Source organism: Lepisosteus oculatus, chromosome 29 (genome assembly GCF_040954835.1).
Source record: "Lepisosteus oculatus isolate fLepOcu1 chromosome 29, fLepOcu1.hap2, whole genome shotgun sequence".
Lineage (NCBI taxonomy): Eukaryota > Metazoa > Chordata > Actinopteri > Semionotiformes > Lepisosteidae > Lepisosteus > Lepisosteus oculatus.
Window position 1 is genome coordinate 10,056 of NC_090724.1, and position 135,935 is coordinate 145,990.

The 135,935-nt window shown below is 40.7% G+C and overlaps 2 protein-coding genes, 9 long non-coding RNA genes and 2 other non-coding genes across 31 annotated transcripts; 6 read left to right on the forward strand and 7 right to left on the reverse strand.

Moving 5' to 3' along the window:
* Positions 1-9,572: 9,572 nt before the first annotated feature.
* Positions 9,573-23,485, reverse strand: LOC138225572 (uncharacterized). Of its 13 annotated transcripts, none has more exons than XR_011184018.1 (11): positions 23,383-23,485; positions 23,009-23,140; positions 22,475-22,894; positions 20,557-20,697; positions 16,946-20,391; positions 15,664-16,655; positions 14,260-14,439; positions 13,724-13,978; positions 12,978-13,057; positions 11,966-12,140; positions 9,573-11,630 (listed from the first exon to the last, which is right to left on the reverse strand). It is a non-coding gene; the product is annotated as an uncharacterized lncRNA (long non-coding RNA). The 13 variants fall into 13 exon arrangements; XR_011184011.1 differs by having other exon boundaries at positions 9,574-11,630; positions 13,724-14,439; positions 16,946-19,230; positions 19,586-20,391; positions 23,383-23,484; XR_011184010.1 differs by having other exon boundaries at positions 9,574-11,630; positions 13,724-14,439; positions 15,664-16,444; positions 16,568-16,655; positions 23,383-23,484.
* A 2,264-nt stretch (positions 23,486-25,749) lies between these two features.
* LOC138225571 (uncharacterized) lies at positions 25,750-28,679 on the forward strand. 2 transcript variants are annotated; one of them, XR_011184004.1, is made up of 3 exons: positions 25,750-25,840; positions 25,967-26,093; positions 28,590-28,679. It is a non-coding gene; the product is annotated as an uncharacterized lncRNA (long non-coding RNA). The 2 variants fall into 2 exon arrangements; XR_011184005.1 differs by lacking the exon at positions 28,590-28,679 and adding an exon at positions 26,702-26,734.
* LOC138225574 (uncharacterized) lies at positions 26,907-27,864 on the forward strand. The gene is made up of 2 exons (XR_011184021.1): positions 26,907-26,967; positions 27,633-27,864. It is a non-coding gene; the product is annotated as an uncharacterized lncRNA (long non-coding RNA).
* Positions 28,680-29,098: 419 nt separating the features above from the next.
* LOC138225573 (uncharacterized) lies at positions 29,099-40,565 on the reverse strand. 2 transcript variants are annotated; one of them, XR_011184019.1, is made up of 4 exons: positions 39,784-40,565; positions 36,442-36,576; positions 36,129-36,232; positions 29,099-29,566 (listed from the first exon to the last, which is right to left on the reverse strand). It is a non-coding gene; the product is annotated as an uncharacterized lncRNA (long non-coding RNA). The 2 variants fall into 2 exon arrangements; XR_011184020.1 differs by lacking the exon at positions 29,099-29,566 and adding an exon at positions 35,536-35,913.
* Positions 40,566-46,348: 5,783 nt separating this feature from the next.
* On the reverse strand, positions 46,349-49,727 carry LOC138225555 (uncharacterized). Its single transcript, XR_011183982.1, has 3 exons — positions 48,446-49,727; positions 47,537-47,594; positions 46,349-47,451 (listed from the first exon to the last, which is right to left on the reverse strand). It is a non-coding gene; the product is annotated as an uncharacterized lncRNA (long non-coding RNA).
* A 346-nt stretch (positions 49,728-50,073) lies between these two features.
* On the forward strand, positions 50,074-53,429 carry LOC138225581 (uncharacterized). Its single transcript, XR_011184039.1, has 2 exons — positions 50,074-50,191; positions 52,900-53,429. It is a non-coding gene; the product is annotated as an uncharacterized lncRNA (long non-coding RNA).
* A 1,097-nt stretch (positions 53,430-54,526) lies between these two features.
* On the reverse strand, positions 54,527-56,316 carry LOC138225578 (uncharacterized). Its single transcript, XR_011184035.1, has 2 exons — positions 55,536-56,316; positions 54,527-54,626 (listed from the first exon to the last, which is right to left on the reverse strand). It is a non-coding gene; the product is annotated as an uncharacterized lncRNA (long non-coding RNA).
* Positions 56,317-65,880: 9,564 nt separating this feature from the next.
* On the forward strand, positions 65,881-68,921 carry LOC138225579 (uncharacterized). The gene is made up of 2 exons (XR_011184036.1): positions 65,881-66,012; positions 68,402-68,921. It is a non-coding gene; the product is annotated as an uncharacterized lncRNA (long non-coding RNA).
* A 998-nt stretch (positions 68,922-69,919) lies between these two features.
* LOC138225577 (uncharacterized) lies at positions 69,920-72,705 on the reverse strand. Of its 4 annotated transcripts, none has more exons than XR_011184032.1 (5): positions 72,605-72,705; positions 72,040-72,271; positions 71,125-71,182; positions 70,939-71,040; positions 69,920-70,019 (listed from the first exon to the last, which is right to left on the reverse strand). It is a non-coding gene; the product is annotated as an uncharacterized lncRNA (long non-coding RNA). The 4 variants fall into 4 exon arrangements; XR_011184031.1 differs by having other exon boundaries at positions 72,040-72,274; XR_011184033.1 differs by lacking the exon at positions 72,605-72,705 and adding an exon at positions 72,398-72,598.
* A 5,043-nt stretch (positions 72,706-77,748) lies between these two features.
* Positions 77,749-90,065, reverse strand: LOC102691443 (beta-1,4-galactosyltransferase 1-like). The gene is made up of 6 exons (XM_006639898.3): positions 89,445-90,065; positions 87,793-88,028; positions 84,404-84,591; positions 81,077-81,199; positions 79,907-80,011; positions 77,749-78,194 (listed from the first exon to the last, which is right to left on the reverse strand). The coding sequence occupies exons 1-6, from the start codon at positions 89,743-89,745 to the stop codon at positions 78,062-78,064; spliced, it is 1,086 nt and encodes a 361-aa protein (XP_006639961.1). The 5' UTR covers positions 89,746-90,065; the 3' UTR covers positions 77,749-78,061.
* Positions 90,066-95,701: 5,636 nt separating this feature from the next.
* sin3b (SIN3 transcription regulator family member B) lies at positions 95,702-121,425 on the forward strand. 2 transcript variants are annotated; one of them, XM_006639768.3, is made up of 19 exons: positions 95,702-96,086; positions 98,194-98,300; positions 99,370-99,523; positions 102,574-102,882; positions 103,572-103,724; positions 105,074-105,190; positions 108,096-108,185; positions 108,755-108,873; positions 109,331-109,541; positions 110,309-110,425; positions 111,146-111,384; positions 111,726-111,909; positions 112,476-113,073; positions 113,677-113,846; positions 115,408-115,581; positions 117,907-117,999; positions 119,085-119,179; positions 119,808-120,006; positions 120,566-121,425. In XM_006639768.3, exons 1-19 carry the CDS (start codon positions 95,979-95,981, stop codon positions 120,794-120,796), a joined length of 3,468 nt encoding a protein of 1,155 aa, XP_006639831.1. In that variant the 5' UTR covers positions 95,702-95,978; the 3' UTR covers positions 120,797-121,425. The 2 variants fall into 2 exon arrangements, with proteins under 2 accessions (XP_006639831.1, XP_069042019.1); XM_069185918.1 differs by lacking the exon at positions 95,702-96,086 and adding an exon at positions 96,125-96,158.
* Positions 121,426-123,972: 2,547 nt separating this feature from the next.
* On the reverse strand, positions 123,973-124,045 carry trnav-cac (transfer RNA valine (anticodon CAC)). Its single transcript has one exon. It is a non-coding gene; the product is annotated as a tRNA-Val (tRNA).
* Positions 124,046-124,425: 380 nt separating this feature from the next.
* Positions 124,426-124,497, forward strand: trnag-ucc (transfer RNA glycine (anticodon UCC)). Its single transcript has one exon. It is a non-coding gene; the product is annotated as a tRNA-Gly (tRNA).
* Positions 124,498-135,935: the final 11,438 nt, after the last annotated feature.

Here is a 135,935-nt window from a genome sequence, read left to right on the forward strand (position 1 = left end):
CACCGGTTAGCTTTTGTCTTGCTCTCCCCCCTACCCTTTGAATCCACCCAACCTTCCACGTTTCTCTTTTAAAGCCTTATCACCGTCTCCCCTCTCTAGACCCCAACCTCGGCCGTCTCATCGATGGCACTTCCACCTTTACCGTGAATAAGATTCTGGATTCTCGCTGGTACAGGGGGCAGTGCCAGTACCTAATAGACTGGGAAGGATACAGTCCCGAGGACAGATCGTGGATTCCAGAACGGGACATCCTGGATAAATCCCTCATCAGGATCTTCCGTCAGTCTACAGCATCCAGAGCCGCCCGTGAGCGGGGGGGGGGGGTACTGTCACGAACCGCACTCCCGCATGCACCTCTCTGCATCAACACCTGCACCCTAGTTAAGCAATTAGCACTGCTCACACCCTCTTTCTCATTTAAACCCTCGCTCACTGTTGAGATGTCTTAACCTTTCTCTTGTGCGCTTACCTTACTGAACTGACTTCTGGATACCGACCCCGTTTTGTCTTCAGCAACGTCTTCATTTTTGTCTCACAGCTTTTGGATTTGGATACCTCACAGACCTGACTACTGGATATCCGATTGCTCTGTCCCCGGCTTTGTCTTCATTTCTGTTTTGCAGCTTTTTGATTTGGACACCATACCGACTTAACTACTGGAAACCCGACCTAGCCTGCCCATTCGACCTCGTATTCTGTCTTTCGTCCTATGGATTTCTGGACACCTATTCTCTAAGCACCGCATAAGGTCCTAAAATCTCCCCCCCACACAAGTCCCTAGTGACTTCAGTGACATTTAGCCAGTTGTGGGTCAACTTCAACATCTGTCCAACTGTTTTTGATCATTTAACTTGAGCTTCTTTAAAAAAAAAAAAAAAAAAACAGAAAAGGGTCCTCAGATTAAAATTAAGTATTACATTAGCTAGATTGAGTGAATGGCCTCCTGTTGTTCATAACCCTTTTAATGGTTTTAGATTCCAGGCACTATTGATAAGTAAACCGCTACCCCACACTGCACAGCATAATAGCTATATTTGAAAACAGTAATGAAAAGTATCTTTTCTCAGGATAACTCCCCTCACAAAGAAAGCCAAGTAACAGTTTCAATACTCCCAAAACGCAGTATGTCTTACAAAACTGTTAACTTTCAGAACCAATGTGAAACTGAAATAAGACACAGGAAACCCAGAAATTACTGGAAGCACTCCCCATCCCAGTGTATTACCTGCAGTGTTCTCTTAAAAAAAAAAAAAAAAAAAAAAAACAGTTTCTCAACCCAAAGCAAGGTTGTATAAGGTGAGGGGGGCTGTCTGGTGTGTAAATGCTATTGAGTCATGAAGACCCCCTATTCCAGTATTACCTGTAGTGTCATCTTCAAAAAAACGTTTCACAACACAAAGCATGACTTGGAAAGTATAAAACACTTACTTGCAGCATTGTGCAGCTGCTAATAAGCTGCCGAGTAACAATTTGAATGTTCCTGCTGTCAGCAGTATTGTGTATATAGTTTACCCTTACCTGAATGAAAACAGGACATAAATAAAGGGTTTCAGAAATCAAACAAAGCTTAATTCCTGTGCTTACAGTCTTGGTAATTGGAGGCTGCACTGTTCTGCTTCCTATGGTGATATAGGAGTTTTTCCACAAAGCCATATTGAGCAGTATTTCTCACATTGTGAATGTGTGTACACAGTGGCCCCCCAGGTTCCAGTTAGTGCATAATTAGGCATTAATGAAAAACCAGAGGTTTTCAAAAAAGAATTAGCTCACTGATGTTTTACCTGGAGGCTGTGAACACTTTCACAAGTCGTGGTCTTTAAAATGCATTTGTTTGAAGGCTTTCTGCACTTCCCTTCCAAAGATATGGACAGAAGAATAACCCAGCGTGGTAAAAAAATGGCTTAAAAATGACAGTGAAGGCTGTGAAAACAGTCACAATGTACTTCGTACACACAGCCAGTGTTTTCGTAACTCAAGGAGGTTTCGTGAAAAAGCTACAGGCATGCCAATGTAATCTTTTTTTAAATTTTTAGAAAAGTTTTTTAGAACCATAAAATAGCAGGAGAGCAGAAAAAGACCCCATGCAAAGAGGCCGAACAGGGAGTTAGCCCGGGCTCAGCAGTGCAAAGAGTTCTGGATTGGCATATAGAAACCTTTTGTCACGGATGTCGGAAAGGACGAACCATGGAATGGCAGGAGAGCAAAAAGACCCCATGCGTAGGAGCAAGACGGGGGTTAGCCTGGGCTCAGCTGTTCAGGAAATGCCGTATAGAAACCTATGCCCTCAGTTAGCGGATGTGGGGAGACCTGGTGCTAGGCAGATTTCAGGACATCCAAATGTCAATGCTGAGTGAGTAGCAGAGCAGAAGCAGGAAATAAATGGGCTACACAACAAGACAAGAATAATCACAGGGAACTAGGAACAGGAGGAAAGTAGAGCGCCATCTAGGTGTACTGGGTGTGACAGCTATGCCCTCAGGCCACGGACGGAGCAACGACCTGGTGCTAGGCGGGTCTCAAGATATCCGAACATCAATGCTGAGCGAAGTTACCCAGAAATATATAGCCCCCAGGAGAGAGAGACACCGGAAGGAGAGCAAAGCACAGGAAACTAGGGACAAGACAGTAGGAGCACCCTGCAGGGGGCGGGACAGCACGCCCCCCCCTTAATGGGTGGCTCCTAAAGTCCAAACAAATAAGTGAGCTGCATAGCACTTGGGGGAGGAAAAACCTCATTTAACAGAAGGGAAACCTCCAGGAGTCCACGGCTGAGAGCTGCCCCCTCCTCCAGGGTATTAAAACTTTATTGGGTAGAGGAAGGGGGGGGTCAGGTAGAGCTCCGGAGACTTGCCAAAAAAAAAAAAAAAAAAAAAGCACAAACCACAACAGAATTAAACCTGGGAGACCATAAAGAAGGGGAAACCGGGAAGTGAAAAATCAACACCAAGCAAAAAACAAGAAAAAAAAAACACAGACTGGGCAAAACATGTTCAACATTCTATCACTGATATCGGAATGAACAACCCAAGGAGAGCCAGGCAAGGAGCCCGCTCACAGACACGGATGTCCGGAGTGATATCCGGCAATAAGAATAGGAAAGCCAGCTCAACATTCAATCACGGAAGCCAGGAGAGACAACCCGAAGAAAGCCAAGTATTCAGAAGTGTATGTCGGGATGGCATGACAGACTGACCCGCTCACAGGCTCGGAAGTCAAGAGTAGTATCCCACGAATAGAATATCAGAACTGAAAAAAAAACTACATTCATTAATACTATTAGTAATATCTTCAGTAAATACTGATGCATAAAATATTTATGATAAAGGTAGGTTGTGTGCTTTTGTCCAACTGAGCAATCTTGCTTTCATCAAATATACCCTTTTTAATGTTGGATGATTAACATGCTGTAATACACAGTTTAAAGTCTAAAGAATATACAACTTAAATTCTTAATTGAATAAAGATTGTCCCTCAGCAGTAATCGGGATTCAAAACTGGCAATTTCTGGTGACAGCTCAAATGCTGGATATGCAAGGTTAAGCTTTATGAGCTCCACCTGGTGGTTTTACAAGGTGATTCCAGGTACTATTAACAATCTAATTTGCATACAGTCAATTGCAGTATGACACGAAATTGCGCGTTTTGATGCAACACCCGTTTACATTCTCTTACCTGCCACCTTTTTGAAAACAATCATCCTAGACTGTAATGTCCTATAGCCTTGACTGCTTACAAAAACCAAGGAAAATTAACAAATTCAGGTCCAAACAGGTTTAAATCCTTTGAAATCCTACCACCCTTTGGAAAACCCATTTACAAAGAACCTTATAGAACACAACCCATGGCTGAAAACATTTCAATTCAAAGAACATAACCCTCACAAGTATAAACATCAGATTTCAGAACACATTAAAATAAACTAAAGTAACTTTTCTTCCATATCTCCAGAAAAAAAACTCTAGTTTCAACTGATTATAGTACCATTAAACTCAACAAGTACCACAAACCTTCCCAAACCCACATTGCACAAATATTATCCCCCCCCCCCCCAAAAAAGCATAAAAAACACCCACCTTTCTCAGTCTTTCGGCTAACACAGCTGCAAGCCAAGACCTCCTACCCTTACAGGAACCAGAAACAGACTGACTACTAGACCCAAGGCTGCGTTTTTAAAACCCTCATCATTAACTCAGAAGTGTGGCTAATTCACCAGGAACCTACCACAACATGTCCTCAAAATGGTCAATTTGCAAAGCCCTATTGTTCATAATGTGACACACACCTGTTTCCAATGACTAAACAAGTATTAGCCAGCCCATCTACAGATCCAGCCATTCAAAATGCACCGGTGATAATGTGGGGGCTACTTAGAGGTTCAGGATCTGCTGGGTAACATTTTTTTTTTTTTTTTTTTTTTTTTACAAACACTTAGTTGTGGGACTGCACTACTTTGTGGAACATTTGGACAGTCTTTAGAAGACAGTCAAGTTTCAACTAAATATGTTACCTTTCCACCCATCACATACAAAAACCCTTCCCAAACTCACAGTACAAAAATATTCTAAACACCTTCAAAAACTTCAACTGTCAACAACTTCAACCTACAACCTTCTTCAAATTACCACCCAAACCCAACAAACATCAAAACCACTCACCTTCCATAGCAGTCTTTGGGCTAACACAGCTGCAAGCCAGGAGCTCCTACCCATCCAGGAGCCAGAAGCAGACTGACTACTAGTCTCCAAGGCTGTGTTATTAAACCCCTCATCATTAACTCAGAGGTGTGGCTAATTCATCAAGAACCTATCCCCACATGCCCTCAAAATGGTCAATTAGCAAAGCCCTATTGTTCATAATGCGACACACCTGATTCCGATGACTAAACAAGTATTAACCAGCCCATCTACAGATCCAGCCATTCAGAAGACGCAGGTGATAATGCAGGAGTACTTAAAAGGTTCAGCATCTGCTGGGTGCTGCAACTTTTTACAAACACTCAGTTGTGGGACTGCACTTCTTTGTGGAATATTTGGACAGTCACCAGAAAATGCCTGAGTTTAAATCCAAGTCAAAGGTAAGGAACAAATCTTTGCCAGTTATAGAAATTGAATTGTATACTGTGTATGACAGCATGTTAAATATCAAAGTACTTAAAAGTAAGTAGATAGAATAAAAACAAGATTGCTTAGTTGGATATATACAAATAGTTTATTATTATACTGTAGGGTGTGAACATAATGTGCCTCTTTCAGGTTTACATCGACAAAGAGAAAATCCAAATATATAATTTTATAGCAGAAAGTAAAAATAAAACATAATATATAAATAATGTACACAACAGTATTCCACCTTCTTCATACATCTTTTTAGGCATCAAAATCTTTAAATTGGTGAATTACAGTGGGATATACAAAAGTTTAAACATGCTGCTTCTAACACTATATAGTTTATATACATGTGAAATTATTTTTATCCTTTTCAAAGAATACATAGTAAATACCACTTGCTGTTATAAATAATGGCATTGAATTGATACCACTTGATTATATTAATATGGAATCACGTAACTAAGCAGCCAAAAATATCACAAATTGATGTTTTGGAAACATCTGGACTTTTAACTTTTAAAACTTTTTGTGTCCCTATAGAGGTAAAGGACAATAGATAATAACACTTTATTGGCCATATATATTTTTATGATATTAGGAATTTGTCTTTCCACATACCCCGTGTATGAGACACACATACAGGGAGAGAAGCTCAGGGTCAGACTGCAGGGTCAGCCATTTGTACAGCACCCCTGGAGCATTTGGGGTAAAGGGCCTCACTCAGGAGCCCAATGAAATAGGATTCCTGTGCCAGCTGTGGGATACAAACCAGCAACCTACCAGCCACTCTCAGATCCTTAGCCATAGAGCCACCACACCATGGAAAATGGGATTTCATGGCCCATGCAGGAATTGAACCCACAACCTTGAGCTCATTAATACCATACTCTAACCCATTGAGCTATCCAGCACCCGACAGCACACCTCATAATGTAGCGTGCTCTACCTGTTTTTCATTCCTAAAGATTTTTTTACTATCTAGTTATATAAAAATCTTAATATACTATACATATTTACTATTTCATGTTTTTAAAAAGTAGACTTTGTTTATTAGAAAAAAAAAACTTCAGCCCTAAGCAGGAATTGAACCCAGACCTCCCAGCCGGTGAGAGGACCACTCAGCTAAACCCACTGCACCAACAGAGCACGTGCAACCTCTGCTGAAACAGACAGGTCAAACTGTTCCAAAAGTAATCAGGACTGAATGAGTCACAAAATAAACATTTACAAAGAAAACAGACTAAAGTTATACAATCAGTGACATAAATCTTTAATATTTTGATCCATTAATGTGATTACTAATTTCTTTTACTACATATTTCCATTTCATAATCCCGAGAGGAAAGTGTGGTGGCTCTGTGGCTAAGGATCTGCACCTGTGGCTGGAAGGTTGCTGGTTCAAATCCCACAGCTTTTTCTCCATTGGGTCCCTAAGCAAGGCCAATTGCTCCAGGGGTGCTGTATAATGGCCCCAGACCTCTCTGTATCTCATGGACAGCAAGTTTGGGTTATGTGAAAAAGACAAATTCTTTTATAATGGTATATGGCTAGTAAATTAATCTTACCTCATTCGGTGGATTCTAAAAAGTACATGTATTTTACTGGAATAATGCAAGGATTCATAGAGAAGATTTATATGCTTTTTAAAAGAATCCATAATATTTTAATCTTAATAATGTTTTCAATATAACATAGTCAGAAAGAGCACATCAAAACTTAACCACATAAAGTGAGTCTTTGATGCATAAAATGTTTGTAAAGTGCAATCCTGTGTACTTTTTATTTAAGCTACCTCTATCAGTCTTAGACATTAAGTATAATGTTTATATTTCTAAATCAATATAATTTATGATGATATGATGTTCAAAGATTTATGCTCCTGTTATTTTTATGCTCAGCTACCAAAATTACCCTTTGGTTTTAAAATTCGATATTAAGATTCCATATTAACCAGGTTTAAACATGCACTTGAATGCCTACATCTGTATAAATATCTTGATCAAAAAACACAAAGAGGCTCAAAAGTGCAAACAATAATCATCAATGAATAGCTTCCCACATATGATTCAATCAGTCGCACTTTATTTAACCCCAAAATGAGAAATTCATTATCCATCTTCAAATGAATAGATGTATTATATGGAGTTTGTATAACTGTTGATTTAATTCAGCCAGCCATAATATACAGTTGTGAAGGTTTCACCCCTCACTGGACTTGGTACATTCTGAGGGGGAGGAGCCAGCCCAGCTCAGAGGATAAAAGAGCAGACTTCCTGTGCCTCTGTTTTCATTCAAGAGTCCAGGAGCTGAGGAGAGTGGTAAGTGGTGAGTACTATTTACTTATTTTTGTAAATCTTTTTTTCTAACAAAGTTTATTTTAGAAAAGGGGTACTTAGATTAAATACACTTGGCTCCTACTACAAACCTTTTGTTGAGCAAAGTATTTGTTATTTTATATTTATTAACCAAATCAACTACCTTTTTTGCAATAACCTACTCACACGTTAAAGTTTCTACTGACTTAATTGGTGGACACTTCCAAACAGGTCTATATAAATGAAGAGGAATTATTTCATAATGTGATAAATCATTAAAGGTTTTAAGAATAAAAAGTGTTAAAAACAAAACCACAAATTAAAGTGTCTCTTTAGCTAAACCATGCACTTACAATTCAAAACCTACAAAGTAGGGTTTTTATGGTTAACATGGTACTTGAAAAAACTGGGATATAATTAATGAAATAGATTATAATTGTAAAGGTCATTACACTCTGTACTGGACTGACCCAAATCACACTAACCTGGGATTGGAGAAAAAGACCCCTAAACTCTAGTAGAATACATTGAGCAGCTAAGCTACTGTACCAAAAGTAGAAGAGTAATAAATCAACAAAATCTTGATAACTACCAATCTCATATGGCATATATGAATACTGGAGTGGCATATTTTATAATAAACTCAGTATGTCACCATTGTGTTTTCATTAATGAAATGTAATTACATCTACAAGCAGTTGAACTTGAAGAGGCAGGATCTGGACAACCTGACCTTTTCACACTTTTTTGGGTTCTTCTAAAAATGAAGAAAAGGTAGCTTTAACTACCAACTCAAGTTTATGATGTGATAACTAATGTGAAACTTATTTATCCTATGAATGATGCATACCATTGCTTATTAAATGTCAATGTGCACATTCTTGCTTCTCTCCAAGCCATCATCATGGTTCCAAAGGACTCCTTCATGCAGGGCTCATGAAAATAAACACTCCTTACACATGGTACTTGTTACCAGTTTATTTTTCTACACATTACACTTTGTGGGACGACTGGAACAGAACCAGATTTGGGCTGCTCATGTAATTTTCTCTCCAGTTTGTGGCTGTCTCCGAGATGTGTTCTCTGCCACAGTCCAAGAACATGGAGGTAGGTTAATTGCATTCTGGCACAAGTAGATGAGGAAAGGAATGGCATTCCATCTGATCTTCATTGGTGCAGTGAGCAGTATGGTTAAACTACTGTAAATAGATTTATACTTCCTTGCTGGCAGAAATCATATAGTAACATCCACAACAGATCTATTGCAGAGACAGACCAAGCCCTCTATAAAAAAGACCTCACTAACCAAAAATCTAATTAGTTTAAAAGGATGAAAATTGTGTAACAATTACATTTGCTAGACTTTAAACCTAATGTATAAATAATTTTACTGCCACCACTGCTAGCAGTTGTCTCTGCCCTAAATGGCAACCTCTATACAACTCCATACAATTCTGAAAACTCCTTTCTTAAATCTATTATATTCTCTTGGTCTATTCTATAATGCAGTCTCAATCACTACAGTATGAAATGGATTCATCTTGGCATTACTTCCAGTAGACTTTTGTTCTTTTAAAGACATCAAATAATACATTAAGACATACAAATAGCTGCACCCAAATTCACTACACATACAGAAAACCTTGTATAATGGACAGTTTAAGTAAACTGATTTTGGGACATTTTCACATGGAAGGGAATGGAAGACTTAATTGGTGTAATTTCAGTTGCACTGGAACTGCTTGTTTACTCTTAAATAAGTGTATCCATTGTGACTAATGGGAGGCACTGTAGAGCGCATCAGTAAAATAAGTCAGCCACCCCAGATGGAAAAGTACCAGTATGACATTAGCAGCAACCACAAACAGTGGAAAAAATAAACCATAGTGCCAACATTACCTCCAGACTGGACTAACACTATTGAGCAGGGTGCATAAAGTAAAAAGCAAAACCTTACTACCCAAGATGCATGAGTTTGCCTACACATGGAGAAAGGCATAAAGGGACAAGCAAGGAGGAAATGAAACCTTACAAGGGTGCAATCCCCTCCAGGACTGTAGGAGTAAAAACTCCCTCTATAGGGGATGGTACTGCTAGTCACAGAGGGTGTCCAGTGTGCCTGTTACAACCCTAAGTTGTAACTTCTAGGATGGTTTTGGATGTTGGTGGGTTTCTGGTGAAAAACTTAGAAAGCATGACAAGTTTTGGTGCAAAAGATTTATTTAAAGTGACTGGTACATAAACAGGATAACATGGAACTAGAGCAGTGCCAAATAAAAGAAAAACAAAAATGAGGCTGGCTAATAGTGAGAACGCCAACCAAACAAAAACCCAAAACACTCAGGTCTTTGGCATCTGAAACCCTGGCTAACCTTAACTACCCCCAGCCAGCCATATAAAACAAAGGCACTTGCCCATCCTAAACTAGTGTTTCTAATACAAAGACCAATGTACCCGACAACTTCAACTACGTTCACTTCAATACACTAGGGAACTACAACCAAAAGCAAAAAACAAAAGATGACAAAACATACTACAAAAGAACACAAAGGTTGATAACATGTTAGGACAAGGTAATTGCAAAAAAGTTCACACAAAAAAAAAATGAAGCCAAAGCTAGACAAAAAAAACCCCAAAGTAAAACATGAGAACTGAAGAAAACCAAAGCCGAACCAATCACAACCAACGACACCTTCATTCTAAAAACCTCTACATTACAAAGAAAATAAAGTACATTTTCATTTCTACACAACTGAACAAGGCACAAACCACCCAGGGGCAAAATCTAATAACTTTCATAAACCCAAACCATTAAAGTTTTGTGCTTTACATTGTCAATGCCCAAAAATATATACCAAAGCTTAGATGCCTAAAGAATGCTAATAAACATCCTCTACTTACATCAAATGTACCCAAAAAGTAGGACCTGAACCTCCCCAGTAGTAAAAAAAAAAAAAAAAACCAATTGTTAAACCAATCAATTAGGGAGCAAAATGTCCAAATAAAAACTACATGAAAAAGCAGATCCAGTGGCACAATGTACTTAATATAATTAACAGCAACTTATGTTGATGGTGGTGGTACAAGAAAAAAAATTGGTACTTTTTTATTAACATCCCATACAGACAAAAAGACATTCAATAGACGACAACATTCTCTGGCAAAGTATTTACAAAGCCACAACACAAAACAAAAATCCTCTCCCATGACAAGAGCTTTCTGTGCAGGTACCAAAAAAAGAGCCACACTCTGGTAAACTTTTCCTAAATGAGTGGATGGGATTAGTTTTCCTTTTATTCATCCCTACTCAATAGGTTTAATTCACTTTTACTCTACAGCCAAGGCAAGATTTATCTACATGTGTGCACCCATGCAAATAAATCATTGCTTGACCTTAGCCTCTCAAACTTTTCAAAATGGCTAAGAATGTGCAAAGTAGCTACCAAGTTACAAAACTTGGAACTCTTTCTCTGTTTCTGCACCAAAAGTCACTGTCTCCTCCCTGCCAGGTGGCTCAGGTGCTGGAGTTACAAGCCAAGGTCCTAACAGCCATTACAAGGCTGGTGTGCAGAGATTCACTCAGAGCTTCACAGCTCCTGTTGGACCATCAACAGCACCTGAACCTCTTTCCAGCCCACAATTAACCCAAAAAAGACCCCCCCCCTCATTTTTTTGCCTGTCATTAGAAACTTCTACAGCAGCTTTAATGATCCTCCGATGTGCCCATTGGCTTCTGGGATGGGAACAGATTCATCAAGATCTTTGCAGACAGAACCCACTATCCAGTCTCCTGCATCTGGGCTCCAGTCCTGGTGAAGGTCTTCTTGGCAGCAAAGGCCTGGTCATCCCCCTGACAGCAAAGAACCTGAAAAAAAAAAAAACTAGACCGAGTCCTCTGCACTAGTCAGAAATAGTCCAGCCTACATTTCCACTTCAAACACCCAGTTTGACCTTAACTACTATAAATGTTCAGTACCACCTTTTCAGGACAAACCAACAAAACCACCCTAAAATGTGATAAAGCAAAAACAGAGTGCAGAACTCAAGTCCATTTCTAATACCTTGTTTAAAGCATTTAACATTCCCACACAAGTTCCCAAAAACAGCCAGTTAAACCTCTCCCTTCCCTCAACCTTGAGGAACTAAATTGTTCTTGAATACTTACCAAGGACATAAATCCACTTGGTTCTCCTCCTAGGTGTGCTAGCTTAAGACAAGACAATTAAAACGGTTAACATTCTCAAAAATGCAATTCCTCATTAAAAATGCAGGGTTTCAGATTCCTCCACATTCCTCTGATAACAGGATCTTTCATGTTCATTTAATGTGTAAATAAGTTTAGGCAAGAAAAAAAGTTGTTTGTACTATACAACTCCCATGCACATGCCAACAGCTGCCTAACCAATATACTCAATTATCTAACTTGACATGCAATCTCCACAACTGTACCTAAACAAAATCAACATATACCCAAAGTACTCAAATGAACCCCCCCCCCCCCAAGTACCCAGTGTACTCAAAATGAGAACTTGTCTCACTCACCTGACTGGATCCTCTGATGCTGCCTTTAACTTGCAGTCTTCAGACAAGCACACCACTCTAGCAGACCTTCACTGAAAGACCCCAGAGACCAGCCCCATCTGTGCTCCACTCCTGGGCGATGAAAGGACCTCCCTCTGAAGCCCAAGCTTGCTCATCTCCTCTAGCAGCATAGAGCCTGAAATGAAGAGAAGGATTCAGACCAGGTCCTCTGCACTTAGAAACAGTCAAGCCAGCATTTCCACTCCCAACATGAACACAATGCAGCACCTGTCCAGGACAAACCAACAAGAAAACACCCAGCAGAGAGCCAAGAAAAACCCCCTAGTCAAGGGTTCTTGGCACAGGATCCAGTGCAGTTCCTCCCCTGGGAGAAGAGCAGGTCCTGTGCCAACACCCATCAAGAGAACCTGGCTGACATGTGGTCTCCACAGAGCTGTAACCAGCAAGAAATCAAACTGAAGTTAGCAGCTGGTGTGCCAAGTCACCATTGTACTGCTCGGTATTTAAGTGATTTATTTACATGTGTGCACCCATGAAATAAAGTCACATACAAAAGCACTGATTCCATCTTTTAGAGCCAGAATGACAGCCAGTCAAGTGCACATTAGTATACAAATACCTCAACCAAGCAGGGAGGAAAAATTACCCAGAAGAAAGTCAAAGAAAAACTACACCACTATGACTCTAGATGTTTAGCACATTAAAGCATAATGTGCTCTGCCAGAAGATAAACAAGAGCTTAACCAAACCAAAAGGAGCTTTTTACAAAACCATTACAAGCAAGGACAAAATTAAGTGTTTATATGTGTCCTTGCTCTCCACCAAGACAGCTATGGGAAAACTGCATCCTGTGGAAAAAAAAAAAAAAAAAGAATCAGACCCCCCCCCCCCCACAGTCATTTACATCGAAGCCAAAAAGATAAGGATAACCGATTAAGCAGAACATGATCTATACTTAAAATGCAAGATGGGTTAGGAGTAAACTAATCAGGCAGTGAGATAATTGGATTACTCAGTTTACTCCACTTCTGGTGATGAGAGGTCATCCATCTGGGAGCAAAAGCCTGGTCAACCCTTCCGGCTGCAGATAACCTAGTAGACAGATTCTGTTATGATCCTCTGCACTTAGAAACAGTAAGAACAATTACTCCCAGCTCCAGTTTTGTACTAAACGTCCAAAATGTTTGTTGTAGCATCTGTCCAAGATAAAACAGGAAAAACACCCTGCAGAGAGTGAAGAGAAAATCCCCAGTCAAGGGCTCTTGCCACAGGGGAGGGATCCAGTGCAGTTCCTCCCCTGTGAGGAGAGCAGTTCCTGTGCCAACACATCGCGAGTACCTGGCTGATATGCTGTAACCAGCAAGGAGTCTACGGAGGAGGCTGTTGGTGTGCCAAATCACTATTGTACTGCTGTGCATCAAAACCAATTTACATGTGTGCACCCATGAAATAAATCCGATGCAAAGCAGTAATTGCCTTACAGAGCCAGTCAAGTGCACATTAGTATACAAATGCCTCAACCAAACAGGGAGGAAAAATTACCCAGAAGAAAGCCCAAAAAAGCTTCACCTCTAGAAACAGTTCAGCATGTTAAAGCGTGACGTTATACACCAGAAGAGATCCAAGAGCTTAACATGTAGCCTACACCAGAAGAAACTTTTCAGCTTCAGTAAACAGTTCTAACAAGCAAATACTAAAAGGTTATATAGCATCAAGTTTGAAATGGATAAGGTTAGACCGGAAAAGAGTGAAACTCACCTCTGCTCCAGGGACATGTCCTCTATTACACCACCCTTGCACCTGCTCCAAGATCCATGTGCATCCAGGAATTTCAAGGACTGCTTGCAGCACCTCTTCACTTTCTACTGTTCAAACCACAGACTTCATTGCTTACCAATGGGCATCAACCAGTCACACAGCTGGTATCCAGTGAGCTTCCTCTGAGCAGGGTTCTCCAAGCCTGTCACTGCACTGTGCCTTCAGCTGGCCAGGAACTGCAGAGCACTGATTGAACTATAATCAAATGCACAGATCTGCATCACTGCTGACCCATCTCAGGAAAAAAAGCTACACTTGCACCTCCTCTACTTACCTTCAAACCCACCTATACCTAGGCCTCAAGAGTGCACCGATTAGAGTGAGAGCAAATAACATATCCACACCGAAGATGAGGGTTACAGCCCAAGCACGTCGTCAGGCAGTAGGATGATTGGTTTACCCACCACTCTTTCCACCTTATTCAGAGGCTCGGGACTTTCTGTAGATGAGAACTTGAAGCAGGTGGATCACCTCACCTTACTCAGGACAAAGCTAGCCTCCTCTCTTCTGAGCTGGACCATCATGCAGCATGGCATCATGGACACAGACACCATTAACATGGACAGTTCTGGATCTTGTTGCAATACTCCAGGACAGTTCTCACCCTGGACTTAGATGCTGTTGCTTCACTTCCTTGAGATTAGCTTGGATACTGGCTGAAACCAGAAATGAAAACTAGTCAAATCGGTTGCAAAAGCAAAAAAGTAGAAAATTTGAGACACCCAATTAAAAACCTCTAGCTTAACCAACTGAGCCTTATAACCAAGATACATGATTGTTACCAAATCCATTTAAAGTAGTTCACCACGTAGATGTGCTGCACATTCAAGCACAACTTACCCATCATTAAAATCCAACCACCACTACCGAAAAACAGAACTGATTATGCAAAGCTGCATATCCAAATAAAATAGTAATTGAAATTCAATCTTTTTAAAGAGACCCTAAAAATGCATACCTAGTGCAGCAGAATTTTTGCCTTAAACTCAATTTGAGACGAGCCACTTCTGATTTTGCAAAAGTAACAAAAATTCAAAAACAGCAAGGATCCACAGCAGTATGAGATCAAAACACTATCCATCTTCAGTACCAAACCGCTACAGCCTTAACCAAGGTGAAAAGGCTTTAGAGCTTAAACAAATTAAACAATTGAAACAAGAGTACATAGTACTCGAAACTGATTGATAGGGCACCATGTGGATTGAGGTCTTTGAGCTGCATCACACATTTGACCATCATGGAGAGAATACTTTGAACACATACCGATTAACCCATGGTCAAACTAAGCCTCATATTCCTCAATGACTAGAAACACCTTTAAAAAAAGCTTTCTAGAAGATCAGCAGAACCACTTAACCAAGTTTCGTAGCCAGTTTTACACCAATAACAGGTTTGTGCTCATGGTTAAAGTACACATCCAGTATAAGAAAGTCCAACAGTCTTCATGTAGCTCTCTCCCTCACAAGGCACAGTACACAACCACTTCTAATCAGCTGGAAACTCACTCCCCTTTGTGCACTAAACCTCTGACAGGACTGTGCTGGACATTCACAGAATAGTCTCACTGGGTAATCAGGAAGACACCATACTCTTAGTTCCCCCTTTAATTTACTTAATTCACTTCTAAAATTTCAATGTAAGATTTAGTTACATGTGTGCACCCATGAAATAAATCTTACATACTGACAATTCTCTAATTTCCCAGTCATACCATAAACAATTTTGCCAAATCCTCCCCAGTGCTTGCACAACACTTTCAGTATTTGACTTCCATCCCCTGATTAACCAGTACTTATGCTACAGTGACACTTTATCATTAAGGCTAAAAAAAAAAACAAAGAACCCCAGCAGCTCCAGGCTACGTCAGAGTCCCCTCTTACCTGGAACAAAGTCAACTTTGGCTCAATCAGCCAGGTGGCTCAGCTGCTCCTGGGAACAACCATCAAAAGGCTGATGTGTAGAGCACCAGTCGGAAAAGAAAGCTGCTCAAGTGGTGTCAAGCCCACAGCTGCCCCACACAACCTCCCCAATCTACTCTTGAGTGGTAAGGAACTCACTGATCTGACTGGGTCTCAGACATGGTATTTCACTGTTTGAAAACATCTCCAATGAGTCTCGAAGAGGAGGAGCCTGCTGGTGCTACAACTGCTTAAGCAAGAAACATCAAAACAAAAGCCTACAATAAAGAAACCCACAGTTCAACAGGAAGCTAAACTTGCCCAGTGAATCCCAAAACTAAGCCTAGTACAAAAGTGAAAAGGTATTGCATTTGGAATTTGCTAGCAAGACACTCACACCTGACTCCATATAAAGATGCTTTCAATAAAACACTATAGTTTGATATTTCAGTCATCTTTGATTTGGGAAAGTGTAGAGAACCAGTCACAAGGTGCAAAATGCCAAAACTCACCAATGATTAGACAATGTTCTGCACAACCTTCCCACGTGTTTAATACTCACAGAACACTCCCGATATCCTTTCGGACAGCCAATACTATTCAATGGAAGCGTCCATCAGCACTCTTTGCATTCAGGTGGACAGGGACTGGGGAGCACAAATCACAGCATTCCACCCCAAATCACAGAAACATTCCAGAGACCAAGACACTCTTCTCTTGAGACTAGGAGCATCTTGTCTTCAACCACTGCCACGTGCACCAACTGTAAAAGAAACAGAACTAACCACTCCCATCCTCCACACAGAGGGGACCAGGTTGTGCTGTGTAGGCTGCTCCCAACTTTAAAAGCTCTCCTCACACTGACCTGAATCTCTCCTTTGCTTACCTTCAGCTCACATTGTTCACTCGGCACAGCCCAAGTTCACCAGCAGTAATGCTTCCTACTCCCCCGTTCTCAGTCTGACAGCTGTCACCTGCTCATTGGAATACACAGTGTAAAAAAAGTATTTCAACATCACTTTCTTGCATCACAACACTGGCTTGAATACTGAAGATGCCCAACAGATTGCTACAGTTAAAATTAGTTGCAAAATCAAAGATTCTCAAAATATTCAATTTTCCATGCAGTAAACTAAAGAATGCTTGGCTTTCAGATTTCAGGCTTTCATACAACAGTCTACACAATTGTACGTGAACCCAGGTATATGTACTGTACCCAATGAAAATGTTCCACATGTAGCTAGTGTACACATTGTAGTCAAACCTGAATCCTATGAAGTTATCAATGACATTCAGACTTGGAACAAGCTCCCCACTCCTCCAGTAGACCTTCATAGAAAGAGACCGGCCCCATCTGCGCTCCACTCCTGGTGATGAAAGGTCTTCCCTCAGGAGCACAAGCCTTCTCATCCCTACTGGCAGCAGAGAGCTTGAAATGGAGAGAAGGATTTAACCCAAGTCCTCTTCCTTTCTTAGAAACAGTCAAGTCCACATTTTCACTACCAACAGGGTCCAAGTCAAACCAACAGGACAACACCCTGCAGAAAACAAAGGAAACCCCCCAGTCCACTGTCGTGCCACAGGGGAGCAAGTGCAGTTCCTGTGCAAACACCCATCAAGAGAACCTGGCTGACATGCCGTCTCCTCAGAGTTGTAACCAGTAAGGAGTCCGATTCATCAGGTCACAATTGAACCAAAGTGATTTATTTACATGTGTGCACCCATGAAATAAATCACATACAAAGCACTAATTTAGTCTTTGAGAGCCAGAATGACAGCCAGTCAAGTGCACGTCAGTGCCTCACCCAATCAAGGAGCAAACATCACCCAAAAGAGACAAGACAAATCCAAAATTACACCTCATTTCCAAGTGGATAGCATGTTGCAATGAGGTTCATGAGTTTAACACTAAGCCTACACCAAAAGTACCTTTTCCTCCATTGTAAAATTCTTACAAGTGAGGGGGTTGTTTGATCAATTTGGACTAAGCAACATGAAAGATATCCGAAAGAGAAGCTCACTCACCAATACTAAATGGTTAGAGCATCAAATTTGGTTTGGATTAGGGAAGACAGGAGAAGAGTGAACTCACCTCTGCTCTGGGTAGTGCAACTGTTCCAAGATACATGGGCATCCAGGAAATGTAAGGACAGCTTGCAGCATGTCTTCGCTCTCCCGTTTTAAAGTTCTGCACTTTATACTCACGGTAGGGCATCAACAGGTCACGCAGCTAGCATCTTTTCGGCCAGCCAGTGAGCTTCCTCGAAACAGGATTCTCCAGGCCTTTCACTCCACACTGTGCATACAGCTGGCCAGGGACCGGGAAGCACATCACTGCTGACCAAATGCACAAAAAGTTTGACTTGCAACTCACCTTTACCTTGGCCACATGGGTGCACTGATTGGGTTAGGATCAATGATCAGGTCAGCATTGAAGGTGCAGGTTATAGGTTAGGGTCAGGAATTTCAGGCAGTGGGATGATTGGTTTACAGTCTGTGAGTCCTAACAATTTAAGCCGATAAAAAAAAAAAATTGAGCAGATGCATCAACTCAGCTTTATCCATACAATTAGTTAATTCACCACATAAAAGGATCAATGATCACTAAAACAAAACACTATTTTCATCCAATAAAGCTCAGGGCTACAGTAAATCTGATTACACTGGCTTGCCAAAAAAAAAAATCTAGAAAAATTAAAACCTCAAAAGAAGCTATTACTCTTACCTACCACAGTAATACTAACATTTTAAAAGTAAAAAACCACCACAAATCACAGGAGCGTCTTCACCTGCTGCAGCTGGGAACACACTGGCTCCAGGGCTGCCTTATAAAACTCCTCAGGGCGATTAACAGGAGCCAATCCCAACCTGTGCTCAGTGTCCCACCTCCACTGTTTCCAATTCAACACAACTGCTTCCAATGACTAAACTAGCACTTACCACCTCATCTGTTAATCAGATGAGATTTGGATAATTAATGGACTACAATCAACCATAGAGAACTTTCCCACCACTATTAATCCATTAGTTATCTCAAACTAAAAAGGAAATTAACCTTTATTTAAAGTAAGACAAGACTGGAGGAACAAAATTACTTAACCATGTGTTCAGCTTGGGAAGACTAGAGAAGTATGATATCTGAAATATACTTGAAGTAAAGCAGAAATATTAACCAGTACAGACAATTCTTTCCATATGACTTAATTACATGCAGCACTTTATGGTCCCAGGAACTAGCATGGAAACTGCTGAGCAAGAGACTTTAAGGCAGAGGTCTTAAGTCTGAAAAATTCCTTATCTGGAGCAAGCACAGCACTACCCATTGATTCAAACCAGTTTTAAACTGATACAATGCATGTAAAACCAAAAGATTCAAGCAGGAGGTGTCCATTCGCCTTAAGCTCACATCTTCTACCACTATATGGGTACAGAGTAACAGATTCCACTCTTAGACTCCATCACAGATAAGTACAATTGACACATCTGCATGTTGTCACACCAAGTCCTTCTGGACCCAAGGCCTGCTCATCCCTTCTGACAGCAGAGATCCTGAAATGGAGAGAAGGATTTAGTCCAAGTCCTCGGCACTTTTCAGAAATACTAAGGAAGCTCAACCCCAAATCCAGGATCGCTCTGAACTTGCAAAGTGTTCAGTATAGCACCTGCTCAGGACAAGCTAACAGGGAAACAATGTAGAGAGCAGAGAAAACCCCCCAGTCCAGGGCTCTTTAAACAAGGAAAAGATCCAGTGCAGTTCCTCTCCCTTGAAGAGAGCAGTTCCTGTGCCGACACCCATCAAGAGAACCTGGCTGACATGCCATCTCCTCAGAGCCTCAACCAGTAAGGAGTCTGCAGTGTGCCAAGTCACGGTTGTACTGCAGTGTATCCAATGTGATTTACTTACATGTGTGCACCCATGAAATAAAATCCCATACAATGCAGTAATTCAGTCTTTGAGTCAGAATGGCAGCCAGTTCAGTGCATGACGGTGTAGGAGAGCTTCAACCAAGCAGGGAACAAACCCAGAAAGAAAGCCAAAAAGGTTTAACACATTAAAAACCATGTCATTTGCCACCAGAAGATATCCAAGAGGGGGGGTTGGGTGAGTGAAACCCACCTTGTCTCCAGGCACAGTGTCTTTCTAGACACTACCCTTCCATCTCCTCCAAGATCCATGGGCATCCAGGAAACTTGAGGACAGCTTACACCTCTTCACTTTCCCCACTGTTCAAAGCAGAGGACTTCCATACTCACAAATGGACAACAGGTCACAAAGCTGGTATCCTTTTAGCCAGCCAGTGAGCTCCCTCTGAACAGGATTCACCAATCTTGTTTCTCCACACTGTGGATTAATCTTGCCAGGGATTGGGAAACACTGATCATTGTACTAAAATCAATTAACAATCCACACCAAAAGATCTTGACCTACACCTCCCCTCTACGTACCTTCAAACTCACCTTTACCTTGGCCACAAGAGTGCACTTGAGTTAAGAGCAATAATTGGATCAGCATTAAAGACTCTGGCTGACTGGATTACTGACCAGTATTTTCTGCAAACTGCCCATCACAGAGCAGCCAAGGTCAGGGATTCAGGCAATAGTTGAAATAGACACAGCCTTCTGCTTCCTCAACATTCTTCCTTTGACACGGCAGACGTCCAGGGAAACTGGATCCTTTTGCAATATTCACTAATGGTTGTCAACAGCTCACTAGAATAAACATGTAGCACCAAACAACAACAAAAACAACAATGAATCAAATTCAGTGCATCCAACTCAACTCCACCCCAATCCTGATGGATCACGGATCCTAACCCTCAATGCTGGATCCTTACTGGCTGAAAGAAAAAAAAAACAAATCTTTGTCCTGCTCACCCAGGACATAGATGCCCTTGCTTCTCTTCCTTGACATTAGCTTGCAAGCTTCTGAGGCAAGAGATTAGAATTCTTCAACTTGCTTCCCCGTGCCACACAAATACTCAGATCTTTAGGTCAATTTACAGAAGACTAACATTCCTAAAGTAAAGGGGAAAAATAGTTAATGGAAGATATTTTTCCCCATCTGGACATAGGGTACATACAAGTACATCTAATGCACACCTAAATAAAACTACCAGTACTTCTACATAAAAACAGTAACAAGTTTACAGTACAGAGAATTGACAGACATTTCAAAGTTGTATACCCAAACAAATAGTGGTGGACAATGCTTTAAGAAAATGCCTCAACACACAACGAAAGAGGTGCAGTAAGTTTGCATTTACTACAAAAAGAGCAGAAAGTCCCCCCCCACCTCCGAAAAAATAATTAGGTTCCACAGCAGTACAAAACCAAAAACACTAACCATCTTCAGTACCAACAGCAGCAGCCTTGACTGGAGTTCCATAAGAGGGGAACGGTTTGAGTTTTAACACTTAAAGTTGATTTCAGCCTTCCAGCTACAGCATGCTCTATACCATTAGGGAGATTACAGCTTGTACATATGCAGAACAAGCCATTGGTAAAACTAAACTTAACATTCCCTAATCAAGTCATTCAAGTGTTCTAAGAGGTGTAAAAATAGAAATAGTTTACTACCATAGTATCTTGTATGGTCACAGGTCAATACACAGGAGCCAAGGGAAAAATATGCAGTATAAAACCAGTTTAAACAGGAGCACAAACAATGAAGTCCTCCAGCACAAGTAAGTTTCCATACTGCTCTCTCTCCCTTCTCACAAGAGAATGCATACCACTTCAATCACCTAGAAACTCATACCTCCCCTTTCTGCACTAAACCTCTGACAGCATGGCTTTTAGTGCAGATAATGGGGAAAAATACAGCCTCACTGGGCTAAATCAGGAAGTCCACCTTACACTAGACTGGAGCATAGGTTTCCCCATTTTTTAATTTAATTCAATTCAGAATTTCAGTCAATGTTAGATTTATTTACATGTGTGCACCCATGAAATAAATCTCTCATACTGTGAATCTCTATTTTTCACTGGTACCCTTAGCAAAATAATTTAGCCAGATCTTTCCCTGTGCTTGCACAACACTTTCAGTATTGGACTTCCATTCCTAATTTACCACTTCATTTAAGTTAGAAAACAAAGAACCCCAGCAACTACAACTAAACAAAGGCTGTAAAATCAGGGACCCCTCCTGCCTGGAACAGTCAGTTATAGCTCAACCAGCCAGGTGGCTCAGGTGCTCCTAGAAACAGCCACCCCAAGGCTGGTGTGCAGAGTGGCAGTCAGAACAGAAAGCCACTCCTACCTTTGAAGGAGGATCAAGCAATGTCAAGCCCAGAGCTGCCCCACACACAGTCACCCCAGTCTCTACTCCTGGGTGGTAGAGAACTCACTGAGCAGCTCTGACAGGGTCCCCTAACAGCTGTTGTCTTGGTTTAGTAACTAAGAACTCCTCAAGCAGATCTTCACTGAAGAGAAACCACCCAGTCTACAGTGTACCACATCTGCACATTCCTGGCAAATAAAGGTCATCCCTCTAGGAGCAAAGGCCTGGTCAACCCTTCCAACAGCAGAACCTGAAGTAGAGATTTAGATTTGATCCTCTTCACTTTGAAACGGTAAGAATTTTTACTCCCAGTACCAGTTTAGTACTATACATGTACAGTATATACAGTATATAGTACAGCACCCAGAAGATAAGAAAACCTACACCTCAAATTAAACCAACACTCAAACATGATAGAAAAGTCACCAGAAGTCTTCCAAAACTAACACTAAGCCAATTCTTAAGGGTAAAAATAAATGCATAAAAAAAACAGGATACAAGAGTGAAACTCACCTCCTCCTAGACACTACCTTTACAACTGCTCAAGATCCATGGGCATCCAGAATATTCAAGGATTGCTTGCAGCACCTCTTCACCTTCCACTATTAAAACCACAAGACTTCAATATGCACAGGTGGGCATCAACAGGTCACACAGTGGGTATCCTTTTAGCCAGCCAGTGAGCTTCCTCTGAACAATTCTCCAAGCGGTGTCTCCATACTGTGCATTGAGATGGCCAGGGATTGAGAAGCTCCGAGTACCGCAGTGTAGTTTAACTCACAGACAATCAGAACTACTGCTGAACAGCCTTATAAAAAGCTGGTCTGTGCAGTTTCCACACACCGTTCCAACAAAATCTCATCTGGAAACTCCACCAGCATCCTCTCTCAAGTGAATGTGCTCATTGTCACCATCTGCCTCTCAGAACAGCACCTGAAGGAGACAAGGGCAGCAAAACACTGATGGCCACCCCACTGCCACAGAGAGGGGACCGGAACAAGTGCCATACAGACTTCTCCCAGCCTTAAGAGCTCACCCTGCACTGACCTGCATCTCCAGTTTTCTACAGTTCAGCAGAGACTGGAACATCAGCATGTTGGACAGAGAAGGGTCTTCCCTGATGTCCCAGTGAAACTGTCAAGTCAGGATATAAAGCCTTTCCTGTTGCCAGTTTGAGCTCTAGAGAAGAGATCACAGTATTTACCAACAAGAGTTTCATACACCAAAACAAAATGTATAAGTGTTGGGGAAAACTAAAAATTGTCTAAACCAAAAGCAAATAGAGACTTCACACTAATCTTAACTTCACTCCATACTCTCAAGTATTGACACTTCTTAAAGTTTTTAAAAACACATCTTTGCAAAAGCTTTACAATTCTTCAACAACTCCTGGTTAAAAAAAGCATAGCAAAATAATTTACCTTATATAATATGACATTAAAAACTAACAACCACCACTCTAATAACATAAAGCCTCTCTTTTACCTACTGTAGTAAGAGACAAAGAGAGCCAGACACCCACCCTCCTGGGCTGCCTTGTTATAAGCCTCATGATGACCTCACGGCTGTAGCTAATTCACCAGGGGCCAATCCCAACGGCTCCTCAAAGGGCCACTACCAAACCCCCAACGCTCCTAATACAACACACACCTGCTTCCAACGACCAAACAAGTACTAGCCAGCTAACCTATTGATCTCTCATCCCAAAGCCAAATTAATTTCCAAATGACTACCAAGAACACTTGTTAAATAGCACCCTGCTCCTGTTATTCAATTAGTTGCAGTTTCTTAGTGATTAAACCACCTTTTTATCCCTTCAAATTTCACTCATAAATGGTGAAAAGTGACTTGAAGCCAAACTGCAAATTATTCAAGATCCTTAAAATGTCCTTAATATAATTAAATTAATATATATTATAATATATATATATCCACACTGTATATCACATATATAAACACAACATGTTTGGTTGTGTAACAAAACATAACTGCAACCTTGATATTAACTTAACATAAGATTTTATTTGGTCAAAACCATTACTAATCACACAGAAAAAAAACACAAGAAAAAATAACACTCCTACACTCCTGAGGAAAAAAAAAACATTAATTAAAAAAGTTAATTTATATGACAAATGAACATGGTGGGAGTACAATAAGTAATGGTTGGGCTCTTAAATTTCACATTTATATCTGCAGATGACTAGAAACTCATCTCTCCTACATATGTGTGTGTTTACAAGGCTGTTTTTTTATTCAGTTCAGTTCATTTGTTATATACACAAGTACAATTAAATCCTTATTCACATGTATGGTCCTATAAAAAGACATTAAGGAACACCCCTTTTAACTGTGGGTTAAACCTGTTTCACAGCCACTACGACTGTCACCTGTGGATGCTCTGCTCCTCTGTTTTTGCTACATTCCAAGGGGGAGGTGCCAGCCCTGCTCAGGGTATAAAACAGAGGACTCCCTTTGCTCCTGTTTCCATTCAGTGGTTCAGAACAAGGGTGAGTACAGGCTGCTCTGTGGGGTAGAATATGTTCTTGAGATTTGCTTTCAGTTTACAGGGCTGAACTAGTTGGCTTTTCACTTTCCCGGGTTAAAGGGGACTACCACTCCTGGACTGGAGCAGCAAGTGTTTGTATTGTTGCTAAATACTGATTTAAATGACTTTTTACAAGGTTGTTTTATCAAACACTTGATTATGACCATTTAGTTTGCATTCCTATAATAGTATAATAATTATATTTCATAGGTAAAATATAACTAGTATACTTTTCTTGATTACCTGGTAGAAAGCAGCTGAGCTGCATGAAGCCATTTCTGGTGGACTATTGATATTGTAGGTGGGTACCTGCATCAGCATGTGCAGTCTGCAAAGGAACAAGTAATATGCATATTCCATGCTGAAAAGAGAAGAAAGAAAACACATTTCAACTGTGAAGCCTTCTTTTTGTTTCCAATTGATTTGGGCTTTTTTTTTTGCTTGGAAAACTGGTTTTACTCAGGTTTCTTGTGGAGGTGCCAGCCCAGCTTAAGGTGTAAAAAGTCACTGCTCCTGTGTTCATTCAGCATTTATAAAGTGGTGACATCTGGCTGTTTTTGGGACAAGCCTCTTTGTCAAGTGCTGTTTTTCTCTAGTTGACTTTTTTAATGAGTGGGGGCTCTTAGATTCGTTCACTTGGCTGGTTCTAGTAAACTGACTGGAGTGCCTGTTCCTGATGGAAAGGTCAGGATACTGTGAGCTGGGTAAGTACACTGTAGCAGTGTCCATTTTCCTTCATGTGGAATCCTTCTGTTAAGCTATGACACTTTCCACCTGCCCACCAAAGTGAGGGTTTCCCAGTTTACTGAAAATAACTTTTCCTGAATCTTGGGAAACAATTCCAGTGGCTCTTAACTCTAGAGAAGTGGTTCCCAATCCTGTTCCTGTTGACCTTGTTTCAGCTCAGCCCTTAGTTACACAATCAAATCCTTCATTGACTTTGGTTAGTTCCCTGCTCTTACTCATGTTGGAGATTTAAAGTAATATATTGTAAGTTAAATAAAGTCCCAAAGGTGTGCAGGTCACCAAGACTTGGAACTACTGCTATAGAGCATAGATACCCCGTCTTGGCCCGACAAACTTACTCTTCAGGTTTTCCATGTTTTTTTAAAGAATTGGCACCTAATGAGCAGTGTTAACCAGAGCTGCTGTCCTTGTCCTTCATTTCCCAGCTGGAATGAACCAGGGTTTGGGAAGGAGGACCCGTGGACCCCTGTGGAGTGTGATCCTGAGAACAGGAGGTGCTGTACTCCTGCCATTGTGGGAGTCCCAAACAGTGCTTAGCCACATCACGGAGGCAGACGCCTTGGGTTCTTTCAATAAAGGGCTGGGTAATATGCTTATGTGATTACACAAAAGCTGTGTACCTCTACCCTTGAGAAGGATAGACTATGGCTTTGACTACTAAGCTTCAAATGGCCTATCAATAGTATCCCTTTTCCTTACCTCATGTACAGCATCAAACCCTGGGAGGTGGTTCATCTTCAGTGCTTCTGTCATTTTTGCAAAACGTGATGCAGAGCTTTCTTCCTGGTGCACACTGTTCTTTAGTAACACTTGCATCTCGTGTAGAGCATGGAAAAGGTGAGTAAATGTACTAGTTTCCCTGAATCACAGATTCAACTGCACAGGTTATAACTGTGTCATACAGTTTACAACACACTAGTTTGTGCCAAGTTTTGAACTATAATGGCATTTTAAGTGATTGATTCATCAATGGTGTAGTTTTTTAATCTGTTACTGTCTTTTTTTCCATAGGCAAGTGTACTATTCTAGGTTTATAAAAGTTATAAATCTTACCATCTTACTTGGGTTCAGCATGTAACACTGCAAGTGTTAATCCATGGGCACAGTACTGCAATTAAACTGGGGGGGGAAGTGGAGGTGAACGCTGGACACATTCCTACTGGAATAGTGCTCTATAGGCAATATTAAAATTATCTTCCAGTTTTAAGGCTCAGCAGTGGAAACCAATCTATTGTTCACTTTGCAATTAACTCTTTCTTGTTCCTATACAACCAACAAATGTGGACAGCTTCCTCCTCAAGCACTTACTAGTTTAAAACATAAATTTTTAGCTGCTGTGGTACTAGTAATACATACCTACTACCTGCAACTACAACCAGCATGTGGTGGCGGTGCCAGATGAGAGAAAGTGTCACAAGTAGAAGTTCACACCCATGTCTTCTCAGGATATAATCTGGAGTTTAACTGTCTGCCTATGCATGCTACAAGCCACCAGTCCTTTAAAATGGTAACCGTATCATTGGTTAAATGATTGTTTTTTTTTTATACAGTTAACTGACCGTTTTAGAAAAGAAGCTTTTCCATTGCCTTTCCAGTCTGACCTTACCAGAATCTCACTACTCTTTACAAAATCCACAAGGTGGCCAAGATCAATATTGTCTTCTGGATCTGTAGCAGCTTCACATGTGCACCTCAATGAAGGCTGACATCAGTAAGGAGGAATTGAGACCCAGTTTAATTACTGCAGTTTAATTTAGATCTCCTGTACCTATTGGGTGGAAGAAAAGTGATTTTTTTTGTGGAAGTGATTTCAAAAGCTAGGGCAAAGCCCACAGAGCTCAACCAATCGTTGACAATGTGGCAACTGCTTTACCTCAAATGTTTGTCTTCAGAGTACAAAAAAGTATGAGAAAGCAGTTGGGGGAAAAAATACTCAACTCCACTTACATATTAAAATATACCTTCTTCCACTGTTCTCTTTTGCCCAGTCCCACACAACCTTCCTTAAAATACAGGAGAAATGGTTTTGCTCAGAATGTTCATGACTAGACTAACCTATCAAGTTTAAGTTGTTTTCTGATAGCAGTAGGTTTTGCACCATGAAATTTGAAAATGCTAGATGTAAGTAGGTTACCTTTTTTCAGAGAGAAGTAATGTATTTATACATATTGTGAATTTTAAACATACAATTAAAGAGTGTGTTTGCATTAAAGCTTAATTAAAAATATTATGTGCGATAGCTTATGTAAAAAGCAAACAAAATATTCAAAAGTGGATGACTGTAAAAATTAAGGTACAACAGAGTTCCTCACGTATTCAAGCCTGGGTTCAATTTTAACTTGGCAATATCACTCTACACTGCATCTACTGTTCCAGTTTGCTCTTTCTCCAGGCCTTCACTCTGCACTACAGCTCCCAGTTCCAAACCTGCACTCCAGTCTGCACTGTGGTTCCTGGCCTTCGCCCTGGAGCTCTGGCCTATTTTCTGCTGGTTCTCTTGCCTGAGTTTCCAATCTACGTTGGGAGGCAGCCTTCATCCTCTAGGACCCCAGGGCTCCTCTAGTGCAGGCACATTTCATTCTTACGTCAATGTAAACCATCCAATAAAATTAGCAGGTCTCAACCAACAGACTCACAAGTAAACCAGAATGAACAGTGGAAGAAGAGTATTGAGTGAGCTATCATGATCCTCACTGCCTATTCAACCATAAGACAAATCTCTTAATGAGCACTAGGACTGGCTAAAGAAATTACTGTTGTTAATAAGGTCCAAATTATAATTGCTAGACTTGGACTATGCAGAAACCGATTTAGAAAAATTGAAGTGATTGTCCAAAATTTGAGGTTCCAGAGGCTTCACTTCTGCTCAAAGTGACTGGGGTGAGACTTTACTGAGAACCCTGGGCCGTAGCTGTGGTTTTAGAGCAAAGCCATGAAAATACAGCTGGATACTTCATTCACACATCCTGCTATACCATGGTAAAACCAGAAGGCATTAGCTCATGCTGAAGGATCTATAACTAGTAAGATGACAATATTGTAGGACATTTTTGCCTTGTTGTTTGGAGATAATGCAGTAAAATTCCTGTGAAATCTGTAACAAACACTCCCAGTTTATCTGGTGTTTATCCACCCCTCAACTCTTCCTTCTCCTCAGCCTTGATCCCCTAGACATGTTTAAAACCAATAAACATGCTACCACTGTAGGTGGTACTCAGTCTTAAGGTGTGTTATACAAGGTTACAAGAACAATGTTTACAAGTCCAATTGAATTATCAAGAGTGTGAAAGTTAGATAAGAGTTTTAACTGCAGTTTTGTCTTTAAACTTGAAGGTATCATCTCTGGAACAGAAGGTACTATGCTCACTGACCTCCTGGGACCATCAGGACTACACACCAGTGGGAAAGCATTTTGGCACAAACAGGCATTCAAAGGTTCTGAAAAAAGGCATCATAGTATTTCCAAGAGTAACTTGGATAATCACCATCATGGCCTGCCTGCACCACCCAAAAAGACAATTTTTCCTGTTCAAACAAGTTTGCCTACTTGTGCCACTGTAAAATCCTGGGAAGGTTATTCCGAAAGGAGCAGCTCTCCCCCTGTACTGTTCTACTTAGTTCTGCAGGACTGAGGCTACAAATCAGCACAATAAAAACTCAGTCAAGACCTGGCTGTGCCTTCTTGTTTCATTAAAGATGGACACAAGTAGGCAGGTTTCACATGCAAAAGAGCACAACCAATGAACAAAGTTCTGGACTTTAAATCATGCACTATGTACAACCAGAATTAGTCCTGAAGTGTGTAGAAGAACAATAAAAAAATAAATATGACACTGTGGACAGTAATGGAACAGCACAATCGTGTTCCTCAGAAGAACCTCAGATGGCTTTTGATAGATAGATACTTTATTGATCCCGTGAGGGAAATTGCAGTGCAACAGCAACTTAACACAGACACAGTGTAACGAATTACATAATAATAGTACAATACATACAATACAAGAGTTACTCACAGTCCGGACACAGAAAGAACAAACTAGAACAGAACAGTACACAGAAAAATCGTATCACACATATGAATATAAATATAGATGTAATGCACAGGTCCCTGGCATATATTGCACAAAAAACGGTTGTAAACGGGGAAAAAGAAAGAGAACAGATCACTGTCAATGTTGCCTCTGGCCAGACGCAAGGTGGATGTGTTGTACAGTCTTATGGCAGAAGGCAAGAACGACCTCCTGTAGCGCTCCCTGTTGCACCGTGGATGAATCAGTCTATTGCTGAACGTGCTCTTCATTTCTGCAAGCCTGTCATAGAGGGGATGGGAGAAGTTGTCCATGATGGCCTCCATTTTGGACATCGTTCTCCTCTCAGCCACTACCTCCAAGGGGTCCAGGTCAGACCCAATGACAGAGCTTGCTCTTCTGATGAGCTTGTTCAGCCTTTTAGAATCCACTGCTCTAATCCCAGAGCCCCAGCACACCACTGCGTAGAAAATGGCACTCGCTACCACCGACTGATAGAACATATGTAGCATCTAACTACACATTATTCAGAAATGTATGTACTTGAAAAATAATTGGTACTGTTTCATCACCAACTTACAAATCCTTTTTGCAATCAATTTCAGTGCGTCTCTTATACCAGTCACACGAGACAATGAATCACTAAGTGGATGTTAAAGTTTAATTTATCCCATATTCCTTCTTCCTTATATTTTTCCACTTTTTGCACAAATTCAGGTAATTATCTTTTCTTGAATTTCCTGGAAACTAGTTAAAGAGATCAAAAGCTCTTGGGATCCTAAGAGGTGACCACTGCATTTAAACTTGAAAGTTTTTAATACCATAAACCGATATTGCACTAACCGGGAGCATTTCCAAATCCTACATGAAAAACAGACAGCTCCCCTCTTTCCAACACAAGCACAAGTCTGTTACAGATGGCTGCATTAGACTGTTTTCCGCACATCAAATGCACTCTGTGCAGAAAATTAAATTGCTTAAGTTGATGATGTACAGAAATAGACACTGTGTACAGTACATCTTTCCAGACCCTATTCCGCTGTTCAGCCAGATCCTTCTCCCAGATAAACTCAATCGCATGACATGCTGATGTTCCAGAGATCCTGTTAATTCAATATAGTTGACAGGCTACATGTGTATAAGTTTTAAGTACACCTGTGAGCTTCTCCTCGATTCTGACGCTTTTAAAGTGTGAAGAGTGTTTTAAGAGCTGTACTGTGAGCTGCAAATCAGTTTTTGTTTGATTACATTTTTCATCAAATACACTCTGCTGAAAATTAAATTGCAGACGCTTATGATGAGCAGAAATAGACACTTTGTAATTCAACATAGTTAACGGGCTACATGTTTATAAGTTTTAAAGATCCCCGTAAGCTTCTCCTCAATTCTAACAATTAGGTGAAGAGTATTTTTACAAACTAAAGTCCAGCTCATAGTTAGTCTTGAAAAAAATCTAGGAGCGTTACTTGGAGACTAAACAATTCTATGAATATTTGTGGATGTAATAAATTAAGATCTCTGTTGCAAGATGACAATATCCTCGCTGTTACAGTATATTGGAATTCCTCATTTGTAAAATGGGTTGATTGGAAAAGCAAATGTGGATGCTCCCGAATAAATATTGTATAACTAATAAGGTTAAGGAGGTTTCATACAAAATAATTAATCATACTTACCCAGATGAGACCCTTGTTGTCCAGCGATTTAAAATTGAGATAAGTGATAAATGTGTTTTATTGTGACATTAGTAACTTTTCTATATTTATTTTGATTATGTCCCATGGTAAAACCTTTCTGGACTAAGTTGCAAATTATATTAAAAAATAGACCAATATTTATATTTGCTTTGAAGAAATAGATGGCATGTTCAATCTCAGCCCCATCGAAAACGATACAAAAATATCGTTTGTAACTTTATTAGAATGGCACATTATCATGTACACAAAATGAAATAGTCTGGGAAAAATCCTATGTTTGAGCATTTTAATATGGATGTAAAGGAGAATCTGCAGACTGTTTCAAATTGTAAAAATATGAAAGCGGTGCAGACTTCAATTTGTTTCACCTTTTTATAATTTGTATTTATTTTATCATATGTACCCCTGTGATGCTTTTGTCTTGAAATGTTATCTGTACTCTTGTTTGTATTGTGTTCGATAATGCTTACATATTTTTTAAAATGAACTATTAATAAATAAAATTTAAGAACTAAAAACTATTAAACTTACATTCTGTTAACGGTATTTTCAATTTAAAAAGTTTTGAAGGTGAAATTTTGCTTAATGGCCACAAGGTGGCGCCATTGCACTATTTCTGTAAGAATCAAAATGTATTTTTCCAGTTTAATTCCACGGATCGGCCAACAGAGGGGGCACTTCTCCTACTGCTTCTATTGAATTCATAATAATTGCTTTCACTTATATCGCGCTTTTCTTTACGGGAAGATGTGATGAATTATGGAAAATGAAGCCTGTGCACTGTGGATTTGAAAACTATTTTAAGTTTCATGATGGATGAATTATGAGAAAATGTTACATTGTCTGGTGGTATTTGCAATATTCTCAAAATATACAACAGAGCGACATCTTAATCTCACACAACAAATATTAGAAGATCCTTCTTTTATACCTAAAAGCTTTCAGATGTTGAACAATTAAAATATTGCTTGCAGGAATCCAATTACTGTTATGAACTTTTTACAAGCTAATTGTCTGATTTAATTTTAATCTTATGATATTATGCATAATGGTAATGTACCATTGTTGTATTTTATTATTGTCATGTATGTTTTATGTTTAAGGTTTTGATGAAAACAACAAATTAGCTTCAGGACACTAAAGATGAATTAAATTATAAAGTAGATAATTAAATCATAGTATTGCAACCATATTTACTGGCAACCACACTGTCTAATTTTGGTGCTGCTCTTAATCTTGTCAGTTGGGTTGCTGATTTCCTTACAGACAGAACTCAGGGCCTAAGAGCCAACCATACTTCGTCTCAAGCTGCATTCTTGCACAAATGCCTCCCGAGGATCTATATTATCTTCCTTTCTCTTTGTTCAGTATACAATTTGTACGTTATTACCAGTCAAGTAAGACACATTTGCAGACAACTGTTATTAGTTTCTTGCAGGCAGATGTGTAGGGTCATGGGCCAACTAGAGAAGATTTTGCCACCTGGTGCAAACAAAACTACTCCAAGTAAGTTCACTGTCAGCTCAGCTCAGCTCTGGGCATCAGTGTGGTGGACTGTGCTGTAAGAGTGCCTTCACTGTCAGGCCCCACTCGGATCAAGAGAACACAGCAGCACAGGGACACACTGACACAGCCCAGCCAGCTGCATGACCTGCACCAGGCGTAGATGGACTCCAAACAGCCACGAATGCCAAAGAGCCCTAAAGACAAACTTCAAACAAAATAAACTACATTTCAAAACTCAAAGAAGGCTCCACAGCCAAAACATTGTTTTCTTTCGTCTCTTTATAGCAGGGAATAAACCCATTACTTGATCCCTTACATTTCAAAACGCTCTGTATCAAACCAACAAATCGTTCATAAATTTAAACCATGTTTTTGAGAAACTAGCCTTAAAATCAAAATGACTACATTCATATGAAACACACTCAGAAACAATATCAAATGGATTGATACAGAGTGCAGAAACAACTGAAGAGAACTACCAGAACTAAAACACCACCACACCACTCTGAACTGCGCCTCAGATACTGTGAGATGGTTGGACACTACATGCACACCCTAAAGAAGATAAGCACATACACAAACAGACAACTCTCAGACCATGAAAGAACTGTGGCCAAGACACAGTCAACAACACCTGACCCAACTGCAGCTCAGACCTGCAGCAAAGCCTGCTCAAACTCCTCAACCTTGTCCTGACGTCCGGCTGTTTCCCTGAGGCCGGGAATCAAGGACTGATCACGCCTGTCTGTAAGAATGGAGACAGACTCGACCCCAACAGGTACCGAGGCTTCAGTGTGAACAGTAATCTGGGGAAGGAACTCTGTCGTATCTTGAATATCTGATAACCGGCCCTCCTTACTGAGCACAATGTCCTGCATTAGAGTCCGACTGGCTTCCTACCAAACCGCCACACATCCCATAACATTCACACCTGGGCTCCGATGGCCCATCTGGACCCAGAACAGCAGAGCCTGGCACCGCTGGAGCAGCACTGTCACACCTGGGCACTGCCAGCCCATCTGGACCCAGAACAGCAGAGCCTGGCACTGCCACACCTGGGCACTGCCAGCCCATCTGGACCCAGAACAGCAGAGCCTGGCACTGCTGGAGCAGGACTGTCACACCTGGGCACTGCCAGTCAATCTGGACCCAGAACAGCAGAGCCTGGCACTACTGGAGCAGGACTGTCACACCTGGGCACTGCCAGCCCATCTGGACCCAGAACAGCCTGGCACTGCTGGAGCAGGACTGTCACACCTGGGCACTGCCAGCCCATCTGGACCCAGAACAGCAGAGCCTGGCACTGCTGGAGCAGGACTGTCAGACCTGGACACTGATAGCCCTTCTGCGTGAGACCAGAGTCATTGGTTCCCAGAACAGATCCAGATCTCAGGAAAACAGTTACAACTTCACAGTGAACAACAACACTTTGAAACACATACTTCTAACAGAATCAGTTCATCTGGGAGTTTTCCTGGCAGTGAAGTCACTGAAGGAGAAGGCACACAGGGCTTTCCATGGCAGTAAAAAGAGGCTCTACAACATCAGTCCCCCAAATACAATTGGCTCTGAATATTCAAAAGTGCAATCGAACCCTTTACCCTATACTGCAGTGAAGTGTGGGATCCCCTCAGTGAGCAAGATTACACTAAATGGGACAAACAGCCTGTAGATACTCCATCCAAAAGAGTAAAAACATCCTCCAAACTGGAATGCTACAGAATCCTAAACAGACGATCCACACAATAAACACTAGCTGGATATTTGACCAGGCTAAGAAACAGCAAAGAGATACAGACCCTGTCAAGTACAGGTTCAGAGACACAATCAGGCCAGAGCAACTGGCTGACAAAGACCCGAATGTCCAGAGAGGACAGGCTGTGCTCCCATTGCCGAAAGAAAAAAAGGAAAGAGAGATACACTTTCTGCCGCACGGTGAGAAATATTCTGGAACAAGACTAACATTATTCACCAATAAAACAGATCATATCGCAAACCTGTCAGAATCAGAACAATGTCGAGTCCTGCTGGGAGAGAAATAATACAGTGTGTGATCTCCTGTCCCAGCCTGAGGAACAGTGAGCCTGTCTCTCAATAATAATAATAATACAGTGTGTGATCTCCTGTCCCCAGCCTGAGGAACAGACAGTGAGCCTGTCTCTCAATAATAATAATACAGTGTGTGATCTCCTGTCCCCAGCCTGAGGAACAGTGAGCCTGTCTCTCAATAATAATAATAATAATCCAATGTGTGATCTCCTGTCCCAGCCTGAGGAACAGTGAGCCTGTCTCTCAATAATAATAATACAGTGTGTGATCTCCTGTCCCAGCCTGAGGAACAGACAGTGAGCCTGTCTCTCAATAATAATAATAATACAGTGTGTGATCTCCTGTCCCAGCCTGAGGAACAGACAGTGAGCCTGTCTCTCAATAATAATAATACAGTGCGTGATCTCCTGTCCCAGCCTGAGGAACAGACAGTGAGCCTGTCTCTCAATAATAATAATACAGTGTGTGATCTCCTGTCCCAGCCTGAGGAACAGACAGTGAGCCTGTCTCTCAATAATAATAATACAGTGTGTGATCTCCTGTCTCAGCCTGAGGAACAGACAGTGAGCCTGTCTCTCAATAATAATAATAATACAGTGTGTGATCTCCTGTCCCAGCCTGAGGAACAGACAGTGAGCCTGTCTCTCAATAATAATAATACAGTGTGTGATCTCCTGTCCCAGCCTGAGGAACAGACAGTGAGCCTGTCTCTCACTAATAATAATACAGTGTGTGATCTCCTGTCCCAGCCTAAGGAACAGTGAGCCTGTCTCTCACTAATAATAATACAGTGTGTGATCTCCTGTCCCAGCCTGAGGAACAGACAATGAGCCTGTCTCTCACTAATAATAATACAGTGTGTGATCTCCTGTCCCAGCCTGAGGAACAGACAGTGAGCCTGTCTCTCAATAATAATAATAATAATAATAATAATAATAATACAGTGTGTGATCTCCTGTCCCAGCCTGAGGAACAGACAGTGAGCCTGTCTCTCAATAATAATAATCCAGTGTGTGATCTACTGTCCCAGCCTGAGGAACAGAGAGTGAGCCCGTCTCTCAATAATAATACAGTGTGTGATCTCCTGTCCCAGCCTGAGGAACAGTGAGTCTGTCTCTCAATAATAATAATACAGTGTGTGATCTCAACAGATGACTCTTGGGCATGTGCCTGTGTGCTGTTAGTTTGTGTGCTTTTCTATATATTGCCTGCTGCCGTGAAACACATCCACCTCGGGGATAATGAAGACTCCCTCTCTCAAGAAAACACAACGCATCTGAAAATGACTTTTCTACAAATGTTTTCACTCCTCTGGTGTCAAAGTACGGCATCTGCAGGAAGGGGCGACTTGTCCATCCATCGTCCAGCAGGCCCACTCTACAGCACATTAGACAGATGCCTGTGAAATCAGCACCTTCAGGCTGCTTTACAAATATATTATGTAATACAATGCGTATTTTTACGGTCACGTTAACTTGCACTGTTAGTGTGTGTTGTGAGTTCTGGTGTGAATGAAACATGGCTGCTGTGATCAAATAACATTCAGAGAAACTCCAGCTCTCAGTGTTTAAGAATATTAAACCTTTACTGACCACAGTGGTGTTGAAAGCGAAGCTCCACTAATGTCTGTCAGGAGCTCCTCAGAGCCTCAGCTGCAGAGACCGGCCTGGAGACGCCCATCCTTCTGACTTGAAACCTGACAGGTGATGAACAGGAAAGGTTTTTACTCGTGTGTCGGGACACCTGGAGTGACGGACTGGTTGGCATTGCAGCCCTGGCTTTCTCCTCAACTGGGATACGATCAGGTGGGGATTTTGTTTTCCTGGGGGTTTAAGTGGTGCACCTTGACTTGCAAATTCGTTTTTACTTTATGACAGTTTTTTTTAGTTGTTTTAAAGAACTTACTGTTTTGATTAGATGCATCAGAGATTGTGACTCTGCTTTTAGCTTCCCATTCCTTCCAAACAAAGGGTCTTCTGTTGTAGAGAACAGCACAGCATATCCAAAGCGAAGCGGGAGGGGACTGCAGTCCAGAGAAACCTTTAATTTTACAAAGAATGGAGGCAATTTCACACCTCTGGTTGTGCCAGAGGGTCCTCAGTGGAAGAGATACCAGGGTCCCCAGCACTGCTGTCACCTCTTCTGTACTCCTCCTATGCTAACAACTGTGCATCTACTGCTGTGAAAGGAATCAAGTCTGCAGATGATCCCACCGGAATAAAAAAAAAATCTGTAGAGGAAGGAGGTCACTGTTTTAATCAACTCCAAACAGACAGCACCCCAGGAACAAGACCCATGAGAACAGGGGCAGAGTATGCAGACTCCATACAGACAGCACCCCAGGAAACCAAACCCATGAGAACAGGGGCAGAGCATGCAGACTCCACACAGACAGAACCCCAGGACACCAGACCCATGAGAACAGGGGCAGAGCATGCAGACTCCACACAGACAGCACCCCAGGACACCAGACCCATGAGAACAGGGGCAGAGCATGCAGACTCCACACAGACAGCACCCCAGGACACCAGACCCATGAGAACAGGGGCAGAGCATGCAGACTCCACACAGACAGCACCCCAGGACACCAGACCCATGAGAACAGGGGCAGAGCATGCAGACTCCACACAGACAGCACCCCAGGAACCAGACCCATGAGAACACGGGCAGAGCATGCAGACTCCACACAGACAGCACCCCAGCACACCAGTCCCATGCGAACAGGGGCAGAGCATGCAGATTTCACACAGACAGCACCCCAGGACACCAGACCCATGATAACAGGGGCAGAGCATGCAGACTCCACCCCAGGAAACCAGACCCATGAGAACAGGGGGCAGAGCATGCAGACTCCACACAGACAGCACCCCAGGAAACTGAACCCATGAGAACAGGGGCAGAGAAAGCAGACTCCACACAGACAGCACCCCAGGACACCAGACCCATGACAACGGAGCAGAGCATGCAGACTCCACACAGACAGCACCCCAGGAACAGGACCCATGAGAAAAGGAGCAGAGCATGCAGACTCCACACAGACAGCACCCCAGAAAACCAGACCGATGAGAACAGGGGCAGAGCATGCAGACTCCACACAGACAGCACCCCAGGAAACCAGACCCATGAGAACAGGGGCAGAGCATACAGACTCCACACACACAGCACCCCAGGAAACCAGACCCATGAGAACAGGGGCAGAGCATGCAGACTCCACACAGACAGAACCCAAGGACACCAGACCCATGATTAAAGGGGCAGAGCATGCAGACTCCACACAGACAGCACCCCAGGACACCAGACCCATGATTACAGGGGCAGAGCATGCAAACTCCACACAGACAGCACCCCAGGACACCAGACCCATGATTACGGGGCAAAGCATGCAGACGCCACACAGACAGCACCCCAGAAAACCAGACCAATGAGAACAGGGGCAGAGCATGTAGACTCCACACAGACAGTACCCCGGGACACCAGACCCATGAGAACAGGGGCAGAGCATGCAGACTCCACACAGACAGCACCCCGGGACACCAGACCCATGAGAACTGGGGCAGAGCATGCAGACTCCACACAGACAGCACCCCAGGAGACCAGACCCCTGAAAACAGGGGCAGAGCATGCAGACTCCAAACAGACAGCACCCCAGGAGACCAGACCCCTGAGAACAGGGGCAGAGCATGCAGACTCCACACAGACAGCACCCCAGGAAACCAGACCAATGAGAACAGGGGCAGAGCATGCAGACTCCACACAGACAGTACCCCAGGAAACTGAACCCATGAGAACAGGGGCAGAGAAAGCAGACTCCACACAGACAGCACCCCAGGAACAGGACCCATGAGAAAAGGAGCAGAGCATACAGACTCCACACACACAGCACCCCAGGAAACCAGACCCATGAAAACAGGGGCAGAGCATGCAGACTCCACACAGACAGAACCCCAGGACACCAGACCCATGATTACAGGGGCAGAGCATGCAGACTCCACACAGACAGCACCCCAGGACACCAGACCCATGATTACAGGGGCAGAGCATGCAAACTCCACACAGACAGTACCCCAGGAAACTGAACCCATGAGAACAGGGGCATAGCATGCAGACTCCAAACAGACAGCACCCCAGGACACCAGACCCATGATTACGGGGCAAAGCATGCAGACGCCACACAGACAGCACCCCAGAAAACCAGACCAATGAGAACAGGGGCAGAGCATGTAGACTCCACACAGACAGTACCCCGGGACACCAGACCCATGAAAACAGGGGCGGAGCATGCAGACTCCACACAGACAGCACCCCGGGACACCAGACCCATGAGAACTGGGGCAGAGCATGCAGACTCCACACAGACAGCACCCCAGGAGACCAGACCCCTGAGAACAGGGGCAGAGCATGCAGACTCCACACAGACAGCACCCCAGGAAACCAGACCAATGAGAACAGGGGCAGAGCATGCAGACTCCACACAGACAGTACCCCGGGACATCAGACCCATGAGAACAGGGGCAGAGCATGCAGAATCCACCCCAGGAAACCAGACCCATGAGAACAGGGGGCAGAGCATGCAGACTCCACACAGACAGCACCCCAGGAAACTGAACCCATGAGAACAGGGGCAGAGCATGCAGACTCCACACAGACAGCACCCCAGGAAACCAGACCCATGAGAACAGGAGCAGCGCATGCAGACTCCACACAGACGGCACCCCAGGACACCAGACCCATGATTACAGGGGCAGAGCATGCAGACTCCACACAGACAGCACCCCAGGACACCAGACCCATGATTACAGGGGCAGAGCATGCAGATTCCACACAGACAGTATCCCAGGAAACTGAACCCATGAGAACAGGGGAAGAGCATGCAGACTCCACACAGACAGCACCCCAGGAAACCAGACCCATGACAACGAGGCAGAGCATGCAGACTCCACACAGACAGCACCCCAGGAAACCAGACCCATGAGAACAGGGACAGAGCATGCAGACTCCACACAGACAGCACCCCATGAACAGGAACCTTGAGAACACAGGCAGATTATGCAAACTCCACACAGACAGCACCCCAGGAAACTGAACCCATGAGAACAGGGGCAGAGCATGCAGACTCCACACAGACAGCACCCCAGGACACCAGACCCATGAGAACAGGGGCAGAGTATGCAGACTCCACACAGACAACACCACAGGAACTAAATCCAGGCTCCCAGCGCTGCCACCCACTGCGCCGCCGTCTCTCACCTTTTCACCTCCACCTGCAGATCATGACGCGACCGGAGACCGGAGACTCCTCACTCCTGCAGTAACACACCCCAGCAGGAGGAGGCGCCGACGGACTCGCTCATGGTGCAGTGAGCCCAGCGGTGTGAGGCTGGTGTCCAGCGCTGATGTGTCCCTGATAGTCCTGTCCCACAGCCTGCGAGTCACCGTTTCTTCCACAAAATACTCCAGCCAGCGCTTTTTAGACTCAAGTTTCTTAAGTTTCTGTTTTTCTCGCAGATTAGATCAAAAAAGCCGCCTGTTGACCTGCTGGAGGTCAGACCCGCTCCGGCAACAACTACTGCAGCTCCGTTGCCCCGGCAACCACGTTTTATTTAACAAAGTAAAATAAACACCGGAGAAAAGTTTGCAAACAAGACAAGAGAGCTCAGAAACCCACAGACACGACGGCAGTGGGTTTTGTTTCTGTGTCGAGTGGATAAACCAGGCAGGACGAGCGCTGCAAACACACTCGAGTACACATAACACAATCAGGGGTACACAAGACTCCTGCTTTTTACACAAACAGGTTCAACAGGTCAATAAAGAGCAGGTCGGCACAGCTGTCATGATGTCTCATTTACAAAGAGTCTGAAGATTTGCTCGTCTCTTCCCAGAGCAGCTTCACTCCGGAGAGCAAGGAACAGCTCCTGCCGAGTCCGTCTTGTAAGACAGACATAGAAATCCGCGACACGGTAAATACACTGACATTGTATAATTAATTCTGATGCTCAATCAAATCTGCGGAACACGTGCGGAGCGCAGTCCAGAACACTATAAAGACTATATTTCCCACAAGCCCTGTGGCGACTTCCTTTTGACGTAATCGATTCGCGTCTTTTTATTTTTAATTATAACAACAATACATGCCATAAAAACAAGAATACATATAACACAGAGTATAGTCAGGGGTACATACGATAATACATGTACATGTTATGGAAAAAGATTAAACAAGTAATCTTGTTTAATAGTAAACAAAAGCAGATGAGGTCCGTACATGTTTCAAATTGTCTGTACAGACGCATTTCCATCCGTTTTAAAGTGTTTAAACATGGGTCTCCTCTCACAGCATTTCGTTAATTATTATGAAGTATCATATTTTTTTAAATACAAACGATATTTTCATATTACTTTCAATAGGTTTAAAATGTAGTATTATTTAACTTCTTTAAAAGTAATGTCAATATTAGTTTCCTTCTTTACGTTATCTTTCAGAGTTTCTGTCACAAACGTCACAGTTATCATCTGTATTGATTTTCAATCTCTGCACAACGAGGATCTGTACAGAGGCGCTATTGGACTCGCCGCCATAGACTCGTGTATCTCTGTCGCCGCCCAGTGGACATTTCTCGAAAGTGCAGTTCTTTTTAACTTTTTATGGTAGCAATAAAAATAGATACAATACAAACAAGAGTATATTTATAGCACATCAATAATACCATCAGGGGTACATAGTATAATATATTTACACTTCTGAAAAAAAGATTAAACCAGGTTAATAAAGATAAGGGCTGATATAGTCTGTAAATACACTTTTACATCTATTTTAAATGTTCTAACAAAGCTGCCTGAGGAAAGAACTTACTGTTTTGATTACATGAATCAGAGATTGTGACTCTGCCTTTAGCTTCCCATTCCTTCCAAACAATTTCAATTTCACACCTCTGGTTGTGCCAGAGGGTCCTCAGTGGAAGAGATACCAGGGTCCCCAGCACTGCTGTCACCTCTTCTGTACTCCTCCTATGCTAACAACTGTGTATCTACTTCTGTGAAAGGAATCAAGTCTGCAGATGATCCCACCGGAATAAAAAAAAAATCTGTAGAGGAAGGAGGTCACTGTTTTAATCAACTCCAAACAGACAGCACCCCAGGAACAAGACCCATGAGAACAGGGGCAGAGTATGCAGACTCCATACAGACAGCACCCCAGGAAACCAAACCCATGAGAACAGGGGCAGAGCATGCAGACTCCACACAGACAGAACCCCAGGACACCAGACCCATGAGAACAGGGGCAGAGCATGCAGACTCCACACAGACAGCACCCCAGGACACCAGACCCATGAGAACAGGGGCAGAGCATGCTTAGGCACTCAAGTGGACTTGATCAAATTAAACTTTCCAACCTAAACAGGAAAATGACAGTTTAAATGGATTCTGCTGCCTTATTAATCATATTTCTCTTCTAAATTCTTTTAAAATAAAAACAAATATTTCTGACATGATACACACAAATAGCTATTTTTATACTTTCTGGTTATATTTCAATCTTCTAAATGAAGCATTTCTTTCCTGCGGTTTGAGGTTGTTAAAGAGAAAGACCCCATACTATCACAACCCCCTTTACAGGCTGGTGAAAGAGGTGAAATGAGGTAGCGGAGGTGTAATTGAGTCGGACAGCAAACTGTCACCTGCTGCTTGCCAGGACAGGAATCTTACAAAGGTCCACTCCTCCCAGGAGGGTCACAGTAACAATGATGATGAGTAACACGAATGATTACAGTTCAGGGCCCCAGCACTGCCACCCACTAAAATAAACATGACACACAAGAGAACCCACAAGACAGTCATGGAAATCCATGACACGATAAACACGCTGAAATGGTACAATATAATTAATTCTGATGTTCAATCAAATCACCGAAACACGTGGGCAGTGCGGGCCAGAGAACTACAGAAACTACATTACCCATACGCCCTGTGGGCGACTTCCTTCTGACGTCATCGACTCGCGCCTTTTGAATGTTATTTTAATTTTGGGTTTATTGTATTTATTTTGTATTTTGTATCCATGTACAATACATTCATTCATTACTCTTGTTTGCAATCCAATGTATTCTTTGCATTCTTTGCTGTTGAAAATGCTTAAATATATTTAAAATTAAAATAACGTATTAATACGAACATTACTAACGGTATTTTAATTAAAAAAACTTTCGGTGAAATTTTGCTGAATGACCACCAAGCGGCGCCATTGGCACATTATTGTAAGAATAATCATTTCTAAGAAATTTTCCAGTTTAATTCCACGGACCGGCCATCAGAGGGGCACTTTACTCGTCCTGCTGCTTCTGTTGAATTAATAATTGCTTAAATTATTGTCTGGTTAAATTGTCTGGTGGTAAGTATTTGTAATATAGGATTGCTCATGTCTGATCTGGAACACGAGATGGAAGTTTAACATGTGTGATTCACTGAGGTGGAGGGGTGGGAAATGACTGAAAGAAGTCTTGCCATGCTGTATTATTAATAGTAGTAGCAGTATTGTCATATTAACACAAATCCTCAGACTCACTAACATCTCCAATAGAACGACAATCTGACACATCAAATATTAGAGGACCCTTCCTTTATACCTAAAAGCTTTCAGTTGTTGGACAATGAAAAGAGTGCTTGCAGGAATCTAATTACTGTTGTTATAAACTCATTACAAGCTAATTGTCTCATTTCTTTTTTTTCTTTCTTCTCTTTTCAGCAGCAAATAAACCCATTACTTGATCCCTTACATTTCAAAACGCTCTGTATCAAACCAACAAATCGTTCATAAATTTAAACCATGTTTTTGAGAAACTAGCCTTAAAATCAAAATGACTACATTCATATGAAACACACTCAGAAACAATATCAAATGGTTTGATACAGAGTGCAGAAACAACTGAAGAGAACTACCAGAACTAAAACAACACCACACCACTCTGAACTGCGCCTCAGATACTGTGCGATGGTTAGACACTACATGCACACCCTAAAGAAGATAGGCACATACACAAACAGACAACTCTCAGACCACAAAAGGCCTGTAGCCAAGACACAGTCAACAACGCTTGACCCAACTGGAGCTCAGACCTGCAGCAAAGCCTGCTCAAACTCCTCAACCTCGTCCTGACGGCCGGCTGTTTCCCTGAGGCCTGGAATCAAGGACTGATCACGCCCGTCTGTAAGAATGGAGACAGACTCGACCCCAACAGGTACCGGGGCTTCAGTCTTGAATATCTGATAACCGGCCCTCCTTACTGAGCACAATGTCCTGCATTAGAGTCAGACTGGCTTCCTACCAAACCGCCACACATCCCATCACATTCACACCTGGGCTCTGATGGCCCATCTGGACCCAGAACAGCAGAGCCTGGCACTGCTGGAGCAGCACTGTCAGACCCGGGCACTGCCAGCCCATCTGGACCCAGAACAGCAGAGCCTGGCACTACTGGAGCAGCACTGTCAGACCTGGTCACTGCCAGCCCATCTGGACCCAGAACAGCAGAGCCTGGCACTGCTGGAGCAGGACTGTCACATCTGGGCACTGCCAGCCAAACTGGACCCAGAACAGCAGAGCCTGGCACTGCTGGGGCAGTACTGTCACACCTGGGCACTGCCAGCCCATCTGGACCCAGAACAGCAGAGCCTGGCACTGCTGGAGCAGGACTGTCAGACCTGGGCACTGCCAGTCAATCTGGACCCAGAACAGCAGAGCCTGGCACTGCTGGAGCAGGACTGTCAGACCTGGGCACTGCCAGCCCATCTGGACCCAGAACAGCAGAGCCTGGCACTGCTGGAGCAGGACTGTCACACCTGGGCACTGCCAGTCAATCTGGACAAGACCAGAGTTATGGTTTTCCAGGAGAAAGCCAGACCTCAGGGAAACGGGTACAAATTCACACTGAACAACAACACATTGGAGCACACATCCAGCTACACATATCTCGGTCTCACCATCAGCTCTTCTGGGAGTTTTGACCTGGCAGTGAAGGCACTGAGGGAGAAGGCACTCAGGGCTTTCTACGCAATAAGAAGGAGGCTCTTCAATGTCAACCCACCAACAAGAATTTGGCTCCAAATATCTGAAAGTGTAATCCAACCCATTGCCCTATACGGCAGTGAAGTGTGGGGTCCCCTCACAGACCAGGAGTACACTCTGTAGAAACTCCTCCTTGCGCAGAGAAAAACAGCTAACAGCGAGTGCAGGGCTGAATTAGGCCAGTACCCACTATTGGTAAACATACAGAACAGAGTAATCAAACACTTGTTACACCTGAGAAACAGAGGCCACAATTCATACCACCACTAGGCCCTGCTGATCCCAGAGTACAGCTGGTGTTGACACCAGTCAGTCTCAGGACAGCACAGCTGCAGCAACACCAATCACAATCATCCAAATGCGGAGGGGACTGCAGTCCAGAGAAACCCAGCATTTGACAAGGACTGGAGGCCATTTCGCACCACAACTGTAGAACAGGATTCTTTCTGCACACCCAGTACTGGGGGCTGTGTCGGAGGCTCCTCAACAGAAGAGACTTGCATTCCTGTTGGCTCCTCTCGTTCTGTGATGATTTTAGACGTCGAATCGGGCAGGAGGCAGACGCTCTTCGGGAGCTCTCGTCCCGTGCTATAACTCGGACCACGTGTTGGCACAATTGCTTCCTACATCGAAACAGAAACTTCAAACAACAAACCCCAACAAGAAATCTGTGCACACTTGGACTCCTGCTGCAGCTGAGGAGCTGTCACGCACACACCTCCTGTGTGGATAGTGTTGGCCGTAGGACGTGTTGTTCACAGAGAGAAAAAATACACCATAGCAAGTCAGCACTCAAACAAACCAAAAGGCCAGTTTTATTGAAGTTGACGCAGCTGGCCACACAAACACTCACTGCGTCTCTTCACCAGGTATCAGAAACAAAATAAAGGAACAATCTTTTTATCATATCCACTCGCACCTTGCTCTCATTTCCAGACTCCTAACTTACCACTCCCAACAAACCCCAATGCTCGCAACACACTTTAAATAGGATTTGGCCCGTACCACTATGGATACAATAGGTGTAAAACAGAAAATTCACAAGACAAACAACACATAGCACAGCAGTCCGGACTACTTGGACACACAATTACATGAAACCCTTAACAATTCACAGGACAGACATTCATCAGATCTTCTATACCTAGTTGCCATTTTTCGCAATAACATTAGGCTCTGATAACCTCCCCTCTCAGCATTCCAGCAATGTTATGTTCCTCTAGCTAAGCTTCAGGCATATAACCAGTCTCCTATCTGTTTGCAACCTTTTGACCTTTCTGAGGACCCCTCAGAACAAATAGACACTGGCGTCTCCTCTCATGCAGTGCTGTTAAGACTTAAGCTAGTGGCATCCTACACTATGCTTTGTTCCTTTAGGGCCATTTCTCTAAAAATAGTGTTCTCTACCTTTTGATTCCCCTCCTGTCCACAGCTAGAACAACTGTTTGCTAACAAAGACTGCTTATCTGTCTGGAAAGGTCTCCAAACTGTTACCAATTCCAAAAGAAAATCCCCTCAGATACATCTTGATCACTCTCTACCAGATAACACATTTTACAGCAGGTCTGAAACACAAAGGATCTCCAACGACCTTGTCCATGGCAGTCTCGCAACTCCTCCAAATAATTCACATCCTGGGGATGAGCTATTGTCCCCCACTCAACTGGAGTGCCACACCCACTCACACTCAATCTCTCACGAAGACTTGACGCCGTTTACAAGTCTTGAGAATGCCCTGTGAAGCAAAGAACAGGATGTGTTAAGGCTATTCAAAAAGCAAAACTGTAAAAAGGCAGCAGGACCTGACTGTGTATCTCCAGCCACACTACAGCCCTGTGCTGGCCAACTCGCTCCAATCTTTACAGACGTTTTTAAGCAATCATTGTCCCAGTGCACAGTGCCAGACTGCTTCAAATCTTCTGTTATTGTTCCTGTTCCAAAAAAGGACACAAGAACCTGCCTAAATGCCTACAGACCCGTCGCACTAACGTCAGAACTGGCGCGTCTTCCCAACACGTTCGTGTCACAGTGAGGTGACCCCTCAAACAAGAATTATTTCCTGCCTCATATATGACTACGGCACCTAGCAATGCAAACAGGGTGCTAGGGCCCCTCTCCATTACCACAGGTTCTGTTGATCTCCCAGATCCACCAATGCCCACACAGACCAGCGACAAGCATGTGTATCGTATAAGTGACCTTTTTATTTTCTATCCACATTCACCATCAGCCAAAGACACAACGAAAACAGCAGCAACAAAAGGTCCTTCCAAGGATCATAATGAATCCAGAGGGACAGCAGTCTTTTCTGTCAAGTACCGAAGAGTGGCCACTCGAACGATTCTTCTTCGTACCTGTAAAGTCTTTGATGGCCCCAGTGAACGAGAGGCCGGTCCCATTTCCCCAGACTCCGTTCAGGTTCCACTAGAAATCCTCCCGCGAACTGTATTCCATTCCCCTCAGTTTGGAGCGGCTAGCCGGGCCGGTTTCTCGCTCCTTGCCTTCAGGTATTAAAAGTCTCTGTACAGTACCTCTGTTCCGATGCCACTGTCTCCCGTGGTCGTCAATCGGTCCTTGCCTCCGCGAACTCGCGCTCCGCAGCTTCCCTTGTGCTGCCTGTGTCGTCTCCCAGGTCTGGTGGGAATCGGGAGCCCGCTCCGTTCCGGCTCAGATGGTTTTATTCCTCCCCTCAGCCCATCTCCCTCAGGGGGTTTTCCACTGTCCCTGTCAGAAAGGGGCTTGCCCAGTATTTTACCAGGAGGAAGCTCGTGTGGCTGAAGAGTGTGAGAGTGCCGAGCTTAGGTGTTATGGGCCCTTATCACTTCTTTGTTCACTCTCCGGGTCGGAGAAACCTGAAAAGAGACAAACGTTGTGAGACCATTTATAAGCTCGGTGACCTCGAATTAAACAGAACAATAGCAACACTGTTCTACAAACCTTTCATTGAAAGGGTTTTCAAACACTGTCCCACTTGCTGGTTTGGCAACATCAGTAGCTGGAATTGAATATGCAGCCATTAGTCTGCCTGGCAAAAAACAACCGGTCTCTCCAGTGGTCTGCATACAAGTGAACACACAAACCCCATACTATTAAAACCCCTTTAGGGCACACTCACACCACAACACAATCAACCCGACAGACTCACCAACACTGGACTGCAGAAGCGGCAGGAAACCCTTGAGAACATGAGCAGAGCATGCAAACTCCACACAGACAGCACTCCAGGAAACCAGACACATGAGAACATGTGCAGAGCATGTGCGCCGTCTCTCAGCCTTTCACCTCCACATGCAGATCAGGACGCGACCGGAGACCGGAGACTCCTCACTCCTGCAGGAGGAGGCGCCGACGGACTCGCTCAGCCCAGCGCTTACATTTCCCCGACAGTCCTGTCCTACAGCCTGCGACTCACCGCTTCTTCCTTTTCTTCTGCGAAATGTCCACAAAATACTCCAGCCAGCGCCGTTTAGACTAAAGTTTCGGCTTTGCCAGCTGTCTCCCTCCCGGAGGTCAGATCGAAACAACTTCTGCAGCACCGTTTCCCCAGCAACCACGTTTATTTAAGTAAAATAAACACAGGAGAAAAGTTTGCAAACATGCAGGCAGGATGAGCGCTGCAGACACATGCTGCTGCCCGGGTCCGTCTTGTGAAATAAACAGAATTTTGCACCCCAGGAACTAGACCCACGAGAACATAAGGAGAGCATGCAAACTCCACACACACAGCACCCCAGAAAACTGGAGCCACGAGAACATGAGCAGAGCATGCAAACTCCACACACACAGTTCCCCAGGAACTAAATCCAGGCTCCCAGCGCTGCCACCCACTGCGCCGCCGTCTCTCACCTCCACTTGCAGATCATGACGCGACCGGAGATCGGAGACTCCTCACTCCTGCAGTAACACACCCCAGCAGGAGGAGGCGCCAACGGACTCGCTCATGGTGCAGTGAGCCCAGCGGTGTGAGGCTGGTGTCCAGCGCTGATATTTACCGACAGCCTGCGACTCACCGTTTCTTCCTTTTCTTCTGCATAATGTCCACAAAATACTCCAGCCAGCGCTTTTTAGACTAACGTTTCTGCTTTGCTCGCTGATTAGATTACAAAAGCCGACTGTTTACCTCCTAGAGGTCAGCTCGCACCAACTTCTGCAGCACCGTTTCCCCGGCAACCACGTTTTATTGACAAAGTAAAATAAACACAGGAGAAAAGTTTGCAAACAAGACGGGAGCTAAGAAACACGACGACAGTGTGTTTGCTTTATGTGCCGGGTCGATTAACCAGCGCTGCAGACACGTGAAATACAAGAAAACATACACACAAGGGAACACATAAGAGAGACAAAGAAATACAAGACACGATAAATACGCTGAAATTGTATTAATATAATTCATTCTAATGTTCAATGAAATCAGCGAAACACATGGGCAGGGCAGCCCAGTAAACTACAGAGACTACATTACCCATAAGCCCTGTGGGCGACACCATTTTGACGTCATCGACTCATACTTTTGTATTTTTTATGAGACCAAAAACTACAAGAAAACGTAACGTAGCAGTCGTATTGTCAGGATACATGCAATATTACATGTACATTTTATGGAAAAAAAGATTCAACAAGGTAAATGCAGATAAGGCCCATCCATGCTTCAACGTTCGTACAACACAGAAACAGACATTTCAGAAAGACATTCTGAAATAAAATGTCTTTACATCCGTCTTAAACTGTTCAAACACGGTCTCCTCTCACACCATTCCCTTAATAATTATGTTGCACAAGTATAATAATGTTTAAAAATACAAACGATATTTTCATCTTCCTTTTCAATGGGATTAAAATGTAACAAATTTATTTCTTTCCGATTTCAAGTCTTTCCGATAGCGCTTTGAGACTCAGCTCCGTGGACTCGTGTATCTCTGTCGCCACCCAGTGGACATTTCTCGGAAGTGTCACCGCCCGCCGGAATTCGGAAAAGTCCCGGGACTGAAGCTGTGTGACTGGACAAGAGCCTGTCTCCCGCCTCCTGCTGAAATCTCAGCGCCGATTGGACAAAAGCTGCTCACAGTCCGGATCCAGTGGAAGGCCGATCCACTCCGGGTTTTCCTTAGCCGGCAGTCCGGATCCAGTAGAAGGCCGTCCACTCCGGGTTTTCCGTAGCCGGCAGTCCGGATCCAGTGGAAGGCCGATCCACTCCGGGTTTTCCTTAGCCGGCAGTCCGGATCCAGTAGAAGGCCGATCCACTCCGGGTTTTCCGTAGCCGGAAGTCCGGATCCGGTGGAAGGCCGATCCACTCCGGGTTTTCCGTAGCCGGAAGTCCGGGTCCGGTGGAAAGGCTGATCCACTCCGGGTTTTCCGTAGCCGGAAGTCCGGATCCGGTGGAAGGCCGATCCACTCCGGGTTTTCCGTAGCCGGAAGTCCGGGTCCGGTGGAAAGGCCGATCCACTCCGGGTTTTCCGTAGCCGGAAGTCCGGGTCCGGTGGAAAGGCTGATCCACTCCGGGTTTTCCGTAGCCGGAAGTCCGGATCCTTTACGATGCACGCAAGACTACGTTACAGATCACCGGAGTACATTATACAGGCAAATAAAGATAAGGTACGCACAGCTTTCATGTTGTGATACTTAGACATGGTTTGGAGACGTTCCCTCGTGTGTATTTTGAATTATTCAAATGCGTGTCGCTTCAATTTGGAAGCGCATAATTTCAGTGCATGAGCTTACCCGTTATATTGGGCGAGATTTCACACGGATAATCAAACAAGAACGAGTTTGCCCTGGAATCCAGTCCACTGCCCAACCTGAAAGTCAGAGCATGAGAACGGACGGATTGTATGGCGATTGTGGTGTTGCTCGACCACATCAAGTAGGCGAGAAGTACAATCTGCTACTACGACATACGGTCTAATTATTCAATTTTCGATTATTTCTCATCTTTAGGCTATTTCTACATCTCATAACGAGCAAGTATAATGATTAAGCCAATGATACATTATATTTTAGATTCGGTTCAGCAGTATTGAGCAGTAAAATAACATCAATTTGTCTACAGGAAATGTCAGAATTAGAAGCCTTCTTTACACCATTTTGCCGATCTGTTCAGAGTGTTTTAACAACAGAACAAAACAAAAACAAACGTAAGGTTTCTGGGCTGCTTTGAGAAAGACAATTATCATCTATATTACTTTTAAATCTGTGCACACTGTGTATCTTTATCGGGTCGATTCAATGTACAATTTTGTACTGACGCCTTCACCTTATTATTCATACAAAATCTGTTTGACAATAGTCATGTTTGATTCCACTCACTTTCCCCAAAGAGGTGCTCCAAAATAGTTTGACAAGATATTGTGAGATTGCGACAGGGATCTGAAGTATTTATTAGTACAAGTATAACTAAATTGTTTTCCTTGTAGTCTAATAAAGGTTGTAAATTCTTCCATAGTTTCTGATGGTATACTGTTAGTTTCTTAAAAGCATCAATACCTCTCTAGGAGTAGCTCTGGTTACGACGGATTGTTATCAGACGTATCACAAACATTATATCTATTCATAAAATCTGCTTGATTCTACATTTCATCATCCACACCAGTTAATTTGTTGACCCCGCTTATACTATTTTAAACCCAGTTTTCAAAGCACAGGTTTATTTTTTCTCTGTATTCTAGATGATGTATCTATGGGAGGTATGTTTATCTATAAGAGACCACGTGAGGAGAACTTCTTCATGGAAGCTGGCAAGTTTCAGGGGGGTTTCCAGCATCCAAATGACATTCAAGTAAAAAGTCTATACCCGCTAGTTCCTGAATGATTAAATTAGGGAAACATACACCACCTACTTTGCTTAATTTTGTAAATAGTACTCTGTCGGTATCGGTATTAGATGCTCTAAACCCTGTAGCATTTAGGCCTCCTTCTGCCCGTGTTTGACAAATAACAACCATGAATAAAGTTTTTTTTTTATTTAACTAAGGTAGAGAACATCAAATCACAAAATCACCTTTTTGAAAATCTTAATACCAAGATATTTAATCACATCTTTTACATGTATATAACGTACGGAGCAGACACTTTTCAACAGCCACCAGTTCACTTTTCTGATATGTAAAGAAAGACCAGATACAGAGGAAATGACTTGTAAACGCATTTAATTGCTTTGTCCACCTCTGTGTGCTTTCTCAGAGAGAGAGTTGTATCCTCAGCCAATTGGGAACACCTGTAATCTCTTTATCCTGTACTTGAATACCCTGAAACTATTTGTTATAGGGGTGTAAGCAGTGGGAAGAGGAGTGGGCTCGTGTCGAATTGCCTTACCCGTTCCCAATCTGCAGGAGGTCCCACGACGGCAGGTAGCTGCTCCAGTCGCTGGAGCTCAGTTCGCTGTCGAGGGAGGACGAGGGCTCTGGCTCGGGGGAATCACGGCTCCACAGCTCCTACCTGTTGCAGAGTGTTTCTGCCCTGCCGATGGCCTCTGTGTTTTAGAAGGATCTGTCTCTTTTCGCTTGCTTACAGCACAGGTTTCATCGACGATAGTGTGCATCCTGAAGCAGTGAGTTATCGGTCTTATTTCTACTGAGAAACAGTTCAAGCACTCACAAAACAATAACCAGGAGACGGTGTATGAAAAATAATTGTAAGACTTGCAGAGTAGATTTGAATAGACAGTAGACGTCACACTGCGTGCTTGAATATCAGAGATTCAATTCATTCTTTCCTGTAGGTTAACTTCCTGTTTGACATTGTTCCGCTGTCACTTCTTCACAAACTCATAACTCGCCGTGTTCAATTTTGTGTTGAGTTACAGGAACCTCAGCATCAGATGAAATCCTCTTCAGCGCCCCAGGGAGACTGGGGGACTTGCCAGATTTTCAGCTTTATCACTGGGTCCTTCGGCTCAGGGCTGTTGAGCAAAGTGCTCCCCTCTGCTGGAGAGCCACAGGGGCACTACAGAGCGGCCTCGTGTTCCCTGCTCCTGCCCGTGCCTGTGGACGGCCAGTGTGACCGCGCGCGAGACAAAGTAGTGCATTCGTGGTGTAAATACAGAATGTTCACTAGCTGACTGAGGAAAGTTACAGAGACGGGAGTATACGTTCTGAAATAATGTGAACCACTGTTACTACACACAGACAGACTACTTAAAAATCATGTGGCTTTTTAAGGTTGTTTTGTCTGCCTAAAGTACGTTAGATTTGTCACAGCAAAGAGTTTGAATACTTACAGAATGCAGCAGCTAGAATTGTTACTTGGAGCAGAAAGAATGACCACATAACCCCCATACTTCTCTCTCTTCATTGGCTTACTCTCAGGTACAGGGCGGACTTCAAACTCCTTCTACTTACTTACAAGGCTCTCAGAGGTCAGGCACCTGTCCTGCCTCGCAGGGATGCTGCAGAGGAGAAATACTGTACACAGCATAGTTTCAGAGGCCTGTCTGTCCTGGGCTGGGCACCATGTGAGTTGAATGCTGCATCAGTGCCATGGATCCAAGAGGGGCATCATGGATACAACTGTCGTTTAGGAGGATTCTGCTGGTCTGCAGAGACCTGCATGGGGTACTGACATACAGACGACGTGATGGATGGATGGATTAATACCCGCATTCATTTCTTTCTTTTTTTTTAATGATATAATGTTAGCATGCCCAAAGGGGTTGGGCAGCCAGTTGACCTTGGACCCCTAGAGGATTTTATTCTCCTTACTGAGGAGTCTTTGGTTCCTTTCCTCCATTGTCTTCAGTTCTGTATTCACAAAATGTATATTTACCTGCATTGTTCAGCGCCTTGGGGCAACCTTGTTGTGAAAGGCGCTATATGAAAATAAATTGAATTGAATGGAATGACAGTCTCACGGCTTTTCCAGTTTCCTCTCCTATTATCTTCTTTATCTGCACTCTAAAACACAGTGAAACCTTGAACCTTTCAACTGGACCACTGCCGTTCTACATCACAATGACTTTAACTAGGACGGAGACTTGAATGGGATGAAAAAGGAAAAGGCATTATTTGCAGGAAGAAATTAAACTGTTCCACCTGATCACTTGCTAAACAAAGTGATTCACTGGAGTGGAGGCGGTGAAAGCTTTATGAATCAACTTACAAAAGGATACATGTAAGAAACGTGGCTCCCATATTTAACCCTTGAAAAATCTATGAGTGTTATGTGGAGGTGAAAGTATTGTTCAATTATTCTAATAAAGCTCACTCAACTAAGACCCAGAAAAGTACCAGAGTATTCTCACCTAAGAGGAAATACTAACAAGTAGGATGCTAAAATGAAAAGCATTAAAAACTGAATGATCTTCAGTAGCTGAAATGATTATTGAGCTCTGGGTCACAGTGCTCCTGAAAAAAAATCAAATTTCAGCAGACACCCAAGGACAGCAGGTGAGCACCATGCTGAGCCAGTGTATAAGTGTATGAATCACAGTTTCAAGGAGCTTTTTTCAGTTTCGTTCCACTGATCGGCCAACACGGGGGGAACTTCAGTCTTACTCGCCCTATTGCATTAAGAAACTGTACAACATTCTCCAATAAGAACTTGCGATCTCACCTAACGAAAAGCAATTTGCGTAGCAGGGAAAGACTGGACTCCCACTGGGGATTTTTGTTTTTCATCCCGATGGTGATGTGCACTATATAGAACGTTGCTGGACCCATGTGCAATTGGTGTCATTTCTAATCTAGAGGTCAAAGCTGTGAAACTTTCAAAGAGATGGAAGATCTCTTGCGAGACACCAATTCACAGAAGGGGCTAATGAGATCTTTGCTTGAAGTCTCATTGTGCTGCACTATTTCATTTTTCAGTGGGCACGACTCACAGGCATCTAAAATCATCTCAGTGACGGACTAAACAGGCCTCTCGCAAAGACTCGGGAACGGACACAGACCTTATCGTCTCTGCTCCTCGGGAAGCGTGCAGAGATCACATTAGATGTGTTGCTCAAGCTCTTTATTGTCACGTACAGTAAACCCAGCAGTGTGGTCAGTGCGGGATGTGTTCTGTCCTGACGGCAGGGTCGGCAGCCAGAGGAGACCTGAAACACAAGACGGAGAGGTAAGACATTGATTCCGACAGAGAGAGCTTTCACACCGGATTACTGACAAGAGGAGCAATAAGAGAAGAGTTGTAAAGACACGCCGAAGAGAATATTCTCATCTAAGAGGAAATATTAAGACCATTTATAAGCTTGTGACCTCAAATTAAACGGAAGTCAGACATTTTCAAAGAGAGCAACACTGCGGCACAGTGGTTAGCATCGCTGCCTCATAGCACCGGGGCCCTGGGTTTGATTCCAGGGGTGCTGTCTGTGTGGAGTCTGCATGTTTGTTCATACAAACAGAAACTTCAAACAACAAACCCCAACAAGAAATCTGTGCACACTTGGACTCCTGCTGCAGCTGAGGAGCTGTCACGCACACACCTCCTGTGTGGGTAGTGTTGGCCGTAGGACGTGTTGTTCACAGAGAGAAAAAATACACCATAGCAAGTCAGTACTCAAACAAACCAAAAGGCCAGTTTTATTGAAGTTGACGCAGCTGGCCACACAAACACTCACTGGGTCTCTTCACCAGGTATCCACACAGACAGCACCCCAGGAAACCAGACCCATGAGAACGGGGCAGAGCATGCAGACTCCACACAGACAGCACCCCATGAACAGGACCCATGAGAACACAGGCAGAGCATGCAGACTCCACACAGACAGCACCCCATGAACAGGACCCATGAGAACACAGGCAGAGCATGCAGACTCCACACAGACAGCAGCCCAGGACACCAGACCCATGAGAACGGGGCAGAGCATGCAGACTCCACACAGACAGCACCCCATGAACAGGACCCATGAGAACACAGGCAGAGCATGCAAACTCCACACAGACAGCACCCCAGGAACTAAATCCAGGCTCCCAGCGCTGCCACCCACTGCGCCGCCGTCTCTCACCTCCACTTGCAGATCATGACGCGACCGGAGACCGGAGACCGGAGACTCCTCACTCCTGCAGTAACACACCCCAGCAGGAGGAGGCGCCGACGGACTCGCTCATGGTGCAGTGAGCCCAGCGGTGTGAGGCTGGTGTCCAGCGCTGATGTGTCCCTGATAGTCCTGTCCCACAGCCTGCGAGTCACCGTTTCTTCCACAAAATACTCCAGCCAGCGCTTTTTAGACTCAAGTTTCTTAAGTTTCTGTTTTTCTCGCAGATTAGATCAAAAAAGCCGCCTGTTGACCTGCTGGAGGTCAGACCCGCTCCGGCAACAACTACTGCAGCTCCGTTGCCCCGGCAACCACGTTTTATTTAACAAAGTAAAATAAACACCGGAGAAAAGTTTGCAAACAAGACAAGAGAGCTCAGAAACCCACAGACACGACGGCAGTGGGTTTTGTTTCTGTGTCGAGTGGATAAACCAGGCAGGACGAGCGCTGCAAACACACTCGAGTACACATAACACAATCAGGGGTACACAAGACTCCTGCTTTTTACACAAACAGGTTCAACAGGTCAATAAAGAGCAGGTCGGCACAGCTGTCATGATGTCTCATTTACAAAGAGTCTGAAGATTTGCTCGTCTCTTCCCAGAGCAGCTTCACTCCGGAGAGCAAGGAACAGCTCCTGCCGAGTCCGTCTTGTAAGACAGACATAGAAATCCGCGACACGGTAAATACACTGACATTGTATAATTAATTCTGATGCTCAATCAAATCTGCGGAACACGTGCGGAGCGCAGTCCAGAACACTATAAAGACTACATTTCCCACAAGCCCTGTGGCGACTTCCTTTTGACGTAATCGATTCGCGTCTTTTTATTTTTAATTATAACAACAATACATGCCGTAAAAACAAGAATACATATAACACAGAGTATAGTCAGGGGTACATACGATAATACATGTACATGTTATGGAAAAAGATTAAACAAGTAATCTTGTTTAATAGTAAACAAAAGCAGATGAGGTCCGTACATGTTTCAAATTGTCTGTACAGACGCATTTCCATCCGTTTTAAAGTGTTTAAACATGGGTCTCCTCTCACAGCATTTCGTTAATTATTATGAAGTATCATATTTTTTTAAATACAAACGATATTTTCATATTACTTTCAATAGGTTTAAAATGTAGTATTATTTAACTTCTTTAAAAGTAATGTCAATATTAGTTTCCTTCTTTACGTTATCTTTCAGAGTTGCTGTCACAAACGTCACAGTTATCATCTGTATTGATTTTCAATCTCTGCACAACGAGGATCTGTACAGAGGCGCTATTGGACTCGCCGCCATAGACTCGTGTATCTCTGTCGCCGCCCAGTGGACATTTCTCGAAAGTGCAGTTCTTTTTAACTTTTTATGGTAGCAATAAAAATAGATACAATACAAACAAGAGTATATTTATAGCACATCAATAATACCATCAGGGGTACATAGTATAATATATTTACACTTCTGAAAAAAAGATTAAACCAGGTTAATAAAGATAAGGGCTGATATAGTCTGTAAATACACTTTTACATCTATTTAAAATGTTCTAACGAAGCTGCCTGAGGAAAGAACTTACTGTTTTGATTACATGAATCAGAGATTGTGACTCTGCCTTTAGCTTCCCATTCCTTCCAAACAATTTCAATTTCACACCTCTGGTTGTGCCAGAGGGTCCTCAGTGGAAGAGATACCAGGGTCCCCAGCACTGCTGTCACCTCTTCTGTACTCCTCCTATGCTAACAGCTGTGTATCTACTGCTGACTCCGTGAAAGGAATCAAGACTCCAGATGATCCCACCCAAATAAAAAAAAAATTCTGGAGTGGAAGGAGGTCTCTGCTTTAGTCGGCTGGTGCCGTGAAAACAACCTCTAACTCTATATAACTCCAACTGCCTGTGTCTCAGGAAGCCCTGGTCCGTTTGTAATGGAAAACCATTGAGAGCACTAGAATGACTGATTTCCATCTTCACTCTAGGTCACTGTGCTGAACAGCACATTACTGTATTCTGCATATGATATGTCTGTTATTTACACCTTTTCTTTCTCACTTTGTCTCTCTGTCCGTTTGGATCAGGTATTTGGAGAGCACCACCACACCAGCCAAACTACCCAAACAGTTGCTTAGGCACTCAAGTGGACTTGATCAAATTAAACTTTCCAACCTAAACAGGAAAATGACAGTTTAAATGGATTCTGCTGCCTTATTAATCATATTTCTCTTCTAAATTCTTTTAAAATAAAAACAAATATTTCTGACATGATACACACAAATAGCTATTTTTATACTTTCTGGTTATATTTCAATCTTCTAAATGAAGCATTTCTTTCCTGCGGTTTGAGGTTGTTAAATAGAAAGACCCCATACTATCACAACCCCCTTTACAGGCTGGTGAAAGAGGTGAAATGAGGTAGCGGAGGTGTAATTGAGTCGGACAGCAAACTGTCACCTGCTGCTTGCCAGGACAGGAATCTTACAAAGGTCCACTCCTCCCAGGAGGGTCACAGTAACAATGATGATGAGTAACACGAATGATTACAGTTCAGGGCCCCAGCACTGCCACCCACTAAAATAAACATGACACACAAGAGAACCCACAAGACAGTCATGGAAATCCATGACACGATAAACACGCTGAAATGGTACAATATAATTAATTCTGATGTTCAATCAAATCACCGAAACACGTGGGCAGTGCGGGCCAGAGAACTACAGAAACTACATTACCCATACGCCCTGTGGGCGACTTCCTTCTGACGTCATCGACTCGCGCCTTTTGAATGTTATTTTAATTTTGGGTTTATTGTATTTATTTTGTATTTTGTATCCATGTACAATACATTCATTCATTCCTCTTGTTTGCAATGCAATGTATTCTTTGCATTCTTTGCTGTTGAAAATGCTTAAATATATTTAAAATTAAAATAACGTATTAATACGAACATTACTAACGGTATTTTAATTAAAAAAACTTTCGGTGAAATTTTGCTGAATGACCACCAAGCGGCGCCATTGGCACATTATGCCAATAATGTAAGAATAATCATTTCTAAGAAATTTTCCAGTTTAATTCCACGGACCGGCCATCAGAGGGGCACTTTACTCGTCCTGCTGCTTCTGTTGAATTAATAATTGCTTAAATTATTGTCTGGTTAAATTGTCTGGTGGTAAGTATTTGTAATATAGGATTGCTCATGTCTGATCTGGAACACGAGATGGAAGTTTAACATGTGTGATTCACTGAGGTGGAGGGGTGGGAAATGACTGAAAGAAGTCTTGCCATGCTGTATTATTAATAGTAGTAGCAGTATTGTCATATTAACACAAATCCTCAGACTCACTAACATCTCCAATAGAACGACAATCTCACACATCAAATATTAGAGGACCCTTCCTTTATACCTAAAAGCTTTCAGTTGTTGGACAATGAAAAGAGTGCTTGCAGGAATCTAATTACTGTTGTTATAAACTCATTACAAGCTAATTGTCTCATTTCTTTTTTTTCTTTCTTCTCTTTTCAGCAGTAAATAAACCCATTACTTGATCCCTTACATTTCAAAACGCTCTGTATCAAACCAACAAATCGTTCATAAATTTAAACCATGTTTTTGAGAAACTAGCCTTAAAATCAAAATGACTACATTCATATGAAACACACTCAGAAACAATATCAAATGGTTTGATACAGAGTGCAGAAACAACTGAAGAGAACTACCAGAACTAAAACAACACCACACCACTCTGAGCTGCGCCTCAGGTACTGTGAGATGGTTAGACACTAAATGCACACCCTAAAGAAGATAAGCACATACACAAACAGGCAACTCTCAGACCACGAAAGGCCTGTAGCCAAGACACAGTCAACAACGCTTGACCCAACTGCAGCTCAGACCTGCAGCAAAGCCTGCTCAAACTCCTCAACCTCGTCCTGACGGCCGGCTGTTTCCCTGAGGCCTGGAATCAAGGACTGATCACGCCCGTCTGTAAGAATGGAGACAGACTCGACCCCAACAGGTACCGGGGCTTCAGTCTTGAATATCTGATAACCGGCCCTCCTTACTGAGCACAATGTCCTGCATTAGAGTCAGACTGGCTTCCTACCAAACCGCCACACATCCCATCACATTCACACCTGGGCTCTGATGGCCCATCTGGACCCAGAACAGCAGAGCCTGGCACTGCTGGAGCAGCACTGTCAGACCCGGGCACTGCCAGCCCATCTGGACCCAGAACAGCAGAGCCTGGCACTACTGGAGCAGCACTGTCAGACCTGGTCACTGCCAGCCCATCTGGACCCAGAACAGCAGAGCCTGGCACTGCTGGAGCAGGACTGTCACATCTGGGCACTGCCAGCCAAACTGGACCCAGAACAGCAGAGCCTGGCACTGCTGGGGCAGTACTGTCACACCTGGGCACTGCCAGCCCATCTGGACCCAGAACAGCAGAGCCTGGCACTGCTGGAGCAGGACTGTCAGACCTGGGCACTGCCAGTCAATCTGGACCCAGAACAGCAGAGCCTGGCACTGCCAGCCCATCTGGACCCAGAACAGCAGAGCCTGGCACTGCTGGAGCAGGACTGTCACACCTGGGCACTGCCAGTCAATCTGGACAAGACCAGAGTTATGGTTTTCCAGGAGAAAGCCAGACCTCAGGGAAACGGGTACAAATTCACACTGAACAACAACACATTGGAGCACACATCCAGCTACACATATCTCGGTCTCACCATCAGCTCTTCTGGGAGTTTTGACCTGGCAGTGAAGGCACTGAGGGAGAAGGCACTCAGGGCTTTCTACGCAATAAGAAGGAGGCTCTTCAATGTCAACCCACCAACAAGAATTTGGCTCCAAATATCTGAAAGTGTAATCCAACCCATTGCCCTATACGGCAGTGAAGTGTGGGGTCCCCTCACAGACCAGGAGTACACTCTGTAGAAACTCTAATCAATCTGTAGAAACATCCGCCTTGCGCAGAGAAAAACAGCTAACAGCGAGTGCAGGGCTGAATTAGGCCAGTACCCACTATTGGTAAATATACAGAACAGAGTAATCAGACACTTGTTACACCTGAGAAACAGAGGCCACAATTCATACCACCACTAGCCCCTGCTGATCCCAGAGTACAGCTGGTCTTGACACCAGTCAGTCTCAGGACAGCACAGCTGCAGCAACACCAATCACAATCATCCAAATGCGGAGGGGACTGCAGTCCAGAGAAACCCAGCATTTGACAAGGACTGGAGGCCATTTCGCACCACAACTGTAGAACAGGATTCTTTCTGCACACCCAGTACTGGGGGCTGTGTCGGAGGCTCCTCACCAGAAGAGACTTGCATTCCTGTTGGCTCCTCTCGTTCTGTGATGATTTTAGACGTCGAATCGGGCAGGAGGCAGGCGCTCTTCGGGAGCTCTCGTCCCGTGCTATAACTCGGACCACGCGATGGCACAATTGCTTCCTACATACAAACAGAAACTTCAAACAACAAACCCCAACAAGAAATCTGTGCACACTTGGACTCCTGCTTCAGCTGAGGAGCTGTCACGCACACACCTCCTGTGTGGGTAGTGTTGGCCGTAGGACCTGTTGTTCACAGAGAGAAAAAATACACCATAGCAAGTCAGCACTCAAACAAACCAAAAGGCCAGTTTTATTGAAGTTGACGCAGCTGGCCACTCAAACACTCACTGCGTCTCTTCACCAGGTATCAGAAACAAAATAAAGGAACAATCTTTTTATCATATCCACTCGCACCTTGCTCTCATTTCCAGACTCCTAACTCACCACTCCCAACAAACCCCAGTGCTCGCAACACCCTTTAAATAGGATTTGGCCCGTAACACTATGGATACAATAGGTGTAAAACAGAAAATTCAAAAGACAAACAACACATAGCACAGCAGTCTGGACTACTTGGACACACAAATACATGAAACCCTTAACAATTCACAGGACAGACATTCAGCAGATCGTCTATACCTAGTTGCCATTTCTCGCAATAACATTAGGCTCTGATAACCTCCCCTCTCAGCATTCCAGCAATGTTATGTTCCTCTAGCTAAGCTTCAGGCATATAACCAGTCTCCTATCTGTTTGCAACCTTTTGACCTTTCTGAGGATCCCTCGGAACAAATAGACACTGGCGTCTCCTCTCATGCAGTGCTGTTAAGACTTAAGCTAGTGGCATCCTACACTATGCTTTGTTCCTTTAGGACCATTTCTCTAAAAATAGTTCTCTACCTTTTGTTTCCCCTCCTGTCCACAGCTGGAACAACTGTTTGCTAACAAAGACTGTTTATCTGTCTGGAAAGGTCTCCAAACTGTTACCAATTACAAAAGAAAATCCCCTCAGATACATCTTGATCACTCTCTACCAGATAACACATTTTACAGCAGGCCAGAAACACAAAGGATCTCCAACGACCTTGTCCATGGCAGTCTCGCAACTCGTCCAAATAATTCACATCCTGGGGATGAGCTATTGTCCCCCACTCAACTGGAGTGCCACACCCACTCACACTCAATCTCTCACGAAGACTTGACGCCGTTAACAAGTCTTGAGAATGCCCTGTGAAGCAAAGAACAGGATGTGTTAAGGCTATTCAAAAAGCAAAACTGTAAAAAGGCAGCAGGACCTGACTGTGTATCTCCAGCCACACTACAGCCCTGTGCTGGCCAACTCGCTCCAATCTTTACAGACGTTTTTAAGCAATCATTGTCCCAGTGCACAGTGCCAGACTGCTTCAAATCTTCTGTTATTGTTCCTGTTCCAAAAAAGGACACAAGAACCTGCCTTAATGCCTACAGACCCGTCGCACTAACGTCAGAACTAACGCGTCTTCCCAACACGTTCGTGTCAGAGTGAGGTGACCCCTCAAACAAGAATTATTTCCTGCCTCATATATGACTACGGCACCTAGCAATGCAACAGGTTCTGTTGATCTCCCAGATCCACCAATGCCCACACAGACCAGCGACAAGCATGTGTTTCGTATAAGTGACCTTTTTATTTTCTATCCACATTCACCATCAGCCAAAGACACAACGAAAACAGCAGCAACAAAAGGTCCTTCCAAGGGTCATAATGAATCCAGAGGGACGGCAGTCTTTTCTGTCAAGTACCGAAGAGTGGCCACTCAAACGATTCTTCTTCGTACCTGTAAAGTCTTTGATGGCCCCAGTGAACGAGAGGCCGGTCCCATTTCCCCAGACTCCGTTCAGGTTCCACTAGAAATCCTCCCGCGAACTGTATTCCATTCCCCTCAGTTTGGAGCGGCTAGCCGGGCCGGTTTCTCGCTCCTTGCCTTCAGGTATTAAAAGTCTCTGTACAGTACCTCTGTTCCGATGCCACTGTCTCCCGTGGTCGTCAATCGGTCCTTGCCTCCGTGAACTCGCGCGCCGCAGCTTCCCTTGTGCTGCCTGTGTCGTCTCCCAGGTCTGGTGGGAATCGGGAGCGTGCTCCGTTCCGGCTCAGATGGTTTTATTCCTCCCCTCAGCCCATCTCCCTCAGGGGGTTTTCCACTGTCCCTGTCAGAAAGGGGCTTGCCCAGTATTTTACCAGGAGGAAGCTCGTGTGGCTGAAGAGTGTGAGAGTGCCGAGCTTAGGTGTTATGGGCCCTTATCACTTCTTTGTTCACTCTCCGGGTCGGAGAAACCTGAAAAGAGACAAACGTTGTGAGACCATTTATAAGCTTGGTGACCTCGAATTAAACAGAACAATAGCAACACTGTTCTACAAACCTTTCATTGAAAGGGTTTTCAAACACTGTCCCACTTGCTGGTTTGGCAACATCAGTAGCTGGAATTGAATATGCAGCCATTAGTCTGCCTGGCAAAAAACAACCGGTCTCTCCAGTGGTCTGCATACAAGTGAACACACAAACCCCATACTATTAAAACCCCTTTAGGGCACACTCACACCACAACACAATCAACCCGACAGACTCACCAACACTGGACTGCAGAAGCGGCAGGAAACCCTTGAGAACATGAGCAGAGCATGCAAACTCCACACAGACAGCACTCCAGGAAACCAGACACATGAGAACATGTGCAGAGCATGTGCACCGTCTCTCAGCCTTTCACCTCCACATGCAGATCAGGACGCGACCGGAGACCGGAGACTCCTCACTCCTGCAGGAGGAGGCGCCGACGGACTCGCTCAGCCCAGCGCTTACATTTCCCCGACAGTCCTGTCACACAGCCTGCGACTCACCGCTTCTTCCTTTTCTTCCGCAAAATGTCCACAAAATACTCCAGCCAGCGCCTTTTAGACTTAAGTTTCGGCTTTGCCAGCTGTCTCCCTCCCGGAGGTCAGATCGAAACAACTTCTGCAGCACCGTTTCCCCAGCAACCACGTTTTATTTAACAAAGTAAAATAAACACAGGAGAAAAGTTTGCAAACATGCAGGCAGGATGAGCGCTGCAGACACATGCTGCTGCCCGGGTCCGTCTTGTGAAATAAACAGAATTTTGCACCCCAGAAAACTGGAGCCACGAGAACATGAGCAGAGCATGCAAACTCCACACACACAGCACCCCAGAAAACTGGAGCCACGAGAACATAAGCAGAGCATGCAAACTCCACACAGACAGCACCCCAGGAACTAAATCCAGGCTCCCAGCGCTGCCACCCACTGCGCCGCCGTCTCTCACCTCCACTTGCAGATCATGACGCGACCGGAGACCGGAGACTCCTCACTCCTGCAGTAACACACCCCAGCAGGCGGAGGCGCCGACGGACTCGCTCATGGTGCAGTGAGCCCAGCGGTGTGAGGCTGGTGTCCAGCGCTGATATTTACCGACAGCCTGCGACTCACCGTTTCTTCCTTTTCTTCTGCATAATGTCCACAAAATACTCCAGCCAGCGCTTTTTAGACTAACGTTTCTGCTTTGCTCGCTGATTAGATTACAAAAGCCGACTGTTTACCTCCTAGAGGTCAGCTCGCAACAACTTCTGCAGCACCGTTTCCCCGGCAACCACGTTTTATTGACAAAGTAAAATAAACACAGGAGAAAAGTTTGCAAACACTACGGGAGCTAAGAAACACGAGGACAGTGGGTTTGCTTTATGTGCCGGGTCGATTAACCAGCGCCGCAGACAAGTGAAATACAAGAAAACATACACACAAGGGAACACATAAGAGAGACAAAGAAATACAAGACACGATAAATACGCTGAAATTGTATTAATATAATTCATTCTAATGTTCAATGAAATCAGCGAAACACATGGGCAGGGCAGCCCAGTGAACTACAGAGACTACATTACCCATAAGCCCTGTGGGCGACACCATTTTGACGTCATCGACTCATACTTTTGTATTTTTTATGAGACCAAAAACTACAAGAAAACGTAACGTAGCAGTCGTATTGTCAGGGTACATGCAATAATACATGTACATTTTATGGAAAAAAAGATTCAACAAGGTAAATGCAGATAAGGCCCGTCCATGCTTCAACGTTCTTACAACACAGAAACAGACACATTTCAGAAAGACATTCTGAAATAAAATGTCTTTACATCCGTCTTAAACTGTTCAAACACGGTCTCCTCTCACACCATTCCCTTAATAATTATGTTGCGCAAGTATAATAATGTTTTAAAATACAAACGATATTTTCATCTTCCTTTTCGATGGGATTAAAACGTAACAAATGTATTTCTTTCCGATTTCAAGTCTTTCCGATAGCGCTTTGAGACTCAGCTCCGTGGACTCGTGTATCTCTGTCGCCACCCAGTGGACATTTCTCGGAAGTGTCACCGCCCGCCGGAATTCGGAAAAGTCCCGGGACTGAAGCTGTGTGACTGGACAAGAGCCTGTCTCCCGCCTCCTGCTGAAATCTCAGCGCCGATTGGACAAAAGCTGCTCACAGTCCGGATCCAGTGGAAGGCCGATCCACTCCGGGTTTTCCTTAGCCGGCAGTCCGGATCCAGTGGAAGGCTGATCCACTCCGGGTTTTCCGTAGCCGGCAGTCCGGATCCAGTGGAAGGCTGATCCACTCCGGGTTTTCCGTAGCCGGCAGTCCGGATCCAGTGGAAGGTCGATCCACTCCGGGTTTTCCGTAGCCGGCAGTCCGGATCCAGTGGAAGGCCGATCCACTCCGGGTTTTCCGTAGCCGGCAGTCCGGATCCAGTGGAAGGTCGATCCACTCCGGGTTTTCCGTAGCCGGAAGTCCGGATCCGGTGGAAGGCCGATCCACTCCGGGTTTTCCGTAGCCGGAAGTCCGGGTCCGGTGGAAAGGCCGATCCACTCCGGGTTTTCCGTAGCCGGAAGTCCGGGTCCGGTGGAAAGGCTGATCCACTCCGGGTTTTCCGTAGCCGGAAGTCCGGGTCCGGTGGAAAGGCTGATCCACTCCGGGTTTTCCGTAGCCGGAAGTCCGGATCCTTTACGATGCACGCAAGACTACGTTACAGATCACTGGAGTACATTATACAGTCAAATAAAGATAAGGTACGCACAGCTTTCATGTTGTGATACTTACATGGTTTGGAGACGTGCTCTCGTGTGTATTTTGAATTATTCAAATGCGTGTCGCTTTAATTTGGAAGCGCATCATTTCAGTGCATGAGCTTACCTGTTATATTGGGCGAGATTTCACACGGATAATCAAACAAGAACGAGTTTGCCCTGGAATCCAGTCCACTGCCCAACCTGAAAGTCAGAGCATGAGAACGGACGGATTGTATGGCGATTGTGGAGTTGCTCGACCACATCAAGTAGGCGAGAAGTACAATCTGCTACTACGACATACGGTCTAATTATTCAATTTTCGATTATTTCTCATCTTTAGGCTATTTCTACATCTCATAACGAGCAAGTATAATGATTAAGCCAATGATACATTATATTTTAGATTCGGTTCAGCAGTATTGAGCAGTAAAATAACATCAATTTGTCTACAGGAAATGTCAGAATTAGAAGCCTTCTTTACACCATTTTGCCGATCTGTTCAGAGTGTTTTAACAACAGAACAAAACAAAAACAAACGTAAGGTTTCTGGGCTGCTTTGAGATAGACAATTATCATCTATATTACTTTTAAATCTATGCACACTGTGTATCTTTACCGGGTCGATTCAATGTACAATTTTGTACTGACGCCTTAACCTTATTATTCATACAAAATCTGTTTGACAATAGTCATGTTTGATTCCACTCACTTTCCCCAAAGAGGTGCTCCAAAATAGTTTGACAAGATATTGTGAGATTGCGAGAGGGATCTGAAGTATTTATTAGTACAAGTATAACTAAATTGTTTTCCTTGTAGTCTAATAAAGGTTGTAAATTCTTCCATAGTTTCTGATGGGCTACTGTTAGTTTCTTAAAAGCATCAATACGTAGTTCCTGAGTGATTAAATTAGGGAAACATACATCACCTACTTTGCTTAATTTTGTAAATAATACTGTCGGTATCGGTATTAGATGCTCTAAACCCTGTAGCATTTAGGCCTCCTTCTGCCCGTGTTTGACAAATAGCAACCATGAATAAAGTTTTTTTTTTATTTTACTAAGGTAGAGAACATCAAATCACAAATCACAAAATCACCTTTTTGAAAATCTTAATACCAAGATATTTAATCACATCTTTTACATGTATATTATGTACGGAGCAGACACTTTCCAACAGCCACCAGTTCACTTTTCTGATATGTAAAGAAAGACCAGAAACAGAGGAAATGACTTGTAAAGGCATTTAATTGCTTTGTCCACCTCTGTGTGCTTTCTCAGAGAGAGAGTTGTATCCTCAGCCAATTGGGAACACCTGTCATCTCTTTATCCTGTACTTGAATACCCTGAAACTATTTGTTATAGGGGTGTAAGCAGTGGGAAGAGGAGTGGGCTCGTGTCGAATTGCCTTACCCGTTCCCAATCTGCAGGAGGTCCCACGACGGCAGGTAGCTGCTCTAGTCGCTGGAGCTCAGTTCGCTGTCGAGGGAGGACGAGGGCTCTGGCTCGGGGGAATCACGGCTCCACAGCTCCTACCTGTTGCAGAGTGTTTCTGCCCTGCCGATGGCCTCTGTGTTTTAGAAGGATCTGTCTCTTTTCGCTTGCTTACACCACAGGTTTCACCGACAATAGTGTGCATCCTGAAGCAGTGAGTTATCGGTCTTATTTCTACTGAGAAACAGTTCAAGCACTCACAAAACAATAACCAGGAGACGGTGTATGAAAAAGAATGGTAAGACTTGCAGAGTAGATTTGAATAGACAGTGGATGTCACACTGCGTGCTTGAATATCAGAGATTCCATTCATTCTTTCCTGTAGGTTAACTTCCTGTTTGACATTGTTCCGCTGTCACTTCTTCACAAACTCATAACTCGCCGTGTTCAATTTTGTGTTGAGTTACAGGAACCTCAGCATCAGATGAAATCCTCTTCCCCAGGGAGACTGGGGGACTTGCCAGATTTTCAGCTTTATTACTGGGTCCTTTGGCTCAGGGCTGTTGAGCAAAGTGCTCCCCTCTGCTGGAGAGCCACAGGGGCACTACAGAGCGGCCTCGTGTTCCCTGCTCCTGCCCGTGCCTGTGGACGGCCAGTGTGACCGCGCGCGAGACAAAGTAGTGCATTCGTGGTGTAAATACAGAATGTTCACTAGCTGACTGAGGAAAGTTACAGAGACGGGAGTATACGTTCTGAAATAATGTGAACCACCGTTACCACACACAGACAGACTACTTAAAAATCATGTGGCTTTTTAAGGCCGTTTTGTCTGCCTAAAGTACGTTAGGTTTGTCACAGCAAAGAGTTTGAATACTTACAGAATGCAGCAGCTAGAATTGTTACTTGGAGCAGAAAGAATGACCACATAACCCCCATACTCTTCATTGGCTTCCTCTCAGGTACAGGGCAGACTTCAAACTCCTTCTACTTACTTACAAGGCTCTCAGAGGTCAGGCACCTGTCCTGCCTCGCAGGGATGCTGCAGAGGAGAAATACTGTCTGTCATGGGCTGGGCACCATGTGAGTTGAATGCTGCATCAGTGCCATGGATCCAAGAGGGGCATCATGGATACAGCTGTCGTTTGGGAGGATTCTGCTGGTCTGCAGAGACCTGCATGGGGTACTGACATACAGATAACGTGATGGATGGATGGATTAATACCCGCATTCATTTCTTTCTTTTTTTTTTAATGATATAATGTTAGCATGCCCAAAGGGGTTGGGCAGCCAGTTGACCTTGGACCCCTAGAGGATTTTATTCTCCTTACTGAGTCTTTGGTTCCTTTCCTCCATTGTCTTCAGTTCTGTATTCACAAAATGTATATTTACCTGCATTGTTAAGCGCCTTGGGGCAACCTTGTTGTGAAAGGCACTATATGAAAATAAATTGAATGGAATGACAGAGTCACGGCTTTTCCAGTTTCCTCTCCTATTATCTTCTTTATCTGCACCCTAAAACACAGTGAAACCTTGAACCTTTCAACTGGACCACTGCCGTTCTACATCACAATGACTTTAACTAGGACGGAGACTTGAATGGGATGAAAAAGGAAAAGGCATTATTTGCAGGAAGAAATTAAACTGTTCCACCTGATCACTTGCTAAACAAAGTGATTCACTGGAGTGGAGGCGGTGAAAGCTTTGTGAATCAACTTACAAAAGGATACGTAGCTCCCATATTTAACCCTTGAAAAATCTATGAGTGTTATGTGGAGGTGAAAGTATTGTTCAATTATTCTAATAAAGCTCACTCAACTAAGACCCAGAAAAGTACCAGAGTATTCTCACCTAAGAGGAAATACTAACAAGTAGGATGTTAAAATGAAAAGCATTAAAAACTGAATGATCTTCAATAGCTGAAATGATTATTGAGCTCAGGGTGAGCAAGTGTATAAGTGTATGAATCACAGTTTCAAGGAGCTTTTTTCAGTTTCGTTCCACTGATCGGCCAACACGGGGGGAACTTAAGTCTTACTCGCCCTATTGCATTAAGAAACTGTACAACATTCTCCAATAAGAACTTGCGACCTCACCTAACGAAAAGCAATTTGGGTAGCAGGGAAAGACTGGACTCCCATTGGGGATTTTTGTTTTTCATCCCGATGGTGATGTGCGCTATATAGAACGTTGCTGGACCCATGTGCAATTGGTGTCATTTCTAATCTAGAGGTCAAAGCTGTGAAACTTTCAAAGAGATGGAAGATCTCTTGCGAGACACCAATTCACAGAAGGGGCTAATGAGATCTTTGCTTGAAGTCTCACTGTGCTGCACTATTTCATTTTTCAGTGGGCACGACTCACAGGCATCTAAAATCATCTCAGTGACGGACTAAACAGGCCTCTCGCAAAGACTCGGGAACGGACATAGACCTTATCATCTCTGCTCCTCGGGAAGCGTACAGAGATCACATTAGATGTGTTGCTCAAGCTCTTTATTGTCACGTACAGTAAACCCAGCAGTGTGGTCAGTGCGGGATGTGTTCTGTCCTGACGGCAGGGTCAGCAGCCAGAGGAGACCTGAAACACAAGACGGAGAGGTAAGACATTGATTCCGACAGAGAGAGCTTTCACACCGGATTACTGACAAGAGGAGCAATAAGAGAAGAGTTGTAAAGACACGCCGAAGAGAATATTCTCATCTAAGAGGAAATACTAACAAGTAGGATGTTAAAATGAAAAGCATTAAAAACTGCATGATCTTCAGTAGCGAAATGATTACTGAGCTCTGGGTCACGGTGCTCTTGAAAAAAAATCACATTTGAGCACGGACAGCAGGGGAGTGAATGAGTTGTTTATTTTGTTTCCTGTGAATTATGTAGAATTCACAACGTGCTCCATTTGTACAGGAAAACCATTGAGAGCAGATTCACTTCTTCTGCACCAGAATGAATGATTTCCATCTTCACTCTAGGGTACTGTACTTTATAGCACTGTATTGTATTCTGCATATATGTCTGTTATGTATACATTTTCTTTCTCACTTTGTCTCTCTGTCCATTTGTATCAGTTTGTTGGAGAGCACCATCACACCAGCATCACAACATTTATTCTACTGCCTTATTAAGCAAATCTAAATTCTTTTTATATATAAAACATTTTTGACATGATATACACAAATGGCTAATTATACTTTCTGATTATATTTCCATCTTAGAAATGAAGCATTTCTCTCCTGCAGTTTGAGGTTGTTAAATAGAAAACTGGATCACTCCAGGGCCGAATCTTCTCCCTCTCTTACACTCTCTTACATTCGTTCACGAATGATCACAAGAGCAAACACATAGACTGACTTCTCAGAAAGTGTGTCGATGACACAGTCCCGGCCAGCTTACTGAAGGACCCAGAAAATCACCATGGGCCAGTCTGAACAGTTTCACGGAATAGTCTGTTGACTTCTCTTTGATGTTTCATGTTACAAGAGCAAAACAATACTCACTGATTTGAGGATAATTGCGCCATCCCTCCAGCCTACTGAAATGAACCTTCAGACTGCAGAAGCTTTCAGTGACTACAGGTCCTTGGGACTGGTCAGAGAAACCTGAGATGAGACAAACGTTGTGAGACCATTTATAAGCTTGTGACCTCAAATTAAACAGAACAATAGCAACACTGTTCTACAAACCTTTCATTGAAAGGGGTTTCAAACACTGTCCCACTTGCTGGTTTGGCAACATCAGTAGCTGGAATTGAATATGCAGCCATTAGTCTGCCTGGCAAAAAACAACCGGTCTCTCCAGTGGTCTGCATACAAGTAAACACACAAACCCCATACTATTAAAACCCCCTTTAGGGCACACTCACACCACAACACAATCAACCTGACAGACTCACCAACACTGGACTGTAGAAGCGGCAGGAAACCCTTGAGAACATGAGCAGAGCATGCAAACTCCACACAGACAGCACTCCAGGAAACCAGACACATGAGAACATGTGCAGAGCATGTGCGCCGTCTCTCAGCCTTTCACCTCCACATGCAGATCAGGACGCGACCGGAGACCGGAGACTCCTCACTCCTGCAGGAGGAGGCGCCGACGGACTCGCTCAGCCCAGCGCTTACATTTCCCCGACAGTCCTGTCACACAGCCTGCGACTCACCGCTTCTTCCTTTTCTTCCGCAAAATGTCCACAAAATACTCCAGCCAGCGCCTTTTAGGCTAAAGTTTCGGCTTTGCCAGCTGTCTCCCTCCCGGAGGTCAGATCGAAACAACTTCTGCAGCACCGTTTCCCCAGCAACCACGTTTTATTTAACAAAGTAAAATAAACACAGGAGAAAAGTTTGCAAACATGCAGGCAGGATGAGCGCTGCAGACACATGCTGCTGCCCGGGTCCGTCTTGTGAAATAAACAGAATTTTGCACCCCAGGAACTAGACCCACGAGAACATAAGGAGAGCATGCAAACTCCACACACACAGCACCCCAGAAAACTGGAGCCACGAGAACATGAGCAGAGCATGCAAACTCCACACACACAGCACCCCAGGAACTAAATCCAGGCTTCCAGCGCTGCCACCCACTGCGCCGCCGTCTCTCACCTCCACTTGCAGATCAGGACGCGACCGGAGACCGGAGACTCCTCACTCCTGCAGTAACACACCCCAGCAGGCGGAGGCGCCGACGGACTCGCTCATGGGGCAGTGAGCCCAGCGGTGTGAGGCTGGTGTCCAGCGCTGATATTTACCGACAGCCTGCGACTCACCGTTTCTTCCTTTTCTTCTGCATAATGTCCACAAAATACTCCAGCCAGCGCCTTTTAGACTAACGTTTCTGCTAAAATAAACACAGGAGAAAAGTTTGCAAACATGCAGGCAGGATGAGCGCTGCAGACACATGCTGCTGCCCGGGTCCGTCTTGTGAAATAAACAGAACAGAAAGCAGAAGAAAAATACACACTCGAGTACACATAACACAATCAGGGGTACACAATACTCCTGCTCTTTACTCAAACAGGTCGGCGCAGCTGTCATGATGTCTCATTTACAAAGAGTCTGAAGATTTGCTCGTCACTTCCCAGAGCAGCTTCACTCCGGAGAGCAAGAAACAGCTCCTGCCGAGTCCGTCTTGTAAGAGAGGGATAGAAATCCGCGACACGATAAATACCTTGAAATTGTATAATTAATTCTGATGCTCAATCAAATCTGCAGAACGCGTGGGCAGCGCACGTGTTCTGTAGTGCTCTATAGAGCACCTGAGAGACTACATTTCCCACAAGCCCTGTGGGCGACTTCCTTTTGACGTATTCGATTCGCGTCTTTTTTCTTTTTAATTAGAACAACAATACATGCTTCTTTTTCTGCTACGTTTTTTTTCTCTTGTACATGACTCTGATCCTCTTGTTGTATTTGTATTTGTAAATTTCTATATGTTTAATAAAAATTTAAAAAAAAATTCAGTCAAATCCCGGAATTGAAACTGTGATTGGACGAGAGCCGTATCCTTTTTGCCTCCTGCTGAATTCTCTGCGCTGATTGGACAAAGGCTTTGTCCCTCAGCCTGAGACTGGAAATTCTGCGGTGATTGGCGGAGTGCCTTGTCATTCACGGTGAGGGCGGTAACTTCTCTGAGGTACACGGAAATCCTCAGTGATTGGTCCACAGACGCGTCACACACGTTGAGGGCGGCTTTTCCGTGGAAAAACACAAAAGTCCGTGATGATTGGTTCAGAGCTGTGTCACTCCTGTTGAGGGTAGAATTTCCGTGGAAGTACACGGAAGTCCTCGGTGATTGGTTTAGACCCATGTCACTCACGTTAGGGCGTTACCTCCCTGCAGTAGCAGGAAGTCCATGGTGATTAGACAGAAGCCCCATCACTCTCTCAATGTTAAAGGAAGTCACGTCTATTCCCAGCCACCGGCGGCGATTGGACAGCAGCTGTGTTACTCTCTTGAGTTCTTGGATCTCCGAGCTCACTGGGCGAAAGCCGCGGCCAAAACTTAAACACCGAGGCTCCTCCATTGATTTTTTTGTTTTTTATTTTTTTAGGCTCCTCCATTGATCGGATAAAAGCCCGTTCGAGCACGCCTTTATTGTGCGTCACATATGTGCGACGGATCTGACTCATGACTGGTGCGACAGCGCACAGCCGGTCCGTCGCTGAACTCGGTGTGGAGCCGCGGCCCAGGAACTGTGGTTCCGCTCTCTGCTTGTCAAGCAATACGGGCTCCTGGAAAGCCGTATTACAGGGCAGAGAGTTATTATACTCCAGGCATCGCTGGAGAGTTTGTTTACTGTTGATCAACTCGTGTTTTTGATTAATTCGACCTTATTGTGTCAATTGCAACTAAGTTCCCGAGTTATTGCGCAGCTGCGTACTAAGTTGTGGTTTAGTTAGTACGGTACTTTCTGGAGATCATCTCCAGCTCTAAGTTCAATTGCAGCGAAAAAACGTCCGAAACAAAGTTGGAGCTCAGCTGAACTTGTGCTTAATCCGGATCCCATTGGTCGGCGTTGTTGTTGTACTAATTAGCCCGAACTGCAGGGGACTGTGCATCTGAACATTTCAATTAATTTGTTTAGTGGGTTAATACGTGGGACACGTTAATATACAATTATTACCTTGCCTGTTTCTTGTTTATATTCAAAATAAATTTCCTGACAAATTAATGGTAGTTTTTAACTTGAGAACTGAATTTAGGCTACAATTTATCGGATGAGGGTACGTAATTATTAATGAGATACGTATTTGCTATTAGTCAGGGAAAAATGAGAATCGCAGCTGCGCATTTGAAACAGAACGCTACTGTACTATTGCGGCTTTAATTTCCTTTAACAAGAAACCCCTGGACGAACAAGCGAACACATCGCTATTGCTAAATCGTTACAAAAGACACCAACTAATGACCAGTAAAATTAAGTTTTATTTTTAACAGAACTGGAAATTAAACTTATAAGATTACTTGAGCAAAAAACTATTTTTTTAACTTAATACATTTCTTTACCACGGTCTGCCTTTTTTGCTTACTTTTGAGAACTTTAATTTTGAGAACTTTAATTAAAATAAACTTTTCTCTCTCTCCTCTTGTGTCAATAGGAGCTTACAGTACCTTTCAAATTAAGTTATTTTGTAATCGGTTCCAACATCTTCTTTTGTGGGGGGGAAATGGGGAAGTGCATGCTCGCGTGTTGCTCTGCTAAATCGTGTTGGCCGATCATCTCCCTCTGCCTGGATATTGGGATCTTCTGCACCACACTCCTCCACATCAGCACTCTCCACCCCACCAGCTTACATGAGTGTCCAGGCCAGAGAGGCCTTCGCTGTCAGTCAGTCTTGTCTTGTGGCTGCAATGTCCTTTCTATTGGGATGTTATATCTGAAATGTGTTCTACAGTATGTTTGAGACACTGAATGATGTTGCAATATGTATAGAAATGGGGCAGTGTTCCGAAGAACTATCATAAATAATCACTTTTAAGTTGACAAGGTTTTTTCCTTGAGATATGCTTGCATTTGCATACAGATATTACTCTCTGTACCATCCATTTCCTCATTATTCCTGCTTTCCTCTGATTACCACAATAAAATAATTTAACATTTAAATTTAACATAATTTAACTCTATTCAGTTGAGTCCCATATTTTAAAGAACACATTAAAGGCTCATGCTCCATTTACAGTATATAACTATTTGCTTAAGTTCTGTTCTCTTCACTCCCTAGGATCCTAAAATTCACAGCTAGTATAATGATTGACATTAAATGTAATTAGTAAGCTTCACTTTTAATACACTTGTATTAATAAACTTCATTGTTAATAAATGTGGTATGATTGTTAAGCCATTTGAGTTAAATATTGCAATAATTTTCCAAGCGATGTATGCATAAATTCAGTACCCAGTGATGATATTATTTCCACTAAATTCCGGAGCCTTCTAATGGGATCTAGCATTACACCAAGTACTATACTAAGTCGCCCCTTTTAACTGTGGGTTAAACCTGTTTCACAGCTATTATAGCTGTAATATGTTGATGCTTTACTCTTCTCTGTTTTTGGTATATTTCAAGGGGGAGGTGCCAGCCCAGTCAGGGTATAAAACAAGTGACTCCCTTTGCTTTTGTTTCTATTCAGTGGTTCGAAACAGGGGTGGGTATTGGTTGCTATGTATTGGATAGAATATGTTCATGGTGTGCTGTAATTTTACAGGGCTGAATCTGTTGGCTATTTCTCTGGGATTGAGGAGGAAGACAACCTGCTTTCCCATAATGTTAGTATAATCAAGAAGTATATTTTCCTTATTACCTGGTGAAAAGCAGCTTAGGTGCATGAATCTGCTTCTGATAGACTAACATTTTGTAGTGTCCTTGTGGAGGTGCCAGCCCAGCTTGGTGTATAAAAGGGTCACTGCTCCTGTGTTCATTCAGAAGTTCCAAAGTGGTGACATCTGGCATCTGACAAGCCTCTGATTTTTTCCAGACTCTAGTTGACTGAAGTTTTTGTGAGTGGGGGCTCTTATATTAGTTAATTTTGCTGGTAGTAGCAAATTAACTGGAGTGCCTGTTCCTGTTGGAGAGGTCAGGATACTGCCTGTGAACTGGGTAGGTACACTGTAGTGGTGTTCCTTTGTATTGTAGTAGTTATATGAAGTTATAGGGGCAATTTACCGGGACTGGAAACTGCTGCTCTAGAGCAGAGACACCCAATCCTGACCCGGCAGACTTACTCTTCAGGTTTTCCATTTTTTTAAAGAATTGGCACCTAAAAAACAGTGTTAACTGGACCTGTTTAAAACCATTGTCCTTCATTTCCCAGCTGAAATGAACCTTGGTTTGGGAAGGAGGACCCTGGACCACTGTGAAGCGTGATCCTGAAAACAGGAGGTGCTGTACTCCTGCTGTTGTGGGAGTCTGGAACATTGCTTATCCATGTCACGAAGGCAGACGCCCTGGGTTCTTTCAATAAATATCCTTATATGATTATATATTTACAGCTCAAAAGGCTATATAACCAAAATAACTGATTTGTAATTTTCCTTAATTAAATTGTGTAAACTGAAAATTATAGATATTGGTGTACCTCTACCCTTGAGAATGATAGACTCTCCATGACTTTGACTACTAAACTTCAAATGGCCTATCAATAGTATCAGTTTTCCTTACCTCATGTACAGCATTAAGCCCTGCGAGTTGGCGCATCTGCTTTATCTATGCAAAACATGATACAGAGCTTTCTTTCTGGTGCACATTGTTCTTAAGTAAATAAATACTTGCATGAAATGCTTCTCGTGTAGAGCATGGAAAAGGTGATAGTATACTGTATGTACTAGTTTCCCTTAATCACAAATTCAACTGCACAGGATATAACTATGTAATACTAATTATGATGTGTACTAGTTTAGGCTAAGTTTTGAACTATATTGGCATTTTAAGTAATTGATTCATTATTGGTGTAGTTCATAATCTGTTATTCTTGTCTCTTTCTTTTTTCCATCAGCGAGTGTACTATTCTAGGTTTTTCCCAAAAAATGTGAACAGCTCCCTCAAACATTTACTAGGCTAAAATGTGCATTTCTAGCTACAAAAGTCTTCTTTTGGTACAAAATATTCCATGCTTCAGCACTTTTCAAGTTACAGCAGGGACGGGAGTTGACTGATAAGAGAAACTGGAATCACTTAAGTAAGGGAGGATGAGACCAGTCATTCAAAGTGCTCAAGATCTTGAGAATGTCCAAACACAGGTAGTCTCCCCCCCCCACCCCCATCACCAATTATAACTGGGTTGTCAGAAACGGCTGAAGTTTGTTATATAAACTGATGCTCTGCAACTATAATCTTTTACCAATTCAGATTGTATTGTTCTTTGCATGCAATAAAACTTACTTGTTCACCTTGGAGTCCAGAACTTATTTGTTTGTTACAACACTTTCAACTAGTTAATAATGTAGCTTAGGCTATGGTCAGCCACTTTACCAACATGCATTTAAAGTAATAGTGGCTTGTTAATATCACATTTACTGTATGTTACTTTATTAAATCTTTAATATATTTAACATTTTTCATATCTAAAATACTTCTAAATAGCATTTGCAACCCCTAAAGTGTTAACGATAATCAATTAAACCATTACAGGTTTTCATTAAGTGAAAGTCTTATATATTGTTTACACATCTTTATATTGTTTACATCAGGGGTTTCTTTTCATCATCCTGAGAACCTACACAGGTTGTTTGATGTTGCTTGTGAGGTCTTTGCTTAAATGAATCCCAACTGAACTAACAAGTCACTATTAGAAAGCAAGACAATATGAATCAAGTGAGAATATACCGAATTTACTTTTAAGACATCAAATACACAGCACCCAAAGCTGATTTATATATAGTGCTACACATCTGGATCTGTTTCCAGAAAACAATGCATATACTGTACAATTCATTGAGTGTACTAATAAAAATGCCTAGAAAGAACTTGGAGATGTACAGATTTGTCAGCATACTTAAATAATGTCTGCACTCTGGACATTCAAAACAAAGCAAAATCTTATGTATCTACTGTGCATCTCTGTGTAAAATTGGTAAGTGCATCCATTATATCTGTGTTTAAAAAAATATACAAGTTCAGAAAAGTTCCTATGCTGGCTTTCCAACATTAACTGTTATTTTTGTAAATAATTCATTCTTTTCTATTTCAACTGTTTTGTAAGTGAGTGAATTGATGCCATCTGTGTCCATTGATTCTCTAGTGTGTTCAATCTTGTTAAACCTGTAAACAGAAATTATAAACCATCAGATTTAGCTATGGCACTCTGCATTTGGCAGAGATGTTTGCATATTTTAATAAAACACATAAAACAGTTATTACCAGAAGTTTGGTACAGATATTGTACACATACAATATCATGCAGATATTGTAGATTTGTCAGGATAATATCATGGATCCAGTCCCAACCAGACCAATCAAAGGGTTAGGGTTAATTCAGTAGCTCCGTTGGTACCTTTGGGGTATGGGGCAGCACAGTGGTACAATAGTTAGCAATTGCTGCCTTGTAGCACTGGGGCCCTGGGTGCAATTTTGGATCTGGGAGCATGGAGTTTGTATGTTCTCCTCTTGTTCACGTGGGTTTCCACTGGATGCTCTGGTTTCCTCCCACAATTCCAAAAACATACTGGCAAGTTAAATGGCTTCAGACAATTTTGCCCTAGTGTGAGTGTGGCATCCCCTCCAGCACATTTCCAGCTTTGGGCCATTTGCTTGCTGGGTAGAGGTGGTTATAAAATGGATGGATATTATAGTGAAAAACAAAGCGCACCTGACATGTGCACTTTAGACTGAAAACATTTTCATATACTTCTTTTAATACTTTCAAAAGAAGGTGGGAAACCTCTTGTGCAAGTATTACCAAATAACAAGGAAAACTGTCAATAATATACAGTATATAGCACTGCATGCAAATCCCATTACCATGTGTAGGGGTCAAGAGTATATAATATTTGTAAAATAAGAGCCTGTTCAAAGTAACCATACAAAAATTAGAGGAGCATTATATTAGAGGAGTAACTGCAGAACTAGTTTTGCACATCCCACTAATGACAACGTTTTGTAGGGCTTTTGCTCAAAGTTAAGGCAAAGCAACAGGTAAACCAATAACTTGCTAGCTATATGCTCTTGCCTGTTACCAACTGTTAGACTGCTCACACTATCTGTATGCATTTTACTGTACATAGGAGTAAAATATCCCTTGCTTAAGTGTCTATTTGATAGGGTAGTTACAACATTTGTTGCAGTTGGATATGGGTTCTACTGTGCTCTAATCATATCATGAAAGACAATGTTTCGTACTACTGTGAGAAAGAAGCTGTTAGTACATCCTGGCATGAAGATGCCATTCCTTTACCAAAAACTACCACAAACATTACATTTATAAATAGTAATTTAAAATTCATTGTCATTCTTTGTGGTCAAGGATGATTTGCATTGAACCTGGAGGTGACTGATTACTCAGCCACAATCCTGTAAACAATTCAGAGATTGTACTGTATTGTACTCCACAGCTATCATGACCAAAAATGCCTATTCCCAACTATTCTGTCAGTGAACAGCTAATTGTAAGTGGCTGCTTGGGGAATATACTCTGATACTCTAATATACTCTAATTTATACAAAAATATTACTTAATGTTATAAATACAAATACTTATAGATATATATTAAAGACATAATAATAAAGACATACTAAAAAACAAAATACTCTTGTCTAGTATGTTTTGGAACTTCATTAAAAAATAGAAAACTGGAAATGGAATGGTGTCATAATATATGGTAAACGTCTCTTTAGAACATGAAAGTAGTTCTTAAATTGTATTAATTTACTTTTTATAAATTCAGACAAAAACAAAAATTGAAGTCTTTTTAAACTGGACAATATAATGGACCATTCTGAAAAGGCACCTGTAGTAAAATGACATAAATGGATACCTCTGTGGATTCGGTTCATTCTTGTGGTCTCTGTTGTGCCGGATCATTCGGTATTTTCCAATGATACCATCAGGTCGAGTTATAGACATGCCATGAAATATTACCCTTTAAAAATAAAACAAATATTAAAAACTTTGAACAAAATGATTCAATAAAGCTTATGGTAATTGATTTGTACCAAAGATAAAATGATTTATCATTTGTTGGAAATACATAATGAGCATCTTTGCATCGCATGTAATAGTAGCATTACCATTTTACAGTCTAATCTCAAAAGATACTACTGCAAATGTTGCAGGTATCACCATGTTGGTTTACATAGTTTAACCACACAAAGATGCATAAAGTGAATTAAGAAATAGACTGATTAAGTCTTACTGCTATTACATGCAAAGTTTATGAGTATGATAATTAATTCTAAAGTATCATCTGTATGAGAACAGGAAAAGTAATAGTGACAGTTAAAATGACTGTTTCTAGACAGGTGAATTTCTCGAGTTCTATAATCAGGTAACAACAATAATAGATATGAGCAGCACACAGCATATGGTATATTTACCATTTTCAAATAGCTTTTATTGGTCATAAGAGTATCTCAGATAGCAGGCCGTATTAATTTAAGTAACTATTTTGATTGAGATCTATTTATTGTGTTGGAAACAAAGATGAGGAGTGCTACAATTTTTGTGATCTAAAGCAACAGTGAATGGCAGTTAGTGACCTACTGCTCCTCCTTATTTACATCGATGAATTAGAATCCAATCATTTTTGCATATAAAAGTATGCTTTTCCTCCACTCGGAGGACATGTGGTATGATGCGGCCTCATTCACCCTGTAAGGTTAGCTTTGCTGCTTTGCAGCACCATCTGCATAGACATTGCATGTTTTTCCTATTTCCGGGTGCTCTGGGAGTCCTCCCACACTCCAAAGACATACTTGTAGGTCAACTGACTTCTGGAAAAATTGGCCCTGGTGTGAATGTGTGTGTATTTGCACCTGTGTGCCCTGTGACTGGTGTCCCATCCACGCTGTAACCTGCATACTACAAGTAACTACATACAGCATGTACATGTACAGTACATGATAGTCTGATCAGTCAGTATTCCCACATGCATGTGAATATGAATGTGTCAGAACACAACATTAACTACACGAACAAAGAAAAATACCTCTTGTAAATATCGTCATCTTCTCCACCCCAGCCCCAGTAATTGTTGGGAAAGCCATTGATTTTCAAGAACTGCTCCTTGCTTAAAGCTGAAACGCCTCCAAAACACTGTGCATAGGGCAACCTGAAGAAAAAAAAGTATCTGATCTGAGATGATGAACAAACAGAATTGTGGATATTTTAACTTAGTGGTCTCTAATAGTCCCTGTTTTAGTACTTTATTACCAACACCTTTAGTTGCTAAATAGGTAATAAATAACTAGCTAGTCTTTATACAGGGTCTGTGCATCATTTAAGTGCATGTAAAGGAGTCCTACATTAAACCAGGGCTTACTAATAACTCATCAATTTAAGCTTGACCAGATTTTGCCATCAGGAAGCATTGAAAACCATATTGAGCAGACAATTGAGTTAAAGAAATACCAGATCAAGATACAATCCCACTACAGTGAACACAATATCATGTATAATGACAACTTGTTCTTTTTATTTTGTGTAACTAAATTTACTGTTCAATTCTCTCTAGCAGAATACATTAACAATTTCCTTACAATGGACACTACTTTTACTGACTAAAATACAGCATTTGAACATAAATGAGGCTATTTAGCATCATTTGTTTTTATACTTTTAAAAGATCATACAAAGGAAAGGCTTACGTTTTGCATCAATGACCTTCTAGTTTGTTTACTAGTGTACACAGATCATTTTGAGATTTTTTTTTATATAATATTAGAATATATAAAAAATATAATATTATAATATAAATTATATAATTTCCCTTATTAGGTTTCAGAGGCTACTAATCAGTGTTGGTGTCAATAAAAAGTTAGACTTAATGCCACTAGAAAATATTAATGAATATATGTGAAACATAACTCAGCTTTCAGAATGCAGATGGCACACCTTAATTCTAGATCTCTAAATTGAGAGCTATTGGTTCAAATGGAGATTATTATGTAGGTAATTATAAAATGTTTGCAAATGTCTAATTAGCAGAGGTTCTGGCAGAATAAAGAAAACCCAAGGAAGCCAAGTGGAATCTACTTTATTTAATTCACCTGTTTAGACTTCAATTTAACATTTCTTTGTTTAGTGGTGAGTAACAAAAATACAGGTGCAGCCATTCAGATTGTGTATCAAAACACATTACCGCTTCAAGATTACTTTGGTTATCGTAAACTGCCCAGAGAATCTCCATTGGCTAAAGAAGATCAATATGTGGGACATTAACACTTTAAAAGTGTTACTTTTAAACTAAAATTGATGTTAGTGAAATATATTAAATGAAATACTGAAACAGATGTTAGTGAAAACATTTGCTACATTTAATCTGTTGTAGTACTTCTTTAAACAAAAATAATATGAAATATTAAAAAGGAATTAGGTAGCTAAATGGAAATTTTGGTAGATGAAAATACCATCAAGCACTGCAGAGCAGAGCATTGCATCAAGCATACCAAGCACTGCAGAAGGACGAAAAGTACAGCACAGGACTCTGGCTCACTCATTTTTTATAATCAAAAGCTAAAGTAAAATGATCTGTTTCCTAATTACTTTTCTCTTAAATTAGCATGAAGACAAAGATTTTAATCTGCATGTAAACCCCCTATAACTATAACATTAAAGTATTTTTATAGCTCCGTGAAGTTCGCCCCCCTACAGACACCACAAACAATGAAAACCACCTAATTCGTTAGTGCTACATTTGTGCCAGTTTGTGTCGTTTAAAGTAGCATTGTGCTTACAACACTGGATTATTAGCTAACATTCAATGCAGACAAATTACAAGGCAAGAAACTGAAGAAAAGGAAGTTACATGGAGACAAAGACCAATGGAGAATCAAAGGGAAAAACAAAAACACTGATGAGGTATTGATTGTAAGTGCTTGTACCTAAATGCTAGGAGTATCAGAAATAAATGAGAGAAGCTGATTAAAATGAATTACTGTATAACAGTGTATGCTCAAAATAAAAAAAAAAGTTAAGGGACAGTTCAACATTCCCAACCCAGACTGGGAAAGCTGTAAAGGAATATTGGCATCAGAAATTGAAGTGAAAGAAATGAATGATTGCTTTCATACACAGTTCGTTAATGCACTTACAAGAATAAAGCTTGCATAGATATTTTAAAAATACAGGAAATCAGATATTAATAAAACAGATTAAGACAGATTAAGAGAGTAAAACAGGATATATATATACGAAATCAGTGGAAAATGCATGGTAACTCTCTGAAGGGAGTACAGTTCCATGAAAGAGTATTTGCCCCCCTTTCAGATTTTCTGATTTTGTTGCATATTGTGGCCACTGAATGTTGTCAGAGCTTCATGCGACACCCAGTGATATAAATGGAATCTGAATGAACAAATCACACCAGGGCTTGGAGCTATATACTGTACAGATATACAGTATAAGAGGAAATAGCACCTTAATTGAGCAATATAACCCAAACTAGAGGACACAAAGAGAGACTACATGAGAGTGCAATACAGAAAAGTATTCTTCTATATCCAAAATGTACCATGTGGACAGCACAGTGATGCAGTGCTTAATATTGCTGTCTCATAGCGCTGAAGCTGTGGCTATCAAAAGTATTTACCCCTTTGGATTTTTTCACATGGTTTTGTGCTTTGTGGCAATGATTGACACAAAACACTAATTTGGGAGGACCTGTAACATATAAACATCATAAGAGTTTTTTGTGTCAAGTAGCAAAACAAAAACAATGAGATGCACTATGATTTCAAAAGGTAACACTAAAATGTGAAAAAAAGGCCAAGGCCACTTTTGATAGTCACTGTAAAATAATCCGTATTAAGGTTTTGCGTTTCCATCCTCTTCAAAAGTAGACAGACTCACGTTCAGTAAGTACAGAGAAACAAGTGTAAAATATGACATACAAGATATCTGGGAAAAGTTTTAATGGGGAATGGGAGTCAGTATTTACACAGCGATGAATTATTTGTCTTTATAGAAAAAAGTATTGTTAATCATTCCTCTTTAAAGTTAAGGATTCCTGCAGTAGCGCCTATTCTAGTTCCTCGATTTCTACTATGCTGCACATCAGAAACGTTTTAGACAAACTAGACCGATGATTAGGTCAAAGTTCCCTCATCCCCCATTTCATTTAAGACATTAAACATAGTGGTGCCACCCTCCTTAATATTTTCTTACTTATATATTTAAGTTGGAAAGGAACCCATCAATAATTCAGTTAAACAAAATAGTTTGAGTTTAGTTTTCACAAAAGATGAGTAAAAAAACAGAAAGAAAAAAGCATTTATGTACTCTGTTTTGAAAAAAAGCTCTAATATGCGGTACATACCTGAAGCCAAATTTATCCACTGACACAGACAGATGTCTCGGCTGGTTGTAGCACTTGAATATGTTCCGGTCATCCATAGGAATCAAATCCACATCACTGAACACAAAGCAGTCATAGTCGTAGTCTTTCAGAGACTCTGCAAAGCCTATGTTCAGGAGCTTAGCTCGGTTGAAAGTCTCATTACCAAACTGAATCGAAAAGTCAGGAGAAAAAATCAAAACAAGTTTCTTGAAATAAAAAGGTACATCTCTTTTGATTGCAAGTAGCAACTTAAAAGGTTCACTTTTTCAATCTTTGACCCTTTAATGCCATCTCTTAAACTTTCTTGATTCTTTTCTTAACATCTGTATTAAAATATTCAAGTTTTAAAGGGGAGAAAGAATTATCTTCTTTATTAATGTGCAGTCACTCAAAAAAAGATTAATTATAACTACTTCAGGCAAACCCTGATTACTCTCTACTGAAATATAGCCCAGTACCTCTATTCCTGACTGATCAGGCTACCTGTTCGTTTTTTTTAGGGCAGAGAGATCAAACAAAAACCATCCTGCACCTGAACTTTGAAAGAACTATTTTTTAGATGTGTTTTTATTATCATATTTTTTTTTTGTTTTTGACACAAGAATTATTTCTTCTGTTGTAATTCATTCCCTTAAAATGGTTTGACTTGTTTTGGGATTACTTTTAGACCAAATTACACATAGTTTCCATTTATACAAGTATTTTTCTGTTTCACCTGGACATACATCTGCTCTCTTGGTTTACCTGGTCAAGGCTTTGATTTCTTAAAATGCTAGTATTTGTAAGTTTCTGTCCTCAGAAAAACCTGGGATATAAATATATACAAATATATTTTTAACTTTATACTTAGACTAACATGGTTAAAAAAAATCAGATGCACTGTATACATTGAGCTGTAACACAATTCTACACGTAAATGTAGAAATACATCCTCTTTTATAAAGGGGTGTCTTGTTATCCAAAGAAAATAAGGAAATATCCATTTGCCACCTGTTGCATGGAGAAAAAACATTTAATTGACTCCAGTTTAAATAAAACAGTGTTTAAGTTTGGCGTGAAATGTTTTCTTCTTGTTTGCACAGTGTGCAGAGCAGTTCCAAATAAACTAATGAAACTTCCTGGTGTTGAAAGACATGCCATTTTCTCCTATGTGTTTTAGTAAAAAGTAAAATTAAATCAGTCTTCAATATCATACTGTAACCACAAGAATTGTTGTTTTGGCCTTAAAAAGCTAACATTAGCAAATTGCATTTTCTTATAAAGGCTTGAACTACCCTCCTATTTGGCTAAAGGCATGGACTGTTATTTCTAAACAATTAAATTTACCACATTTTGTTCCCAAGATATAGAGCACTGTAGAGTCTTCTTCTCTGAGTGTGACATCGCTCAATGACATTGCTATATTATATTATGAATGCAATATTATACCTTTGATGCTACTCTTTGAGGTTTCAGTTGAATGTATTGATGGTCCTGCAATTTTCAATCTGTTCTGGAGTAGGATATGTAAATGAATTGAATGCTTTTTAATTCCAGATTATAAATCTGTCTAGAAATATTGTAGAATATTTCTACAATGACGATACTCAACTATACATCCATACCAAACCATTACACTGATGTGGCTGTCTCTATTCTATCTACTTGCATCATCAAACTTGCATCATCAAATTTGGATGACTCAACATGTCCTTCATCTTAACTGCGACAAGACTGAAGTCATGCTTATTGGCACCCCCATCAACTTCGTGAAGCCAATCCTGTAACCCTATATGTAGATGGTTCTGTACTTGAGCTTCAATCTAAATTAAAAAACCTCGGGGTTATATTCGATATAATATCACTAGAATACACCCTATGCTATCACTAACTGTGGCTGAAAAGCTGATCAACACATTTGTGTTCTCTCGAATTGACTACTGTAATGCTCTACTTGCTGGGGTATCTAAATCTACTTTGAACAAACTGCAGTATGTCCAAAATTCAGCAGCCAGAATCCTGACCAGGTCTAGTGCAAATGATCACATTACTCCTATCCTGGAGTCGTTGTCACGACCACCAGCCAGCAGAGATCAACGCATAAGCGAGCTAATCAGCACCAGCAGCGGGTTACTATTAACAAGCGCCGCCGCACGAGTTAACACACCTTTTATTGCTCTATCGTGCAGCACGCCGGGTTATTTATACTATTCTAACCCACTTCTTGTTGCTCTGCCTAGCGTTACTTGCCCCTTTTTTCTTCGGATCTCGGCTCGCCCCTTGGATTGTTTGCCATCTGTGCCTATTTCGTATTTGACCCTGCAGCTCTCTTCTCGACCAAGATTAAGTCTCACATTTTGGATTGTTCGCCACCAGTGCCTTTACCGGATCTCGACCTACCTTACGCCTTCAGACTACGACTCGGCTCCTGGTTTTGCTCTGTTCGCTTACTTACCTCCCAACGACTCCTGCATCTGCATCGGATCCTTTTCACTTTACAGAGCAGCGTTACAGAATACCGAGATTGATTATGGATCCCGCAGACGCACAGACCCTTCGTTCCCAAACTACTGTATCACCCAGTTTAATCTTCTCTCCAACTGCTCACTAACCAGGTCGCCTGGCTTTTTTTCTTCCCGTGTTTCGCCGGCTCCCGCACCGATTTCTGTAACGCTGCTCTGTACCTCCATCTCTTAGTACCACCATCCACAGTCTCCTCTGTATATTGTGTTGTGTTTTATCTTGTGTATTCTTTTTATTTATTCTTGTTGTCATTCTGTAAAGTGCTTTGAGAAGCCACCTTTAATGCCGCAATATAAAGTAAAGTTTATTATATAATATGTATTACTGTAGTAGATACCTCAGTAAGATGCTACAGTATACTCTTCATAATTAAAGGCATGCATCAAGGATTATGTCAGATATACAGTGCAAGGGTCCTTATTAGAGTGGTGGGACATACTTAACATGATTACAGAGTCAGAAGTAACATTGAGCTTTCTAACTTACAATAGATCAAAGGTTTGATTTCAGCACCATCACACTACAACACTGAAGTCACTATGAAGCTGAGGTTGGGAGCCTAGGAGTATAACCTCATTCTTATCACAGTTTGTTAAAAGTTTTGTTGCATGCATATCTTCATTCCAGACAGGAACTACAAAATTAAAACCTTGCAGCAGGAACTCAATTCTTATGCACGATAAACTGGCATCAACAAAGACTGGAAGCTCAAGACCATAATAGGGAACAATCTGACAAAGAAGTGTTATTATAAATAATTTTGCATTTTTTTCAATGCTCAACAACAAAAGTAAAACCTAAGAGTAGAATTAAGTATAAGTTTATTTTTTGAAGGTGAATAAAGCAATCTCAATATGAATTCTTACCTGGTTAATTACATACACTCCGTAGTCTAGCTGCTGCCGCTGGAGAATGGGGTGTAGGTAATATAACCAAAACTTGAGATGTTCATCTCGTTTGCGGAATGGAATGATGATGGCCACCTTCTGCAGGGCTATGCAATCTTTTGGGGAGTACCGGCCTCCCTTTCTGAGCTCTGGATTTTGAGACTTTATGCCTTCCAAGCTTACTGGCTCAGAAAACTCTATTCTTAAAGGGCCCACTGAAGTGGAAATAAAAATGAACAAAAGTTGTGTAAATAGTTTGCTTAAGGCATATTAACAAAAGGAAGAAGTGGATCAACCACAAACAATACTAAATTAACTCAGAAAAGTTGAAGACACACCTTTCATACTCTAGCACACTATTGAGCTAACCTCATCCTTCTGATATGCATAACTAATTGGTGTTTAATTAACAGGCTGTAGAAAGATCAAATATATCGGCTACCAAAGCAACCATAATGTTGTAATCATGGCCAACTTCTATAGAACTTTTCATTTCAAAGGATCTATATATGAGAGGAGCCACTCATCCACCACTAAAGTGTAATATTCACTGGGTGGTGCATGGCTGCCATTGTGCACCTGCAAATCCACTACACAGTAGTTTACACAGAAAAGTGGGAAGTTGCATTGCTTATCAAATTATAAGGGAACTTTAGGGGGATGGCTTGGGTAAATCCAGACTGGAATTTAGCCAAAACAATGGAGTTAAAATCCCTAGTCATAATTAAGATGAATGGCAATCATCAAGAAGTCAGGACCTCCGTTAGGTCTACTCCAAAGAAATGCATCTCCCACATTAATGTAGGAGACTGATCACTCATATGAATTTTTTGGAGAAATGGTGTTCAAGAATGAAGAATGCCATCTATTGGTTCACAAATACTATTCACAGCAGCAATCTGTTTTTTTCCTACACATCTCAATTTCCATTGCTTAGCTTCCGAGATCTGATGTGATCAAGGACTGGTCAACCTCCCATTCCACTCAGCTTTAACTAACATGAACTGATTACCTCTTTATGCTGACAATATTTAAATCTTGAGAAAATAGTTAACTTCTGTTTCATAAATATACCCTAGTTCTTTTTACAGGAAGAAAAAACATCAGAACACAAGGAACTGGAGGCCGGTTGGTCCGAGGACCTCATGAAGCTGTCATTTGATTAGAAAAGTTATTTTAGAGAAGAACATTCCTACTAACATTGTTTAGAAAACATTAGTGTTGACATTAAATGCTGTGTTTCTTGGGCTGATTGACACGTATACATATAATAAACTCATTTTCAAATTTTCAGTTTGCATGTTGGCTGTTTTGAAACGTGTTCACCAGGACAAGATATTATTTAGCTTAGTTAATTAAATCAAAGAATTTATATACATTAGATGCCTAGGCTACATCTGGAGGCAGAATCTCCAAGCAGTACAATTGCCCTGGCTGAAACAAATTGAAGAAAAAGGAGTGTCATTTGCCCTCTCAGTGTTCACACCCTAGAGTGACTGAGAATAAAAAAATATGAAAAACAAAAGAAAAGGAAACTGCCATTTTAGATTGCTTTTAATACAACGATACAACAAAATGCAACAGATATGATCAGTGAACAATGTATTTTTCCCCCAAGGAATTGAACTTACCTAGATGCGGTGGGATTTCAGGACATTTCTCAAGTCTTCTAGTCTTTGCTGTTGGCGATCCTGTTCCAAAAGGGCTTGTTACAGTAGAGGTGAAGTCCCATGAACCGACAATCGCTTCAGATTCGCTTATAGCTGATCTATTGCGAGTTAGTTGCTGACTTGGGAGGACTGAGTTACGGAGAACATCGAAAGTTCTGAAATAAAATAGTAGGGAGACCGAAAAAGACAGGGCGCACAGAAGCACAACCAGCTTGCTCAATTTTTGTAGAAAGCTTCTGTTTAAATTACTTGAGTCAAACATTGTAGATTTAAGAAAAATACCCCAAACTATTTTTAAAAAACTAAAATGATGCCAGGCTATTTGGTAAACGAACCCGTTTTGTATCGAACTCCTGCCTTCAATACAAGTACAGGTGTCAGTTTACTTGATCTAATAAAGTTCAAGACCGTTTTTTCAGCGATTTACCTAGAAACCTTTGACTTTAAAAATTAGTCTTGATCGTTAAAGATAAGTCGCATAGTAGTTGCCTGGTCTAAACATATACCGTTGAGACTACCGTCTTCCGTGTGGAGACAGTAGTAAAGTACACCTGGCTGAAGGTTTTTCCGTCTTTGCTACTGAACTTAGTTCCCTACACGCATGTTGCCCGCCCCCATCAAGATAGCAATTTATTTGCATCCATTATAGAGAATAAATTTTTATTGCTGACTGTTCTTGCTTTTCAGCCATGTTGTTGATTTTATTCCCCCGTATTTTTTAAAATATATAAACCATTTTAAACCGTTCTCCTGACCTTCACACCCGTGAAGATTCAGTGGAAAATTGTAAAAACGAATTTTAAGCATCCTATTTTATCAGAAAAGTTTCAATATGAATGTAAGAAACAAAAACTGTAAAATAAAGCTATTTATCAGATGAGGATGATAGTTGCCAAATGATCTGAATAGCTTATCCAGGATTTTCTTGAAAGAAGCCACTGTATCAACTTTAACAGTATAGCTGGATACCTTGTTCCAGATATAGTACCCACAGCACATTGGGTAGAATAAATTTATCTTCTAAAAATGCTTCCTCATAGTGTTCTCTAGCTCAAGGTTTCATTCTCAGGCTCTTTCTGATGTTGGGGACCCATACGCCTGTTGGTTTTGTTCCACCTGAAGACACAATTAAGTCATGAACCCTTAATTGAACATTATTGTTCTCAGTTCATAAACATGTAGTAGGCTGTTTTTAACTATTGCATTTATTATATTAGGTGTTCTTAATCCTGGTCCTGGAGGACCACGTACACATTGCCATTTGTTACAGCCAAGTGCTCAGTTACACAAAATTAATTAATATGACATCTTAATTGACCTAATAGTATTAATTTGACCTGACTGACTGTTTTGAGTTCTTAAACTTGTTGGAGACCATATTAAGAAATTAATGCCCAAAGATGTATTTACAATAAACATATAAAGCTGCTATCTTAAGTAACTTCAGACAACATGTTGGTTCACATGAGCAGCTTGGTGGCACAGCACTTAACACTGCTGCCTCGGAGTGGTGCTGGGCCAGGCTCAATGTCTGCTGCTGAATCTGTGAGGAGTTTGTATGTTCTCACAAGTTTGTATAGGTTTCCTCCCAAAGTCCAAAGTCATGCTGGTACATTAGCTGGCTTCTCTAAAGATTGGCCCAGGTATGAGTGTGTGGATGTTTGTGTCTGTGTGTGCCCTGCGATTATCTGGTGACCCATCCAGGGTGTATCCCGCCTTGCACCCAATGCTTTCCAGGAATGGTTCCAGGCCACCATGACCCTATTGGATAGAGATGACAATGATGCATTGTTTCAATTAAGACCTCATTTAAGTAAGGAGCTCCACTGAAATGAAAACCAGTAAGTGTATTAGTCCCCAGTACCAAGACTGGGAACCCCTGTTCCAGTTCACACTTAACTGTTCTCTTCATATAAAATATCAATGTACAACATTCTTTTAAGTCAGGGATGTGAAATTATGATCCTGGACAGGTGTTTAGGGCTCTTTAAAGTAGCAACACTTGAAAATCTAGAATAGGCTTTTACATAGATCAGATTTAGTCAACAATGATTTAATTGGGGTCATTTAGAGCTGAAATCAAATGAAAACATGTGAACCCACACACCATACATCCTTAGTTTAAGCTCCAATAATTCATTTGGTTACTCTTGTCTGGACTAATTTAAGAGCGGCAATACTACTTTCATGACATGACCAAAATTGTACACAATATTCTAAATGTAGTTGTGCTAGTGCATTGTACACTACAGTACCTCCCTTTTTTACTTTTAACACTTTTACTATATGATTTCCTTTCTGAAAGCTTTGCATGGTATGTGTTAGCACTACACCAAAATGCTTCTGTGCAACAGGAAGACACTGATGTCTGTGAATTTTTTTTCTCTCATTTTCTTGATTTGATTCCATTCAAACTTTTATTCATTCCAAAGAGGCAATGTAAGCAGCAGGCAGTGCAAATACAACACATTCCAAATAAAACTGCTAAAGAACATATTTCTGTTATAATTTGTTTCTTTACCGTGAGTTTATGTTTAACCCCTAAACAGTTGTAATTTTAATGAGCACTTTTTACATTTCCTTTTTTTAGCTGTAATACGAATCTGAGCAGTAGTCAGTTTACTTCAAATTCAAACAGGTAAATTACAGTGTTGTTAAAGCATATACAGGACAGTCAATACAACATCTACAGATGTTACAAAAAATTAGAAAGCCTTTCTCCCTATTCAAAAAATCCACCAAGCATGAAAGGCCTTTTTTAACCAAGGTATTCTTCACTCAGGAAATCCAAATTCCTTAATACAGAATAGCAAGCTCTCTTTAGCAAGGTTCAAATACTTAGCTTCAATCGAGTCTTTTCAGATTATCTCAAATAAAGGAACTGTTTGACAGGAGCTCAGATGGCTGAGACTTTAAGTCCTCTCCTCCTGTCTTCTCCCTTGTGGTCTTTTCTTTTCTGTTATTCTTTTCACTGTCTTGATCTGATCTTATTTGGTGTCTTTCTGGACTGTCGATTGACAATCGAGAATTTAATTAACTAAAACCAGAAGATTCTTTTGATCAGTGTTTCTCACACCCAGAACAACCAAGTAAAAATCCCTTAGTTTGAAGCTCTAGTAAATTGGAATATTGACACTAGTTATTACCCATTGTGTCAAGATTCTTAGAGAGACCTCCATTGTAATCTACCACAGCCAGTAGCAATTCAAATACTGTACATCATAGGAGATTTACATACAACATATAACACTTAGAACATTACAGGGAAACAGGCTCACTGCTCCTCAGGCTGTGACAGGAGATCACCTACTGTGCTACGAGCTCAGTTGAGTTCCCTCATCCCTCTCCAAATAGGATTGGGAGCTGTTCTGATTCAGGCAGGTGTGAGAATTCTGAGATTTATTTTGGGGAACAATGTTTGTCTAATCCCAGAATATTTCTCCCAGTCCAGTAGGATGTGCATGTCTGCCTCTGTTTCTCCCTGCTGGCAGTGGAAGCACAGCCTGTCCTCTCTGGGCAGCCAGGTCTGCCTGTCACCCAGTTTCTATGGCCAGATTGTGGTCATTGAGCCTGTACTTTGTCAGGGTCTTTTTATCTTTGCTGTTTCTAACCCTGTTCAAAAATTCGGCTAGTGAGTTTTGTCTGTTTGGTAATATAACACATCATTGGCCTCTTCACACTGAGTATGCAATGACATATTGTCTACTGTACATGTTCACTAATTATTGTGATTAATGTACGCTCATTGTGGAACAAACTGGATGAACTGCAACTCAATTATCAACAAGGGTAAAGGAATCTGTTGTAGCTTTTACAGAGATGTGGCTAAAAAACCAAGTCTCTAACCAGGACTTGTTTATTGATGGTTTTGAATCTCTAATCCACCTTGATATAAATAAAGACAGTACCAGTGAGGAGAGAAGGGAATGGTGTTTGTCTGTACATTAATTAGAAGTGGTGTAAAACTGCAGTAGTGCAAGAGGAGCTCTGCGTATCAGATCAAGAGGTTTTGGTTGTTGCTCTTCACCCAAACTACTTACCTTGTGAATTCCTGCAACATTTTTGTGTTAGTGTATATCCATCCTTGCGTCAATGCAGAAAAGGCAGCTGAATATATTGTCAGTGTTAATAATAAATTCTGTCTCTGCCGATGCCCCTAATTTTATTTTAAGTAATTTTATTCATTAATTTATTCATTTTATTCACTTACTTGCTAATTGAAAAGCTTCATCCAGCTCTTTAGGTACATACTATTTTATATAAACACAAATTTTGTGGCGACCTAAACCAACAGATACTGGTCCTCAAAGACCAGTATTGGACACATTTGCTATATTCTTATCAAAGCTTTTCTAACCTTTTTGTCCTCTGGCCTCAACAAAGGTGTTTGATTCTGACACCATATAATTTACCAGCAGTCCCTCATTAATCAAACTTCTAGCATGGCTTTACACGTGTTATGTATGAGATGTATAGTCCCATAACACCTGGAAGGTGATACAAAAGGCTTGATTTTATTCCCCAATTTAACAATCCAGGTATGTGGCCACTGTACTTCAGACAAACCTACTCTACTTGCCATCATTGTCCTCAAATCTATCCACCCATGTGCCTTTTTTTCCAGGAAGTTTTCTTTGGGTGAGCAAAATTATAACCTTGGCGACAAGAAAATTTGGCAGTTAAGCCTGTCCTTGATGAATAGAGACACTTGATGGATGGGCAACTCAACATTTCATGGTTTTACTTTGCCTACACAGAAGGAGCCAAACGACTTAACAGACACAGGTGGTTTATCTAGTGTGCCATCATGCTACAGAGCCAAGATAATCCCAACTAGACAACTTCACCCTCTGTCTGTTCCTATCTGTCCTTGGTCCCTGATCTCTGCCACTTTTATCACAGCTTTCAGTGCTAGTTTTCTTTTTGCTTTCCAATTGGCTACAAACCCTGTCTGATTCCTGACTATTACTTGGATTGCACTTTACCTATAACTACCTGCGTGATTGTTGCTTGCTCTGCCTTGCACCTGAGTTCACTGCACTGCCGTGTTATACTAAGAGTCACTGGTAACTGTCACACACATTACCATTTTTAAATGTGTTCCAAGGCTTTTTTAACATTTGAAAAATATTTGATTTCTTCAAACCTTTTTTTTCTAAATACTGTTTCAACAAACTATAAAACCAGTCTGGTCAGGCACTCACATTTGAAGAAATATTTATTTAGACACCTTTATCTTGTCTGTCTAACCAGTCTATTTATCTTATCTAGTATGTGAAGTGTGAAGTGGCAGGAAATAACAAAAATCAAAGGATATCACAAAAATGTCAAAACTCACTGCAATTTCAAGTGGCTTGTAATTTATCTAACTCTGCATATTAACCTTCATTTCTGTCTCAGACCATCAATATCTGTGTGTATGTACTCTTTGTAAGCATGTCAGTGTAAATGTATACTAAATGTATACATCTCCCATGTATCAGTGCCACTGTGTATCATCTCCTCTTTAGGTTTCTCATGTCACTGAACTGAGTGGCGATTAGAACATTCACAAGCTGTAAAATAATCCACACAGACAAATTTCATACCATGTACCATGTACTAATACTTGTAGTATATGAGTGTACTACCAGTGCAGAGAACCTTTGAGAACAGCCATATTCGCACATAACCAAGTACATCCATCTATGTCTGTAGATCTGAGTATCATTGGCATACAAATGATGATTTAGATGACGCAATCTTTATAGCTTACCAAGTAGTAATATATAGATGAGAGTTACTCAGTCCAGAACACACAAAGAACAAACCAGAACAGAACAGTACACAAAAAGGCATGTGTGAAAGTACCAGAACAATAAACTTAGATTGTTGGCTTTATAATTCATGTTAATCTCATCAACTCAAGAGCAAATTGCTGAAACTTAAAGCAAAAATGAGTTTTGACTTTGCTGTCCCAATATGTTTTAAAGGCTGTTTATAAGTGAAGGTGTGTGCTGTACGTAACTAAAAGTGGATAAAATTGGGTTACAAAAAATATGGAATTTATGCAAGCAATTACTCCTCTTTGCTTATACCGTCCAGGGAGCGGGGGATCGTAATATTTTTTTTACAGTACATATGACGCCAACGTCTCAGCTGACAAGTTCCAGAGGAAAGTGGCAAAACTTCACACATGCGCAGAAAGCGCCGAGCGCGGGAATGCTTTTGCTCTGCGCAGGCGCGCTGGGTCTTTTTTTCTGTTTCCGGACGCCAAGTCTGCACCCCGCCGCCGAATTTAAAGAGACAGAATTATTTTTTTATTATCCCCTTTTAGCTTTGGGGCGATTCTCTGAGTATTCGTTGTCTTACTCTTCGATGTTTCAGTCGATTTTAAACGTGAGTTGTATATCTGTCAGTGTGTACTAACAATGGCGTTTTAAATAGCTGGGACCCTCCGCCCCCCTCCTTCTCCTCACTCGCAGGCCAAGATATTTTCTGAGGAATTAGGGGACAATGGCGAAAATTCGAGCTCATAACAACATGCCGCAAATCAAACACATCCAGGACAAGGCCTATGTAGTGCAGAAACAAGTCCAGCAACAACACTTTCAGAAACTGAAGGTAAGAAAAACAGAAAATGTCTTCTTGCTGTTTGTTCAGCGATGTGGTCAGCCTGCGAGATGCATGATTCGGGTGAGCAAACGCAGCTGAGCGAGATCTTTCCCAGAAGATAACTAATATAACTAGCAATAGTGAGATGTGTAGTGGATTATTAAAAACTAGTCAAAAATCAAACGGAGCCGTTTTTTTAACTGTATTTTCGTTTCTTCTACAATTCTTTTTACGGTACTTTCTTTGTTAAATGGATCCTACAGAGCTGTGTGTCTTTTCCCCCATATATTCATTCCTACGGGCTGACGAGACAAAAGGTGCTTCTGTTTAAATGAAATGCAATGGAGATCTTATACACAGTGCAGATTTGGTTATAGTAACTGATGCAGATTGCTCACTAGGCTTTGCTGTCGACCTGGAGAGGGTTTGTGAGCACACTTCAAAACGGTCACGTTTCTTCGCCACTGTGCATCACTTTATGTACATTGGTTGTAATTGTTTTTTTTTAATCAATTGCACTGAAGTTTAAAACTTTGGAAGGAAAATTATGTAAAGGAAATGCTCGGGTTGAAAAATTTGCCAAGCTTTTCTGTAACTGTGTTTTTGTCACATTTTGTTCTACTGTATTGTCTCGATAACTCTGGGATACAAACCATTAGGGTAATAACACTCACTTCTGCTAAGAGGTATCTTCTTCAAGTCTTTTTCAGGTTTATACTGCGATTTTCTTTTCTGATCTTTGTTGTAATGGAGAAAATATAATCCCACAGTAATAGCCAGTATAGCATGCTCTCTCTTTTTTAATTCTTAAATAAAAAGAAAAAGGTTACTAATACGCTCTAGAGACAATTACCGCATTGACGTGTATTTTAAAGGAAGGATGTTCAGGGATATCTAGGCATTAAAAAACAATTTAGAATTGAGAATGACCTGTGTTGAAGCAATGCTGTTATTTCAAATCAGATCCCGATGGTTTTCATTTGCTCTTGCATTTATCGTCAGACGTTCAGAGAACTGACTGGTCTGGATTATAGGATCTCTTGCACTGACAAAAAAGGGCCAACGTGGGCTAGGGTTTTAGCCCAGATGGAAAAAAAAAAAACTTTTCACTTTGTATTTTACAATTGCATATTATTCGCCTTATGTTATTTTCCAGTTTGCCCATAAAAGGTATATCTTTGATCAGATAAAAAGGTGATGTGTTAAATGCCATCAACTTGAGCAGTTTCACGTGAATTCCATCAATATAGGTCATTCTCAATTCTAATGGTCTAGTGGCTATCCTATCGCATAGTATTGGAGACTGGTAAAAAAAAAAAAAGAGTGTTTTTTGACCCAGTGCTGTGCCAGGCTTGAAGGATCAATAAGCAGAATTGCTAGTCATGATGAGAAGAGCAACTGTGCAGCCAGTGAGCCTACAGCTTCTGCAACAATGGGACATGGCCACCAAATCTGTTATTTTCACAAACATTTTCCTGCACTTCCAACATTTTTTAATTGAGTTATGAAGTGATTCGCTCCATCATTATGTTTTATTGCAAGGACTGATGACATTGGTGTACTGTGTGCAGGGGGATATGTTTCTATTCAGATTTTAGTAGGAGCTGATAGGAAGATGAGCACTTAATTTTGTTCTTAAAAACATTTCTGAAGGATTTGACATAAGGTTAAATCATGTTGTAAATGTATAATTAAAATAATCTTTTTATCTTTTTGTAAAATTAGATTAGTGTAAAATAAACTATTTTGACAAATGATTAAATGTGAACTTAAACATTTCTGTATTGCCTGAATGCAGGATGTTTACAATATTTAGTTTTTTGCTGCTTCTGTCAGCATTTTCTATGCTTATTGTTAAAAGGGTAATGGTTAAATTGTTATTACCTTGTGTATAATAATTATTGTGTTAGTTTCCACATTTCTGTATCTCATGACATATTTTAAAACAGTTTTTCTAAATTGTTCATTTAAAAACAAATCTAAATATTTGTTTTGAAAACTACTGTCATCAGCATTAACTGGAAGTGGTGTCAGAAAGTTTAAGTAATTTAACCTAATGGGTCTTTTGGGGGGAAAAAAATGAAAGTTGAAATGAGATTTTGCTTTCTAATTTTAGGTTGAAGATGCCTTATCATATCTGGACCAAGTTAAAATTCGGTTTGGTAATGATCCTGGGATATACAACAAATTTCTGGATATAATGAAAGAATTCAAATCACAAAGGTAAGCAAGTAATGTTTTTTGATTCCATCATTGCTATAGCAGTATATGATCTTTAGATCAATTTGATCAAAATTCTCTTTATTGGTCAGGCCCCAGGTAGGAGGCACTGTAGACTTGGCTGCTTAGTTAATTGAATATTTCCGCTGTTTAATTTGGCAAAAAAACCCATCATGCTCAGGAAAAGCAAGTGCCAGTTAGTTCACCTGAGCTTGTGTACTTTGTACATTTTCCCTTATTGTGTGGAAGATAAAAATATTCAAAGCTATTATAAGAAAAATCGTCTGGCAATCTGTGGCATGATGGGTCACCTGTTTGATTCATAGACTGGTTAAAAGAGTTATATTAAAGCATTCACATAACGTTTGACGTGAAGTTCTTGAATGAGCAGTAGACAAAGTGGTTTAAGCACCTTGCTCTGATTATCTACAAAAGCAATCATGTCCTACAAGCAGTGAGCTGCTATGGTGGCATTTTTATCATCCTCCTCAATCCCACCTTGTTCAAGATACCTTCAACTCTTTGTATAAAGAAGTGTCTCTTGTGTCCCTGAGCCCCTTTTAAATTATTTTATGCCCATTGCGCCCTACTGGAACATGGAAGATGGTAAATGTGCAGACTTGATGTGCTCCCATAAAGTATGCTAAACATGTAGTATTATCTTCCTTTTCCTATAAACACGTCATCATCACAAGGCATTTATAAAAAATAAGGATATGATTTATTTATATAATTAAAATAAACATGATTGTGTAATGAAGCCATGTACTAATCAAAGCAAATGTTTGGTTAAAAGAATGGTTTCCTTACTCCAAGGCTTTTGTTTGGCTATATAGTGTGTTTCCATTTTCCAAGCTCTTTTATGAATGACCCTTGCTGTTTCTGAATCGCAAATTAATTTGCAATGAAGACACATTTCTGCTATTGTCGAAAATGTTCCCTTCTATTTGTAGTTTATTTTTACAGCAAGCAATTACAGTATTTTTTTTGTATTATGTGGATGTCTGTGATGGGATACCATCATATAAAGCTCCATTACCATATTATTTCAATATTTTCTTTCCTTTTTCAGCATTGACACACCGGGTGTAATCAACCGTGTTTCCCAGCTTTTCCATGGACATCCTGACCTTGTACTGGGATTCAATGCCTTTCTACCACCAGGCTATCGAATAGAAATACCTAAGAATGGCGTAGTTGCTCTCCAGTCGTCTTTGTCAGGCCAGGTCTGTATAAATCTCAGAATGCTTTAGCTAGTGAATTGGTCCAGTGTGTGATATTTTATGTTTAAGAAGACAAGGTGTCTTTTAGTAAGGTTGAACGTATGACAGCGTGATTACTGAGACAGATTGAGACAAGATTGAAACAGACATTTTCTAAATCAAGCATTATTCCTTTGTTAAGGTGAGTTTTGAACTCAGTTAATGTGTGTAGTAATCTCGTAACACTGGTGGCTGTTGTTTGATTGAGCTAAGTAAACCTTATGAATAAGGTTTTCCATACAGTTAAATTTAAAACTGCATACAAGGTCCTGATGTGGGTGACACCTTAGTTTTAAGGGAGAAAAGAAAGAAAAAGGAGGAAGACGGTAAGAGTCTGATGCACATTCTTCAAAATTGAAGCAATGATTCTATCAATTCCATCTTAGTTCCTCTCCTACTACATCACATTCCGAGAAGAAACGTCATGTTCCTGCCTTGGTACTGGTGACCCCCAGTCGCAGTGATGAGAAATAAAAAGAAGCTAAGAAAGCTAAACAGAGTTCTGTTCTCCACAAAATGTCTATGGCTACTCCAGAGACTTAAGAGGTGTCTGACACCTTGACAGTGTTCGGTGAGATATTGGGCAGCCTGCTTTGGCTCTCTGATATGCACCTTTCCTCGTTTAAATAATTTTAAATTCCCTGTATTGAACCAACTTTTTTATTGAGGTTATAACTGCTTTTTTCCTTTAAGCATGCTGTCTTGTTTTAAGCAGATGAATGATAAGATTACCATCTTATTTCAAATCTACATCATCACAGGGTTGAAAGGGACATTGTCAAGTTTATCAATCCATGTTAGAATAGATTCCTTCTTACTCTGGCCTCTTGAGAGCCCAGTATTTATTTATGGTCCTAATTCATGGAAAAGCAAAGTTCAGATGTGCATAGTTAGACTACTGTGTTAAACTGCTGTGATATGCAAATTCAGGGAACTGAACTCTCCACTTTTATATTACCTTTTTCTTTATTCCTTTTTTCTGCATAATTTGGGAAATGTGTTGATTCTCTACAGAAGCATTTGCTCCAAGTTAGAAATCACAGTTTTTCTGATTTTTCTAGCAGGACTGAAAATTATCCACCAAAAAATTCTAAGCCACCTGATATACTGTATATATGTTTGCAGAGTTAAGTTTTTCCATCTTTATTGGACTTCCTAACAAATTATAAAATAATTACTTGTGCTGTTACAAAACATAGATGAAGATTTTACAGACAAATAACACTCCTGAAATTAACACTATTATGTGAAGTCAATTAATGCTTAATGACAGGGCTTGTTCCATATTTTTTTCTTCTAATTTAGAACAGAAACTGTATTTCAGTTGTTAGAAAAATAACTTTCACCATAATAAGGTAAAACCTATGACCATAGCTAGAATTTTAGTATATTTGTATAAGAGACTATTATGAACAAGCCAAGCACTTAGATTAAAAGAAATTGAGCCTCTAGCTTCTATTGAGTCAAATATAGAACATAATATTGCTATGCTTGCATTAACATCTCCATAGTATGTCTGAAGCCTCTGTGGAACAGGATTAGATCATCAGAACTCTTAAAACTGTTGCACTTATCTCAATTAACTGTAGAACAGGTGGGACATTTATTAATTCCTATAACCCTGGATTGAAGGCAGCATCTTCATCTCTATGAAGGAAGAATCGTCTTGCCTTCATGGCATTCAGCCTGAGCTATTGCTGGCAGTGTGGGATTAGGCTGACCCTGCAGTATTCAATTCAGTAAATTTGTCTTTGGGTATTGATGCTTTTAGAAGGTAAAATTTCAATGTTCAGTGTTCAGGCTGCTTTTAATGCTAAATTGTGATTAAGCTTTTTGCAAAGGTTGTTCCAAACAAATATTTACAAATGTGCCTCCTAATACAGGAAGTCTGTTTGGTCATGATGTAAGGTCAGCTTGCTTCTGATAACTATCATGCAGTGCTTTCTTTACGTTATAGACCAAAGCCTTGGAAAGTGATATTTTTAGGTATAGAAACCGCTTTTGTTTGTTTAGAATGCAACTACTTTTTGATAGTTCTCAAATATTTTGATTCTGATAACTAGTTGATTCATGCAGTACATCATACCTCCACAACATGTATTCAGAGTGGGGTTATATTTCCTTGGTTGACACTGCTAACATCCTAAAGCTAAAGCCTCAATTTTAGGTTAAATAATTTTTTACTGTGTATCATGTTTGACTACGAATGTTTTTAATTTAACTATTTGGAAGTGTTGGTGGCCCAAGAAAAAATGTACAAATGACTTGGTTATGCGATTAGTGTGGGGTATTGGTATTTTTATTTTTTAAAAAGTTTAACAATATACATTGTATGTAATAATTTCTTAAAAAACTTCACAACCAAAATAGGATAAAAGGACATCATTCTGTAGACTTCAAATTTTCTAGAATATCTAAGAGAAGTTTAAAATATCTCTGCTGTTCTATGGTTTTTCCAATCATACTGGAAAGCAATGTAGTAAGAGTATGTCCTGAAGTTATTTTGTAGTACCATGGACAGGAACATGACTGAAAAAATTACAATGTAAACATGGACATTTTACTGAGGATTTCCTACCAAGCTGATATGATTTTGTACTTTATGCATTTGTTTTTCTGAACTGATTTGCTAAATATACCACATCTGATCTTGGACAATGTCCAGCATACTTACCCTCTCTCCTCTGACTAAATCTGTCTATTAAAGAGATGTTACTGTGTCTTGTATGTAGGAGCTTAATCACCAATTTAATTGTCTCCTTCACAACACAGAAGCTGAAATCCACACACAAGCACATAATGGAACACTGTGTTCACAGACTAAGTACAGAAGCTTCTGAAAGCCATTAGAAAATGGGAAGCAAAGTCTGAACCAACATTTAAAAAGTCATAGCACCTTTTTATAATTGTTAATTTTGGATCAATTTCTTTGTTAACTTTAAATTCATAATTTAATTACGTGTTTTTCTTTTATATGTGGTTGCATTTGGCAATAATTTTTTTACTTCTAATAGGTCTCTCCAGGCCATGCAAAGAGCCCGGTCACAGTTGCATCTGTTGCTGTGGTCACCTCCTCTCTGGTCAGCACTGGTAGCAGTCAAACTGAAAGTAATAATTCTCTGGACAGCTCTATTGACCATCCAGTGAAGATGAGTTTGCCTTTGGTGTGCAAAGACAACCAGGCTCAGTCCACATGTCCAGCCTCAGACCCCAGCCCTGTTGAGTTTGACAGTGCCATCAGTTATGTCAACAAGATCAAGAACAGATTTCTGGACCATCCTGAGATTTACAGATCATTTTTAGAAATATTGCACACGTATCAGGTAAGCTTTTGTCAATGGTGCTTTCTGTGAGTTAATAATAATCTTTTAGCTGTCTAGTACTGTCTAAAACATGATTGCTTTAAAATCCATTTGCTCACACTCTTTATACTTGTGATCTCCCACCAGTCACTCCCACAGTAATGTGCATTTAACATATTCAAGCTCAACCTGCTTTTGACCTTCCCCAGTACTGAAATAGGTGAGAAGATGTGAAACTAGTAAATTTAATTGAGTCAAAAGAATGGCATTTGGCCCAGCTCTGATTGGGAAGTCTTGACTTATAGGAATTTTCAGTCTTAAAACGTGAAGTCTTTGAGGTGCATTCAATCCTTTATCTAACATTTACACTATATGGGCACAAAAAAATAGAATGCATTCTTGGCAGTGCTGAATTACAGATGATCTCTGCCTTGTGCCCATTGTTTGCACTTCTGAACTCCAGTATCAAACTACAGTTTGACAATTATGACTGAAAGTACATGCTTTGAACCGATTTCAAAGTACTGAGAAACAACTGAAAGTATGCACTTTTGTTTTCCTAATTTTGGCCTTGCTCCAACATTCCCAAAAGTTGCCTGTCTGAAGTGGTTGTCATTAAAATATATTCTCTTCTCCAGGTCTTTTGAAGGTTGGAACACAGTTTAATGTGATTATCATTAAATTTTTTTGTGATGGTTTTTTTTATTCAGAAGGAGCAGTTGGATGTCAAAGAGTCTAGGGGAAGACCTGGAAGTGGGATGACTGAAGATGAAGTTTTTTCTAAAGTTGCTAGCCTCTTTAAAGGGCAAGAGGACTTGCTTTCTGAATTCGGACAATTCCTTCCCGATGCAAAACGATCGCTGGTAAATACGTCTTTCTTATTTTAACCAGTTTCTGCCAACCATTGGAAAGGGACTAAAGAGTAAATATGTTCAAGTCCAATCCTGTGAGACAACTTCCTGTTCCATCTTGTACTGTAGTGCTATTAAATCCTATCCTCTGATGTAATAAAAATCATTTATTTGGAGATTAGATCAGAAGACCTTTATTATGCAAGATTTGGGAAATTCATTTGGCAATATTACTTTAAAACCTTCACCAATAAAAAGAAAAGATATTCATATAAGTACAGAAAAAAACAGTCTGAAATCCTACAAGATACAGTTCAGCATTACAATGAGTCGGTACATTTGAACTGTTGTGGAATTGTAGATGTAACCGAAATGCACATCTGGCAGTGTTATTGTACAGTATTATGGCTGCAGGAATTAAAGAGCTTCTAAGTCTGTTGGTGTTTATCTTGCGTTGCAAAAGATGGTTGCTCCCCCTTCTGCTATATCTTACCAACCCTCTCTAATTTGCAAATTACCACATACACTAATAAAGCAAAAGAGAATAGTCTGGATAGGATCACACCGTTGTAAAACAGAGTAATCAATGTGTAGTCATTCATTTTCTTATAAAAATAACCACTGCTGTATTTTTTAAACTTACCTGAAGTGCAGTGTCATCAGCATATTTAATATAAGGATGTGACCTCGCTGATGCTCAACAGTCATTGGTAAAGAGTATGTAGAGCACTTGTGAAAGAACAGTCTTGGGGGGCATCTGTATTGGTATGCTGCTGTATTATTCACTTAAAAGAAAACAAAATATATTGTGTTTAATTGGGTTTAAATAGTCTCCTCTAATATTATTCCATGTGTCAATAATATATTCTATTTAAATTAAGGAAGGTAATCTGGTCATTTCAATTGCACCTGAAGTGCATTAATAATTATTGAGCCCAGATGAGAACCAGGCAGCCTGACTTTTTTTTAAGAGAAGGCAGGAACCTAGAAAGGAGGGGGAAGAGTCAGAAATAGAGCAAGGAGACAAGACAGGAGCCCAGGAGACCGGCCAATTCTTTCTGTTCAGATTTCTTTAACAAAGTTCCTGTGCTGGTAGAAAAGCATGCCTACACTGAGGAAATATTCAACTCCACTGACTTTGAATTTGAAGATATATTACACAGGATATCTATTGTACATCGACCCAGTGTCAATTCAATACAATGCGATGCCGAGCTATGGAACCCTTCTCCTTTCCGAACATCCACATAGCACAGAGTCAGTCAAAAGCTTGTCACTTTTTTACTTTCCCTTGACGCCTTCTCTTTTTTTAATTGTAACAAAAGAATGAGAGCACTGTGCTGGTCTTATTTTTGTTTCAGTTTACTGGGAGTTCATTGACAGGAAAAGATCACCTAAAAAAAATGGAAGATTTTTCAAAACAAAGTAAAAAACGATCAAGACCTATGCTGCTGCCCCACATGACGCCTCTGCTGAAGGTAATTAATGTGAATTAATTTAGTATCAAATCATCTTAACATTGTGAGAAGCTTTTCGGTATAGATTAAATACAGTATAATAAATCATGAGAACACGATAGAATGTGCATATAATACACACTATAGCTTTTGTAAAGAATTTGCATGTTAGTAGAGTTTCAAGTATGTTGTGCACTTTGCTGAAATCTTACTTGATGAAAGCCTTGTTGACCTTTTTTTCCTCTGTTTCCTTTTCATCTTATTTTAAAATGTAAAGCGTGAAAGAGCTTGCCAGTATTATCCACATACAGATGCAGCTATTCAAAAGGAGAGGGGTGCGCTGCGGTACAATGCGGTGGGCATGTCGCAATATACCGTATGCAAATTAGATAATTAATAGTATCTGGAATCACCTTGTAAAACCGGCAGGTGGAGCTAATAAAGCTTAACCCCTCCTGTACAGCATTTGAGCTGTCACCAGAAAACACCCGGTTTCTAATCCCTTTCACTGCTGAGGGACAATCTTTATTCAATTAAGAATTTAAGTTGTCTACTCTTTAGACTTTTAAATTTAAACTGTGTATTATAGCATGTTAATCATTGTACATTAAAAAGTTGGTATATTTTATGAAAACAAGATTGCTCAGTTGGACAAAAGTACACAACCTACCACTTTTATCTAAATATTTTAAATATTTTATGCATCAAAGTCTTTACCGAAGATATTACTAATAGTATTAATAATGAATGACCTTGGACAAGCTGTAATCTCAAAGTATTTCCCTGGTCCACATTCTTTGTAACCGAACCCCACAAGGCTGCTGTCTGAGTCCAAGGTTGTACTCCCTATTTACTCACGACTGCACAGCAAGACACAGCAATAACCGCATCATCAAGTTTGCCGATGACACCACTATAATAGGACTGATTAGTGATGATGACGAGTCCACTTACAGGGATGAAGTTGTACAGCTGCTTAGGTGGTGTCATAGCAATAACCTGGACTTGAACATAAAGAAAACGAAAGAGCTAATAGTGGACTTTCGGAGACACAGGCCACACACTCACAGCCCACTCAGTATTGATGGAACGGAAGTGGAAACAGTCACCAGCTTTAGGTTTTTGGGAATTCACATCTCTAAAGATCTAACCTGGACTGTGAACACTGACTCTATCATGAAGAAGGCTCAGCAGCGCCTTTATTTCTTGAGGTGCCTCAAGCGATGGGGGATGCCAATACATGTGTTGGTGAACTTCTACCGCTGCACTATCGAGAGCGTCCTCACCAACGGGATCACCGTGTGGTATGGCAACACCTCTTCGCGAGAAAGAAAGGCACTGCAGAGAATGGTCAATATGGCCCAGAAGATCATTGGCTGCGGTCTCACCGAGATTAAACAGCTCTATGAGGACCGCTGCCATGGTAGAATTCTGGCCATCACAGAGGACAGTCACCACCCAGGGCATGAGCTCTTCACCCCACTGCCCTCAGGCAAGAGATATAAGAGCATACGGACACTTACCACTAGATTCTTCAATAGCTTCTATTCACAAGCAGTGAGACTGGCGAACACATTTAGCCATCCCCCTCGGACCACACCCACACCATCACCATCTACCTCATTGTAATTTATTTATTGTACGTCTCCAGTCATTGTTTACACGTCTGTATTGTTTACATTCAAACTGCCTGCATGTTTACTTGCACATTGTCTATTGTTTGTTTGTACATTGTCTTGATGCACTGTTTGCACTTTGTTTTGTTTTTATACACTTGTTTTACAATCGAGAGACTTTCTGTAAGTAAGAATTCCATTGTACCAGTACCGGTTACATATGGCAATAAAGTTCAAGTTCAAGTTCAAGTTCTTTATAAACGAAAATGCTTTATTTTTTCATTGACAAAAAGTAACACCACAGCATTTCATTGATCCGATCACACATTCATTTCCAATCATACAAAGTATGCCTTTCACATGCTCATAAAACATATTAATTTAGGAACATAAACATATTACTGTATGTAAACTGTACTGTATTTGGCTGGTCTTGGTAGTTTAAAGGAAAAATACACACCAGTATTCCATTTCTCCCTAAACATTTTAAGCATCAAAGTCTTACACATGGTTATTTCGGTAAAGTTTTTACTTGCTCCTTCTGACCATATACTTTGTAAAAAGTTATCATTTTAACCTTTTCTGCGAATACGCTCGTTATCGGAGTAAACAAAAGCATACTTTTAGAATTTGATTAATAGGGAATATAATATGGAATCGCGTATCTAAAGAAATTAAGACATTAAACTAACAATACCAGCTATATACAGTTTGCATAATATGTTTATTTTTCTAAATTAATATCATTTATGACCTTCAGATACGTTATGCTCCTCTTCTTTTTATGCTCAGATACTAAAAATGTCCTTTAGTTGTAAAATTCCATATAAATATTCAATACTATGCAGATTAAAATGTGCACAGTAAACATATTAAATGATTAAATCTTTTCTCTACCAACCATGTGTGCCCCTGTCCATCATTTTGGCCAGCCAATCACATACCACGGTATGGTGTGGTGGGTTATGCGTATTTGCGTGCGGTACGGGTTTGTACCACAAACTTTGAATGGCTGCATCTGTACCTATATGCAGTTTTTATTTTTATAGGCTTCATTGCAACATGCTTACTGGTGACAAAATTGCCAATAGAAGTGGCTATAATTTTGTATAAAAAAGTTTAAGTGCAACATTTTAGTTATTTAGCATTTGTCTCGTACATTAAATAAAAAGAAAAGCTGAAATATAATCATGACAGATCTATCTTCATTTTATTTACATTGATAACTTTTAAGTTTCCCAATTAGTTTCTTCGTTACACATTCTTTCATTAATTAAAAGTAAATAGAACTTTATTATTTTTCTTTTCAGAAAAAAATGAAGTTTTCATGTACAAAAGATCAGTCTTTTGCTGCTGTTGGGAAGCATGGTGTCCTTCGTGAATTTGCTTTCTTTGATAAGGTACCAAGTCTCAGATTCTAAATAGCTGTTCTGGAAATGGGAGTAGTTTTGAACAGACTGTGGTGGAACATGGCCTTGAGTGACTCCCTTATTCTGCTTGAGAAAGTCGTACTGATTGGCAACATAAAACATGAGCAAACAGAATGTAGTTATTTTTGATTTATGGGAAAAAAAGGTTCAAAAACATACAATGGAACTAGCGCATGAAGATGTGTTGGGAGGATACTGTCTAATATTGGCTACATGTTATTATTTACTATTATATATTTTAATTTTATGAGCTCACCAAACCAAATACCCTCCAACTAGTTGTTACAGCAATAAAGTACTGAATTTGAATTTGAGAATTGAATGAAGGACTATAAGTTCAACCATATATTCCAAACCATATTACTGTTTGTTGGTGTTTGTAGCTCTTAGACTGTAGGTTTTGAGTCGGGAGGATGACTGAAGGTGTAGCTTGATGTGATTGTTGTTTTTCTCATGTAATTCACTTTTAGTAAGCTGAAAGGGAAATTCCAGTTATGAAGAAAAGAGAATAAATACTGACTTTTTTTTCTTTAAACCAGGTGAGACGCTTATTTAAAAGCCAAGAAGTGTATGAGAACTTTTTGCGATGTATTGCCCTTTTCAATCAGGAAGTTGTGTCTGGATCTGAGCTGCTGCAGCTTGTAACACCGTTCCTGGGGTGAGTCAGTCACAATAACAGGAATATACATTTGCAGGCAGATTTTTGCAGAAAAAATAATTCCCACCATGTTTCTTAAAATAGTTCATTAGAACTCGGGTAATACCAGAAAAAACAATACTTAACTCTTTCAGGGGCATCTAAAAAAATCTTCAAAACCACATTCATGTAACTTTTTATGCATTGATTGAACTCTCATATCTGCAACATAGTTGTACACATCTGCATATGTACAACTCCAGTGGCCTACGTTTGATCTTAGGTGTCTTTTAGACTGTTGTCGGTCGCTAGAATTTTAAGTACTTTAGGTTTCTTTGTAATATAATTTTCTAAATGTTGTTTCTGATCACAATTCCTGCTATAATATTGAAGCCAAAATCACCTCTAAACAAGAAAACTAATCTATGATCAAAGCTCTTTACCTTATTTTCTCTTTTCTTTACTTCTTATATTCTAGGAAATTCCCTGAGCTTTATGCTCAATTTAAGTCCTTTCTGGGAGATAAGGAACTTTCACATACATCTTCAGTGCTCTCTGACAGATTTGTTGAGGGAGGAGGAAGAGAGATTGACTATGCTTCTTGTAAACGGCTAGGATCCAGTTATAGAGCTTTGCCAAAAACCTACCAGCAGCCAAAATGCAGTGGGAGAACAGCAATTTGCAAGGAGGTATGTCCTTTTTGTGGTGATAAGGCTGAAAGTTTTACTATTTCTAACCATGGTTTGGCAAGAAGTGTGATGCAGTCTGAGGCTTCAGCAGATGGCAAGTCTCTGTAACAATTTCTAAACGTATGAAAAATTTGAAGTCCTTCTTAAAGCATGAAAAAAAATTGCAGCCTAGTGTGCTAGTGTGAAAAATAAAACATCAGACATGTCTGTACATTTAAGAATAAGGAGCTCACCTTTGGTGTTGCTTTAATAAATGTTTTCATGACACAGATGAGACAAATTAATTGGCTTCTGCCCCATATAAAAATGTATTCCAGTACACTGCTTAATGGTTGATATGTTTAATGACCTTCATGAGGTTTCTTTCTTTAACAGCAAATCTACTTTTATCAGCATGTTTAATCAACATGCACCAGCATTTTTTTAAAGTGATTGTTAAATATACTACATAGAAATCTACAAATCTACAATGTACTTTTCTGGCAAAGTATTCAATAAGGGGATGCAAAGAAATAAACTTGTATCTTGCATTTGTATCCCAAAAAGGTATCTGTTGCTCATTCTGTTGTAATTTGCCTAATGTGATGTCATACCAAAATTGTTAAAATATCCCTATCAACCTGTGTGTTTATGGGATAAAATAGTATTTTATTAAATTGTATTGCTGGTGATTAGAAGCTCTTTCATCTTAAAGTACTTTACAAAAAAAAACATTTAAAAGTTATGTAAGTATTATTTGCTCGGCTAAAGAATTGAATTTTGTCCAGGTATTAAATGACACCTGGGTTTCATTCCCTTCGTGGTCAGAGGACTCCACCTTTGTCAGCTCAAAGAAGACCCCCTACGAGGAACAACTTCATCGATGTGAAGATGAGAGGTTTGAAGTAAGAGACAGAGGACCGTTCCATTAAGGGGCAAATGACGTTATTTGCGTTTTTGTGAACCATTAGTAAGAGTAGCTTTTTAAAAATAAAAAATGAACAAATGTAACAGCAGTAAAAACTCTTCTTGGCTTCTTCACAAAGAAATATCAGTTTTCTAAACTTACCTACCCAGTAGGTGATGGTTAATTTCCATTTGAGTGAGGATCACATAAATGCTTGTTTCGAAGACCGTTAGTGTCCTGGTGATCTTAAATTCTGTTCTGGGTTAAAGGGTCTAGTTTGTTCAGATTATTGCAACAATCCTGTTTTTCTTTCTTATATTGAAAATTACTTTATAGTATTTGCTATGGTCTAAATTAATGCATTAAAGTACTAATTTTGTGTGTTCTAATGATGTATGCTCAGAAAGAAGAGAAGTATCAAACTGAATCATTCTTATTTAGTTTATGAATAAAGACAATATTCATCATTACTTAATTTGCTGATGAGACACAGTAATGGGTTAAATAAAATCGTTTAGTAATTACTAGTTGAGAAGCTTCCGAGAACAGCCTTATTGCATGACATATGAGTTATTTATTGGTTAAAATTTTTCAAAACCTAAAACAGGGCTGACTCAAGCAATTATTTCAAATGTAGTTTATTCAGCACAATGTAACAATGTAGCAAAATTTTACAAACAACTGTGTAACAAATGTTTTCTTTTGAACCATTATTTAGCTTGATGTTGTACTAGAGACCAATCTGGCAACTATCCGGGTTTTGGAAAGCGTTCAGAAAAAGCTGTCTAGATTGTCCCCAGAGGACCAAGAGAAGTTTCGCCTGGACGACTGTTTAGGAGGTACATCAGAAGTCATTCAGCGCAGAGCAATCTACAGGATTTATGGAGACAAAGCCCCCGAGATAATTGAAGGGCTGAAGAAAAATCCAGCTACAGCAGTGCCAGTCGTATTAAAGAGGTAAGGCCTATTAGCCTTTTTTTCTACAAAGCATAGTTTTTGTTTGAAGCTACCAGCATTTTATCATTTTGGTGATATGGTTTGAATTTTTGTAGTTGTGATCTTTAAAGCATTTGGTTCATGCATGTATACTTTAATAGAGAATGTTTTATTTTTCATTGTGCTCTTTGACAGTCTGTTACATTCCTTTTATTGGATATTGTTTATGTAAAACATACCAGTTTAGAAAAGAGGGCTTTACCTATGTTGTAGATGCTATTGAGTCTTTGGCTTATTTATTGTTCTTCCTTTTAAATATTTTATATTTGTTCTTAACATCATGTTGATATTTTCTTCTCAAGACTGAAAGCAAAAGAGGAGGAATGGCGAGAAGCCCAGCAGGGGTTTAACAAGATCTGGAGGGAGCAGTATGAGAAAGCTTATTTGAAGTCTCTGGATCACCAAGGAGTCAACTTTAAGCAAAATGACATCAAAGCACTGCGATCCAAAAGTTTATTGAATGAGATTGAAAGTGTGTATGATGAGGTATGTTTTCTGTTTGATTTTATAAACCAGTCACTTAATACCTTGGACCAGTGTTAAATGGTAAATAAATGTTTTTTTTTCCCCCAATAAGTGTAACTCAATTTATTGTCTCTAAAGAGTTAAGCTTCCAGTTGTAACATAGATTTTTGAACCTATCCTATGAGAATTGTTAGTAATTTATGCCATTCTTAATCTTTGTGAGGTTTTGTTGTTTCCGTATAGCTCCTTTTCCCTCTCCAACCACATGCAGTCTTAAGGAATTATTATTTCAGACGTATGGTCAGAAGAGAACATTAAGTTCTAGAAATGTTCAGAAAATATAACTCTGACCCATGGCCAGACATTAATCAAGTCAGCCATAACAAGCGGTTGAGACTCCTATTTGGGAGCAATAATTCAATAAGCAAGTTGAAAAAAACCTTTTCATTCTGTTGGCTGAATTTCTTCTATATCGGACACCTTTGGTAGTATTATTTTAAAATCTATGATGGGGTGCAAAAAACCCTAGCAAATCCTAACAAGTGGCTAAGTTTAAGAACCACTGTTCTACATGTATGTTTTCTTAGCGTCAGGAGCAGAGCACAGAAGATGGCTCTCTACGGAGTAGTGAACCCCACATGATATTTGTCTACGAAGACAAACAGATCCTGGAAGATGCAGCCTCGCTCATCATCTACCATGTGAAGAGGCAGCCCACGATCCAGAAAGAGGACAAAGACCACATCAAAAGGATTATCCATCACTTCGTGCCTGACCTCTTTTTCTCCAAGCGTGGTGAACTGAGTGAGACGGAGGAATGGACAGACGAGGAGCCAGAGCCCGAGGAAGCGGGTCTGGGGTCACAGGTCAACGGCGAGACCAGAAGGCGGCGGTGCACCTCGCCACACAGCAGCATCGTCGGGGAGAAGCTGGACTTACGAGACTCTGAAGCGGAGCACCAGAAGGATCTGGATGATGTTTACAATTTGATCTTTGTGAACAACAACTGGTACTTCTTCCTCCGTCTCCACCAGATCCTCTGTTCCCGACTCCTGAGAGTTTACCGACAAGCTGAGAAACAGCTCTTGGAGCACCGAGCTGAGCAGGAGAGGGAGAAGCTGCTTTGTGATGGAAGGAAAGAGAAGATGAATGACCTTGCCATGGAACTGCGCCTCAAACAACCAAGTAAGATTTGCTGTTCTTTTTTTAAATACATTACAGTGAAACTTTTTATTGAACATTTAGTGGATGTGTTACATTTTTGTAACCGGCAGATCTTTTTAAACCATGTAGTTATTGGTTTTGCTGTTATAAATCCATAGAATCATAGAATGAAAATGTTTATTATTCTGGTGACACCCTGTGTAATAACACTAGTTAACAAGAATTAATCTAATTAATGGATTTGGTTAATAGCAATCTGTGTGATACATACAACTTTATTATAGACTTGAAGAAGAATGTGTTGAAAGATAACCATGGGGTAGGATAACCAGTTTAGCTGTAGAATTAACTCTACTTGCAGAATTTGAATTGTGTGATAGCAAAATGTTTTCTTCTCGTCTACAAATGAAGAACATGGACGATCTTTCTGTCAGCACCGTAGGCACAGAGAAAGGATTTCATATGATTAGTGATGGCTGCCTATGTGAAGATGAATGGAAGACTGTGTATACAAATTCAGTGCAGTTTGCATAAGTAGTGTTAAAGCTTTGAGAGTGAGCCAAGACTCATTCCTGTAGTGTTTTACTATGCTAATTGTTTCACTTATGGGGGGGATCCTCACAGGTGAAGTAGAACTGGAAGAATATTACCCTGCATTCTTGGATATGGTGAGAAGCCTGTTGGATGGAAACCTGGATTCCACTCAGTATGAGGACACCCTTCGGGAGATGTTTACTATTCACGCCTATATAGGGTTCACCATTGACAAGTTGATACAGAATATAATACGACAGGTAAAACAGCCTTTTTAAGTTAATTTATAAATGACTTTATAAAGTTTGTCTCATAAATTAGTTTAAAACTTTCTTTCCCTTTTAACAGAGAGGGTTAAGTTAGAATCTGTTATTAGATGTAATATGTTAAGGACGGCTCTCTGAAACTTTGTCTCCTGTGAAAGACAGTGCATATATGTGTGAATGAATGAGCAATTCTGCAAAGCTTTATTTTAGGTTTTATAATGTGAAACAAATGGGTGCCTTAATAAATATGTAATACTCGTTAGCTATGCCACCAAAAAGTGTTGAACATTAAACCTAGAAATTTTACAGTACACTATTACCTGTTACCTGTTTTTGTAAGAATAAACTTTTACCACATTTTACCACATCACGCTTGCAATCAATAAGCCAACTCTTGGTGTAGTTTTGCTCAATTCAGTATTCCAACAGCTGATTCTCCAAGCATACAGGGAGACAAATAATTTCCCTTTTTATTGTTTCTGGAGAGAATGTCATAGGTCACAAAAGAATACTTTCATTCTAAGAATTGTAAGAGCAAACACCGCATGTTTGTGACACGGCCTTGTTCTGCTTCTTGGAAAATCACCATGGGCTAATTCTGAATAATTTTACAGAACAGTGCTGTGAAATGTAGTTTTCCTACTTTCCTCTGTAGGTAATGGCCAGATGGTAGAAGATGTCTATGATTACAAATATTTGGAAATAAAAATATTTGGGAAATAAAAATTTAAGATGGGACAAATGTTGAGACCATTTATAAAAAAAAAAAAATTAGACTTTTTTTTCTAATGCTGCCTATCTTCTTTAAGGTGGATGGAACTAATTTAACACTTGTCAATGTAACTTTTGAAAGTGTTTTAACAGTTGGTTTAGTAACTTCAGCTCTTCACATTATACTAGGTTGGGGAAAATTACCCCTGAGCCACAAGTTGTAAGGGTAATAGATTTAGAACATTGGTTATTCCCTCTGTAGTTTCTCTTTTAAGTAATGTAAAAGAATTGTCTTTTAGTATAATTTTATAGTATATGTTCCTGAAGTGAAATAGTGTGCCTTGACCTCTTTGGCAATATTTTTGCTTTATTGTTGTGTTGGACAACTGTACATTTCACTTGCAGATAATAAAGTTTGAATCTGTATTCACAAGGATAATTAATCCTAAGGACAATTTTATTATTAACACAAATCATATTGCTGATTTTAAATGTTCTACCTGTTTCGAAAACTTGCTTCAGAATCATCAGTGGTGTATGGTGACTAATAGTGAAAGTTTTTCCCTAACAAAAAACTAAATAATTCATGTTCTCTGTATTAAGTGTTAAAATCATATGGCTTTAAAGGGTTCTTTAGTATACGTTCATTTTATCACAGTAAGGTTCTACAGTGTGGTTTTCCAGGAAAATTTAACTTTTTTTTCTCTGGACTAATTTAGATTTATTCAGCTGTAGAAAATGACAAATTTCACATCATTGATGATGAAAACATTTACTGTTTAATTTTTATCGGGAACGTGAGTGAAATAAAACAATTTTGGTTCTTCACGTTACATTGCTGCAGCTCCACCACCTGGTGAGCGACGACGTGTGCCTGCAGGTAGCTGAGCTCTACCTGAACGAGCGCAAACGTGGGGCAGCAGGTGGAAACCTGTCCTCGCAGTGCGTGCGTGCTGCCTGGGAAGCAAACTACCAGTGGAAGGCAGAGCGAGTCATGGCTGATGAAAACTGCTTCAAGGTAAGCTTGGCTTACTTTAGGATTCACATGACCTTTCATTTGATACTTTGAAAAGGTTTAGTCTGTGGTTACATCATCAAAGAAGTCGATCATCCTCAGTTGTCTTCGTTTTTAGACTTGTCAGTCATTTCCTGTTTTACATTTACTTTAATGTAAAATTTCACTTAACCACATCATTGTCCAATGCAATCCATTTCTTATATGTAAAGATGTCTCCTGAAACTTTATTTCAGGCTTATTTGTGTGTATGATGCATAATATTTCCACTGATCTAATAACTAATTTAAATGCTATTTTTTCTTTACAATTCTTAACTTTTAAGTAAGTGAAATAGTGAAATGAAATTGTACTGTGTGATAGTGTCTATTGATGCATTCTGCAGTTGAGATGTTCGGTTTGTCACCAGAATACATTCTGTTATTGTGCAGCCAAGCATCTATGAAATATACAGTAAATCTTGGAACACTGTATTTTGTCAATGTGACAACATCACCGAGTGTGCTAATCAAGCATCATCAGAGTGGTATAAAAAGTTAATTGATATAAGAAATAGGTCAAACTTTGATCTCCGTGCTTAAAGTCCACTACATAGTGCCCCATATTCTTGAATATGTTCTTTGCATGTTTACAGACGAAACCTTTTTGTAATGATTGCTCTACAGAAACAGATACACTCACCTGTTCCAGGATATTTTTGAAATTAGGATTTGTGTACAGTATCCAGTAATTTCATTGCTGATCACTAATACCAATATGTACTTAGACAATTGGTCAAGTGATGGTATCTGTTTTCTGTTTATCTGCTTGCAGATGTCCTAAGAGCACTAACAATAATGCTTGTTTTAAGAAGATATTTCCAGTAGGGTGGTACTGTGGCACAGTGGCAGTGCTGGTGCCTGGGTTCAATTCCTGCTGTGCTGTCTGGACTTTGAATGTTCACCCTATATTCACATGGGTTTCCTCTGGGTGCTCCAGTTTCCTCCCACAGTCTAAATACTGGTAGCTGGTAGATTAATTGTCTTCTGTGAAATTGGCCCTAGTGTGAATATATGCGTTTGTGCGTGTCCTATGATAGACTGGAATCCTGCCTAGGCTGGTCCCTGCCTTGTGTCTGGGACAGGCTCCAGGCTTAAAGGAGAACTCCAACGCTAATTTTATAATTCAGGGTTCAAAAGAATAGGCATTGATGACTGCATTTCAAACCACAGTGAAAGTTAAATTCATTTATGTGTAAAACCTCCAGTTTACATTATAAAATATCTAGGTATGTGCAGTGCCATATTCTGCGATTCAGGATGAGGCAACAAATCTTCCGGTTTACATTGTAAACAAGCAGGCTTGTGCATACATCTGTTTTTGTCCAATGGAAATATGGTCTCGACTTTGACAGTTTAGGTGACAAATACTTGTTTGCTCTTGTTAATAATACTTGTTACTTCTTAGCTCTGCTTGCAGATCACGCTGGAACATTTCTGCGGTAAAATGTCTGCTGCACAACCTGTAATTATTCGCTCGTACACTGCATAACATTAGTCATTACAGCAACTAGTGAGCAGGAAGGGCAACTTCACATTGCAGTTCATGCAAACTATCCTCTTTGTGACTAAATAGAGACAATACAATATTTTCACAAGGTTCACGATTTTGTGCTTAATTTGGAATTTGTCAAGTCCTGCGATGCTGTCAATTAATTTATTTTGTTACTTAGATTTAATAATCAGTCTGAGAAATTGGGGAGTGCACTTCCCCTTTAAGTGGTAAGCAGTTAACAAAAGTGATGCGATATGATGTTTGCATTATGATATGAATTAGATGCCAAATCTTCAGTTTCCCTCTTGAAAATGGAAAAGAGGCAACCAATTGTGAATCTTCAGTTCTTAGCGAGAGAGCAATTTTTGAAAGTCCATTCTTAGGAAAATGGGATTGGGGGTTGCTGTGCATTTCACCTGCATATTCACCAGGTTTAGTAGTAAGAAAAAAATATTCTCTTTAGGTTTAATTTTTTTAATAGTTTTCATGTGTACCTGCTTCCCATGTACTTGAAGCTCTGGTAATTACATTGCAATATTAAAATACAACAATTGTACTCTATTGTACGTTAAATGTGCCCTCTTGTAGTATACATGGATTTTGTATTCTAAAAAAATGCATTTGCCTAAAATACAAATAACTGGTTTAATGCACATGGGCTTGCGTGTAATATAATTTTCTGATAAAACTTCTGTATTTCTGTACATTTTGTAAATGTACATACACAAGTGATACTTATTTCCCTTGCTCTAATATGACTTCTGCCATTAAGATGACTTAGTCTTGGTTTTTTAGGTGATGTTTATTCAGAGCAAAGGCCATGTCACCATGACTATTGAGCTCCTGGACACAGAGGAAGCACAGACTGACGACCCACTTGATGTCCAGGTACAACGTCAAGTCACATTACTGCAAGTAGTGAGCTCATGAGTGGCTCATTCCCTTAGGGTGTGGGAGCTGCATAACCTGAAGCCAACGTTTGGCATTAGTTAACTGCAGTCTGGAGAATCAACAGGTGAAGGTTCAGGAGGGAATATGCGAATCTGTGGAATTGTCTACTGGACACTAAAAATGGATTTGGGGGGTTTGATATCGCACATATCATGTAAGATGCCTTATTAATCTTAAAGTTAACATAGTACACATGACTTACAGTACAAAAAGTAAAACAAAGCTGTATATAAAATATTTTATCTTTTTTATATATTGTTAGGAAGACACTTTTAACCTTAATGATTAACAGAGATAAAGGGATGATGCATGCATCTAAATCTGCTAAACACAACAACCCTGACCTTGGAATTACATCTTTTCTGAAGGATAATACACAAGGAGGTTTAGCATCTTAATAATAATAATTAGTAATAATGCCAACAGGCATATCACCCTGCAACTCAGAACTGGCAGCCCACTGAAGCTCAGCAGGATGGGAGACCACCTGGGAAAGCTAAGGTTGTGGCTGAAGGAGAAGTTAGTGGGGCCAGTAGGGGCACTCACTCTGCAGTCTGTGTGGGTACTAATACCCCAGTATGGTCATGGGGATACTATACTGGAAAAGGGCACCATACTTCAGATGAGACATAAAACCGAGGTCCTGATTCTCTGTGGTCATGAAAAATCCTGAGAGCTGGTGTGTAGGGAGCGGACTGGCGCATGCTGGCTGCTGTTGCATCATCCAGGTGGGGCTGCACACTGGTGGTGGAGGGGTGTCCCCATTACCTGTAAAGCACTTTGAGTGGAGTGTCCAGTTTAAAAGCGCTATATAAGTTTCGGGAAATATTCATTACTATTAACTCATTGGCAATAGCACATTTGTACATTTGGAAAGCTCTTCTAAGAGTCAGGCCTATGGAATATAACATTTAGTTCTAAATGTGTATTATTCAGAATATTAATTTATCTGATAAATATTCATACATGTTTTTAAAAAGCATATACTTTAGCAGGAGCATAATTTGATCTGGGATTTTCAGTGTTTGTCCAGCTATATGGAGCAATTTGTTGGAGCAGAGGCAGCACATTGCAGCCAGACAGAGGGCTTCTACTTCAAACCCGTCTTCTTACCTCGGTGAGACACCTATGTGTTAAAGCAGAGCATGAGAATTCCGACATTGCGAAACTGATGATGTTTTACTTGTTTTCTGCAGAAGTATCTTCTGGTTAAACAGTACTTTAATAATTTATTAATAAATAACAAATAGTTTTGATATTGTATATTTTTCAAGTTAGATTAAATTGTAGTTGAATGATCATCTCTTAACAGAAGAGTATCTTCAGTGTTTTAATAGATTGTTTTATGGTAAATTTAAATATTTTTGATTATTTATATATATGTAGAGCATTAAGGATTTAGATTGCTGGTTGTGGTGAATTTCTGTTATATGCTGTCAAACCACTCAACTTGCAGGCAAGTCAGAATTTCTAGGTTCATTATAGATAGATCAAGAATCCATTGTTTTCCTCATTTTCCACTAAATTAAATTGCTTTTTTAACCTATCCCCATGTATTGCATTACTCCACTCCTCATGTCATAGTCATGCAGGTCATTGTTGGGACACGCATCAGGAGGCCAGCATCCATTGACTGCCTTGCTAATCCATTGCTGTGCGGATTATTGTAATTACCTTTTTCAATGAGAGAGTCACTTTTTCCAATGCTACTTCACAATTTTGTTTCTTCTCCCTAAATTTCCAAGGAACCTCCGTAAGTTCCGCAAGTGGCAGATGAAACAGATCACGGCAATGAAGAACAGAAGGGCATGGCATCGAGAGGTGGGGGTAGAGAGTGCCAGCAATGTGGACTGCCGCTTTAAACTCAACACTCACAAAATGGTCTTCGTTATGAATTCTGAGGACTACATGTACCGGAGAGGTGCCCTGGTAAAGGCCAGAAAAGTACGTTTTTTTACATACCTTGAAAATAGTATGACCATACGGATATTCTAAGGCGTGCTATACTTCTCTTTTTTTGTTTTATAGTGGTGTAGTATTAATAGGCTGACTAGTCTTGACTATCAAAAACAAGTATGTGTTTGTGGGTTGTGAGCTGAAATTCAGAGTATTATAGTGGAGCCAGGAGTTCAGAAATCTTGTTTCAACATTTCTTTAGTGTACATTCAAAGTATTCAAACCAGACTTAAATTAGTATTTGTTTTCAGATTCAGTGACTTTTGTTGATGGCTCTAACTGCAATAAAAATGGTTTTGTCAATGTCCGTGAAATGTTTTCTGTAAAAAACAATGCTTGGATTACAGTTTGTGTATCATATACTAGCATGATTGGGTGTTTTTTCATTAGCCCTTTTTATTAATCAGCTTCTGCTTGTATGCTTTTGATCTCCTTTAATTTATTTTCCTTTTAATGGAAGCTATACATTGAGATTAACCAGCTAGGTCTCTAAAGGTTTAAGATGGTTGATTGTTTGTTCCCCATCCTTGCTCTGTTTCTATCTCAGACTCAGTACACAGTGGCAAGGAACCAGCACCAGCGCTTTGAGAAGTGGCACCAGGGGTGGCTGTCCCAGAACATGGCACCTGCCATGGAGAACACAGTGCAAGGCTGGCTGATGGGGGAGGAGCATGAGGAGATGGTCCCTTGTAAGACCACATGTGAGACAACATATGTCAACGGCCTCCCTGTACACAGATACCAGGTGCACTACAATAAAGCACCTGCATCCCCTTAACTCCTGACAGAATTGGCACAAAGGGCGTTCTCCAAAACTTCCTCCAAACAAGAGCCTATTGTTTTAATACTGTTGATCTCTTGAGGTCAAACGGAGCAAAACATGTCAGTTTAAAGAATGTCTCCCCCACTCTTTTTAAGTCCAATGTAGTTTTTAGCCTTTAAAAGACTATTTTGTTTATATTTGTACATGTTTATACTGGAAAGATGGTAAGATTAAGGGTACAACCCAAGTCTGTTTTGTACAGTATAAAGAATTCAAGCATAATTCTATAAATATATATACAAAAGAACATGACATGAATCTTATCATGCTGCTTTGCTTGCAGCTCACTGTTTACTGCTATCTTCCCTGTTCATTTTAGACTTTTTATTGTTACAAAAAGTAATATTACAACAGACTGGCTTTGTGTATTGTAAATGACAACTTTAATGCGGATTCATTTTTGCACCTCATTGTGTTGCGTCCCAATCATGCTATATCTCAAAGATGGTCTAATCTAAATCTCCTTATTGAAGGATATTGACATTTTAAATATTAACAACATAATCAGTGTTTGAAAATAATCATGCATACATTTCTTTATTCTGTAGAAATTATCTCAAATAAACAACTTAGTTGTAAACTTCTTAAAATACTTCTCCTTCCTTTTTTCTAAGTGTCTTTTGACTCCCTTTTGATACTTATTAGTTCTGTGACATCACAAAGCAGATCACCAGCGGAGTGCCTCCATGTGGGCAGTCTTGGTCACAGTCAGCTAATGACGTACAGTTTGGAAATGTTTATGAAAAGCTGCACTTCTTCGACAAAGTGGGAAAGCACTAAAGACAAACATTAACATGTACAGTTAAGTTTATTTTAAAAAATATATGCCTAAAAATTGATAATATTACAGGTTTTCTTACAGTTTGAAATGTTCTTACTGAAATAATGGAATGGTGAACAATTATATTGTAGATTGTTTAAAATGGATGTTACAAAATATTTGACTATAGAGTTGCCAACTCTGACCAGGTCCATTCTAGGAGATTGCATTGCACCAGTGTGACATTAACCAGAATGACAATTTCCTCAATAAACAAAGGGTAATAGCTATTGTAAATATTAGGCTATCATTAATATGTCAAGCTAGGAAACCAACAGTAAAATCGAATATTTGGGCCATCAGTTACTACCTGTGGCTTACCTTAAAAATCAAAATGATATTTACTTTTACCTTAACACTCAGTGTCCACCTGCTTTTACCTCTATTCCTCTGGTGTCTGGCCTCTTGCTATTTAACAAAAATCTAGACTCTAATTCAGAAACATGTAGAACTCAGCAGAAGCTGAAGTTTAGCCTTGACTAGATTCTTGCTCAGTGTATTTCTCTTTTTGGTCTACAACTTCTCCATTAATCTGAATGCCGGCACCCTCCCCAGATCTACATTTTGCTCATTTGAGACAATCTTATATTGCATTTGAAGTTATAACATGGTATTCTTCATAAACTTCAATGTCAAAAGTAAAGAGCTGTCACTAAGGCTTACAAATCTGTCCATTTCACAATGTCCATAGTGAGCACTGACACCAGTTTAAAAGACACATTTTGTAATGCCATTTCTTCAGGAGCTCAATGCACCATGTCAATGTTTTGCCTGCATCATCTATGAACTCCCTCATGTATGGAAACAAGAAAACAATTTCTAGTATGATGCGAGCTAATTTCCCATAGAATTTTTCATGTACAGTAGTTTCAGTTTTGAAAGGTCACTGTCTATAACACTGCTGTTCAGTGCAATTGGTATCCTCATGTTCAGGTGTTGTCTCTGATCCTGTAGCCAGTTGCACTTACTACCAGCATTCAAAAGGAACCACCCACAGACCAGCATGTGGCAGAGTGGACAATTGGAATCTTATTTTGTATACTGCCTTTAAAAAGGTCTGTTCTTTCTCATCTTCAAAAAAAAGGGAACAAAGAAAATGGGTGTCCACAATGGACATAAAATAAAGAACACATCAATCTTCATTAATCGGAAGAGTATAAAAAAACAATCCCAAGCAGCCTACTTCACATGTTGCACAGTCCCTTCTCCATCACATTAAAAATCCCAGCAGCATACTTTCCTGAAGCAGATCTTTGCCACAGCTAGGCACACCTCCTCCTGCCACTCCAGAATTTTTATGGAATTCCTGAGTACAGTAGCACTTTGGTTGGCTTTAGCACTCTCTTCAGTTTCAAACAGTATGTTCTGTTAGACCTCACTGAAACGGCCTCTACCTCCCAGTGACCAATGAAAATCCAGGAAAAGTTCTTTTAATGCCTGCAAAAAATCAATAGCTGAAATCCAGAATAAATTCCAAAGTAATATTAAGCAAATACCACAGCGTACACAGTCAAACTATTGTCCAGGCTGTGACTGTATAGAAGAACAGACCTCATCTCATCCCAACTGCCATTCTTCAGAAAAATCACTGGCTAGTGCCTGCATCCTAGCTTGGGAAAATTAACAATGACAGGCAAGAACAACGAGCAATTCTCAGTAAGACTATGTATTTGTTCTTTTAAATAATTAAATTCAATTTATGTGGTCGTACTTCCTACTCCTGGTAACAATTCTAGCTGCTGCATTTTGAATTCACTGTAAGGTGTTGAAGGTGCTCCCTGATAGCAGGGCATTACAGTAGTCTACTCTGCTGTATACAAAAGCATGCATTAGTTTCTTTGTGTCTTGAGTGGAAAGAAAATAGCTTAGTTTTGCAATGTTTCTTAACTCCAGGAAGCACACCTTTGATACTGCATTAACATGAGAGTTTAATGAGAGCCTTGTGTCCAAGATGACGCCCAAGTTGCATGCCGAATCTTTGTGGCAAAATTTTAAATCTTCAGAATTGAGTGCTGAGGTTATAGCAGTCCTGTCTGCACTGTTGCCTCCAAACAACAGAACCTCAGTTTTATCAGTTGAGTGATAAGTTTTCACACATACTTCATTAATGCAATTAGCTGAAGTGACAATTGATGGGTTGTCGTTAGGTGTAAATGAAATGTATATTTTAGTTCATCAGCCTCTTTTTGTGCTGGCAGATTCCATCTTCTAAGCACAAAGTGGTTTTAATACTTCAGGCCTCTAAACCTGATCTGTGGATTTTTTTTGGATTTTCGTGATCAAAATTATATTTAATTAAAATAAAATGCACTGTTCCCGCCCGGGATCGAACCGGGGACCTTTCGCGTGTGAGGCGAACGTGATAACCGCTACACTACGGAAACCAGCTGTACGCGATGTTCTGTAAGGGGTTATCTAAAGGTGCATTACGCTCGTATACCGAAGAATTTTACCAATTATTAGCTGAAGTTATTTTTTCCACCAAGTCAAACAATCCACTTTTTTTACATCAGTGATCTTTTTATATACATATAAGCATTTCTAACTAATAGTGGCATACACGAAAATAAGAAATAGAGAAAATTACTTTAGCTGAAAAGAGCCTGATTTTGGCAGAGAAAGCTGTTTACGGAGCCTGAGCCTTCGGCAGCGGACACAAGACGGGATACACCGTGCTGGGGCCACAGTCCATCGCAAAGCTTAGTACGGCTAATGAATGTAGTATATATATATTACAAGGAAAATTTCCCATCCGAAACGGCAAGCGTTGGTGGTATAGTGGTGAGCATAGCTGCCTTCCAAGCAGTTGACCCGGGTTCGATTCCCGGCCAACGCACGTGATTCTTTTCCCCCAGTTCTTTACATTTATAATTTATCATTATCAGTGTATGGATTGAAAAGATTTAGATTTTTATCATTTTAAATAATGTGTAAATAATGTCTAAAAATCATAACGTTTGATTAGGTTTATTTCAAAGACATGAGCCAGATGCTTTTTTCGCTTCATACAAATCTATAGAAGATAACATTCTGTCTCGTTTTACTATGATCCTTTTTATTCGTGAATTTTGAAAGGCAGTTAAAGATCTTACGTCAATGACTTCAGTCTGCTTCAGAATGAAACCCGAACACCATTAAACCACAGAAAACAAGTTTAAATGAAACGCTAGAGGGCAGTATTGCTTTTGTTCCCGATAACCTATCAAGAAGAAAAACAATTGTACCAATCCACAGCAAGAAGTAAAAACAAATGGGTTAGTGGGTATTACACCTGATTAAAAGATGCTGGTTATCAGAGATATAACTATTTGCTGGTTTGGGTGAAAATCTGAAAACATTAGAAATTATGAGGTATTTCAGATTGCCTCACCAGCTCTTTGCTAGCTGGGTGACTGTGTGGGTTTAATAATAATAATAATAATTGCTTACACTTATATAGCGCTTTTCTGGACACTCCACTCAAAGCGCTTTACAGGTAATGGGGTCTCCCCTCCACCACCACCAATGTGCAGCATCCACCTGGATGATGCGACGGCAGCCATAGTGCGCCAGAACGCTCACCACACATCAGCTATTAGTGGGGAGGAGAGCAGAGAGTAATGAAGCCAATTCATAGATGGGGATTATTAGGAGGCCATGATTGGTTAAGGCCAATGGGAAATTTGGCCAGGACGCCGGGGTTACACCCCTACTCTTTTCGAGAAACGCCCTGGGATTTTTAACGACCACAGAGAGTCAGGACCTCGGTTTTACGTCTCATCCGAAGGACAGCACCTTTTTACAGTATAGTGTCCCCATCACTATACTGGGGCATTAGGACCACATGGACCACAGGGTGAGCACCCCCTGCTGGCCCCACTAACACCTCTTCCAGCAGCAACCTTAGTGTTTCCCAGGAGGTCTCCCATCCAGGTACTGACCAGGCTCACACCTGCTTAGCTTCAGTGGGTTGCCAGTTGTGAGTTGCAGGGTGATATGGCTGCTGGTTTGGGTTAAATACAGTATTCGGATAGTTGTATTTGTACTTTATGTAAGGAACTTTCATGAAAGAATTCCAGCAAATCACTAATTCCTCCAGGGAGCAATATTACAATAGCAGTCGTGAGCCCATTCTAGAGGTAACCCCCCAGGGTGTTCACAGCTGCTATAGATTAAGACTTTATGAGGTTTACTTCAATTAGTTCTGTTCATAGATCTATTTCTCTCCAAGTATGGGGACTAAAGGGATGAGGATGAAAGCAAGAGAAAGCGAAACACAAGAGAAGATGTAGTGATGTTGTTCCTAAGTGAAGGTTTTGAAGGTCTGTCACCAAAAAGATGACACTATGCCCCTAAGAAGGTGGATTTTCCCAAAATAAAAAGAGCACAACAACTTCTTACAACAAAATGGCACACTTTGTTATACACAGAGGCAATGCCTCTTCAATAAACAAGGTAGTAAACAAAATAATTTATACTTAATTTTCTATACCTAATTTGTAAGGGAAAATGGTAGAAGCTGTGATTTAAATTTCTACAAATAAATATGATCAAAGGTACCAGAAAAGGCTACACCTGAGCTCTTGCCTGGTAAAGGCATTACCGAGACACTACAAACAGTGTTAATTCACTGAAATAAAGTTCCCCAGAAAGAACCAAAGCTAAGGATTTAAATCCCCTAATCTCCTGGATGGGCGATACATACAGTATGTAACCCACATGGTGGGGCTATATATCCATGTCATCACAATGTTTAAGTGGTTTCACAACAGAAATAACAAACCAACCAGTTCCTACATACCAGAAAAGTTACTGATTAAACATAAATAAGAATAAACACAGAGTTCCTATGATAGACATAAAGGAACTAGATCATGACAAACACCCCTTCCCACATCATCCTTAGGTTCAGACAGCAGCCTTACTGCTAACTGAATCTGTGTGAATGAAACCTAAAACAAATCTTAGAGATGTGGCGTTCAAGCAAAGCATGCCCGCCCACACGGCAAGGTAAGAACATGAAAATTTGCATTAAATTTACTCATTCACAAAACAATAAGACAGGGCTGGCATACATCAGACATTGTTGGCTAATTATAAATGTTCTGATACTGTACAATCGTCATAGGTACAGTATAAGCACCTGCACAACACAGAGAGCTCTGCTGAAACGAGAGAAGTAAGAGGAGGAGCTTCAATTCTAGACAGGCTTCTCCTAGAATAACTTTATTGTAAATTTCTTTCCTTTTCATTCACGGGAGTACTTTTCCTTGTAAGAATCTCTCAATAAAAACTGCTTGTTCTATCCTGATGAGTCCAGTGAATTCCCACATTAGGCATTTTGCAATTCAGGGCTCAGCCATCTTAAATACAATCAAGATCTGGAGTGAAAGCTGATGGAAAGAAGTCTTGTAGAAAGAAGTGGTTGTGCAAAACAGAAGGCTCCTGGAGTCTGTGGCAGTGTCAGAATGCTTATCGGCTCCATCAGAAGCCAAAGCAGAACCTGCCTGAGATGAACTGAATTCAAGGAGAGTCCGGAACATGTCCCAGAAGTGTTTGTCACAATACATGTATATGAGCACAAAGCCCAAGTTCTTAGGAGGTGGAAGTCCACTTGGGTACATTGACTAGGTCCCCTTCTCATCTGGAAGGCAGAGGCAATGGCACAACAACTGAGCCATGAGGATGCAGGGGACTTGTTTGAGCAACCAAGGCACAGTGTTTTGAGCATTGGGAGTGAGAACAGCTGGCCTGGAGCGTTTGCCCAGCAGTTGATGCACCCCTGTTCCCAATGTCCCAATTCTAACTCTTCAGAGTCCGTGGAAAAGAAGGTTGTATTCCATCAGCTGTTGCCAGACTATGCCACAGTTACAGCAAGTAGCAAAGAGATCCCTATTTCCACTTCTAAGGATCTTTCAATTAGATGACACTGTGCCCCTAAGAAGGTAGTGCTAAGCTTACACTGTGCTTACACTGTGCCAAGAACAGAACATAACAGTGGTGGCCATTTGTCCTGTCTTGCTCATTTACATGCTTGGCCTGTAATGATTCCACATTCTCATCAAGCCATTTCTTAAAGGATCTAATCCAGCTTTCCAGCCATTTGTGTAAAGAAGTGTCTTCTGTTTCCTGCGTTGAATATTGCTATCTTATTGTACACTTGTGTCCCCAGCTCCCTGCACTGATGGTATTTGATCTCAAATGTACCCCTTGGATTGATTGCATCGGTACTTTTCAGGATTTCAATATCATGGTCAGGTCCCCCTGAACTCTTCTCTCTTCTAAGAAAACTAAATTAATTTTCCTTAAGTGCCTGAGCCTGCTATTCCATTTATGTCAGACATTAGTCCGGTCTGTCTCCTTTCTGGGAATTTCTGGGAAATTCAGAGCGTGTTTTCCACATAGTGTGGAGGTGATTTAAGCAGGTTAAGCAGAGCTTGAAACCTCTGTTGGTTCTGGAAGAGAGAACGGAGCAACCTGGCGCAAAACTGCTTGTTTCCCCAGTTATCTCACAACACATCTCACCCCCTCTCCTTCCTCAGGAGAGGCACAGGGGAGATTGCTAATTGCTAGTGAATGCCAATTAACTGGTGATGGATAGATCTCTGAGATGCCAACCAAGATAACAGGTTAATAACTGTTATTTGCTTCAGGTTTTTGGTCTTAAATGTCACCCAACCAATCATCCCTCAAGAACTACCATCTTGTCTGAACCACCCTGTTGCACTGGGTGTAAAACTCACATGCATTCTACAAACCTCTGATGGTTGTGCCCACTCTTTTAGAAGAACATAAAGCTTACAAATGAGAGGAGCCCATTCAGCCATCTAGCTCATTTGATATTTAGTATCTAATTGGTAAACTAATTTCATCTAGAGTATTCTTGCAAAAAAGGCAGGGATTTATTTTCAACAACATACTCCCAAGATCCTAATTGTAAAAAAAGTGCCTCCTTATCTTATTATCAAATGAAGTTCCCTGTATTTTTCACTTGTGTTTTTGTTTTGAATGTGCCCATCTTGAAGATATTTTTTTATAATAATGGGAGTATAAATTTCTGGCTAAGTTCTCTTACATGTTGTAAACAGCAATGACATAGATATTTCAAGAGAAAAGGCTAGATATCTATCTCAGGTCTTTGGTTTCTGGTTTTCCAGTACATGCTGTTTCATTTGTGCAAAACACTCCTCATGTCAAGTTAGTGAGTATGTCTGTTACAAAGAGCTGTGATTGATACTACTTAAAAGTCAACAGTTCTTGTTATGGGGATAATTTCACCACAAGTTTTCATCACCCGGTAATGTCATAATCTTTTTTCAGTGGAAATATGGAACAGATAAGGAAAAGACCTATCGAAGAGCTTAGGGACATGAAACTGTGAGCGATTTTCTTTTGATCTCAGTGAGAGACTTGAGTTTTGGAGCCTGTAATCAGCTCAGCAGCCCTAGTGTTTTCATATACAAGGATTGGATATGTCCAGGTAGAGCCTGGCAGATGAGATAGGCTTTTGTTTTTTTCTGTTCTACAAGTGTGAATAAAGCCAGATCCTTTTTACATCTGTGCTTTCATATATGAGAGAAGTGTTTTCATATGCAAAGGCGCTCAAGGTACGTTACCAGAAATGGGGATGTTTCCTACCAGGTTTTGTCAGTGTGGTGCATGGATTAGACGAAAACTATTATGACCACTCTGCATAATCCCACAACCCTTCTTTCAATGAGCTTCTGAAATGTTCCAATTGCATTCTATTCGGGTAAAATAAATAGAAAACAGATCTAAGTGTGATTTTTACATTTTTGTCTTGATTTTGAAAATAGAATTGTACAAAATTGTGTAGTAGTGAATTAACCTCCTTCTGAAGAAAAAGGTTTTGACAGTGTTGAGTTATTTTTCCAATTAGAAAAATGTATCTAGCCTGTACTGATTTCAGTAAGAATAATTTCTACAACTTAACAAGAGTGATTTAGGAGTATCTTAACCAAGACAACCTTATAAACCCTTGCAGTGCTGGGGACCTGTGCTCAATTCTGGACCTTGGGTACTATCTCTGTAGAGTTTGCATGTTCTCCCCATGTTCGCTTGGGTTTTCCCAGGTGCTCTGGTTTCTTCCCACAGTCCAAAGACATACTGGTAGGTTACTTAGCTTCTGGGAATATTGGTCCTGATTTGAGTGTGTTTGTGTCTGTGTGCCCTACGAAGGACTGACGTCCTGTCGAAGCTGAATCCTTCCTTACTCCGACTGTTTGCCAGAATAGGCTTCGGCTCCCCTGGGACCCAGAATTGTAGAAAGGGATTAGAAACTGGACTGACGGATGGATAGACCTGACAAGAACAAATATTGTATCTGATGATTGATAGCGATGTGTATAGAATGGTGTGATACTTTGTTCCTGTAGTAACCTATTGTTCTAAATCACATCCAATTCAGGACTATCATCCTGCTTTTCCAGTCTCTTATCCCATATAGAGGTAATTAGAAAGTGATTTAGTTTAGGTAAAGAAAAGGCAAATATAGAAACATAGGTAAAACCGAGTTTGAGTTGGTAGAATAGGAACCCTGTAACAAGCGAGTAAGAGTAGTGTGCGCAGGCCTTTGTCTCCCAGGACACCGTCAAGAGCCTGGATATTTCTTATAGACCAGAGTGGGTAAGTAAAAGGCTAAGATGCTGCCAAGAAAGTGGTTGACTTTTCCCTAAATGTATAGTTATTTAATTCGAAAGGAGAAGATTCTTGCCCTGAGGACCAAAAATAAAAAATTACTGGAATCTAAGTGGCTTAAAGCTTCCTCTATTGGGCACCTTGAGGATGATCTGGAATCCAATCATGTCTTAAACTCCCACTATAAAAGTCTGATATTAAGATTTGAAATGAGATACAGCCATACCCCCAAAAGGCTTTTAATGTGATATATAATTTAACAACACAATAACTTCCACATAGAAGACAAAAAAGCATGCTTGACTCTGTGAAAATAATGGGTACCACTGTCACCAAGATGGCAAGTGAGTAGGAAACCAGCGCAGGGCAAAGAGCTTCTTGTGGCTGTAACACGTACTAACAAAATCCTTTGAGAAAAAAGCTACAATGTACAATCAGAACGAAGGAAAATTCAAGAGTTGAATATGCTCAAGTGTGGAGGCAGCTTGTTTCTGGAAAGGAAAAACTCCAGGTCACGTTCAGAATGAATGTATAAAAGTGCTTGGAGCTCCGTGGAGACAGAATGCACTCTTTATGTTGCGACTGAGTCTTACTCACTTCTGCATGAGATTGGATAAATTCAAGGGTGCTTTGAATTTGTTGACAATCTTAATACTTAAATCTCCCCCACATTGTTCCATTAAATTTAATTACTACATATGTCGAGATCATGGTCCATTTTATTATAGATCATACTAATAAGCTCAAAGTTCTGTATGATTTTATAATAATGTCATCATAAATGGCAAATCACACATATTTTGAGTAGCATTATCAGTGATTCAGTTACTTGCAGGAATAAATGTACTAACATCTGTGTTCTGGTGTTTGGTTTTGCCCCCGCCTGCTTCAATTCTCTGTAACAATATCAAATGATTCTCCTTAATGATTGAGCGGAGAGATGAACAGATCACAATTCCAAAATAACTGAATGATTTTTAATAGAAATTATGGAAAGTATAGAAACTGCCTGCAGCAAGACTAAGGAGGAACGGCTCAGATTTAGACAAATTTACTTAATCTACTGACCAAGTATTAAATATGTCAAAAAGCAAAGTATAATTTGAGTTTTTAGCACTCTAATAATTAGAGCAAACTCTTGCTTTTGATGCTACTGTGTGTGTCATATCCAGTACTGCTGTATAGTGACTATAGAAAGTCTAGTCCCCTTGATTGTTGTTTCATATTTTGTTGCGTCAGTGTCTCGGTTTCATTTAAATGAGGATTTTTTTCCTTTTCTCTACACAACATACTCCACACATTTAAGGGGGAAATGATTCTATTGGGAAAGTATTACATATTAAAATACAAACTGTAAAATCATAAATCATAACCGGGTAAGTTTTCATCACCTGAACACTATTTGATGATTCTTCTTTACAAAACTGTTCCACCTCTTCCAATTTTCTTATGGAACATTGATGAACAGCAATCTCCAAGTCATGGCACATATCTTAAATTTCTCAATTTAGGTTGGGGCTTTGATTGGGCCACTCAAGGACATAAATGTCCTTTTTAAATCCTTCCACTGGAGCTGCTGTCTTTGGCTGTTTGTTTTGGGTCATTATTATACTGAAAGGAGAACTTCGGTCTTTCTTTTGAAAGGTGAAAAACAGCATCACTTAAATGCTTTGATGTTGTTTTTTTTTCCCATAATGGCTTTTTGGTCTTCATCCTGCCATATAGACCAGATTTGTGGAATATCTGGGATATAGTTGCCACATAGACACGTTGACCAGTCTTGCCTGCAGCTCTTTCAAAGTTGCCATTGACTGTTTGGTAGTCTCTCTGATTAGTCCCCCTTTCGCTTGGTCATCCAGTTGGGCGGGGCAGTCTGATGTACAGCAGGCAGGGTTTGGGTGGTGTCATACATCTGCTACTTCAAAATAATCATCTTCCTCATGCTCCAAAGAATCACCAAGGCCTTTTTTTATACTTATCCTCTAATCGGTACCATTCTATCACTTTGTCCCAGAGTTCCTTTGAAAGCTCTTTGGTGCTCACGGTATAGTCTTTGCTTTAAAATGCACTTCCCAGCAGAGGGAACCTACAGGAAATACTGAATGCATTCCGAAATCATGTGAATCACTGCAATTTAACACAGGTGGAGGCCAATTAACTTGGTGTTTGATTTTGAAAGTCAGTGGATACACCTGAGCTAATTTAGAATTTTTATTCCGGGGGTTAGACTCTTATTCAACCAAGCTATTTCAGCTTTTATTTTCGATTTATTGAAAACCAATATAGGATATTTTTGAAGTTGCATGGCAGGGTATGTAAATTATTGAAAATAATTATTTTATTGCACTTTAATTCTAGGTCATGAGATGACAAAAGGTGGAACTTTTGAAAGGACTTGTAGACTTTCTCTACACATTGTAACAGTTAGTATCCAGTGCTGATGGGATTCTATTTAGAACAGGAGATATATAGTTTTGATTTTTCCAGATTTTAGAATCACCCTTTTGTTGGCCCCCCTAACCCATTTGGAACACGATTCCCAAGAGAAAAGAAGAGGTTATAGGCAGACTCCATTGACCCACTTTTGAGCTTTTAACTTTTTTAGGTCACAAACAACTCGGTACGTGACTCATGACATGACCCAGGCTCAAACCTGTGATTGGAGAACTTGGGGGAGTACCACTTTACCAGAGCCAGAATCTTGGAGCCTTCCTTCTGTCAAACTCTGAAAGCATGTTGGAGCTCCTCAAGCAACAAGCATGCATTGCAGAACACATTTGTAATTGAAGGAAATTGCATAGGAATATAAGGGGTGAAAAATGCAAAATGCATATATAGTTTTCAATTTATGCATCTTAATTTGCTCATATATGTAATGTATATTCTCTATATTTTAGATAAGTAATCTAAAAGCTGTGAGACTCAAGATATCATTTTTGTAATTATATTATATATTGAGTGGAATAATATCAGTAAACTTTTATTTTCCTACCTGAACAATGTTACATATAGTATTGTTATAGATGTACATAGATTGGCACAATTATTGAGGTTACTGAGCTTTAAATGTAATTTTGATTTTCAAAGGCTGCATTTATTTAAAAATGTCAAGCTGCTTCTGTCAGTAATTATAGGTGTTCTGTTTGTGTTAAAATTACAAAAGCCTTTTACTTTAATGTATTTGTGTTTAAGCTCATTTGAATTGAACTGACTGCAGATGATTGTAATTTTATCTTGCTGTTTCAGCTGTTGAATGAACATATGCCACAAAGTACAGAAATGACAAAATGTGATGACATAATGCGGTATTATTCGTTTTTTGTTCCCACTGTTAATTCAGCTAATAACTATTTTAGAAATAACAATTTAGAAAATGTAGCAGTTTTGTTAGTTCTCCATTAATAAATTCATCTTTTGGAGTTTTTTTACGTTGCTGTTGCATTGCTTTTTTACTGCCTCAACTACTACAATGGGGTGTTTAAATCAGTATAACAAAATGAGTGTAAACTGGCAATATTTTTCCTTCTCATTTATGAATTGCTGTTTTTTCCAAAAACCCTGAAAAACAAACCCATATAATATAATTTATTATACTGTACTTTCTATATTTTATTACTTATACTATTTAAAGATGTTACTGTATTACATTTTCTCTAAGATTTTAACAAATATTTTATTTTGTTTCTCAAGCTACATTTCTTTCCATGCTGAAGAAGGAAGACTCTCAATTTTACATTCTATTTTACTTTCCATTTAGCTTCAGGAATGACTTAGCCTTGCTCAATAATTATTTCTCTGAATCAAGGATACAGCAGGGCTGTGCCTTTTAGTTGAATGGGACGTGATTCTGGGATTAAGTGGTGTTGCTTCTTTAAAGTTAATTGGTGAATTGAATTAATCTTTTGAATCAATTCACTGAACTGAATCATAATGGTAGAAAGCAGGTATCCAGGTGTGACCATTTGGACTATCCCTCGTCTTTGGCAGAAAAGACTAATAATGGACATCATTTGCAGTGTTTGCTTATCTGCAGATGAGCTAATAGCAGGTCAACACAGTTTATCAAAGGGGCTTTTCTAATGACTTACTGTGGTTAACCATAATAAAGGATAAATGTTTAACAGCCACAGAAAACAGCATGAATAAGTAGAGAAGAACAAGCAGAGGAAGGACAGAAAACAAGGGGAAGACGGAGAGAATAAACACCACCATTACCTTCTCTTCCTTTAAGCTTGTGTCATGTGAGAGGACCTTGTTCTGACCTGTCTTGGACACAAGATTCTGCCTATAGCTCAGGTACATTTTAATTTAACTGCTTTTCCTATAATTTGTAACATTACGAATGATTGGTTGAATATGAATCAATTCGCTATAATAAATCAAACTTCCTGGCTGTACTCTGAATGTGTTTAATTACTAAGGCAATATACTGTACGTGTACTGGAGAATTATAGACATGTAATTGGTACCTGGTCCCTTAATTTACAGATGAACATCCCCTGATGTTTTGTATTTACGCTGCACAGTGTAAAAACCTCTGGAATTACTTAAAACCAGAATAACCTGATTTCTAGTGCTGTCGCATTCACAGTCCAGTAAGTGTTTATACTTGTATTCCTACCAGTACCTTTAACCCTATTATTAGGATTATTCTCTTAAACCACCTGCTCTCACACACTCACCAGCGTAGTGAGCAGGCTGAACTCCTGAAGCTGGAGCTCTTCTCTTATTCATGTGCTGCTAGAAAGGTCTCAGTCCAGCAATACGCCTCCATTCACACGCGTTATACTCCTATTCTTTTTATGCTCAGCTACTAAAATTTCCCTTCAGTGGTAAAATTCCATATAAATATTCAATATTAAAACGGGCACAGTAAAGACATTTAAATCTTTCTACGAACCACAAGTGCCCCTTGTCGGTCAACCAATCACGTACCGCGGTAAGACGCGCTATGACGTGCTATGACGTGCTATGACCTGCGATGACGTAGCCAAATGCCTGCGGTACGTGTTTGTGCTGCGCACTTTGAATGGCTGCATCTGTACTTTAAACTAGGCACATGCTCTGGGGTTGCAGATGCCCCGGACCAGCTCCATGGTAAATCCTCACATTGCTCCTGTGGATTATTTGGGTAAAACCAGGTCGTACAGGCAGTTACACAATTCCTTTGGTGTATCTCCCTTCATTGCAGTAAATAGAGTTGTACCAAGCAAATCTTTTCATTGGCTTCATATTTGGCAAACAGGTGATTTCTGGCTTTCTGTTACTGGTAGTGCCACAAATGCCTATCTGGCCTTTCCTTACGACAGTCCTGCCGAATGAACTGCTTGATTCCATCTGCAAAACTGTGCTCCCTCAAACAGGTAATCAGAGCTCCACATTCTCCTCCTTCTGGAGGTGAGCTACTGTGTTGTACTGTATGTTTCAGCCAGTTGTGCACAGTAGCGGTGCTCAGTCTCAGTGGAATGTGCCTCTGTGTTGCTGTTTTGGAATGCTGCAGTTTGGTTCTGTTGTGCTGGTTCTGAAGCTGGAGAAATATATAACTAAAGTTATCAGCTATGACTGTGAGATTAATCTACATACCACTGTGTTTGTATATAAGTTGTAATGATAATGGTTACAATGGAAATTCAAATG

Coding starts and splice junctions, on each gene's coding strand:
- LOC102691443 (XM_006639898.3), bottom strand. CDS start 89,745: ATGTTTGACTCAAGTAATTTAAACAGAAGCTTTCTACAAAAATTGAGC. Junction 88,029..89,444: donor TGAAATCCCACCGCATCTAG/GTAAGTTCAATT, acceptor TTTCCACTTCAG/TGGGCCCTTTAAGAATAGAG. Junction 84,592..87,792: donor GAGTGTATGTAATTAACCAG/GTAAGAATTCAT, acceptor TTTTCGATTCAG/TTTGGTAATGAGACTTTCAA.
- sin3b (XM_006639768.3), top strand. CDS start 95,979: ATGGCGAAAATTCGAGCTCATAACAACATGCCGCAAATCAAACACATC. Junction 110,426..111,145: donor GTGAAGATGAGAGGTTTGAA/GTAAGAGACAGA, acceptor ACCATTATTTAG/CTTGATGTTGTACTAGAGAC. Junction 118,000..119,084: donor ACGACCCACTTGATGTCCAG/GTACAACGTCAA, acceptor TGGGATTTTCAG/TGTTTGTCCAGCTATATGGA.